Genomic DNA, 121,896 nt, shown 5'->3' on the forward strand with positions numbered 1-121,896 from the left:
GAACCAGACCACAACGATTTCAGCTTGCAAATGTTCATGTTTCAAGGGTAATTATGTCACTAGAAATTTTCCAGCTGATTAACTTAGAATTCTATCACTATAAAATGCTGAATTTTTATTCATCCAGGTTAAGTACTTATTGAGTAACTAACATGCTTCTGGTAATAATGTTGATATTTAGTATACAAATGAATTAAAGCAAAATCCCACTTTTTTTGCGGGGGGGGACATTGTTTTTTTTTGAGATGGAGTCTCACTCTGTCGCCCAGGCTGGAGTGCAGTGGCGCAATCTCAGCTCACTGCAACCTCCGCCTCCAGGTCCAAGGGATTCTCCTGCCTCAGCCTCCTGAGTAGCTGGGACTACAGGCGCATGCCACCATGCCCGGCTAAGTTTTTGTATTTTTAGTAGAGACGGGGTTTCACCATGTTGGGCAGGCTGGTCTCGAACTCTTGACCTCAAATGATCCGCCCACCTCGGCTTCCCAAAGTGCTGGGATTACAAGCGTGAGCCACCGCGCCCAGCCAAAATCCCAGTTCTTAAGGGGCACATAAGTAGTTGCAGAAACTACACCTCCATCCATTCATACAACCATAATTTACTGAGTACCTACTATGTGCTAGACATCTACGATCTAGAATTTCTACAGGCAGTACACCGGACGTGGCAATTGTATATTTTTCTTTTTGGATGTTTTGGAGGTATTGCAGAAAAGTGCACAGCCTTTGAGTCAGACAGCTCTGCTGCTTTTTTCATCCTGTGATATCAGTGCAAGTAACTGAACCTCTCCTATCTTCAGTTTCCTCACCTGTAAAATAAGAAAAGTAAAAACACTTCGTTTATGAGTTGTTTTGAGGGTGAAGTGCAATAATATATACAGATAGATATTACCATGTCTGGTCTTCAATAAGTGTGGTAACGATTAGCCATTATTATTACTACAATTAAAAGTTTGAGGAAGGCTGGGCGCAGTGGCTTATGCCTATAACACTTTGGGAGGCTGAGGTGGGCAGATCACTTGAAGTCAGGAGTTCAAGACCAGCCTGGCCAACATGGTGAAACCCCATCTCTACTAAAAATACAAAAATTAGCTGGGTGTGGTAGTGCACGCCTGTAATCCCAGCTACTCAGGAGGCTGAGGCAGGAGAATTGTTTGAATCCGGGAGACAGAGGTTGCAATGAGCTGAGATTGTGCCACTGCCCTGTAGCTTGGGCAACAGAGTGAGACTTCGTCTCAAAAAAAAAAAAAAAAAACTTTGGAGAATACAGAAATAGAAGTAAGTTATGACCAGGGGCATTATGAATGGCTTCTTAGAGAGATGCCTTAAAATTTGGGTCTTCATAGAGGAGGAGATGGCTATTCACTCAGTAAGTATTACTGGGCTGGGCGCAGTGGCTCACGCCTGTAATCCCAGCACTTTGGGAGGCCCAGGCAGGTGGATCTCCTGAGGTCAGGAGTTCGAGACCAGCCTGGCAAACCTGGTGAAACTCCGTCTCTACTAAAAATACAAAAATTAGCTGGGCGTGGTGGTGGGTGCCTGTAATCCCAGCTACTCTGGAGGCTGAGGCAGGAGAATCACTTGAACCCTGGAGGCGGAGGTTGCAGTGAGCTGAGATTGCGCCATTGCACTCTAGCCTGGGTGACAGGGCGAGACTCCATCTACAAAAAAAAAAAAAAAAAAAAAAAAAAAAGCGTTACTGAAGTGTGATATGTCTGAGATGAGGTACTGGCATGAGTATAATAACAGACAAAACCTCATACCCCATGCCTAGCCCTCAAATTGCTTAGAGGGGAGGAGTAGGGGGCAGAGAAATAACCTGCAATTGCAACACAGTGTGACCATTGCTGTGTTAGTGACATGCCAGGATGTTTGGGGAATTTGAAAGAGGGTCACCTAATTTAACTGGGGTGTTAGTGGCAGGAGAAAGGTATTAAGAAATGACTTTCTGGAGAGATAACATTTGAACTTTGTCTTGAAAGAAAAAAAAAGTCAGGTGGAGAAGGGGTAAGCGCTTTCCAAAAGAGAGAAGGGCTTTTGAAAAAACGCAAAGAAAAGTGAGAGCACACATGTTTTAGGGACTTCAAAATTAAGGTGTAAATGGGGCTTGTCAGGAGTGTGAAGATGGAGAATTAGGCAGGCGTTCCATCTTGAGGCATCTTGGATGACATGCTAAGAAACTCAACCATGATTCTGAGGGCTCTGGGTAGCCAATGATGTAATTTTAGGAAGATCATCCTAGTACCAATATGGAGTATGTATTACATTACCAGGGGCACTAGGAATGGCTTCTTAGAGAGATGCCTTGAAATTTGGGTCTTCATAAAGGAGTAGGAGATGGCTATTCACTCGATAAGCGTTACTTAAATGTGATATAGCTGGGAGTGGGGTAGGTGGTGATTGCTATTATCTTGGCAAGAAATGAGGAGGGTCTAAAACTAAGGTTTTAGTGGGGCACAGAGAGGAGGGATCACCGAGAGATTTAGAAAGTTGCGTGGAAACTTTGAGGAGTGATTGCATGTGAGAATCAAGTAGGAAGTGTATTGGTTCCCAGGTTTTTGACTTGGGCAACTTGGGAATGATGGCCATTTCCCTAAACAGGGAATTCCTGGGAAGAAGAACATCGGTGGGGAGTAATGATGCTGGGGGACGGGATGAAGGGAATGAGGTTAGATTTGTAAAAGTGGAGATTGAGAATGATGTCCTGAATAATATTCAAATGAAGACGTGTGGTAGGCAGTTGGAGAAATAGGTTTCGAGCTACCTCCTAAGGATAAGTCTCAGGAGAGAGACCTAGGCTGGAGATATAGATTTTTTTTATCATTAGCATGTAAATGGTAATCAGATCTATAGTGTTAATGAAGTTATTCAGAGAAAATTTACAGATTGAGGAGAAGAGAGACCTGAAGATAAAACCCTAGAAATATCACTATGGACAGGTCAGGAAGAAAAATAAGATGCTGAAAGAAAGGGAGAAGAAACAGCTGAGGAAGCAGAGAAAAGAAAGAACAGGACGAAGTCATCGATGAAAACCAGAGTGAGATAGTGTTTCAAGAAATAGGAAATACTCCAGCGTCCATTCAGGTAAGAACGAAAAAGGGCAGCTCTGGCAATTAGGAATCGCTGCCCACATTGGTGAATCAGAAAAGTGGTGTTGTGGGAAATATCCCGGGAGAGAAGACAGTGCAAACATGTTGTGGGTAAGGAGGAGAGTTCCACATGCCTGACATGGGGCAGAGAAGGGGGAATCAGGCTATGAGGCCAGCTGGCTTTTCCCCAATCCCAATAAGTCTCCAATGCCGTGCTCTGCAGTTGGGCTTTATTCTGAAGGCAACAGAGAATAAAACACATAGGCCAACTTGTTTTTTTTTTTTTTAGTATAAGTCATTTTTCAAGATTGAGGTAAACTTTTTTTTTTTTTTTGAGACCAAGTCTCACTCTGTCGCCAGGCTGGAGTGCAGTGGTGTGATCTTGGCTCACTGCAACCTCTGCCTCCTGGGTTCAAGCGATTCTCCTGCCTCAGCCTCCCGAGTAGCTGGGATTACAGGTGTGCACCACCACGCCTGGCTAATTTTTTTGTATTTCAGTAGAGATGGGGTTTCACCATGTTGGCCAGGATGGTCTCAATCTCCTGACCTCGTGATCCACCTGCCTCGGCCTCCCAAAGTGCTGGGATTACAGGCGTGAGCCACTGCGCCTGGCTGATTGAGGTAAATTTTCTGCAGAGTGAAATGCATAGATCTTAAGGGTTCAGTTCAAGGAGTCTTGACAAATGTGTAACAACACCCTGATCAACATAAAATATTTTCATCACCCCAGAAAGTTCCCTTGTGCCCAATTCTAGTCAAATCTCTACTCCCTATATGCAACTACTGTTCTCATTTCTATCCTTCAGATTACTTTTGTCTATTCTTGGATTTCATATAAATGAAATCACAAGGATGTAAACTTTGTGACTGGCTTCTTTTGTTTAACATATTGTTTCTGAGACTTATCCATGTTGAGCGGATTAGCAATTCATTGTCTTATTGCTGGGAGCATTATTATATAGATAGATCACAATTTTTTATTCATTCTTCTATTTGATGCACATGTAGGTTGTTACCTAACACCTACCAGGTGTTATAGCTTTTGGCTATAACGAATAATGTTGTCAAAAACATTCTTCTGCAAGCTTTTTTTTTTTTTGAAACATGTTTCCATTTATTTTAGGTAATTACCTGGGGGTGAAATCGCTGAATCATGAAGTAGCTATATTATAACTTTATGAGAAACAGTTTCTAAAGTGACTGTACCATTTTCATGCCCACCAGTAATGTATGAGAATTCCAGTTGCTCCATACCCTTGGTCTTTGCCATTTAGTGTTTTCGAGCTTTTAAATGTTAGCCATTCTCATCAGTATGAAGTGGTATCTCATTGTGGGTTTAATTTGCATTTCTCTGATGACTAATGATGTTGAACACTTTTCCAAGTGCTTATCATTTGTGTATCTTCATTTGTTAAGTGCTCAAGACATTTGCCCATTTATATTTGTTAGATATATGTGGAGAGAAATGATAGTTTTCTGCCCATTTTATGTTGAAGGTAATTGATATTTACTGACACATGTTAAAAGGGCTTAAAATAGAACCATTTATGCATTTTGTCAATGAAAAACGGAATGACTGAAATATGAAAAAAGTCTTGCCTGTGTAATGTCAGATAACCTTAAAGTCAGATAACTTTATATAAAAATAACTGTAAATTTAAATAACTAATTTTTGTCTTATACATTATGTTATTATATGTCAAGCTCTTTGAAGTTGGGACCCTGTTTTCTCTATTGACTAAGGGGCAGATCTTTATGTTTAGCAGCGAAGAAAACTCCATGTCACTGATCCAGTTTGTCTCAAATTGAGCCAGGAACCAAATCCGCACCATGCATGCTGAGGTGAGGTTTTCTGTTTCTCTGTTTAGCAATGGATGCTGTCAGAAATACAGAAAAGACAGACACAGGGACTATTTTTGAGTTTGCACATGGGAGCACATGCATTGTGTGGGAGGCTGTGCATCCTGGAGTCATCTTGGGCACTTGGTTGTGAGGGCTGGCGTGGGCATCTTGGTTTTAGCTGAATCCTAGCACATTGCTATAGGTACCTCTAAGGCAGGAGAATAGGGCCTGGAGGCAGGGAACCTAAAAACTCCCGAGAACCAAATCAGGTAGAAACACTTCAACTATGACAGGAAATATCCTCTTCATTTACATAGGGAGTACACCAAGTAAATAACTTTGTAACTTCATTTTATCCTCTTCATTTACGTAGTGTGTACACCAAGTAACCAATTGAAACCTCTATTGGTATTTAAACCCCAGACAATTCTGTAACCAGCCCCCCTTGAGGGGCTTGCTCGGGTCTGCCCCCACCCTGTGGAGTGTACTTTTTCAATAAATCTCTGCTTTTGTGGCTTCATTCTGTCTTTGCTTTGTTTGTGCGTTTTGTCCAATTCTTGGACCTGGACACCATCCACCAGTAACACTTCTCACTCCTGGCCTTACGTCTAAATCATTCTTGTGTTTTCATGACTTATTTTTAACGCAGATGTCCAGAACCAATTTCAGACCTACTGTGTCAGTCTCTTTGTGGATGGTGCCCAGCATGCAACGTTTGGAAAATAACCTAAAGTGATTCTGCTGTGCACCTTCTGTGAACTGGTTTATGCTCACAGGCACGCCTGATTTAGGATCCCGGGCAGACCAACCCCCAATCATGAATCGATGAAGCTGCTGTAGATACTACATTAACTTTAACGAGGGCCTCGTTTCTCCTAAAAATAGGAGACCAGGTGGGTTCTATCTAGGCAGGGTTGGTGGCAGGGACCCAAGGGACGCTGAGCTGGACCAAGCCGGGCTGGGATCCCCCTCTCTGCGGCCGCGCGCCCGGCTCCGTCGGCGCACGCGCACGCAGGGGCCGGCCGGTCCTGTGCGCACGCATCGCGCACGCCTGCGCCTTCCTTTGGGAGCCCGGGCCGGTGGCGCGGGCGCTCGGCAAATGGAGTGGGTGCTCGCGGAAGCGCTGCTCTCGCAGAGCCGGGACCCCCGGGCCCTGCTTGGGGCGCTGTGCCAAGGGGAGGCATCCGCGGAGCGCGTGGAGACGCTGCGCTTCCTTCTGCAGCGGCTCGAGGACGAGGAGGCGCGCGGGAGCGGGGGCGCAGGCGCGCTCCCGGAGGCGGCGCGCGAGGTGGCTGCAGGGTACCTCGTGCCACTGCTGCGGAGCCTGCGCCGACGCCCCGAGGGCGGCCCGGACCCCAGTCTACAGCCTCGCCACCGCCGGCGCGTGCTGAGGGCGGCGGGCGCGGCCCTGCATTCGTGCGTCCGCCTGGCCGGGCGTCCGCAGCTGGCGGCCGCGCTGGCTGAGGAGGCGCTGCGCGATCTGCTCGCCGGGTGGCGCGCTCCTGGCGCCGAGGCTGCCGTGGAAGTGCTCGCAGCCGTCGGGCCCTGTTTGCGGCCCCGCGACGACGGGCCGCTGCTGGAGCGCGTGGCGGGGGCCGCCGTCGCCTTGGCGCTGGGCGGGGGCGGGGACGGGGATGAGGCCGGGCCTGCCGAGGACGCGGCGGCGCTGGTGGCCGGGCGACTGCTGCCAGTGCTGGTCCAATGCGGCGGGGCGGCGCTGTGGGCCGTGTGGGGCGGGCTGGCCGCGCCCGGGGTGTCCCCGGGGTCCGGCCGCGTAGAGGAGAAGCTGTTGGTCCTGAGCGCCCTGGCCGAGAAGCTGCTGCCCGAGCCCGGCGGCGACCGCGCCCGCGGCGCGCGCGAGGCGGGCCCGGACGCCCGGCGCTGCTGGCGCTTCTGGAGGACGGTGCAGGCGGGGCTGGGCCAGGCGGACGCCCTGACGCGCAAGCGAGCGCGCTACCTGCTGCAGAGGGCGGTAGAGGTATCGGCGGAGCTGGGGGCCGACTGCACCTGCGGGCCCCAGGAAGGAAACGGTACCTGCCTCTTTGCCCCCCAGCCTAGTGCTGCCTACTTGGCTGCCCCGGAGGGGAGCCTTCCTGCTTCTGAAAACTAGCTTATCGGGGTCGTCACTCCAATCCATGCAGAATTTGGTTATTCCGGGTTGCTCCCCTAAAGCCTGAAAACCTTTGGAACCCCTTCTCGTGGGTGTTCTCTGAAGTCACAAATCACTGCAGTTGGGAACGTTCTGACCCAGAGCCGGCGGAATACAGCACCCGTGGAATAGTTTAGGAAGATGATGGAGCCCGTGCAAGATTTTACAGACCAAAATCTGCACTGTATCATGGTAGATTCATCCCAATAGAAACGGTTGATATCTATCAAGTTGAAAGAAAAATTATTTGTTATTTATCTGTACTGACCAGTGAATTGAGTCTTGAGTGTTAGAATTAAGCGTCAATAGAGGCTATCACACTCTTGAAATTTACCCTGGTAATTAGGAACAGGATTTACTAATATTTGTTAAACATGTTTCTTAAGTCGACCTTTTGAGTGTATTTTTGCCATTGATTTAATAGAATGAATCAGATTTTATTTTTTAACTTTTTGAGCTGTGCTCCCTACTATGTGCAAGAGTAATGAAACAGCAAGGCCTTCAAGTTGTTATGTTACTGTTGATTGGTTTGACTTCAGTCATGTTAAATTTGCGTTTAAACTATCAAAGTACAAAGTAGATTGACTCAAAATTGTCTCAAGAGAATATTTCTACTTTTTCAACGGTAGCTGACCATGTATTACAGGTAAAGGATTTTTGTTTGGCTGAAGTTTTGAGGTTATATTTTCAAGTAATTTTAAAACATTAGATAGTAAATATTTGAACAGTCCACAGATGGGTGTGATCATCCCTGAGAGTTTTCACTGGAAAACATTTTAAAAATCATCAAAAGTTAAAACATTCATTTATTTGCATGAGTCAGTTATTCTGCAGTTGGTTTTTTTCTTTGTTTGTTTGTTTTTTGTTTTTTTATGGCGTTTCGCTCTTGCTGCCCAGGCTGGAATGCAATGGCACAATTTCCGCTCACCGCAACCTCCACTTCCTGGGTTCAAGCGGTTCTCCTGCCTCAGCCTCCAGAGTAGCTGGGATTACAGGCATGCGCCACCACGCCCGACTAATTTTGTATTTTTAGTAGAGATGGGGTTTCACCATGTTGGTCAGGCTGGCCTCAAACTCCCCACCTCAGGTGATCTGCCCGCCTTGGCCTCCCAAAGCGCTGGGATTACAGGCGTGAGCCACCGCGCCCGGCCAGTTATTTTGCAGTTTTAAGGATAAGCAATGGTGTTTCCATGCTTCCTGCAACTCCCATTTCTCTGTTACAGAAAGCAAATCCTGTGGCCTCTTAACGGAATATTTTGGGATTTACCCCTGTGTCTTGACATAGTATATCTTGGTTATATCATAAAATATATTGTCACAGTTAAAATGTTGGTTAAATGTGTGTTCAGCATTTATAAAATTATGACTGTAAATGCTGCTCACAGGTGATCTGTGTAGGAAACTGATCATTTTTCTCTTCCTGCAAGTTTTTCATATGATTTTGACATTTTAAAATGTGTTCGGTTCTTTCTATACTTACCATGAATTCCTCCTTAAATTTTTAACCAGTTGACTAAATCTTTCCTCTACAAAATCAGATCATCAGAGGTTTTCCTGAAGAAGTTTCTCCCAGAGTCCCCTTACATGCCCAGATGTGGCAGGTTTCTCCCTGTGCCTGGTGCACAGACCTCACGCTTACCCCGGGATTCCCTTCACCTGGGTGTTCTGTTGAATCTCATTTCCTGTAGTTCATATCTTTCTCTTTTTTGCTTTACTCACTTGTGTCAGTGCAGTGCATTCTCTAGCAGTTTCCTGAAATAGGATTTTTTTAAGGTCTTGTTTGTCTGATAATTCCATCAAATGCTCCTTTATGTCTGCCATCATGTTTTTCTCTCATTTCCATTTGACACTTTTGGAGTTTCTCTCCTGAAAATCCCCATCTGCTCATCTGTTTATTCATATTGTTTACCTTTTCCACAAGATCCTTTAGCATATCAATTATAGTTATCTGCAAGTTCGATACCTGGACCATCTAAGTTTGGCTTTGTTTTCTGTTGTAGTGTTTGGCTATGGAGTCACTTTTTTTAATGTCTTACTATAATAACAGTAGAGATGGAAGTAAATATTTCTGCCTAGGGATAGGCACCCTTACTTTGTGGCGTTGAGTTAGTCTAGTTTGTAGTTGAGCTGGGTTTGGCGTTGGTTGCTGTATTTGTTTTCAGTGCCCTTTACAAACTTTTCCCAGATTTTGTGGCTACTTGCTTAGCTGAAGCCTGGAATCTCGAAAGGTTTTTCTCCAGCCTGGGAGGCCTGTGCCACCGATGGAGGTCTTCAGCCAAGGCTTCATCCCTCCCTCAGGAGTAGACTGCTAATGCTTGTTCCCTGGTGCAAGAGATGAGGCAGGGGCTTTTCATTTCTTCCACTGCAGGCTTGTATTAGGCCCCATGTGTCTGAGCATCAGCATTCCTGCTCTTTCGCTATCTCTGCTCCCTCTCCAGTGGCAATAATCATTGCCTCCAACTTAGGGGTGCATTTAGTTTCATGGCCCTAACCTGTGGCAGCTGCATTCTGCGTGTGTGTCTGTGGTAGGTCTTGGGTGTAGCGTCCTGTCCTCATCCAGCACCTGCAGACCAGCTTTGTATCAGTGCAGGATATCTGGCAGCAGGGGGTTTCCTTCCCCTTCCACAGCATAAGATGCATTCGCCAAGTATCAGTGCCGGTGAAGGGAGCAGGTTCTATCCCTGCCCTAGAGGCAGCCAACTTTTGCTTGTATCAAGGCAGGGACAAGGGTGAGAGTGTGGGAGGGTTTCCTGCCCCTCCACAAGGGGCAGACAGCTTTGGCCTCCTGTCGGAGAAGGGTCCAGGGGGCAGGCACGTTTTGGCCGTTGATCACCATCTTGTACTCCTGCAGGGCATGGCTAGGCCTCTCTAGTTAGTCCTGCTGCCCTGGGTGGCTGCGCCTCTGAAGATCTCCTGCCCTGGCCACAGTGTCTCTCGAGAGCACCGGGGCAGGCTTGAAGAAAAGAGCTGGTGAATGGATGTGGACTCCCTCAGCAAGCTGTCAGGCTAGCCCACCTTGGTCTTTAAAAACTTGTCAAAATGCCATTTTTAAAACTGCTTTTTGGGTGACCATGTGTTGCTCCTGTGCCAGAGGTAGAACAGATAAGTGGCCTTTCCATTCTTGGAACAGCTTCCTTCCTTTTAGAATTCAGACCACCTGGTTGCATTGTGACCTCAGCTCTGATGCTCCCCCCACCCGCCGCACAACAGTTTAGGATTTTGTAGACTTTTCAGACTTTCCTCTTTGTATGACAGTAACGATCTCCTATGGTTTTCTATATCCTAATCAGCAGCTGAAACCATACATATCTAAATGCTTTTATTTTGTCCTCATATTTCACTGATGGTTTAACTGAGGGTAGAATTCGAGCCTGGAAGATATTTCCATGCAAAATTTTAAAGGTATCTATCTATTGTCCCAGAAGCTAGAGCTTCCATTATTGCTGTTGAGAAATCTGAAACCATTCTGAATCCTGTTTATTCATACAGGAACTGTTTTTCTCTATGGAAGTGTGTAGGATCAGTGGCTCTAGCATTCTGAAATTTCACAGCTTTGATAGGGGTCTATTTTCATCCTTGTGCTGGGCACTTCCTGGACCTGTGCATCTGGAAATCATGTTCTTCAGTTCTGGGAAATTTTCTAGAATATTTTGTGGATTATTTCGTCCCTTTCTGTTTTCTGTTCTTTTTTTAGATATTGAACTTCCTGGACTTTCTTGAAAGCATCTTTTCTCTCCTAAGGATTTTCTATGATTTTGGATTGAGTTTTTTTGTTTTTTTTTTAATGTCCCCTTTTGTGTGTGTGTGTGTGTGTGTGTGTGTGTTTTAGAGACAAATCCTCTCTCTTGCCCAGGCTAGGGTGCAGTGGCATGATTATAGCTCACTGTAACTTCAAAATACTGGGCTCAAGTGATCCTCTCATCTCAGCCTCCGGAGAAGCTGGTACGATAGGTGTGCACCACCATGCCCTGATAATTTTTTAAATTTCTTTGTAGAGACAGGGTCTTGCTATGTTGTACCAGGCTGGTCTCAAGCTCCTGGCCTCAAGCAGTCCTCCTGCCTCAGCCTCCCAAAGTGTTGGGATTACAGGCATGAGCCACCATGCCTGGTCAGAATGTCCCCTTTTTAATAATATCCTGTTCTTATAATACTACTGTCTTCTTAAGATATTACTGAAAGCTCTTTTAAAAGTTTTCTTCTCCCTGTGTAATTTTGTTTTCTCCAATTTCCTCTTCCCACTCCATTTGTTTTGATCTTGATCTTTAGTGTAGAAGTTTCCCCAGCTGTCTGATGATTCTTACATCTCTATTTATGTTTAAGGATAAGAAATCAAAATTGGGTTTAAAGCTCTAAGCCCATGAGTGGTGCTGTTGACTGAACTTCACCATAAGGTGATTTGGCCAAGCCATTTCATTAGGGAATCTTTGATATATTTTCAGATCTTTCCTCCTGGGCTGGCCAGATTCTGTAGAGTACATCTTCCAGTTGTCTGATGCATAGTGAGGGCCTGGCCAGCATTCTGGGACCTGAGGGGGCAGGTAGAGAGGAGTCTCAGCACCCAGGGTGCACACATGTTCGCTGAATCCCCTTTGTCAGTAGGACTAATGTCTGCTGTGTCCTGGCATTCAGAGACCCACTATTTTACCTTCTCCAGAAAAGCAATTCTAGTCTTTTTCCTGTTCAGGACATAGGAAAGGGGCCTGGGGATGTGACTGTTTCTTAAACACTGAACACATCCTCTTTGGTTTAGCCTCACTTTTCACTCCACTTACCAGAGTAACTTTTGCAGCCACTTCCTTTGGTTCCGGGGGATTTTGCAGCATAAATCAAATTGTTTCCTGGCTTTCCCTTTGTCAACTTAAAATTCTCATGACTTGAGTCAACTTGGTTTTCATCTGATTTTCAGATTCTGTATTTTATTGCTGTTGTCTGCCCCCTATGTTCTCCATTCTTTTGGGGTTTTGCCCTTGAAAAATCCTTTACTGTTATAGTGAGATTCTTAGGGAGAGAAAGTAGAGTTTATATGTGCAAATCTGCCATTTTTACCCAGAACTCCAAAACAGTAATCTTAGTGTAAAAAAATTATCTCCCTCTGAGATTCCCAAGCCCCCTATCCAGGCTCTGATACGGGGCACCTCCATTATTAGAGAATCCATTTGGTAATAGTGGCATTATTTTAAGAACTGCTGTCGTTGAGAAACTTATGAAATTTGCAAAAGGAAGAACTAATTTTCTTTTTTAAACCATATCAGGCCCAAGTCTGTTTTGGTGGTCTGAGAAGAAAAAAGATGAGCTTCTAAAGTTTTGGGAAAATTATATTTTAATTATGGAGACTTTAGAAGGAAATCAGGTAAGTGTTTTTCTATTTTAGCAAATCCTACAGTAGATAACAATTTTTCTTTTTTAAAAACACTCATTAAAAGCAATACAAAAAGACTAACTCAGATATAGCTGGTGATGATAGAATCCAAGTATACTTTGTTTTCTGGCATAAATGCAACTTAAGAGTGTAAGTTGTTTCAGGAAGTTAAAGAATACTTTCAGTTGACTTAAATTATTCAAAAATTTGATCTTCCCTTGCCATTCTAAAACTTTAACGTTTATCAGTATCAGTATCACCCAAATGGCTTATTATAAAGTATAAATTGCCATGCCCTGTCCTCAGACTTTCTGGTTCAGTAGGTCGGGGTGGGGACTGGGACTTTTGAGGTTTTTTTTTTTTTTTTTTTGAGACAGAGTCTTGCTCTCTCGCCCAGGCTGGGGTTCAGCGGCATGATCTCAGCTCACTGCAACATCCGCCTCCTGGGTTCAAGTGATTCTCCTGCCTCAGCCTCCCAAGTAGCTGGGACTACAGCCACGACACTGGCTAATTTTTGTGTTTTTAGTAGAGATGGGGTTCCACCATGTTGGCCAGGCTGGTCTTGAACTCCTGACCTCAAGTAATCCACCCGCCTTGGCCTCCCAAAGCGCTGGGATTACAGGCGTGAGCCACCGCACCCGGCCAGGACTTTGAGTTTTTTACAAGTTCCCAGGTAATATGTATGCTGCTGTTCTGGGAACTACACTTTGAGAACCATGGTTTCCATTCTGCAGGTTGGGGACCACAGAGGTGCCAGCCATCTGTGGAGTCATTGTGAGGTGTCAATCCAAATGTGCACCAAACCTTGTTTGTGGACTTGAAATAAATAATTACTTACATGTGCTAAATGTGTATAGATGCAAGGATGAGGAGTAAAGAAAAAGCATTTCTAAATTCAAATTAACTTTTATGGTTTTCTTTAATCAGTAGATCCATAAAACCCCCATTAGTTATTTAGAAACGCAAATTTATCCATATTTTGAAGGATACGTAAATTAAACTCAAGCAAACGTGTCAGCAACTTTGGCTACATGGTATTAAGAACATAGAACTCCGAATTGGCCCTTCTAAGCGTGTGCAGCCATGAACAACTTGAGTGACTAGAGAAAACATTTCAGTGTTTTTTTTTCTGTTTGTAATATCTTAGTATTGGCAGTCCTACCTGCCTCCCAGGACAGTTGAGGATTCTATGACATGATTTATGATAATCACTATATAAATGGTAGACTTTAATGTAGCTATAATGTGGTTATGTTCATTAGCTTTGCCATACTCAGTCTTACATACCTGAATCATACTATTGTTTGAAAAACTGGATAAATCAGGCTCTTTCTACATATGTTTTATAGAAACGGAAGAGCTACTGTTAAATAAAGAGATGAAAATTGCCTGACAATTTTCAAGATGCATTTTCATTTCGTATGATTTTTTTGCTCTTATTTTTAGATACATGTTATAAAGCCAGTTTTACCAAAGGTAAACAATCTGTTTGAATATGCGGTGTCAGAGGAAAACGGTAATAATTACTTTTATTTGATTTTTTAATAACATTTATGGTTTTCCCCCGATTTTGTAACTAATTCCTGTTCATTGTAGAGAATTTTGAAAAACTATAAAAGCGTACAGAAGAAAATATAATCATCTTGTAATTCTGCCACCAAGAGATAACAGCTGTTACCATTCCAGATGCACACCTTCTGGATCATGTTGTTCATGTTTATCTCACTTAGCATAATAACTATATCCATCTACTCATATCCTTAAATCGTCTTTAAGAGCACAATTTTGGGCCAGGTGTGTGGCTCATGCCTGTAATCTCAGCAGTTTGGGAGGCAGAGGTGGGCGGATCACCTGAGGTCAGGAGTTCAAGACCAGCCTGGCCAACATAGTGAAACTCCGTCTCTACTAAAAATACAAAAATTAGCCGGGCATGGTGGTGCATGCCTGTAGTCCCAGCTACTCGAGAGGCTGAGGCAGGAGAATCGCTCGAATCCAGGAGGCGGAGGTTGCAGTGAGCCGAGGTCACGCCGCTGCACTCCAGCCTGGTGACAGAGCAAGACTTCGTCTCAAAAAAAAAAAAAAAAAAAAAAGAACACAATTTAAAATAGCCACAGAATTTTCTACAATTAAGAGATATGGTTAATTTTTTAAACCGTTGATGATGGAAAATTTCAGACATTTATAGAATGAGAAGAGCATGTGTGACGCACTTACCACCCTCTTTAATAATGATCCTCTCACTGCCAGCCTTGCTTAGTGTATCCTATGTAGCCTTCCCTGTTCCCTTCTCACTAAATGGTTTTGAAGCACATCCCTAGATAGCCTATCATTTTATCTGTGAATATTTCAGCACATTTCTTTAAAAGATAAGGACTCATCGATACGGTTTCAATGATGACATAGTCTGTGGTTTTAATAATTGCTCTTTTTATTTTGTTTTTGAGATGTGGAGTCTTGCAATCTGTTGCCCAGGCTGGAGTGCAGTGGGATGATCTCGGCTCACTGCAACCTCTGCCTCCCGGGTTCAAGCAATTTTTTTGCCTCAGCCTCCCAAGCAGCTGAGATTACAGGCATGTGCCACCACACCTGGCTAATTTTTGTATTTTTAGTAGAGACGGGGTTTTGCCGTGTTGGCCAGGCTGGTCTCAAACTCCTAACCTCAGGTGATCCACCTGCCTCAGCCTCCCAAAGTGCTGGGATTACAGGCGTGAGCCACCGTGCCTGGCCAATAATCACTCTTTGGTGTGAATATATCTTTTTAACTGGTTTCCATTCTTATTCACTTAGTATATCTTTTCCAGTGTTTCTTAAGTTTTCAGTTATTGTTCTGTATCTTGTACTTCTTAGGAAGAGAAAATTCCGGAATATAATTTTAAATATGTTTATAAGCCCTTGGTCACTATATTATGAGAGCTTTTTAGGAGATACACAATGAAGCTGGAGCTTCCTAAATGTATTTTATAAAATTAAGTTTAGATTAATGAAATAGCTAAATGCAGCCCAATAGTGTTTTGGCCTGTGTTCATAGGAATGATGAAATGCCACATTATTGTGTTTACACATGAGAATTAACCTAGGTAAATGGTTTTTAGTGCCTACTCTAGATAATTAGAATTTAATAGTTTGACCCCTTAGGAATTGAGCTTTATTCAGCTGATTGCTGTAGTTGTTTTCTGATACACTGGGATTTTTCACAGACCATAAGCATCTACAGTTGCACCTGGGGCTAGAATTTAATTGAATCTTGTTGTGACTTCACTTATGCATTTACCATTAAAATGATGCTCTTATTACCACATTTTGCCCACAGCTCTTGAGAAACCAAATCAAATAGCAGTGACTGATTTTGAAAAATTACCATTGCCAAAGAGTTGAACAAGCATCTTGGTATAAATTACAAATAATGGATTAATTTATTTATAGAATGTCATGAGTTAAAAATGCTGAGTATTTTTCTCTAATAGAATTAAAAGATATTTCAAAAGAGTTAGAAAAATATCTCTAAGATATTTATTTATTCCATGTTTTTGATTTGCTCACTCATTTATATATTTACTGAATAAATATTTACTTAGTGTCCAGTACATGCTATCAGGTTGGTGCGAAAGTCATTGCGGTTTTTGTCTTTTTTTTTTTTTTTTTTTTGTAATGGCAAAAACTGCAACGACTTTTGCACCAACCTAGTAATTATTGGGGGTAAAATGGTGAGAGAGATGTGGTATTTTTCAACTGACTTTTGTGTTTTCCATGAAAAAATAGTTTTGATCGTAAGATATATGAGGGGAACAGACAAGGGACTGATGAAATGGACTCAAGGGTGAATGGGGTAGTCAGGGAAGGCCTGTCTTACGATGACATCTAAGCTGAGTCCAGGCTGAGGAGGCACCACCTGGGACACAAGCCCTGAGATGGGAGCAGCTGTAGGAGGCAGAACAGAAGGACCAGCAGGGCTGCAGCAGAGTTGGTGTGTGGAGTGGGGGATGAGGTTGGAGTGGCAGTCAAGGTCAGTTCATGCCTTGTTTGGACTTTATTTTAAGAACAATGAGGAGATGTTGAAGGATTTTAAGCAGAGGCTTGACAATTTCATATTTCTGTGTGAAAAATGGATTGAAGTGGGATAAGAGAAGAATTGGTTGAAACTATTCCAAATCTGAAGTTCCAACCTGCATGCATGGGGTAACATTTAATTTTTGTACACTGTAGCAGTTACAGCATTCGTTTACAGTCTTTCTTATTTTTTCAAGACAGAATCTCACTCTGTTGCCCAGGCAGGAGTGCAGTGGCGGGGTCTGGGCTCACTCTAACCTCTGCCTCCCAAGTTCAAGGGTTCAAGTGATTCTCATGTCTCAGCCCCTCCCCCACCAGTAGCTGGGCTTACAGGCATGCACCACCACGCCTGGCTGATTTCTGTGTTTTTAGTAGAGATGGAGTTTTGCCATGTTGGCCAGGCTGGTCTCAAACTCCTGGCCTCATGTGATCCATCTGGCTCGGCCTCCCAAAGTGCTTGGATTACAGGCATGAGCCACCATGCCTGGCCCATTTACAGTCTTTCAAAATTAAGCTGCCTGAATACGGAATACTGAATACCAAAATTATTTTGGTAAACATACTCGGATGTGACTAAAAACAGTCTGGGTGCGGTGGCTCATACCTGTAATCCCAGTGCTTTGGCAGGCCGAGGATGGAGGATCACTTGAACTCAGGAGTTTGAGACCAACCTGGGCAACATTCTGAGACCATGTTTCTAAAAAATATTTTAAAAATTGTCTGGGCGTGGTTTGCATACCTGTAGTCCTACTAGGAAACTACTCAGGAAGCTGAGGCAGGAGGATCGCTTGAGTCCTGGAGTTTGAAGCTGCAGTGAGCTAGAATTTTGCAACTGCACTGCAGTCTGGGTGACATAGTGAGAACCTGTCTCTCAAAAAACAGTAACAAAAACTTTTTTGTAGTGTTATAATGAAGTTATTGTGTTTGTTTGTACATTATTTATGAGTATGTAGTCTTGATGGTGAAATGAAGACAGAATCAGATGTCAACATTAGATGTTTGTTTCCACAGGATGTTGGCTCTTTCACTCATCCTGGCATATGTGTATTTATAAAAGAATGTTTGAAAGTGAAAACAAAATCCTGACCAAAGAAGGTGTTATCCATTTTTTGGAGCTGTATGAAACAAAGATTCTTCCATTTTCACCAGAATTTTCTGAGGTAATGACACCCTATCCCCTTCCTTGCTTCCGTTGTTGAAAGGTGAGAGGTAAAAATACACTAGGATTCTGTATCAGCAAGTAACATTTTGTAGATTTGCATCCAACAAATCACATTTCTCTAAACCCAGCTTTCCTATTTGGAAAAAGCTTATGTTGTTTCTCAACAAGCCAAACGGTAGAACTGCCTGTATTATTACCATTGTGAAAAAGTAGTTGTATATTATCGATATTCAGAACAGCATTAAATCAAGAATCGTAAGCATAAGTCAAGTTTTCACTATATGAAAACTGGTATAGAAGCTATCAGATGATGCTGTTCTCACTGTTCTGAGCCACTGATGACTGTTATTTGTTTAGTGATGCTACTGCCCCAGTTCTGACTCAATGAATTGCTGTTGTCTACTATATTGAAATAGAGATTGCCTTCTAAGCAATATTTATTAGAATCTATACTTCCATTTGTCAGGAACTACGTGAGGCAGAGACAGTGGGAGTTATAGCTGTGATTTTAAGTTTTATGGTGCCATGTGAGTCCCATGATGACTTCCTTAGGTAGAGTAATCTACCTCTGATTTAGAGGTAACCTAAGTCAATTTTTTTCTTCTTTTTCTTGCAATAGCTGTTTTTTTTTTTGAGATGGCGTCTCATGCCTGTCACCCAGACTGGAGTGCAGTGGTGTGATCTTGGCTCACTGCAACCTCCGCTTCTCAGGTTCAAGGGATCCCCCTGCCTCAGCCTCCTGAGTAGCTGGGATTACAGGTGGGTGCCACCACACCTGGCTAATTTTTGTATTTTTAGTGGAGATGGAGTTCCACCATGTTGGCTAGGCTGGTCTCGAACTCCTGGCCTCAAGTGATCCACCTGCCTTGGCCTCCCAAAGTGCTGGGATTACAGGCGTGAACCACTGTGCCCGGCTTCTTCTTTTTTTTTTTAAAAAGAATGTTTGAATTTATTTCTCAGATAGTGATATATATTTTTTTTTTTTTTTGAGGCAGAGTCTCATTCTGTTGCCCAGGCTGGAGTGCAGTGTCGTGATCTCGGCTCACTGCAGCCTCTGCCTCCCAGATTTAAGGGATTCTTATGCCTCAGCCTCCCAAGTAGCTGGGACTACAGGTGCACGCCACCATGCCTGGCTCAGTTTTGTAATTTTAGTAGAGACAGGGTTTTGCCATGTTGGCCAGGCTGGTCTCAAAATCCTGGCCTCAAGGGATCTGCCCACCTCAGCCTCCCAAAGTGCTGGGATTACAGGTGTGAGCCACTGCACCAGCTTAAGTCAGTTTTTTCTAATTATTTTAATATATGCTATGGTATATTGATAGGCATCATGTTTGTACATTCTATTATTTCTGCACTTCATGTAAGCTTGCTTTTCTGACCAGTATCTAATAGTAATTTTTGAGTATAATTTTTTCCTCTTTATCCTCTAGGCATAGGGGCTTAAATTTTCTCTTGAGTATCTTTTTGGTTTTCCTGTCATTACCTTTATTTTCTAGCATATGTTTCTTCTTTGGCTTCCTTCCTTCTTTCTTGACCCAACACATGAACTCTCTTTTTAGCATGGCATAAATTTTATTCAGGTGGGAAAATTCTGTACTTACTTTGTTTTTCTGGTAGAATTAAGCTTCCCCTCCAGGACCAGCACTAAATTTAGCCTGCAGCATAAGAGATCAGCTTTCTTATAGCAGGTCTTCTGTAAGCCTGTGTAGGATGTTCAATCAGGGAAGCTGACTTCAAAATTGCATTTACAACTAAGTTTCAATTACATGTCTTTTTTTTTTTTTTTTAGTTTATTATTGGACCATTAATGGATGCACTTTCAGAGAGCTCTCTGTATAGCAGGTAAAGAGACATTATGTTATGATGTATTTGATACATACATTTCATGTTAGGAGACATGACCAGATTGCTTCATGCATTTGGCACATACAGTATGTTGCTGAATAGACAGTCGAGTTTTTCTTATCATGTGGTCCTTTTTCTATTTGTTATTCTTCTTGCATTCTGATTTGCATCAAGTGTTTCTCCTTTGTTTTTTCTTGTTTCCTTTTTCTGCCTTGAGCTCCTCTATTCTTGGGCTGTTGGAAACTATGTCTTCTACAGCACACTTTCTTCTCCCTACTGCTGCTTCCTGCTCTCTTGGAAGTTGTAATGACTTTGACTAACCAACACTTTAAACTTATTTTCCTTTTTCTTTTAACTTAGTTTTACACTTAGAGAAAAGTCTTGAGAAGTTGTAATGATTTTGACTAACCGACATTTTAAACTTATTTTCCTTTTTCTTTTAACTTAGTTTTACATTTACAGAAAAGTCTTGAGAATAATCCAAAGAATTCTCATTTCTCTTTCACCCATATTCCCTGAGTGTTAAAGTTTTACTGCATTTGCTTGATCGTTGCCTCTCCCTGTGTGTGCATCTTTCTTAGCTTTGTCTACTGACCAGACTTACTCATTTATATCTGAGTGCCTGTCTGTCCGCCATCCATCCATCCATCCAATCCATCCATCCATCCATCCATCCATCCATCCATCCATCCATCCATCCGTTCACCCATCCATCCATATTAAGAACCATGAATTCACACGAGGACGTCCAGTTTTAGTTCAGTACTGCAAGGTTCATTCTAACCTTTTCCTTTCCGTATCTGGCAGTGGCTGCTGTTATTCATCCTGTCTCTACTTATAGGCCATAGTTATGTTTTGAAAAGGTTGACAGTGAGAAGTTTGTCAGGATTGTACCTTAGCCTCATTTTTTTGAGCATCATTTATGACTCTTGAATTCTATCTTCAAAAATTTCCCCTGCTCTTGAAATTGTGTTATCTTTCTAATATTAACTAAATTTATAGTTCTGTCTTGCTGTTCAGTATGCCCTCTAAACAGAACTACCTCCCCCCACCAGCCAATTTCTTGAAACATTTTTAATTAGTCTGTGCCACGTTATATTAATATTTAGTCCTGTTTAATAATATTGACAGAGCATAGCAACACTTGATTTGCCAATTATTTTTGGTTTTCAAATAACTCATTACTATTGAATAGTTTTCTGAAGCAATTAGACAGCTGGAGAGCAGTAAAACCAATGAAAAGATCTTGGTGTTTTCTAAGAGTTGACAAACACATTTATTATGAAATGCCTTCAGTTTTCTAGCACTCTAATGTGTTCAATTAGCAGATAATGTTCCTGGAAGAAACATGTAGCAGAAAAAATGTGACTTTAGTAGATGTTAACAATTAAATGCTCTTGCAAAAGTAATTTATTACTAATATATGTCTTTGCTATGAATGTTACTTCTTTTGTTTTAGACCTAAAGATTTAAAGTTATTGGATTACGTGTTGGGAACAATAAAATATAATTTAAAATTATCATTTCAGGCTCTTATTTTTTATGATACTATTTAGCAAGATTCATATATGTGGAAGGGAAAGTCACAAAAAGGAAATCCTTAGTAAAGTAGGTTATTAACTCATGTCCATTTTCCTACAAGGTCCTGATGTTTCTGTAATCAGAAAGATTCTCAGAATTTTACTGAAAAATGAAATGCAGGTTCAGAAAAATAAGACTGTGTGATTGTTTTATTATTGAAAGACTTTTGGGCCATTGTCCATTTAGGCTAGTTTTAGTGTAATCACTTGTAAATAAATGTTAAATATTTGTTTTCCCCACTCTCTGTTTGTAGGTCCCCAGGCCAGCCGATAGGAAGCTGTTCTCCATTGGGACTGAAATTACAGAAGTTTTTAGTCACTTATATTTCTCTTCTTCCAGAAGAAATAAAGAGTATGTGTCAGTAAAGGGTTTTTTTTAAAAATGCTTTAGCTTACAGTTTCTTTTTTTTTTTAGCAAATTGGTTATAAACACCATCAACTATTATAATAAATATTTTCAAAATGGTTTCCTTTTCCAGGATATGCATATTTTCTCAGAATTATACAGTATCTTTTTTGAGTACATGCTTTAGTCATTGTGTATGACATATTACCAGTATTGGCATGAGTAGCATGGAGGTAATTTTAGAAGGTGTGCTGCAATTTAGCCATCGTTTCTAATTGTCTACTATTCAGTTTCAAGAATTGGTAAAATATATTCAAGAAATAGGGAACCTGGTTTTAGGAAAAAGTTGTAAACAGAATACTCATTGTGGCAAGTTGTCCCTTTATAGATATTAACTTAGAAAGATAAGAAAGAAAAAATAAGCCAGGTGCAATGGCTCCCACCTGGAATCCCAGCACTTTGGGAGGCCGAGGCAGGCAGATCACCTGAGGTCAGGAGTTCGAGACCAACCTGGCCAGCACAGTGAAACTCTGTCTTCACTAAAAATACAAAAATTATCCGGGCATGATGGTGTGTACCTGTAGTCCCAGCTACTTGGGAGGCTGAAGCAGGAGAATCACTTGAACCCAGGAGGCGGTGGTTGCAGTTAGCCGAGATTGTGCCAGTGTACTCTAGCCTGGGTGACAGAGCAAGACTGTCTCAAAAAAAAAAAAAACACTTGTTTCAGGTAAGACCTTGTCCTAGAACCATCCCCCATCTTCAGGTTGGAGATGTATTGTTCATTCTAATGAGGTAGGTGGAAAGCACAGCACAAAAGCACTGTGATTTTTGTTTGCTGAGCAGCAGCAGGACCTACTCTGCTTTGTGAGTCCTTGTGTTACTCCCACATTTGTGATTTATAAAGTGAGCCTAGGTATGAAATACGTATTTTTTTCTTTTGTATTTAATCTGGCAAATAGGATGACAAGATGGCCAATGGTAATGTCTATTCAAACGTCAGAAAAAAGGGAAAATATGGTCTATATATCATGACTTTAAATTTATAGAAAATTGATTGTTTTGATTACTTTTTCTTTGAAAAAATGAGTTAATGGGGAAGATGGGGAAGATAACTGTTAGAGTCATTCTTTTTTTTTTTTTTTTGAGATGGAGTCTTGCTCTGTCGTCAGGCTGGAGTGCAGTGGTGCGATCTCAGCTCACTGCAGCCTCCGCCTCCTGGGTTCAAGTGATTCTCCTGCCTCAGCCTCCCAAGTAGCTGGGACTACAGGCATGCACCACCACGCCCAGCTAATTTTTGTATTCTTAGTGGAGACAGGGTTTCACCGTGTTGGCCAGTATGGTCTCGATCTTTTGACCTCGTGATCTGCCCACCTCGGCCTCCCAAAATGCTGGGATTACAGGCGTGAGCCACCATACACAGCCTAGAGTCATTCTTTAGTTTGGTAGATTTCAGGAGTTTAATTAAGCATCTGGGCTGCAGCCATATGGGGATGAATTTGTCAGCCACATTGCTGCCTTACATGTCAGTAGCACACGTGAGTGAGGTGATGTCAGTCAGGGCTTCCTAGAATTTGAGAGCCAGGTGTTTGTGGTCCAAGACCAGGCATATCACGGATGCTTGGTAAATATGTTGAGTCAATGTGAAATAGAAACTTGGCCATTGCCATCTTCCTAGTGTCATGAGTGAAGTGTTAGGCAAAAGATGGGATTTACCGAATTTAGTTAGTGCAAATGGAAGAAAGAAAAATTGAGGCCAGGGAGTTCAAAAAGAGCAATTAAAACATTCATTCAGTTATTTAGTCATTTTTCAGTCACCAGTTTTCAGTGAATGTCTTCTGTGTATTCTGAATGTCTTTTGTGCTAGGTATTTCGAAAGATACAAAATCCGCATAATATCCTTTTAGGAGCTTCTGAGGATTTCTTGAAAGTCATTCTACAACTATGTGAGAAAACAGACATTTTCACTAACTGCATGAGCTGAGGGTCCTTGACAAATCACACATTAGCAGAGAGGACAGAATGAAGCACTATCCCTTTGTATCTCAAAATAGAAATATAAATGATCGTAATTAAATCCAAGGTAGTCAAGAAACAGCCTAGGAGAAAGATGTTACTGTTTGCAGATACTAGAGGCCACTAACCATCAATACTTCCCAATACTTCCTATCCTGTTTTTCCTTCACATCTCAAATAGAAGAATGGCTTCTAATCATAAACAATTTTATCTTTTACCGGCCAGGTGTGGTGGCTGACGCCTGTAATCTCAGCACTTTGGGAGGCTGAGGCGGGCAGATCACCTGAGGTCGGGAGTTTGAGACCAGCCCGCCAACGTGGCCAAACCCCGTCTCTACTAAAAATACAAAAATTAGCCGGGCGTGGTGGCACATACCTATAATCCCAGCTACTCAGGAGGCTGAGGCAGGAGAATCGCTTGAACCCAGGAGGCGGAGGTTGTAGTAGTAAGCCAAGATCAAGCCACTGCACTTCAGCCTGGGCAACAGAGTGAGACTCTGTCTCAAAAAGAAAAAAATAACCTTTTAAAAAAATATAGCTTCATGGGTATCAGAATCCCTATAGTATAGTAGAATACTTATCTTACTAAAATAGGAGTGAAATTAGATTAACTTTTACAACACCTTTATTGAGATAGAATTCACCCGTTTAAACCATTTGATTTAGTGGTGTTTAGTGTATTCACAAAGTTGTACAGCTATTACCACTGTCTAATTCCTGAATATTTTGATCACCCTCAAAAAGAAACCCCAGGCGTGTTAATAGTCGCTTCTCATTCTCTTCTACCCGTAGCTCCTGGCAGCCACTGATCCTCTTTGTCTCTATAGATTTGCATATTCTCAACATTTCATGTCAGTGGAATCATACGATACGTGGCTTTTTGTGTCTGGCTTCTTTCACTAGCATAGTGTTTTCAAGGTTTATCCGTGTTGTGGCATGTATCAGCATTTCATTCCTTTTTGTGGCTGAATAGTATTTCACTGTATAGATATTTCACATTTTGTTCATTCATTCATTGGTAGATATTTGGATTATTTTCACTTTTAACTATTTGAGTAATGCTGTTATGAATGTTCATGTACAAGTTTCTGTATGAACACATCTTCAGTTCTCTTGGATAGATACCTAGAAGTAGAATTGCCGGATCATGTGGTCCTTCTGTTTAAGTTTTGGAGGAACTGCCATACTGTTTTCCACAGCGGCTGCACCGTTTTACATTCCCACCAGCATTGTGTGAGGGTTCTGGGTTCTCCACATCCTCCCCAACTCTGAGTATTGTCTGTCCTTTAGATTATAGCCATCCAAGTGTGTGGGAAGTGGAGCCTCACTGTGGTTTTGACTTGTATTTCCCTAATATCTAATGGTGTTGAGCTTCTTTTCATGTGCTTATTGGCAACAGTGATAATTTAAAACTTTTTCTTTCAGGTAGCTTCCTATTGAAGTTTATTCGGAAGATGACAAGTAGGCATTGGTGTGCTGTTCCCATTTTGTTTCTATCTAAGGCTTTGGCAAATGTCCCAAGATATAAGGCCCTGGGTATAGATGGGCTTCTTGCTCTCAGGTAATTTACTCTGTATGTGTACTTGTATGGTTATTTGCCATGACTTTCCATCAATATATATATTTTCTCCTCTGCTTTAGTCTACAGTAAATGGATATAGTTAATATTGTCATTGGGATGTTTGGGCTCTTAATTTTACATAAGAAAAAAATTAAAAAATGTATTATTCATATAGTTGAACTTATTTTGTTTTACAAATTACTAGTTTAAATGTGTACTGAAGTATGTGCTGTTGAATTTTGACCTCTTTAAATAAGGCCAGTAAGTTTTTTTTTAAATTACATTCATAAGTAGAAAGCTAAAGATAAAATATCAAACAATAATATTTAATAGAAAGTATTTAAAAAATATTGGTAAAAAGGAATTTTGAGGAGATGAAAAAAAGAAAAAGTATTTCAGTAAATATAAGCTTTTTTAAAAGCATCTTCATTTATGGTTTTTTTTTTTTTTTGAGCTGGAGTCTCGCTCTGTCACCCAGGCTGGAGTGCAGTGGTGCGATCTCGGCTCACTGCAACCTCTGCCTTCTGGATTCAAGCGATTCTCGTGTCTTAGCCTCCTAAGTAGCTGGGATTACAGGTGTGCGCCATTACTCCCGACTACTTTTTGTATTTTCAGTAGAGACAAGATTTCACCATGTTGGCCAGGCTGGTCTCAAACTCCTGACCTCAGGTGACCTGTCCGCCTCAATCTCTCAAGATGCTGGGATTACAGGTGTGAGCCACTGTGCCCGGCCTATAGTCTTATTTTTAAAAGAGACTTGTTTTATAGTAAAATTGAGCTCTAATAGAGGCCATAATGGGAAATAACAGCTTTGAAATTCTGCAGACTTTCTGCATTAGAAAGTGTAATTGTTATAAATCAACTTAATTTGTGTTGATAATCACAAATTATCAGAATTGTCTTTGGGAATACGGAACTGCATTTTTTGTGTTTCGATGTCAGGGATGTTATTCATTGCACTATGATCACACATCAGATTCTCCTGAGAGGGGCAGCCCAATGCTACCTTCTTCAAACAGCTATGAATTTGCTAGATGTGGTAAGTTTCTCTTTTGTTACTTCCATTTACAAGTCTTTCTTAGTGAGTGGATGTACAGAAATGAGTTAACATAGCAGACCTATGATACTACCATTAGAAAGGCCTGCTTGTAAGGTTGGTCCTTGGCTGGCACTGGGACCTTGGATTTTGGGAGGATTTACACTATCCTAACTGCTAAGAGTGGCTTATTGTATCTAAAGTGTTTGTTCAGTGTGGTTTATGCTGAAAACCTGCTTTCTTTCTGGGAGTCTGGAATTTCAGTATGTATGAGGCAAAAGGTGCCTGCATGAGCAGGTCCCAGGAAAAGCCCGAGGCACTGAGTCTCTATTGAGCTTCCCTGGTAGACAGACTTTCACTGTCCTGTCACCACTTGTTGCTGGGGGAGCTAAGCGTGTCCTGGGTGGCCCACTGGGAGAGGACTCTTGGAGCTTATGCCTCGTTCCCTCTATACATTTCCCCTCATCTTCGCCTGTATCGACATTCAAGTAATATATATGGTGTGTATTCTGTGCTTTTTACAAAGCCTCAGTAAATATTGCTTACTACAGGGGTCAGCAAACTGTTTCTGTGCAGTGCCAGGTAGCAAACATTTTTTAAGCTTTGCAGCTGGCTTCATGATCTGTGTTGCAACTTCTGAACTAAATAAACAGGCATTGGCTATGTTCCAAAAAAGCTATTTACAAAACAGGCCGTGAGTAGTTTTTGCCAATGCCTGGCCTAGATAGAGCAAGGTATCTTAATTCAAGATGCACAACCTTAAGGGAATGAAAGACCTAGGTGGTTTTCTTAGGGGGTCATTTGTATGTCATTGAAAATAATCACTTTTTTTTTTTTTTTTTTTGAGACAGAGTTTTGCTCTTGTCTCCCAGACTAGAGTGCGATGGCGCAATCTTGGCTCAATGCAACCTCCGCCTCCCAGGTTCAAGTGGTTCTCCTGCCTCAGCCTCCCAAGTAGCTGGGATTACAGGCACCTGCCACTACACCTGGCTAATTTTTGTATTTTTAGTAGAGACGGGGGTTTTGCCATATTGGCCAGGCTGGCCTTGAACTCCTGACCTCAGGTGATCCACCTGCCTCGGGCTCCCAATGTGCTGGGATTACAGGCGTGAGCCACCGCGCCTGTCCTTACATTTTGATTTAAAGTAATTTCTTCTTATAGAATGGTGTTTTTTTTTTTTTTAAAGATTGTGACCGTCTTTAAGATAGTAACCTCAATTTTAAGTTAACGTGGTATCTTTATGTTAAAAGTTGAATAATATTTTCTTTTTATTTGCTTTCTTTTGATTTAGCTAATGATAACCTACTTTAAATAGTAGAATTGGTTGCCTTCACAGTGGTTTTAGTTTATTCAATTAAACATTTTAATGAGTAATTTTTAAAACCTTTCCTGCCCTGCCCAGGAGAAAGTGTCACTTTCTGATGTCTCAACTTTTCTCATGTCTCTGAGACAAGAGGAATCCTTAGGACGAGGAACTTCATTGTGGACAGAGGTGAGATCGAAGATAATTTAATAAAGTCTTTGAAAACTATAAAAAATGGTTTTCTGAATGAATTTCTTAGTAGCCATTTATATAAAATATAATGATTGCTTTGTTATCTGTCAATAGAGACTTTGAAATATTGTATATTTGCTTTGAGTGGACTTAACTAATTCTGCTAAGATGCTTATGGAGAGGCGGGAGAGAGGAAAATGGCGGCTGAGATGCTTATGGAGAGGCGGGAGAGAGGAAAATGGCGGCTGAGATGCTTATGGAGAGGCGGGAGAGAGGAAAATGGCGGCTGAGATGCTTATGGAGAGGTGGGAGAGAGGAAAATGGCGGCTGAGATGCTCACGGAGAGGCGGGAGAGAGGAAAATGTCTGCTGAGATGCTTATGGAGAGGTGGGAGAGAGGAAAATGTTTGCAGTAGAGATAGACCTGTTTAGAAGAAAAGATATTGCTAGTGGGCAGATCTCAACTCTGGATGAGATGCATTAGGAATAATGACGATGTTAGGCTCAAACACAGTAAGTGACACAAACTTCTCTGTCTCTTTTTTCTGTCATTGAATGGCCCGTTCCTCCACCCAGTTGTTCAGTCCTACGTTTTCATAATTCTGAGTTTGTCCTGACTTTTTACATCCAATTCATCATGAAACCCTCCTGTCTCATAAACATCTTTCTTCTTCTCCATGCCGCACTGTGGCTCTAGCTCAGACCCTCCTCATGTGAAGCTTCTTCCCTTGTGATGATGTCTTGTTGATGTCGCGTCCCTGGCCTCCAGACCTCTTACTGTGCCACCCTTTTCCTCAGGACTCTTCAGGGCCAGCCTTCTCCCTCTTTTTGTAAACCACGGGGTTTAGTTTATACAACTAACTTCAGTGCTTATTTGTTATTTATGTGGTTGAGTTCTGATCTTTGTCCCCTCTGGGTTATATAGTTTTTGAGAAATGAAGAAGGGGCAAATTGTGGCCTTTAAAAAATAGAATTTCGTTTTATTTTCTTGATCACAATGCATCTAATTATGTGGAATTTGAAAAATATAGAAACATATAAAGAAAATAAAAATCATCTGTAATGCCTAGCATCAAACTAAATTCATATTTTTTGGTTTAGTTTTTAATTCTTTTTCCCTATGAATATACGTATTCTCTTACTTGCTTTCTCATTATAGATAAGTATATGTGTATTTAAAATAATACATATGATCTTTCTAAATATAGATTAAACTGTTTTAAATTTTATTTTTTTGTATTCACATATATGAGCATTTTAGCATGTTAAGTAATTTTTCAATATGTAGTAAAAATGCAGTTGATTGTATCTTTTAAAATTTATTGAATTAGTTCCTTTTCTTGGACTTTGTTTGAAAGTTTTTGCTTTTATAAATAACACTGGGCTGGGCACAGTGGCACTTTGGGAGGCTGAGGTGGGCAGATCACTTGAGGCCAGGAGTTCGAGACCAGCCTGGCCAGCATGGCGAAACCCCATCTCTACTAAAAGTACAAAAATTATCCGGGCATGGTGGTGTGTGCCTGTAGTCTCAGCTACTTGGGAGGCTGAGACAGGAGAATTGCTTGAATCCGGGAGGCAGAGGTTGCAGTGAGCTGAGATCATGCCACTGCACTCCAGCGTGCACGACAGAGTGAGGCCCTGTCTCAAAAAGTAAATAACATTGGGAGGAACTTATTCCTATATGTTTTTATTTATACCTGTTTTTTAGGATAAATTCATAAAATTGAATTTGCTGTATTTCAGTAATTTTAAGGTTCTTGATACAGATTGAGAGAGGTTTCAAAGTATGACAGTGGACATCCACTTTATCTACAGTGATACAATACCAAATGTATCAGCATGTTAAATTCTTTGCCACTTTGGTAGATAAAACACAGCATTTGGTGACTTTGTTTGCATTACTCTGATCACTGTTTTTTAAAACATTTTTTCATGTCTTTGTAGTATTTCTTTTGTGAATTGTCTATTATTGTCCTTTCCCCATTTTGTTTTGGGATTTTAGTGTTTTTTTTTTTCTTTTTTACTTGATTTGTAAGTGCTCTTTTTATATTAAGGGTATTGACAAGTTGATATACCTACTGCAAATAATTTTTTTTTAGTTCCTTTTTAAAAAATTTAGCTTTGCTTGCTGAATGGGTAATGAATTTACGTGATTTGAAGATTAAAACTACTGGTCAGAAGTGTCTTTATTTCTGTTTTGCTCTTCTGTCTTGCCTTGATCCTTATCCTACCCCACCCCATCCCCAAACAAAGGTGTTTTTGATATAGACTCTGCTTACTACCTTGCAAGTTTTCATTAAAATGTATATTCATAGTGATTTCTTTATCTCAGTAGGCAAAGACCCTTCTTAGTCTTTTTTTGTAAAGTAAAGCTTGTATAGTATTTTGTAAAGTAAAGCTTGCATAGTATTCCATCTGGTGGTTGTACCATTGTTTATTCAACTTCCCCCATTGCCGAACTGTTGAGTTGTCTAGTCTTGTGGCTTTTACAGACAATGCCACAATAAATGAATAGTCTGCAGGTACATCTGCAGAATGGAGTCCTAGAATTGGGATTGCTGGTCAGAGGTTGGGTGTGTAATCTTTCTGGGGATTGCCCAGTTTCCCTCCGTAGTTTCCTATGGCTGCTGTAATAAATTACGACTAGCTTGGTGGCTTAAAATAACATACATTTATTCCCTTATACTTCTGGAGGCCAGAAGTCTGCAATCCGTTTCACTCGTCTGTAATTAAGATTCTGGCTGGCCTGTGCTTCCTTGTAGGGGCAAGTCCGCTTCCTCATCTTCTGGAGCTGTATTGCTTGGATTTCTCGGCTCATGGTCTTTTCTCCATCTTCAAAACCAGCAGCCTGGCATCTCGAGATCTCTGCTTCGTCTTCATATCACATTCTTCTCTTCTGTTTCTGTGGCCAAATCTGCCTCTGCCTTCCTTTTATGAGGACACTTAGGGTTACATTGGGCCCCCTCAAATAATCCAGCATAATGTCCCCATCTGAGAATACTTAATCTGCAAAGCTCCTTTTGCTGCATAAGGTAACATTCACAGGTTCCGGCATTAGGACCTCGGTATCTTTGGGGCCTACATAGGGTTGCAGGAGTTTCACAGGGTATGATAGTGCCTGTTGGGAAGCAGGATTTTTTACCAGTCTGAAGGATGGGAAAGGGCATTTCAGTGTAATTTTAATTTATTATTCTCTTATAATTTGTAAGTTCAGGCATCTTTTCAGTTTCATTTTGATTTTTGATTTTGTTTAGTTTTTTCCCGGTAGCTTTTTACTTATGAAAATTTAAAAAATTCTTAGAAGAGTATAATGAACTCTCATGTACCCATCATCCATCATCTACCATTGCTGCTCATGGCCGGTCTTCTTTGACCTGGACCTCCTACTCTCCCTTCCTCTCCCAATTATTTTGAATCAAATCCTATCAAATCTTATTTTTCATCTATAAATGTTTGAATATGTACTGCTAAAAGATAAGGAGTTTAAAGGGCTTAAAAAATAAGCCTTTATCACACCTAAAAAAACTAACAGTGTTTTTAAAATTTATTTTCTTTCTGTTTGGTCAGATGTCCAATTTTGTTTGTTCAGGTATTCAAATAAGGCCTATTCACTGCAGCTAGTAGGCATAGCTTTAAAATTGTGGACTCCAATCCAGCTGGAATTTATTTTGTTGTATGAGTTGTGAGGTTTAAAAGAGAAAATTCATGTAAAAAAGCTTTAGGCTACTGTTAGCCCATATTTAATATAAATATCTAGTATTACTAATGTCTTTTCGCCCTGGTTTAAGGAGTGAGGCATTTGCCTGTTGTATTGTTTATTTGTTTTTAAGGAGCCAGCTCTTAGATTTCTTTATCTGTTCCCCTTGATTTTTCAGTTCTGTAGTGCATCAGTGTCTGTTTTCATCTTTGACTCTCTTTTCGTTTGTTTTGCCTGTCTCCTAATGTCTTGGAGTCATTTATTGAGAACTATGTATTGCACATCTCCCACAGGCCAGCCACTGTGCTGAGTGTTAGGAATACAGTGGTCAGTGAGAGAAACATGTTGACCACCCTCAGGAAGCTTATAGTTGGTGGTTTATAGCTGAATGCAGATTTCAATTCTTTTTTTGTTTGAAAGCACTTACATATATATATGTGTGTGTGTGTGTAGATTTGACTGTATCCTATAACTTTTGTTACGTAGTGTTCTCATTATTATCTAATTATCTAGTTACTATGTTAAGTCATGTAAAATCGTTGATATTCAGTCATTTTAAACCTATAGAAATGGCGTTTTCATGTAGCTCACCCTAAATAGTTTTTTAATTAATAGATTTTATTTTTTGAAACAGTGTTTGGTTTCCAGAAAAATTAAGCAGAAAGTGCAGAGAGTTCCAGCCAGGCATAGTGGTTCATGCCTGTAATCCCAGCACTTTGGGAGGCCCAGGTGGGCAGATGGCTTGAGCTCAGGAGTTCGAGACCAGCCTTGGTAACATAGCGAGACCCTGTCTCAGTATATTTTAAAAATAAAGTAATAATTTAAAAAAAATCACACAAAAAAAGTACGGAGAGTTTCCACATACTCCCACACCACTCTTCCCATCCCTACACACAATTTCCCCTGTTGTTAACATTTTGTATTAGTGTGGTTCATTTGTTACAATTGATGACCCCCATATTGATTACTATTAATGACTAAAGGTCATAGTTTACATTAGGGTTCACTCTTCACATTGTACATTCCATGGGCTTTGACAGACTTGTCATACAGAATAGTCTCACTGCCCCCAGAAATTCTCTGTGTTCTGCCTGTTCATCCCTCCTTTCCCCCAAACCTTGGCAGCTTGATCTTTTTATTCTCTGTAGTTTTGTCTTTTCCATAATGCCACATAGTTGGAATCATACAGGACCCGGCCTTTTCAGATTGGCTCTTCCCCTTAGTAATATGCACTTAAGGTTCATTCCTGTGTTTTCATGGCTTGATAGCTCATTTTTTTTTTAGTGCTTACTAAGACTTCATTATCTGGATGTACCACAGTTTATTTATCCATTCACTTACTGAAGGACACCTTGGTTGCTTCCAGGTTTTGGCAGTTGTGAGTAAGACTACTATAAACATCTTTGTGCAGGTTTTTGTGTGGATATAACTTTTCAACTATTTGGCTAAATACCAAGGAGCACAGTTGCCAGATTGAGTGGTAAGATTATGTTTAGTTTTATGAGAAATTGCCAAGCTGCCTTTCGAACCATACTATTTTACATTCCCACCAGCAAAGAATGAGAGTTCTTACTGCCCCACATTCTCTTCAGCATTTGGTTTGTCAGCGTTCTGGATTTTAGCCACTCCAGTAGCTATATAGTGGTGTTTTATTGTTTTAATTCCAAATCCCTGAAAATAGATGATACTGAGCATTTTGTATATGCTGTTTACCATCTGTATGTCTTCTTTGGTGAGGTATCCAGTTCTTTTGCACATTTTTAAATTAGGTTGTGTGTTTTCTTACGGTGAGGTTTTAAAAGTTCTTTGAATACTTTGGATACCAGTCCTTTATCAGATATGTGTTTTGCAAATATTTTCTCCCAGTCTGTGGCTTGTCCTCTCATTCTCTTTATGTGTCCAAATAGATTTTTGAGACTTGTATTTTAATGGGGAATCAAGGGAGCCTGCCTACCCAGAGACTGCCATTTAGATGTCATTTTAAACCATAAGTCTGACATGAAAAGTCTTTGAAGGGAAAATATTCTGAATTTTGTGACAGATTTGATAGAGGGAAAGAAAAAAATCAAATATGAATTAGAGTTTGGTTGTCAAAAATAATTTTGGTACAGCAGAATCATGCCTGTGGAAATACAAGATTTGAAAAGCCTCACGTATTTTGTAGCAATAATTAGGCAATGTAGTCTGGCCAGTTTTAGAGGAATGCAAAGAAAAGTGTATACTGTTAAAAGATAAATACCGGCTGACCTCACTGTTAGACAATAATATCTTAAGATTATCCGACTTGATAAAGACCTACACAGAACAACCTCCTTTAGCGTCATTGACTTGCTCACTCATTGTACCTGTGTGGTGTCTTTTAGTCCTGACCACTTCGTTCATCCAGTCATTCATCAGTTTTGTCTTTGGTCAGGTGATGTATTCTTCCTTTGCCTCCTTATAGTAAACTTTGGGTAACCCTAATGGACACAAAAAATAATTTTTCAAAAATGCTTACTTTTTAGAAAGACTCATTTCATAATTATTTTCTTCATATTTAAACTCAGTTATTGAATTTGCTTATTAAGACAGATACTATAAAAAGGAAATTGAGAACATATTTAGATTTTAAAACAAAAGTTTCACCATTACACGTGACCAAAGATGAGTTGTGAAATTATGTGACTTTTATTTGCAAACCTTCTAAGAGATGTAATGGAGAAGGCCTTGGACAGTGTTTCTCTTTTAAATTAATACACAGTATTTTAATATGCACATATGATAGAAAATAAACTTGTGAGGAGGGTAGGAACTTGGATTATAACTTAAATTTCAAATTCTACATTCTCTCAAAGATAAAACTTCTTGTTTTAGCATGTGAAGCTGGAAGAAGTTTTAGTTGAAGGTTGTAATTTGTTTTATGTAATGCATTATTTTTTATAGCGATCTTTACCTCATTGAAGTGTACATTTTATATAAGGTACGTTAGAAATTCTTGCCTGTTAATGAAGTTTATACATTCTTTGAAGGAGATTAGAAAACACACACACACACACACACGTGTATATATATATATCACATATATATATCACACGCATACATATACATATACATGCATATATATATACACATAGTTTTTTTGTTTTTACTGTCTGTGGAACTCAAGTATGATAGTAAATGGTTTGTTACTTTATATTCAATTATTTAAATTTGGTTTATTGTGAAAGAAAGAAAATTGGCTTAAGGAGATTAGAAACCCTTTGTTTGGTTAGGTTTTTAAAATAAAGTAGTAACTGTTTTCTTTTCCAGCTGTGTGACTGGCTACGTGTTAATGAAAGCTATTTTAAGCCATCCCCAACGTGTAGCTCCATTGGACTTCACAAGACATCTTTAAATGCTTATGTGAAGAGCCTTGTTCAAGAGTATGTTAAGTCATCTGCTTGGGAAAGTAAGTCTGCAATCATTTTTATGGATTGATATAACCAAAATATTTTCAAAGAACTTTTAACTAGTTTTTCAGACTGAGAGTTAGGCTTTATGAAATATATGATGATTTATTGATGCCAAACTTGTATTTCAGTAAAATAATGTGGAAAAAAAAGTAAAGATACTGTCTCCTAACTTGCATTAATACTTTATCTGTTCTGAGACTTGAGATTTTAAATTATGTTTAAGGAAGCTAATAAGTTGCCAGAGTTAAGAAGTGGACACAAAGTTATTTATTTATTCTACAATTACTGTGTCCTTGTGAACTAGATACTGCAGATATGGTTTTGGAGCCTCTGTAGTGGAAATATGTGCATTGGAAATATGTGTTTATCTTTTTCGTTTTTAAAGCACATTTAGTATGAACTGATTATGGAAAACAATTTTAAACAAAAGCTGTGTTTAAAAGGATAGTTTTTTTAGTTTCTTTTTCAGCAGATAACTTTGCAACATCAATTTTACAAAGATCTTTTCTTTGAGGAAATATATAAGACAACATTAGAGAAGCACTCTTAACAGATTCATTAGTTAGGATTCTTTTTACATTCCTAATGCTTCCTTTTCATTAAAGTCATTGGTGATAATTTAGAAAAATTGCATCTTCGAATTTAACATGTCTTAAATTTCCTAGCTTTGTCTCACACAAAGTCATTTTCATCTCCTGATTTCTTTAATCTGACATGGAATAGGTCTTAAATGATCAGATAATTACCCTTCCAAAATGCATGAGTTTATTCTTCTTGGAACATTTCTCTTTTGTGTTTTAGTCTTTTTTGTCTGTCTGTGTCTAGTAAATGTCCTATGCTGTTACATTGGAAGATTATTTGAAGTAAATATGTTAGTCTCTATTAAAGTAGACATAAACTGGGGGATCAGATAGAGGCCTGAGAGACCATGCATGGCCTTTGTGTCTTCATTCATTTAATCTCATTTCTGGTCACATTTTAGGGAACACTCGTCTCAGCTGAAATACTAGAATTGCCTCTTACGGAGTTACCTTGCATCTACTCTTGCTTCGTCTACAATATCTTTTCTACATGGTACCTAGATAAATCTTTTCAAAATATAAATTTTGATCTTAGACATTTTTCCTCCACTTCTTTGTATATATTCCCTTTAACCTTCAGTGGCTTTCTATTGCGTTTAGGGCAGAGACAAAGGTCCTCTGCATCTTGCAAGGTTTCCCGGTCTCTCCCTGCCTGTTATGCCACTTCAGTTTTTGCTACTCCCTGTCACTTAGTGCACACATGAGCATCCTTCTGTTTTCTGGAATATGGTATGCCTTCTTCTGCCAGAAGACCTTTGATGTGCTCTTCCTTCTGTCTAGAAAGTTCTTGTGTCCCTTCATCTTTCCTCTTGAGTCGTCACACTCAGCCCAATTGTCATTTCTTCAGGGAAACTTCCTCTTACTCTCTGGATGAGGGCACGTCTTCCTAGTGTAGACTCCACTAGCACCGTGTACTTCTCCTTCGTAGCCCTCACTGTAATTGCAGTTTTCTATGTATTCTTTGATAATGCTTTTCTCCTGTACTCTAAATTCCATGAGCACAGGAAACACTGTGTCTGCAGCACCCAGGTAATTGCATGGCATGTAGCAGGCACACAAATTTCTTTTTTGTTCATGTTGAAATAGATATGTATAATAATGAGCCATGCTCTAGGGTGTTCTACTGTAGTTCATCTCAGTTGTATTTCTCTCATAATTTAATATTAATAAGGCATAATCGTTTAGTGGGTTTTTTTGAAGCATCATCCTTGAAGGATTTTGTTAATGCTTTGCAAACCTTAACTGTTGTTATTTAAGCAGGAGAAAACTGCTTTATGCCTGATTGGTTTGAAGCCAAGCTTGTTTCTCTGATGGTCTTGCTGGCTGTGGATGTGGAAGGAATGAAGACTCAATATGGGTAATTGTTTCTATAATTGAAAAGAAAGCCTATTTAAAAAAATCCTGATGAGAATTATGATGTGTATTCAGATTTTTGAATGATTGAAGTGAGTTGATCACAAGGTATCAAGGGAGATTACTAGAACATTAACAGTATACCGAAGAAATGTTTAAAGTTAATAACAAATAGGAATAAGGGCATATTAGTGCTTTTAAATTGGTAAATTAAATGTTAAACTTAACAATTTAATGTTAGTTAGATGGCCAGGCACAGTAGCTCATACCTATAATCCCAGCACTTTGGGAGGCCAAGACAGGCAGATCACCTGAGGTCAGGAGTTTGAGGCCAGACTGGCCAACATGGTGAAACCCTGTCTCTACTAAAAATACAACAATCAGCCGGGCGTGGTGGTGCATGTCTGTAGTCCCAACTACTAGAGAGGCTAAGGCGGGAAGATCACTGAACTGGGTGGTGGTGGTTGCAGTGAGCCAAGATTGCACCCTTGCACTCCAGCCTGGACCACAGAGTGAGACTCCGTCTGAAAAAAATTTAATGTTAAATTAGAGAAGATTAAAAAACCATATACAATAATCACTGGTTTTATATCAGAATATTAGAAATAGATTACAAGATTCTAGTATAAGTTTAGGTAAAGAGATTTACTGGATTTGACTCCTTTGTAAAATACATAATTAAAAAAAACGGTAATAAAGATAAAACACTCTTATTTATATTTTGTGAGAATGGAAGCAGGTCGGTTTTCACTAGATTATAGTTTTGCAATAAGCAGCATCTTTAGGTAGATCAGGTAGGATATTTGCATGACATACAGTTAATTTGATTTACATCAGATCTCTTTTCTAGACAAAGATTTTGTACCGAAGTTGGTTATCCAGTCTGGGAAAATAAGTGAGACCCCGTCTCTACAAAAATTAAAAAATTAGCCGGACATGGTGGCTCACACCTGTGGTCCCAGCTACTTAGGAGGCTGATGTGGGAAGATTACTTGAGCCTGGGAGGTTGAGGCCACAGTGAGCTGTGATCACACCACAGCACTCCAGCCTGGGTGACAGAGTGAGACTCCATCTCAAAAAAAAAAAAAAAAAAAAAGTTGGTTAACAGTTTTTAATAAATCCTTAGGTGTTTTTTTTTTTTTTTGGATTTTTAAAAACATGTTCTAGTTCCTTGACTAACTTATGTTTGTTTTGGTTTTATATTTTTGTATTATGGAAGCAGGGTCTCATCAATTTAATTTACACATAAATTGGGTATAGGATTTCCTTCCTGCTGGTGCCTGGCATTGAGGACAGTGGTTCTTCCCTGTGCTTTCTTTAGTGAGTCGCCACCCTCACGGGAAAGCACGGACCGGAAGATGAGTCCTCATAGCTGCTGGTTGTCTGGGTCTTTTGTGAGAGTAACTTTGTCTAATTGGATCCATTAGCTAACCAGTTTTCACCCAATTATAGGTGGGAAGCAATTCGCTTATGCTTTTGAAATGGTTGATGTTGGCATGTCTTTTAATGTCTAGCGGAAAGCAGAGAACAGAGAATGTATTGCGGATATTCTTAGACCCTCTTCTGGATGTGCTTATGAAGTTTGGTACCAATGCCTACATGCCCTTGCTGAAGACTGACAGATGCCTCCAGTTGCTGTTGAAGCTGTTGAACACATGCAGGTTGAAAGGTTCCAGTGCCCAAGATGGTGAGGATAAGTTGTGTCTCTTGGTATCTTGCTTGATATAGGATTGGTATTTAGAGTTCTAGAGAGGAAACTTCTGTCTTTTTAAAATAAAAAGAAAACTTTTTATGTAATTTAGAAATTATATATATTTAAGAAATTATATAATTATATATTAAGAAATTATATAATTTAAGAAAAATATTTATTGAGTATCTCCCAGTGGTGCTGGGGATACAGTGGTGAAGGAGCAACCATCTGTTCTCGTGAGTTGACATTCTAGTGGTTTACATGTGTTGGTTCCTATAATGTAATTTCATTTGCTTTTTTAAAAAATTTATGCATGCTTATTGATTTCTAGGACATTTAAAATGATCACTATTTTGTATATGTTTAAGCAGGATCCATTTCTGATTGCCACTCTGCTAAAGCATGAGAATGGCAGTAATTTTATAATTACTTGTTTTAAAATATGTTCATCTCTGAGTACCTTTTAAGCAGAAAATACTTCACAGAGAAAGTTAGTGATAATAGTAGAAGCATTGAGCTCTTTCTTCTCTCCTTAAACTAAGGTATGTAAAATAGCAGTTGAAAACCCGTAGACATCAGAGATGAGAGTAGTGACAGGTGAACCTCCCAGTCCTTCCTGACCAGTCTCGTTTGCAGTTTTAGAAATTTCCTATTTAAAAATTCTAGAGGAGCATTCGTATTAGGTTGAACCTGAGAATAGAATTGATACGATTATATTTTAATATATGCTTATGAAATATCCTGTTTTTTTATAATGATAGTAGCAGAACCAAATGCTATGAAAATACAGTAACTTTTTATAAGACTTTCAACTCCTTAAGGGCATACATTTGAATTCATTGGAGCTGTCCGACTATTTACTCCTATGCTCAGTGCTTTCAGTGTAGAACTGGGTCACATGTGCCCTTGAAAAAGTGCCATAATTTTGGATACAAACAAAAGAATGTGTGATATGTAAGTTATATATAAGTTAGGATGCAAAGTAATTAAACACCTGTGTACTCACATGCAACCTAAGAACGAATTTACCTGTTTAGTGCCCTCTTGTTACTCTTTGTCTTCCTATTTTGAATTTTATTACATCCATGAATTTTAGAAAAGGATTTTAGCGCATGTATAGATATTCCTCAAGAAGATATTATTTTTTAAACTACTTTATTGATATATAATTGATGTGTTAAAGGCTTTACATATTTAATGTATGCAACTCGATGAGTCTGGGGATAGGTGTACACCCCTGAAACCATCACCACCATCAAGGCCATAGATGTATCCTGCACCTCCCAAAGTTTTCCTCCCGCTCCTATTATTATTACTATTTGTAATAAGAAGACTTAACCTAAGATCTGGCCTCTTATCAAGTATGAGTTAGAGATAGAAACTTGGGAGCCATTAACATACAGGTGGTATTTAAAGTCATGAGACTGGATGAGAGTGTTAGGGGAGCAAGCGTAGACAGAGAAGGGGTCCAAGTACCTTGGGGACATCAATGTCCAGAGGTTAGGGAGGTGAAGATGAACAGCAGAGGATACCTAAGGGAATTTACAGCCAGAGAAGAGGAAAACCAGGAAGCCAGCGAAGAACGTGTTTCCAGGAGGAGGGCAGGATCCCACACCAGAGGCTGCTGATGCCCTGACAGAAGGACTGGGAATTGACCATCCAATTTAGCAACATGGAAATCAGTGGCGACCTCGACAGGAGCAATTTGGGGCAGTGGTGGGGGCCACTCAGGGAGAAAAATGAAAATAGTGAGTAAAATAGCAAGTTTTTTATGTAGAGCAGCAGAGAAATGGGGCCGTTGGTGGTGAGGAACAAGAAGTTGTTTTTGTTTCCTTAAGAGGTGAATATAACCATGTTTATGTGCTGATGGAAATAATTTCATTGAGGGAAGGTTTGAAGACATAAAGGGGTGGTATTTGCTGACTGGCATCCAAGCATAGGTGAGAGTCCAGGGCACAAGTGGTTCTAGAAGGTTCTAGAAGGAGCACTGATAGAGGTAGTTGCAGGTAGTGGGTGGATATAGGAGGTCGTAGAAGTTCTTTTCTAATTTATTCTGTTTTTTTTAAGGAAAGAGGAGATAGAGTGAGGGTGGGGGTGGAAGTGTTGGCAGTGTGAAGACAGGGTATAAGCATCTGTCTGGGAAAGAGGCTCTGTGAGTGCTCTAAGGCAGTTCTGTAGGATTGCTGGGTTTGCTGAGCACGCCCTTGAGGTTGCGATCGTGAATTCACAGTGACGGTAGTCCAGACGGCTGTTTTCCTCCAGCCTGTGATGTGCAATACCACTTTACTGTGCCTAATCAGATGAGATTCAGGGATTGTCATTCTGCAGATAACAGTTTTTATAAAATGATGTTTCCATGATTATATGTTTAATCTGAAATAACTGTATAAGGTTTACTTTTAAATTTGAGGAAACATACTTTTAGTTACAATATAGCTTCCCTTTCATTACACTGGATTATATGAGCCTTCAATAATTATGACTGCTTCTGTCCTTACTACTGGCTGAATTTGTCACTTTGGTGGGTCTGGTCTTCTTTGCTGAGTCTCGCTTTTTTCGTGGGAGTAATCTCTTGTCTATTGAACTTTTCTTCCTGACATAGCTTTTTATACATAGTTAGTTTTATGCATAGATAGTTTTATACATAAAGTAAAATTTACATTTTCACTATATTTAAGTGTACAGTTCTGTGACATAGAGTGCGTTCACACTGTTGTGCAGCCTTCACCATCATCCATCTCCAATTTTCCTCTTCCTGAACTGGAACTCTGTACCTGTGAAACCCTAATTCCCCATTTTCCTCTTTCCCTAGGCCCTGGCAATCACCATTCTATTTTCTGTCTCTATGAGTTTGACTCCTCTGGGTACCTCCTAGAAGTGGAATCACACAGCATTTGTCCTTTTGTGTCTGACTTATTTTTATTTCACTGAACATTGTGTCTTCTGGGTCCATCCATGTTGTAGCATGTATCATGCTTTGATTCCTTCTAAAGGCCAAATAATATTCTGTTGTTTGGCTAGATTATAATTGGTTATCCATTCATCTGTTGATGAACAATTGGATTTTTTTCACCTTCTCTTTTGTGAATAATGCTACTGTGAACATGGGTGTACAAATGTCTGAGTCTCTGCTTTCAATTCTCTTGGAAGTGGAATTTCTGCATCATATGGTAATTCTGTTTAATTTTTTGAGGAACTGCCATACACTTTTCCACAGTGGCTGCACCATTTTACATTTTCACCAGTAGTGCACAAGGGTTCCAGTTTTTCCATATCCTCTCCAACACTCGTTAATGGGCTTTTAAAAATAATAGCCATCCTAATGGGTATAAAGTGCTACTTCATCATGATTTTGACTGTGATTGCTTTTTGACTAATTCTGGTACCACTTCTTTTGGGACTCAGTTTACTACTATAAATTATATGAGGCATAGACTAGGAAACCAAACCATAATTTTTTTTTTTTTTGAGACGGAGTTTCGCTCTTGTTGCCCAGGCTGGAGTGCAATGGTGCGATCTCGGCTCACCGCAACCTTTGTCTCCCAGGTTCAAGTGATTGTCCTGCCTCAGCCTCCTGAGTAGCTGAGATTACAGGCATGCGCCACCATGCCTGGCTAATTTTGTATTTTTATTAGAGACGGGGTTTCTGCATGTTGGTCAGGCTGGTCTCGAACTCCCAACCTTAGGTAATCTGCCTGCCTCGGCCTCCCAAAGTGCTAGGATTACAGGCATGAGTCATTGTAACCGGCCCCAAACCATGATTTTTATTCTGGCTTGAACTTTTGCCCACAGTTTGTATATTGTGACAGGGTGTTAAATTCAGAGATGTGGCAGTGACCAGGGAATGTGCCTTGAGGGTGAGATACAGGCTCTTCTGTATTGCGGTGATTAAGAGGAGCCACTGGGGTTGGGATGATAATATTGGATGCCTTGAAGGCAGCTACTTTTCTTCAAGTCTTTTTGTTCTCTCTTCTCCAAGGCCTAAGCTTTCCCTTGAAATCTCAAATTTATTTTAATTGAATGGGTTTGATTATATATGAGGAAAGTAAATCTATTTTATGCCATTAATGTAAGTTTGATATTTAAGGAGTTGACTATATATATAGGAGAAAGAAAAGGCAGAAAGAGTAGTATGGAATATGGAAGACAAGAGTATTCTGTTTTTCCCATATTCATTGGTTATAGTTTTTAATTTTTTAATAAAGGCTTTTACTTTCCAATCATTTGCTGGTGGCTTCTTGACCTGGCAAGTGACTTATGAGATACTCCAGAGGCTATATAATATAGCCCCTGGGTAACATGAAAATTTAAAATGAATTTTTAATGTATGTAATCTCTTAATGAACACTTCTCAGAGTGATAGATACAGCATTTTATGAAGTGTCTATTAAATCTTCTGCCAAGTTAGTCCTTTGTCAGATATGTGGTTTGCACATATTTTCTTCTTGTCTGCAGCTTATCTTTTCATTTTCTCAACAGTGTCCTTTGCAGAGCCAAAGTTTTTATTCTGATGAAATCCAGTTTATTTTTGTTTTGTTTTATGGATAGTGCAGTAGGTATTACGACTGAGAACTCTGCCTTAGCCCCAGGTCATATAGGATTTTTCTCCTTCATTTATTATTTTACTTTTAGACTTAACGATTTTTTCAGGGTTAATTTCTAAGGCGTAAGGTTTAGGTCAAGGTTAGTTTTTTTGCCTTTGCTGGTGTAGTTGTACCAGCACCATTTGTTGGAGAGACTGAGTATCCTTTTTCTGTTGAATTGTTTTGTACTTTTGTCAAAAATTAATTGGCCGTGATGGAAACAATCCAAAGTAGATGGGTAGATGAATGGATAATATGTGGTTTATGCATACTCAGCCATAAAAAGCAATGAAGTAGTAATACATGTTACAACATGGATAAACCTTGAAAACATTATCTTAAGGGAAAGGTGATCACTAAAGACCACGTATTATATGATCTCATTTAAATGAAATGTCTGGAATAGGCAAATCTACAGAGACAGAAAGTAGATTGGGGTTGCTTAGGGCTGGGAGAAAATAGGGGTTAAGGGCCCAATGATTTAAAGGGTATGAGGTTTCTCTTTGAGGTGATGAAATGTTCTAATATTGACTGTGATGATGGTTGTCCATATCTGTGACTATACAAGAAACTATTGAATTAGATACCTTTAATGGGGGAATTGAATGCTCTGTGAATTCTATCTCAAAAAATTGTTTACAAATAATTAATTTGGCTGTATTTGTGTTGATGTAATTCTGGACTCTTCTGTTCTTTTGATCTAAGTGTTTATTCCTTTGCCAATACCACAAGGTTTTGGTTACTGTAGATTTATAATAAGTCTTAAAACAGGTAGTGTGGTTCTTTCGAATTCTTTTTTGTCCAAAAATATTTTTGGCTATTCTAGTTCCTTTACCTTTCCACATAAATTATATCATCAACTTATATGTACCTACAAAAAAAAAGTCCTGCTGGGATCTTGACTGGAATTGCATTAAATGCATAGATCAGTTTGTGGAGAATTGCTTTCTTGTGCTGAAACTTTTAATGCATGAATATGGTATTTCCGTACATTTATTTATTTATTTATTTATTTATTTAGAGACAGAGTCTTACTTTGTCACCCAGGCTGGAGTACAGTGGTGCAATCTCAGCTCACTGCAGCCTCCACCTCCCATGTTCAAGCAATCCTGCTGCCTCAGCCCCCCAAGTAGGTGGGACTGCAGGCGCTCACCACCATGCCTGGTTAATTTTTGTATTTTTAGTAGAGATGGGGTTTCGCCGTGTTGTCCAGTCTGGTCTCAAACTCCTGACCTCAGGTATCTGCCCACCTCAGCCTCCCAGAGTGCTGGGATTACAGGTATGAGCCACCGCGCCTGGCCTGTCTCTGCATTTACTTAGGTTGTCTGTGATTTTTTTCATCAGTTTTATAGTTTTCAGCATATAGATCTTACACAGGTTTTGTAAGATTTATAACTATTTCTTTTGAGGGGAAGCTGTTGTAAATGATAGTTTTAAAATTTTCAATTTTTAACTGTATGTTACTAGTATATAGAAATATGATTGATTTTGGTATGTTGACCTTGTGTCCTGTGACCTTGCTGAAGGACGTAATTCTAGGAGTTTGTTTGTTTGAAGGTTCCTTGGGATTTTCTTTGTAGACAATCATGTCATCTGTGAATAGGGGCAGTAGAATTGTCTGTAGTATTCCCTTACCCTTTTAATGCCTGTCGGGTCTGTAGTGTTAGCTCTGTCTTTTTATTCCTAATAGTGATAATTTGTGTGTGTGTGTGTGTGTGTGTGCTTACTCATGTGCACTCTCTCTCTGCCCCTGTCTCTGGCTTGCTAGTGGTTTATCATTTTACTGACCTTTTCAAAGAACCAGCTTTTGGTTTCATTGATTTTTTTTATAGATTTTTTTTGATCAATTTCATTGATTTCTGTTGTTTGGTTCTTTCTGCTTGCGTTTGGTTTATTTTGCCTTTTTTTCCTTTTAGTGTTAAGGCAGAAGCATAGATTGTTGATTTTAGACGTTACTTGTTTTCTGAAATGACAGTGCTATTAATTTTCCTCCAAGTGTTGCTTTAACTATATCCCACAAATTTTGGCATGTTGCATTTTCAGCTCAAAATATTTTCTAACTTTCCTTGAAGCTTTCTCTTTGACCCATGAATTATTTAGAACATCTTTGGAGACTTTCCTATTATCTTTCTGTTACTGCTTTCTAATTTAATTACATTGTGGTCACAGAGCATATGTCATATTATTTCAGTTTTTAAAATTGTTTTAAGTTTATGTGGAATATGGCCTATCTTGGTGAATGTTTCATGTACTCTGGAAAAGAATATTATTTTACTAGTGGCTGATGTGTTCAATAAATGTCAGTTATATCCAAGAGTTTTCATGGTGTTTTTTAGTTCCATATCCTTGCTGATTTTCTGTTTATTCCTTGTATCTATTACTGAGAGAGGAACCTTGAAATCTCTGTTGCCCAGGCTGGAGTGCAATGGTGTGATCTTGGCTCACTGCAACCTCCGCCTCCTGGGTTCAAGTGATTCTCCTGCCTCACTCTACCGAGTAGCTGGGATTACAGGTGCCTGCCATCATGCCTGGCTAATTTTTGTATTTTTAGTAGAAATGAGGTTTCACCATGTTGGCCAGGTTAGTCTCGAACTCTTGACCTCAGGTGATTCACCCACCTTGGCCTCCCAAAGTCCTAAGATTACAGGCGTGAGCCACCACACTGGGCCTTTGTTTTTCATTTCTCTCTTTCCTCTTTTGGGCAGTTTGAACATTATTTAGTATTCCATTTAAATTCAGCCTTTTTTTTTTTTTGTGGTTGCCTTAGGATTGCAGTACATATACTTTGTACAGTCTGTTTGAAATTAATATTTACCACTTGAAGTGAATATGGAAACTTCCCTTCTGATAGGGCCCTTCCCCATCTCCCCTATCTATGGTAGTTGTCTTATGTTTACATTTGTTGAAAACCCTACAAGACAACGTTATAATTTTTGCTTTTAACCAACAAATAAATTTTAAAGAACTCAAGAGAAAAGGGCCTGTTATATTTACTTAGATGTTTACAGGTCTCTTTTGCTCTTCCTTTGTTCCTGATATTGCAAATTTCCCTATGGCATCATGTCCTTTTTGTTCAAAAAAACTTCTTTTAGCATTTCTTTTGGAACACATTTGTTGCAATGAATTCTCTTAGTTTCCCTCATCTGAGAATATCTTTATTTCCCCTTCATTTCTGAAGGATATTTTTTCTGGATATAAAATCCTGGTTTGATAGATCTTATCTTTCATCAGTTTAAAAGTGCTGTTCCATTTGCCTCTGGTTTCTCGTGAGAACTCCATAGTAGTCAGGTTGTTCTTTGGCAATGTCATTTTTCTCTGTTTTCAAGATTGTTTTTTCATCAAGCTTGTTTTTAGCAGTTTGGTTGCCCTTTGTCTGGGCATGAATTTCTTTGGATGTATCCTTTTAGATTTCCCTGAAACTTCTTGAATCTGTAGGTTTATACCCTTTATCAGATTTGGAAGGTTTTCAGCCGTGTCTTTATTCAGATACTTCTTCAGCCCCACTGTCTTTCTCTTTTCCTTCTGGGGCTGTGATGGCATGAAAAAATAAGATCGTTGTTATTATCCCACAGATCTCTAGTTCTGCTTCTTTTTTCAACCAGTTTTCTCTCTGTTGTTCAGACGTCATATTTTTGTTGATCTGTTTTCAAGTTCACTGACTCCTCTCGCATCTCCTTTGTTATTCATCCCATTCAGTGAATTTATTTCAGTTATTGTACTTTGCAATTTTAAAGTTTCTATTTGGTTTTTCTATATATCTTCTGTTTCTTTGCTGAGGATTTCTAGTTTCCATTTCCTTCAAGATTGTCATTGATTGCTTGCTAAAGCATTTTTATTAGAGCTGCTTTAATGATTTTTGTCAAACGATTCTAACACCCAAGTCATCTTGTTGGTGTTATCTCTAGATTTTTTTTTTCCATATCAGCTGGGGTTTTCCTGGTTCTTCATATGTTTAGTAATTTTGGATTATATCCTAGCTGTTTTGAATATTGTAATATGAAACTCTGAATCTTGTAATTTAAATCCTGTGGAGAATGTTGATACTGTTGTCCAGTACACAGTCAACCTGTTTAGGTTGAGGCCTCGCATTCTGACTTAGCTTCTGTGGGTGCTGCTTCTGCTGTCAGTTTTGTCTTCACCTCCTTTGCCATGCTCTTTGGACCCATGCCACATGCATTCCATCTGTTGGCCGCTCTGGGAACTGGCCAGTGGGCAATTCTGTTCATTCAGTCCTGAAAGTCTGTGCTGTGCTGATTAGCATCAGATCCGTGCATGTGCAGCTTGGAGGTGAGCCCAGGAGTTCATAAACAGCTTTCTGACGCCGCTTTCCTGCATCCCTCCTTCCTGGAATCCAGTACTCACTGTCTGCTCTCCTGGAGTTCTCTTGTTTCATTCCCTGACCAGAAAGCTGGCCCCCATTCTGCTGCCCACCTTGTTGACTGCTTCTGCATCTGGTTATAATTGGGAGGAGGACCAGAGGGAGAAACATTAGTAAACTCACCACTGTTCAGTATTACTTCTCTCTGAATCCACCTGCTATTTTTTCCTTGTAGAGTTTTCAAATAGCCCCTTCATGCATTCTGTCTAGGTTTTCTAGCTGTGTTCAGTGGTGGAGGGAAGAGTGTCCCTGATCCAGCCTACCCACAACTGGAACTCCTAAGTGACTTAAGATTAAGTATAGCTTTCCCCATGGGGTGAATGATTATTATATTATTGCAATTTATTTTTGGCAAATGATTCACGTGCTTAGCCCAGTTGTACATTTACTGGAATATCTGGTGTGTTTTGTACCAAAGAACTGCTATCATTTTAGTTGCGTGCTTCTTTCCCCCATACAGATGAGGTGTCTACTGTTCTTCAGAACTTTGTCATGTCTACTACAGAGAGCATTTCTGAATTTATTCTCAGAAGACTTACTATGAATGAGCTAAATAGTGTAAGTATTCATTGGAATAACTTTGTTTTTCATTTCTTTCATTCTTTTCACCAATATTTGAGTGATCACTGACACTGTATTAAATTGAAAAGAAAAATTAATTTTCTCAAGAAGCAGTCTTAGGAAGCAGCAAAAAAAACCTTAGACTTTGGAGTCTCCTAGTTCCAATTCCGTCTGTATTGTTAGCTATGACCTTGGGCAAGTTACATAGGTCTTCTGAGCCTCACTCCATTTACATCCAAGGGTTCAAATGATGTAACATATTTGAAGTACTCACACATTCAATGCATTTTGGGGCCCATATCCCGAGATTCTGATGTGGCAGCTTTGAGACCAGACCCTGAGTGGGGGTGCGTGTGTGTTAAAGCTCCATCAGTGATTCTTAAATGCAATTAGGTTTTAGGTATAGAGGATGCTCTGTGACTGTAGCTGTCTTCTCCATCTCTAGACTGTACATAATTTGTTCTTTGGGACATCTAAACAAGCTTTTCCCCTGAAAGAATACCTTGAAAATACCAGTTCTTATATGAATGTCTGTTAATTTTTTGTTTGTTTGTTTAAAATCTCTAGGGACAAATGTTGAAATGATTTGAATGCTTACATTGCCAATAAAATGAGAAAACATTCTTACTTTAAAAACTTTTATTTAAATACCCAATTAAATATTAATACATTTGTTTGATAGCTTACGCAGGTATGAAAATATAAAAATACAAGTATTCAACTGAAAGACTTGAGATTTTATTATAGAAAGGCAAGGAAACTATTATGAAAATCTCTTTGGAGTGGGGAATATTTATCTATATCTTCCTTAATTTTTATCAAGCAGTCATTAATATGAATTCTAGTACACCTAAATTTTTAGGAAGGCATTTATTTATTTTTAATTTCTGTGGGTACAGAGTCAGTGTATGTATTTAACCAAGAAGTCATTTAAATATCTAAGTAACTTTAAAATTTAAGTTTTGCTCCAATACCACTTTTTATCCTCAGTATTATTTTTACCTTTTTGTATGAGAAATTTCCAAACATATATAAAAGAAGTTTAATGACCCTTCCTTGTGCTTATATGATGACCCATTATATAACATGTTTTTGTTTGTTTGGATTTTGAAGCTAAAAATAACTTAAAGGGAGAGCTTGATGTTATTTTATCTTTTAGATGCAAAGATTTTAAAAAGTAATTCCATATATGATAGTTTTAAGTTGTTTTGAAAGAGCCATTCTTTAATAAATTAATTAGAATTCCCACTTAAGTACGTTTGTTTAGTAGCTTAGAGTTTAATAAAATTCTTTTCCCACACTTTCCCCTGTCAGCAGTGTGCTGGTCAGTGTTTAATGACTGACTCTCTAGGGGAAAAAAGAGCCTGCCTCTGTAGTATTTACTAATTTCCACAGCCGATTTCAACCTACCAATGTGAGGCCACTGAGTTGGAAAAAGAGGTGATCTTTGGTCTTTGCGATGCTGGTTGGGTCTGCTGCTACGCCGCTGCCTCTCTTATTTCACAGAGGAAATAATGGCTGTCAGGCAGGAATGCTCTCAATTTCCAGTTGCCAGATGTATTTACGCTATACGCTTACCCACACGTGAATTCATCCTCCCTGTCTTCCCTTTGTTACAAGAGAGTAAGGAAATTGGGATTTCATCCGTCTCCATTTTCTTAAGCACTTTACACTATTGATTGTCTTCTTTCTTTCTTGTGTTTTCAACTACTACTTTTCTCCTGAATTCTTTTCATGAGCATTTTAACAGGTTTAAGCGTCCCTCATTTTATTTATTTATTTATTTTTTATTTTTCTGAGACGGAGTCTCGCTTTGTCACCCAGGCTGTGGTACAGTGGCACGATCTCGGCCCACTGCAGCCTCCACCTCCCGGGTTCAAGCAGTCTCCTGCCTCAGCCTCCCGAGTAGCTGGTATTACAGGCGTGCACCACCGCGCCCGGCTGATTTTTGTATTTTTAGTAGAGACGGAGTTTCACTATGTTGGTCAGGCTGGTTTTGAACCCCTGACCTCAGGTGATCTGCCTGCCTTGACCTCCCAAAGTGCTGGGTTTACAGGCGTGAGCCACTGCACCCAGCCAGGGATCCCTCATTTTTTAAAAAATTTTATTATTATTATACATTAAGTTTTAGGGTACATGTGCACAACGTGCAGGTTTGTTACATATGTATACATGTGCCATGTTGGTGTGCTGCACCCATTAACTCGTCATTTAGCATTAGGTATATCTCCTAATGCTATCCCTCCCCGCCCCCACCCCACAACAGTCCCTAGTGTGTGATGTTCCCCTTCCTGTGTCCATGTGTTCTCATTGTTCAGTTCCCACCTATGAGTGTGAACATGCGGTGTTTGGTTTTTTGTCCTTGCGATAGTTTGCTGAGAATGATGGTTTCCAGTTTCATCCATGTCCCTACAAAGGACATGAACTCATCATGTTTTATGGCTGCATAGTATTCCATGATGTATATGTGCCAGATTTTCTTAATCCAGTCTATCATTGTTGGACATTTGGGTTGGTTCCAAGTCTTTGCTATTGTGAATAGTGCCACTATAAACATACGTGTGCAAAACTAGAAAATCTAGAAGAAATGGATAAATTCCTCGACACATACATCCTCCCAAGACTAAACCAGGAAGAAGTTGAATCTCAGAATAGACCAATAACAGGCTCTGAAATTGAGGCAATAATCAATAGCTTACCAACCAAAAAAAGTCCAGGACCAGATGGATTCACAGCCAAATTCTACCAGAGGTACAAAGAGGAGCTGGTACCATTCCTTCTGAAACCATTCCAGTCAATAGAAAAAGAGGGAATCCTCCCTAACTCATTTTATGAGGCCAGCATCATCCTGATACCAAAGCCTGGCAGAGACACAACCAAAAAAGAGAATTTTAGACCAATATCCTTGATGAACATCGATGCAAAAATCCTCAATAAAATACTGGCAAACCGAATCCAGCAGCACATCAAAAAGCTTATCCACCATGATCAAGTGGGCTTCATCCCTGGGATGCAAGGCTGGTTCAACATACACAAATCAATAAATGCAATCCAGCATATAAACAGAACCAAAGACAAAAACCACATGATTATCTCAATAGATGCAGAAAAGGCCTTTGACAAAATTCAGCAACCCTTCATGCTAAAAACTCTCAGTAAATTAAGTATTGATGGGACGTATCTCAAAATAATAAGAGCTATCTATGACAAACCCACAGCCAATATCATACTGAATGGGCAAAAACTGGAAGCATTCCCTTTGAAAATGGGCACAAGATAGGAATGCCCTCTCTCACCAACATAGTGTTGGAAGTTCTGGCCAGGGCAATCAGGCAGGAGAAGGAAATAAAGGGTATTCAATTAGGAAAAGAGGAAGTCAAATTGTCCCTGTTTGCAGATGACATGGTTGTATATCTAGAAAACCCAATCATCTCAGCCCAAAATCTCCTCAAGCTGATAAGCAACTTCAGCAAAGTCTCAAGATACAAAATCAATGTACGAAAATCGCAAGCATTCTTATACACCAATAACAGACAAACAGAGCCAAATCATGAGTGAACTCCCATTCACAATTGCTCAAAGAGAATAAAATACCTAGGAATCCAACTTACAAGGGATGTGAAGGACCTCTTCAAGGAGAACTACAAACCACTGCTCAATGAAATAGGATACAAACAAATGGAAGAACATTCCATGCTCATGGGTAGGAAGAATCCATATCGTAAAAATGGCCATACTGCCCAAGGTAATTTATAGATTCAGTGCCATCGCCATCAAGCTACCAATGACTTTCTTCACAGAACTGGAAAAAACTACTTTAAAGTTCATATGGAACCAAAAAGCCCTCATCGCCAAGTCAATCCTAAGCCAAAAGAACAAAGCTGGAGGCATCATGCTACCTGACTTCAAACTATACTACAAGGCTACAGTAACCAAAACAGCATGGTACTGGTACCAAAACAGAGATATAGACCAATGGAACAGAACAGAGCCCTCAGAAATAATGCCGCATATCTACAACTATCTGATCTTTGACAAACCTGAGAAAAACAAGCAATGGGGAAAGGATTCCCTATTTAATAAATGGTGCTGGGAAAACTGGCTAGCCATATGTAGAAGGCTGAAACTGGATCCCTTCCTTATACCTTATACAAAAATTAATTCAAGATGGATTAAAGACTTACATGTTAGACCTAAAACCATAAAAACCCTAGAAGGAAACCTAGGCATTACCATTCAGGACATAGGCATGGGCAAGGTCTTCATGTCTAAAACACCAAAAGCAATGGCAACAAAAGCCAAAATTGATAAATGGGATCTAATTAAACTAAAGAGCTTCTGCACAGCAAAAGAAACTACCATCAGAGTGAACAGGCAACCTACAGAATGGGAGAAAATTTTTGCAACCTACTCATCTGACAAAGAGCTAATATCCAGAATCTACAATGAAGTCAAATTTACAAGAAAAAAACAAACAACCCCATCAAAAAGTGGGCGAAGAATATGAACAGACACTTCTCAAAAGAAGACATTTATGCAGCCAAAAAACACATGAAAAAATGCTCATCATCACTGGCCATCAGAGAAATGCAAATCAAAACCACAATGAGATACCATCTCACACCAGTTAGAGTGGCGATCATTAAAAAGTCAGGAAACAACAGGTGCTGGAGAGGATGTGGAGAAATAGGAACACTTTTACACTGTTGGTGGGACTGTAAACTAGTTCAACCATTGTGGAAGTCAGTGTGGCGATTCCTCAGGGATCTAGAACTAGAAATACCATTTGACCCAGCCATCCCATTACTGGGTATATACCCAAAGGGTCCATCATTTTAAAAGAACCCTCTCTCAATTTCATGTTCCCTTCTAGCACCCTATGTCCTTCTGTTTAAGCAGACTCAATTTAATTCTAATTTGACTTTTATCTTTGTTACAACACAGAAATGACTCTCACTAAAGTTGTCAGCGACTCTTCTCCATAAACTTAATGGATACTTTCTAAACTGTATTTTTCTTTATTCTTTAGTTCCAGTGAACACTGGTGACCACCTCCCCCTTGAAACACTGCTTAACTTCTATGATGTCATTCTCTCATGCTTCTCCTGCCCCAGCGCCTGCATCTTTCTGACCATTATTTCCATTTCTTCTTTGAATGTCCATTCTCTGCTCCCTAACCTTTGAAGCCAGAGCTCTTTAAAGCTTGTCCCTGACCCCTTCTTTTCTCATTCTCTCCCCTGTCACTTGATGATCTCATCTACATCCCCAGCTTCAGTTCTGCCAGGGACCCTCAAATCTCTGTCTCCACCTCAGACCACCCTTCTGAGCTTAACGCCCATAGTCGCTTGCTCTATGATGGTGTCAGTTGAATTTCTCACACTGTTCAAAACTGACTCCCTCATCATAAGTCCTAAAGGAGGTTCTCCAGGTTACAGTCTCAGTGAATATCCCACCATCCTGCCAGTTTCTTAAGCCAAAAACTTAGGAATCCTCCCTGGCACCTTCATCCCTCACTCTTGCCCTTTTGTTCAGTCTTGTAATCGTTACCTTCTATCTGCACTGTATCCCAGCACCGGCAAAGTGCTTGGCGTCCAGTGGTTGCTCAGTAAAAACTGATTAAATTACTTCCTGTGTGCTTTCTACGTGCCATAGGAGGCCTCTTCTGGTATAGTAATAATATATTAATATAGTAATAATTTCTCCCGTTGATTCCTTCAGAAACCCTGTGATGGATAAATATTACTATCTATATTATGGACGAGGACAAGGTTAGGCAGTGACTGTGCGTTCAGCACAATTATGGCACATTTCACAATTAAGTCATCCATCTCCCCACCTGGATTATGAGATCTTAACATAATAAGGCTTAGTAATGAAGAGTTAAATAACTTGTCCTATGTCACAGGGCTAGCGCATAGTAGAGCTGAACCCATTTTTTTCTGGGTTTATGAGTCAAAAAGTTTGCATTTAATGCTGTCCCTCTTACTGGCTCTGAGCTATTGGGCAAGTTGTTTAACCTCTCTGAAACTTAGTCGTCTTATGAAAGTGGGGCAGTGATCTTTTTTGTGAGAAGTGATTTTTGTAAACAGTGGCAGTAGTCATTGCAATAACCGTTATTGTTATTATTTATGATGTACTAGCCCTGGGACGTAAGAATTGGTAGATGGTAATTTCTGCCATCTAAGGTCTCCCTCATAGGTGGGGAGACAGATGACTCAATTGTGAAATGCACCATAATTGTGCTAAATGCACAGTCACTGTGCAAGCACAGAGAAGGAAGTCCTTAGCTCTGCGTGGGAGGTTATGGAAGGCTGCTTGGAGAAAAGAACTTATTTTCTCATCAGTGTCTTGTTGTGGTCCTTTAAGTAAACTTTTCCTGCCTGAAGGCTTGTAGTTTTGTGAAAATCATGGACCTTGCTTGTACCCTTAAGTGTTTTAATCCTTGTCTTAGGTTTCAGATCTGGACCGTTGCCATTTATACCTGATGGTGTTAACTGAGCTTATAAATCTGCATTTGAAGGTTGGGTGGAAAAGGGGTAACCCTATTTGGAGAGTTATTTCTCTTTTGAAAAATGCATCCATTCAGCATCTTCAAGAGATGGACAGTGGACAGGTAAGCCTCTTTGATTCAAGGTTTGTAGTTATCTTGAATAAGGCATCCAGGGAATACATACTCAGTTCTTATACACTATTTTGATACCATACAAAGCGTTAACTAAAATTCAGTTTTAAAATAGTACCCTCTGGTGATAAGATGTGGTTAAGATTGATACTCTTTTTTTTTTTTTTGGAGATGGAGTCTCGCTGTGTCACCCAGGCTGGAGTGCAGTGGCACCATCTTGGCTCACTGCAACCTCCACCTCCTGGGTTCAAGTGATTCTCCTGCCTCAGCCTCCTGAGTAGCTGGGATTATAGGTGTGTGCCACCATTGCTGGCTAATTTTTCTATTTTTTAGTGGAGACGGGTTTTACCATGTTAACCAGGCTAGTCTCGAACTCCTGACCTCGTGATCCACCTGCCTCGGCCTCCCAAAGTGCTGGGATTACAGGTGGTACTCTTAATATAATATTAAACATGTAAGAGGCATAGATCTTAAAATCATTTAGATACAGACATTTCATCTGTACTAGGTCTTTTGTCCAAACGTGTCCAGTAAAGGACATTTTATAGTCTGACATCATTGCCCTCCATGCTTGGCTTCCTACCTCATTTTTCAGCCTAGCTGTCCACTGTCCACTGCCTTTCCCCCTCCTTCCCACAGTGCCGTGACGTTGCAGCCACTCTAGGCTACTTAGAGTTTTACAAATCACAAGCGTGTGTCCTATCTTCCTCATGGAGGCTGTCATTCAGTCTGGTCCCTCCATGGAGAATGAGTGCCCTCTCCTCCAGCATACACTTGGCAGCATCTGGTCTCCCCTTTTATGGACCAACTGGAATCTCTTTTCTCTTAGAGGTCTTCTTCGATTAGTATCTCACTCTCTTTCATCTTCCTGTCGCTCTTTATGCCTCATTTATAGTGTGTATTTCCATCTTTCTTGTTTTTGGAGTAATGTATGCATATATATCTTTTCCTATATATATATATTTTTTTTTGAAACAGAGTCTCGCTCTGTCACTCAGACCGAGTGCAGTGGTGTGATCTTGGCTCACTGCAGTCTCAGCCTCCTGGGTTCAAGCAGTTCTCCTATCTCAACCTCCCGAGTAGCTGGGACTGCCACCATGCCCGGCTAATTTTTGTATTTTTAGTAAAGATGGGGTTTTGCCATGTTGGCCAGGGTGGTCTCGAACTCTTGACTTCAAGCAATTTGCCTGTCTCAGCCTCCTGAAGTTCTGGGATTGTAGGTGTGAGCCGTGAGCCACCACGCCTGGCCTCAAGGCATAGCTTTTTTTTTTTTTTTTTTGGAGATGGAGTTTCGCTCTTTTGCCAAGGCTGGAGTGCAGTGGTGCAATTGGTTCATTGCAACCTCGGCCCCCCGGGTTCAAGCGATTCTCCTGCCTCAGCCTCCCGAGTAGCTGGGATTGTAGGTGCCCGCCACCATGCCTGGCTAATTTTTGTATTTTTAGTAGAGATGGAGTTTCACCATGTTGGCCAGGCTGGTTTCAAACTCCTGACCTAGGTGATCCACCCGCCTTGGCCTCCCAAAATGCTGGGATTACAGGCGTGAGCCGCCACGCCTGGCCAAGGCATATCTTAAACATGGCACAATAAGGCTTAGTAATGAAGAGCACAGGCTTTGGAGTTAGGGTTGCTGGGTTTGAATTCTGGCTTTATTTTTGCTAACTGTGTGACCTACATTATTTAACCCCTCTGTGCCTCATTTACTGCACCTGCAAAATGGGGATTATAGAGCTGATGTGGGAATTAAAGAAAGCTCATGCATGTTAAGTCTTTAGAACTGTACCTGGCAGATAGAAAGTCCTCAGTAAAAGTTAGCCATTTTCACTTAACATGTGGTAAGAGTTTAATTAGTTGAACTCAATCAGTCTAACTAGTCTGGGCTACTAAGAAAAACAAGAAGGTACTCGATTGCTTTAATAATTTAATTTAATTCTAGGAGGAAATGATAAAGATGATGATTAATATTTCAGCATCCTGTCTAGTACCTATTAGTTTGTTAGTGTTATGAAAGAACATTGGGAGTTCTAAATATACAACCAAACCATGAACCATGCCACAGTAACTCTTATTCTTAAAAATCGGCTTCCTTTAGTAATTCACCGAATTACATTAAGGTTAGCAGGGACCATAGTTGGCTCAAAGGTAACACTAAATTCTATTTCATATGTTGGCAGTGTCGATACTTAAAATTTTTCTGTAGAGATGGTTGATTTATTTTTGGAGAGTGAGAGAGGGGTATGGAATAAGTAGAAATTTCCTTTCTGATACAGATATTACTGGTTAGCAGTATTTGAGGGAACTGCTGTAATCTCTCAGTGCTGTTGTTTTCTGTGTCTGACTTCTTGCCTGCACTCCTAGCTTGGTGAGAGATTGTTGATTTTCTCTTTAAGTATAGACCAGGTTGTCTTGGCTACCCTCCTTTCCTCCATGTAGAGTTCCAAGTGTTTTACATGCAGTAACCCATTTGCTTAATCTTCACAATAACCCCGTGAAGTAGATTCTGTTACTGTCCCCATTTTACAGATGAGAAAACTAAGGTATAGTATGTCTATTCATACTGGTAGTAGCACAGAGCTAGGATTCAGACCTGGGCTTTGTGGTTCCTGAGTCCAGCTCTTAACTGCTGGGCTATGTGACTTCTCCAAAAGTAGCGTGCAGCTGATTGAAGGAATTATTTGTAACCTGGAGCCTTTTATTTATTAATTTTTTTTACCATGTTTCAGCAGACAGTTAAAATAAGGCTCACCCATAGGAATGCTGCGTGCAAATGTGTATGCGAGTAGGAGAAAGGTCGAGAAGGACTTACTCACACACAGCTTTGGGTTCTGTACGTAGTGAATCTGTCATGTACTAGTTCCAGGTACCTGTTTACCAAATGAAAAGATCCCATTGTTGTCTTAATCTAAATTGCTGAGTTCTTATTGCTACTTTAAAACTGTTCATTGCCAATCTATAGAGAAGCAGTGGAAGTGAATGTTGTGTGTTGGATTTCCTTTTATTTCTCCTGATATTCAGGAGCAGGCAGGAAGAGGGAAAAGGAGAGCTTGAGCTATCCATAAACTGGCAACTGAGGTCCTTACTGATTAAGACTTGCGCCTATTAAATAAAACATTGTCACATTTCCTTTTCAGGAGCCAACACTTGGAAGTCAGATTCAGAGAGTGGTGAGCATGGCTGCCTTGGCCATGGTGTGTGAAGCCATAGACCAGAAGCCTGAGCTGCAGCTGGACTCTCTCCATGCTGGGCCCCTGGAAAGCTTCCTTTCCTCTCTTCAGCTCAATCAGACGCTGCAGAAGCCCCACGCAGAGGAGCAGAGCAGTTATGCTCACCCCTCAGAGTGCAGCAGGTACAGGGAAGGTTAAGGCTTAAAAATCCGTTTCTGTTGTTGTCATCGTGGGTTCATGATTGCCCAACGTTGCTTATAAAGTTATAGAATTTTGGAGCTGAAGCTCCATTCAGGATGAAAGTGTGGTATAACATTATTCATCTCTGTTACTGGAGACTTGCTGACTTTTCTGCATCTAGTTTTCACTGAATCATTTAAGATGAGCAAAAGTACCTACTTTCAGAGAAGTTAGAAAATTAAGGTTTATGTGGTTTCCCTAGTTTTTGGTAGATAGGCTGTTTGGTAATGACCATTTATATCTGTAAGCCACCCCCCCCCCCCCACCTTTAGAAAGGATAGTGTGCTACGTGCAAAAGACGTGAAGGCAAATTGGGGAAGTATGGCCTAGTAACTTTATTTTTTATTTCAGTGTTTTGGAAGAATCGTCATCTTCCCAAGGATGGGGAAAAATAGTTGCACAATATATTCATGATCAATGGGTGTGCCTCTCTTTCCTGTTGAAAAAATATCACACCCTTATACCAACCACAGGGAGTGAAATTCTGGAACCGTTTCTACCTTCCGTTCAAATGCCAATAAGGACTTTGCAGTCTGCACTAGAAGCCCTCACAGTTCTTTCTTCTGATCAAGTTTTACCAGTGTTCCATTGCTTGAAAGTGTTGGTTCCCAAGGTAAGATAGAGTGAAACATGAATTGAACAGTAACTATAGGAGTGGCGATCAAATTTCTGAAATAAGTATGTATTTTTTTTTTCCTACCAGCTTCTGACTTCCTCTGAATCACTCTGCATAGAGTCTTTTGACATGGCTTGGAAAATTATATCTTCTTTAAGCAACACTCAGCTGATATTCTGGCCTAATTTAAAAGCTTTTGTTCAGTTTGTTTTTGATAACAAAGTTCTTACCATTGCTGCCAAAATCAAGGGCCAGGCATATTTCAAAATAAAAGAGGTAACTAACTTTCTTTTCTTTTTGCTTTTCTTTTCATGTGTGTGAGCTTCAGCACATGAGGAACATGAGAGTTATATTCGTAGTTAGATTTTTGGTTCTTTATTCCTTCAGTCAAAAATATTTTTGAACCTTCTTAAATATCAAGAGTAAGAATGAGAAAATCTGACAGATGTAGAAGAGAAGGTACAAAATGGTAGCCTGGAGCCACATCTGCCTCAGAAATGGTTTGTTTGGTTCATACAGTGTTTAAAATTTTGATTACCTGGCAACTTTTAATTGTTGGGAAATCTGGCCAGGCGCGGTGGCTCATGCCTGTGATCCCACCACTTTGAGAGGCCAAGGCGGGCGGATCACCTGAGGTCAGGAGTTCGAGACAAGCCTGGCCAACGTGGCAAAACCCCGTCTCTACTAAAAATACAAAAATCAGCTGGGTGTGGTGGCGCACGCCTGTAATCCCAGCTACTCAGGAGGCTGAGGCAGGAGAATTGCTTGAACCCAGGAGGCAGAGGTTGCAGTGAGCTGAGATCACGCCACTGCACTCCAGCCTGGGCAACAGAGCAAGACTCCGTCTCAAAAAAAAAAAAAAAAAAAAAAAAAAAAAAAAGTTGGGAAATCTGTATGAAAAACTGGATTTCTTGGAAATGAGGTAATCTAGCAACACTGGTCATTCCTCCATGACAGTGTAATTGATTGCTGGGTTGAGTAGGAGTTGGCATGCTCTTTCCACAATTGGTCTCATTTCACCGGGATACTTGAAGGCAAATGTCAGGCGCCATTTGTCATTGCACTTTGGCTGAGGTTTGTGTGTGTGTGTGTGTAGAGGAATATTTTTCTGACTGTAACCCTTGTCAAAAGGTCTTGCTGGTTTCTGGAGGTATTTTCGTTTGCAGCCACTGAGATAGGAACATACCAAGGTGGAATTCCAGTGTACCTCCTCATCCCCAGGGGAACAGGGAGAGTCAGATTCCGTTATTTCTCTGCAGCCCTGTGCTGCCTTTCTTGGTCCTTTTCTGCCCCACAGTACATAGTTAGAGACGCTGGTCTTTGCTGCCTCAGCCAAAGGAAGGCCACTGGCAAAATGCAAACAAAGGAAGCTGAACATGTGTGTGGTGAGGTGTTTTCCTCTTTGATTCTGCTGCTTTGGCAGTTGTTTCTCTTGAAGAGTCCTGGATGAATATCACTATCAGTAAAATTTTATTTATTTTTATTATCAAGAGATGAAAGAGCATTCTCTGATTATTGATCATCTTGCAAAGTTATTCTAACAGTAATGAATTTAACAGTTTTTAGACTATTCATGATTATGTTGAAACTAAGTAACAGTTTTTAGCAGCACTGATTTTTTTAAAACTAAATCAAGGATAAAATGACCATTGTATTTTATTCCAGATTATGTACAAGATAATTGAAATGTCTGCCATAAAGACTGGAGTCTTCAATACACTGATAAGTTACTGCTGTCAGTCTTGGATAGTGTCTGCTTCAAATGTGTCCCAAGGATCTTTATCAAGTGCTAAAAATTATAGCGAACTTATCCTTGAGGCTTGTATATTTGGAACTGTGTTTAGGCGTGATCAAAGGTAAAAGATGCTATTATTTCAACTGGTCATAACTTGTATTAAGTGCCTACTTGGGTATAGAATTATGTCTTTGTTTTGAGGCTTTCAATTAAAAGAATATAAATTATTAGTTAACTTTAACCTTGGGGATTTAATTTTTTTTCTATTTAAAACCTGTTGTTCTTTATCAAATGTTTTTTATGGAAAGACTTGTTCAGGATGTACAGACCTTCATAGAAAACCTTGGACATGACTGTGCGGCAAATATTGTTATGGAAAAGTAAGTATGGTAGATTTTCTCTGTCTTCACATAAATGAGATATTAAAAATTTAACATCATATGACATTCTGTATTTGCTAAATTTAATAAGTGACATCTAATATATTAATAAGATGGGATGAACCTCCAAAAGTATGTTAGAAATTATAGTCCCTTGCTAATATATTGTATTTACATCTTTCAGTATTCACTAGAATTTGATAAAATTTTAAAAGTTTTTAGTGCAGACTCCAGCATAAACAAGGAAATGACTATGGAGAGCTTAAAGCCCCTGTCTGTCTTTTGCGGGGATGGGATGATCATCAGCACAGACACTTTATTCTCCAGTCCTTTTTTTGGCAGTAAAGTTTAATATGAAATTAAAATTCACCATTTAACAAGTTGGTATGTTACACACAAAAATAGAATTACTCTTGGAACAGACTCTAAAGTTTTTGGTTTTTTAAAAACTCTATTGAGGTATGATTGACATGTAAAAAGCTGTACATAGTTAATATGTACAACTTGATGAGTGTGGGGATAGGCCCTAAAGTTTTGATTTCTGGGATAAAACTATTTTTATCTAACCACTGAATTAATTTTTTTGGAGCTTGTCAAATAGCTTTTTTTCAAGTTTTATTTTTTCACATGGCTTTCAAAAATGTGTATGTGTGTTTATAGAGATGATTAAAATAGCATTGTATCATTCACTCTCATTTTAGAGTTTAGGACATCAAATGATTATAATATTTAGTTATAAAGTATTTATTATTCTGAAAGCCCTAACTATGTTTTAAATCATCTGTCACTCCTCATTAAATATGTACATTTTTTTCATTGTTTTTAGTTATTTTTTCTTGGCTGGCTTAGTGTGGCAATAAAAGTCAATTTTTCTAGTTGGTGGTTGCCAAATAATTTGATTTTGATTTCTACTAGACAGTTACTTTGTTGTTAAATTAAAATATTTATTCACATTATAACAATTATAATGGAATGTGAACATACTGGCGATTTCACTTAATTTATCTTTCCACATTTGGCTACTGAAAATGCCGGGTGTTGAGAGCACACAGTGCTTCCTGAGTTTGCCCCTCAGTTGGAGAATGTGCACCGATAGTGCATGGTAGAGAGAGGCCATTGACGTATTTGATGTGTATTCATGCCCCTGAGTGAATGGAGGTATCTGTGGTCCTCTTTCAGGGACAGGCTCATGAGCTGTGATCTGTTTTGTCCACAGATACGGTATTATTGAACTAGGTTCAGCAGCGTGTGCATTGATTCTCCAGAAATCTGAATGAATTTGTGCTCATTCATACTTTCTGTATAGACCCTCCTTGTAATATATTCATTTGTTATCTTCTGTTATCTATTCTAAATTAAAAAGTATTGTCATTAAGTATGGACCTACTTAATTTTAGAAAACTTTGAGAGGTTTTGATCATGTAATGATATTTGAAACTAATATTTGATGTTATTTTTCTCTTTTCAAAATGTATTAACATAATGTATCATTTAATTTTTTTAGTACTAAGAGAGAAGACCATTATGTGAGAATTTGTGCTATCAAATTCCTGTGTTTATTAGATGGCTCCAATATGTCCCACAAGTTGTTTATGGAGGATCTTGCAATCAAGCTATTAGATAAAGTAAGTGTATTTTACTTTAAATTATCTTTGTTTTTAACAGTCAGAGGTCAACATTTGCTCTTTATGTTGCTAGAATATGTACTTCTAAATATCTTTTGTCAGGAGAAAACACAAAGTTTATGTTCTGTATTTTTAATTCAGTCTTGATTAGGGCTGGTCACACTGTGGCTCACGCCTGTAATCCTAGCACTTTGGGAGGCTGAGGCAGCAGAATTGTTTGAGGCCAGGAGTTTGCGACCAGCTGGGGCAACATAGTGAGACCTTGTCTCTACAAAAAGAAAAAAAGAAAAAAAATCTTGGTTAGTAATTGTCCAACTCAAGTTTGGTTTTAGAGAACAATAATGGTAATGTTTTTCCTGTACCATCTGTACTTCACTCTGTATTTTCCAGTGCCAGTCAAACCTGGTTATGTTTTTTGTTTGTTCGTTTGTTTTTCTTTTTTTGAGACAGTCTTGCTCTGTCGCCCACGCTGGAGTGCAATGGCATGATCTCGGATCTCGGCTCACTGCAACCTCCGCCTCCCCGGTTCAAGTGATTCTCCTGCCTCAGCCACCCAAGTAGCTGGGATTATAGGCACCCACCACTATGCCCAGTGAATTTTTTTTTTTTTTTTTTTTTGAGATGGAGTTTTGCTCTTGTTGCCCAGGCTGGAGTGCAAAGGCGCGATCTTGGCTCATTGCAACCTCTGCCTCCTGGATTCAAGCGATTCTCCTGTCTCAGCCTCCCGAGTAGCTGGGATTACAGACATGCGCCACCATGCCCGGCTAATTTTGTATTTTTAGTAGAGACAGGGTTTCTCCATGTTGGTCAGGCTGGTCTCGAACTCCCGACCTCAGATGATCCACCCTCCTTGGCCTCCCAAAGTGCTGGGATTACAGGCATGAGCCACTGCGCCTGGCCTAATTTTTGTATTTTTAGTAGAGACAGGGTTTCGCCATGTTGGCCAGGATGGTCTCGAACTCCTGGCCTCAGGTGGTCCTCTTGCCTTGGCCTCCCAAAGTGCTGGGATTAGAGGTGTGAGCTACTGTGCTTGGCCCCAGTTATGTTTAGAGTGCTATATTCGTATATTACTTTCTGTAAGAAATGGAATGAAAAAGTAAAAACTGAGAAAATGGCATCAAATGTTAGGAATTGATTGCTGTGATTTGAGAGCCCATGAAAGATTACCCCAGGATTTGCTTCCATTGTAATATATTGTTATTTCTAGATCTGGGTGTGTGATGTTTGTCTAAGATTGATGAAAATTCCTTATTTATTCAGATAAAAACAATCCAGTTAGGTTGTTTTTGAGCCTGCTAAATCATTTCTAAATGAACACTCTAGTGTCTGAAGAACAGGTTTAATAAATCTGGGGACAAGTTAGATAGGAAGGGGTAGAGTTGAGCATGGTGCTCTGTTCCCCATGTAATGTTTAAATGACAGATACAGTTACCTGTCATTTAAAGCCGAGGTCAGCGGAGTGCCTGGTCTGCTTTCTGACCTTGGTGTGGATGTATGGATGACTACAGAACTCATGGAAGTCCATCTGCTAAAACAGCAGTATTCATCATACTCTTATTTTCTGAAGGTAGCAGGTCAGCTTTATTATATAAAACCTTGGAAATATTTTTTATGCAACAATTCCCTCTCTGTAGTGTTGGAGTCAAGGAAGATGGCCCAGAGGAAATAGTATGTTATTGATTTTCTAGAAGATGAGTAGAGTTTAAAGTGATGGGAGCTGGAGATGGGTATTCTATCAGAACAAAAATACATGTTATAATATATATTTCGCTATTTAGATAAGGGGTCAGGGCTAGACATGGTGGCTCACGCCTGTAATCCTTGCACTTTGGGAGGCCAAGGCAGGAGGATTGCTTGAGGTCAGTAGTTTGAAACCAGCCTGGGCAACACAGTGAGTGAGACCATGTCTCTAAAAAAAAAAAAAAAAAAATTTCAGAAAAAAGAGAGAGGGGTCAGGAGGGTCTAATCAGGTGACATTTGGGCTGAGCTCTGGATGAATTAAGGAGGACACCTGGAGAGGATGCTGTCCGGAGACCAAGCGAGGAAAGGAGGTGCTGTGGAGGACAAGGAGGTTGCAGGCCGGCCATTAGATTCAGCTGTCTCGGTCACCTCGACAAAGGCGTTTCGTGGTGGGATGAGAATCTAAGTAGAAACAGTTCAGAAGAAAATGGGAGTTTAGCGAGTGGAGACAGTGAGTATAGAGTCTCTTAGGAGTTTGCCCTAGAAAAGGGGGAATAAGAGGGGTCGTTCCTGGAGAGTCGAACCTGGAGTTAAAGAAGGGGCTTTTTAAAGATGGGAGATAATTAGAGCATGTTTGTATGTAGAGAGGGAAAAATGACAGGGAGAGGCCAGCAATAATCACATAGGCAAAATGCTAGCCACTTGTACCCACTGGGATGGCTATCAAGAAAACAAACTAAAAATAATGAGCATTGGTGAGGATGTAGCAAAATTGGAACCCTCATGCATCACTAATGGGAATACAGAATGGTGCAGCTGCTTTGGAAAACGGACTTGAGAAAGCAAAATGCTTGTCTAGAGCAGTAATTCTTAAAGTGTGGTCTCTGGATCAGCAACATCAGCATCCCTGGGAACTTGTTAGAAATGCATATTCCTAGGCCCTGTCCCCAGTCTACTGAATCAGAAGCTCTGGGGGTGGTGCCCAGCACTCTGTTTTAATGAGCCCTTGTGATTCTGGAGCTGATACAGTTTAAGAACTGTTGGTCTAGCAATAATGAAGGCCCAGATACAGCTGGAATACATATTTTTAAATGTTTAATTTTTGTGAGTCTATAGTAGGTGTATATATTTATGGGGTATATGAGATATTTTGATATAGGCATACAATGTGTAATAATTACATCAGGTAAATGAGATATCTGTCACCTCAAGCATTTATCCTTTATGTTACAAACAATCCAGTTATACTGTTAGTTATTTTAAAATGTACAATAACTTACTGTAGACTGTAGCCACCCTGTTGTACTATCAAATACTAGATCTTATTCATTCTAAATATATTTTTATACTCATTAGCCATCCCCACACCCTCCCCCTACCACCACTACCCCTCCCAGCCTCTGTGGCAACCATCATTCTGTTTTCTGTCTCCATGAGTTCAATCGTTTTATTTTTTAGCTCCCACAAGTAAGTGAAAACATGCAAAGTTTGTCTTTTTGTGCCTTGCTTATTTCACTGAACATAATGACCTCCAGTTCCATCCATGTTGTTGCAGATGACAGGATCTCATTCTTTTTTATGGCTGAATAGTACTCCATTGTGTGGAATACATATTTTTAATGAAGTCATTTGTGGCTGGTGATTTTTACTTTCTTCAGTAGTACCTGGCCATGAGTTAAACAGACTAGTAGAGAAAAGATATTCTGAGTAAAGGAGCACACTGAGTGGAACAAGTAGAAAGACAGAAGAAGATTCTGAGCTGAAAGGGAATTTTAGAATTCTCAACTTCCAGTTGAGGGTGGTGACTTGGTGAGGTCCTAAGGGCAGCTTTCTTGACATGAAGATGCTTCTCCTGAATGCATGAATGATCCACCCTACTGATTCCATTTTTAGCTGCATTGAGGTTGAGCAGTATGTGAAACCTAAACACACCTATATCAGAAGAAAATTTCTTAAGAGAAATTATATGGAGATTATGAGATTTTAAACATCATTGGGAGTCATTAAAATCTGTATTAATTTAGCTATCGTCATGAAACTTTATGTACACTAAAATGCAGAGAACTAGATTATGGAAGAAGAAAGGTCAGAGAAGTTGTGAAGTAGATGAGGATCATCTGCATTATGTGAAAATGGTTTTGGAGGTGGTGAATGACTTCACCTTTAAGACATTTGAGAATGTTGACATACTCTTCAGTGCCATCTTGCTTTATGGCCAAAGCACTAATAGTTACGGTGATAAAAGCAAACCTTGCAGCTGACTGAATTTAGGCGGCACAAGCCATGAAAAGCCAGGGAGAGCTCTCTGTTACTAGGAAAGGCTCAGTGCCGCCATTTTTTTGTGTCTAGAGACACGTCATGCATAGAGATGCCTTGCACTGTCCATGTACTGGGGTGGCTTCTGTCTTAGTGGTGTTTGCATCAGACTGTAGATACCAGTATTCCAAATGTGAATATGACACGGGGGCACAAGGTGAGAAGTGCCTGTGAGGTACATGGTAATATGTGGCCATGTATGTCCTGTATCTCAATCTCTTTTCGCCCCTGGAACCCATAGCTCCCAGTTTTTTGGCCCCCTTCTAATTTTAAAAACACTTAGCCAGGCGCCATGGCTCATGCCTATAATCCTAGCACTTTGGGAGGCTGAGGCGGGTGGAACACCTGAGGTCAGGAGCTCGAGGCCAGCCTGGCCAACATGGTGAAACCCCATCTCTACTAAAAATACAGAAGTTAGCTGGGTGTGTTGGCATGCGCCTGTAATCCCAGCTACTCGGGAGGCTGAGGCAGGAGAATTGCTGGAACTCGGGAGGTGGAGGTTGCAGTGAGCTGAGATCACGCCACTGCACTCCAGCCTGGGCAACAGAGTGAGACTCCATCTCAAACAAACAAACAAACAAACAAAAAACATATTAGTTAAAAGCAACTAAGTTCAGTGTTTGAAGTGTTTTGTTTAAAAAATTTTTTATTTTTCTTAATCACTCAGCCCAAAATGTCAATGTTTGAAATATTTTAAGGTGCCATTCTTTTTCTCGTCCTCCTAACTGCTTTTTGGGGGAACAAAAAGCCCTTGTGCCTAATTTAAGCCTCTTACATTTCAAGTTGTCATTGATTTTTTCATTAATCACAAATTCAATAGATAATTTAATATCGACTCCCTCCCTTCTCCTTTCCAGGATGAATTAGTGTCCAAGTCCAAAAAACGCTACTATGTGAATTCTCTACAACACAGAGTGAAAAACCGAGTGTGGCAGACTCTGCTGGTACTTTTCCCTAGACTTGATCAGGTATCATATTTTTATTATATTTGTACCTTTGAAGCATACGATTTCATGACTGAACTATTTTGCAGAAACTATCATATACTGTTTTAAAATTGAAAAAGATAATGTTTAAAATTTATTCTGCAGTTCTTAAAATTGAAGTCATTCAAAAGTTTTTATTAACAAAGAGAATACCAAGGCAAGTAGGTATTGTAGAAATAAGTTAGAAGTGGGTTTACATGACCCCATTTAATATTTTTTCCCTTCAGTATTTTAATGTGACATTTTAACTGTTTAAAGTCTGATTTGCCATTTGATTAGAAAATGCAAATACTTAACTCCCAATTTTCTGTAGCTACTTTATTTTGGAGTGTTACACTGTTTTGGATTATCTGTACTGTAGAAACCAGGCAAATTGTATCATTTAGGATGGGAATATTGTTTCACATGGTGGATTTCCTTGCCCTTGACTTCATGAATAGTGTGACCATATAAACCAGCTTAAGGAAAGACCAAGTATCTTACAACAAAGTATCTTCATCCAAAGTTACCTTTTCTCTTCCCTGAGGAGGCAAGAAACAGTTGAATGGACCATCTGATTTTTCTAACCATCTTTGCTTAATATTCCTGTTGAGAAAATAGATCATCATTATGAGAAAGTGATGGTATATAACTCATGCAATTTTTAAAAACATTTTTCAATGCAAAAAACATCCTTCAGACATTAAAATTTCCTACTGTCCTGCCTACCTTCTTTTAAATGTGAGAGAATTAAAAAATATATATACTAGCCTCTTTCTTTACAATCTTATGAAGTCTTATATCTGTGAGAGAGAAATATTTCAGTAACAGTGTAAGTTTATAAGTATATTAAAATAAAACTATTTGGAATAATTTAAGAGGAAATAGCTTAAAGAATTGCTTCTGGGGAGTAGTTTTGATGGATGTTGGGGTGGGGGAGGTTGCTATTTTTCATCATAGGTCTTTTAGTATTATTTGATTTAAAGTATGTCATTAAACATAAGGATGCATTTAAAAAGGAAACATTTTAGACATGCTCAACTAGATTACTGAAAGCATTTTTTTCTTAGAATGGAGAGGGTCTCCTAGAGAGAAGGGTAATGTTGGAGAGGGTGGGGAAATGTCTGAGCAGGCACACCTGCAAGGAAAAGGAAAGCTAGCAGTCTGTTATGGAGCTCAGAGTTGTAAACTGTTATATCTTATGGTTTTGTTTAACCCTCATAATAGTCTTCCAAGGTAGGCCATACATATTCTCATTTTGCACTAAGAGCACTGCAGTTGAGAGAGGTTAGGTGTCCTGCCTGAGAGGTTGCACAGCTAGTGGCAAATGATAGAGGCGGAATTCAAAATGAAGCCTAACTACAAAATGTATGCTCCACTTCATGACACTATCTCAGGGCTTAAAATGAGCCCTTCTGCTCTTTTTCTACTAAGTAGAAATTCTTGTAAGGTAGATTTTTCTTCTTTAAAATAAAGAAATGTACATAATACATATTACTTTTATATGCTTATATAAGTAGATATTGTTTTTCACCTGCTACTTAGATAGGTTCCGTCCCCCGATAGAAATACAGTTTTGAAGAGGGAAAGATGAATTTGGAGCTCAAGGTCTTAGCCAGAGAACAGTGTGGTAGTTGTGGGGCAACACAGACCATGAGGGCAGGAGGACGACGAGCCTGAACAGAGGGCTCAGTGGCCCGAGACCTGCCCCTCTGGGATGCTGTTTCCCGCCTGCTGACTTCAGTCTCTGTACCATCCCTTGTTACAAGGTTTAAGCCCTGGCATCTTGGCAGATCTTGATTTGAACCTGAATTCTTCCACTTACTAGGTATGTGACTTTGGGAAGGTTATTCAGCTTTTCTGAGTCTTTTCCTTTCCCTGTAAAAATACAGGTGATGAATAACCTTCCTTATAGATAGAACTGATGTCCAGGTAAATTATAAAGTACTGAATGAAGGTACTTCATCATTATATTTTAATCAGTAGTTTTTAGAGTCCTTGCTTGGAGAGCTGTAGATCCAGTAAATTACTTACGATAAAAACTTTAAGCTATTTTATTTTAAATGGAGACTATTTTTAAATTAAAATGAATAACTGTAACTGTTTAATTGTGAACTTTTTTTCTCAGAATTTCTTGAATGGAATTATTGACAGGATTTTCCAGGCTGGTTTCACCAACAATCAAGCATCCATAAAATATTTTATAGAATGGATTATTATATTGATTCTTCATAAATTCCCTCAGTTTCTTCCAAAGTTCTGGGATTGTTTTTCTTATGTAAGTAAAGAATATTTTTTATATATTTTTAAGCTAAGACATGATTTTGACAATGCTGGGAGATTTGTTTCACTTAAATAGTTGTTTTTGACTCTCAGTTGCCTTAATGTATTGACATCATAAGTTATGTTTTGCAAGATCTGAATTAATTCAGAAGACAGAAATCCCTGGCATTCATTTTGAATATTTCATAGTTTTTGAGAGCTGTTCTGTTCAACAAAATAAAGATGGAAAAGGCGTTTGTCATTAAGAAGTAAGGGAAATAGGTGCATTCTATATTCTTATTTACCAAGCAATGTCTTTGTGTGATCTTAGGAACATGAACGATGAGGGATTTATTGCATTCCTTAAAATTAAAAAAAGGTTTTGGGAGATTTGAAACATAATGTAGAAAGAATAGAAGTAATATCAATTCATTTCCTTTCTTGTTTCGTCTGTACCCTCACACACTCCCCTAATCGCTTTCCAGCTTTTCTCGTATATTGAAAATCATTTTTAAGGAATTGATACTAAAATTAGTGATAAGAGTTTATCATTGCTGGCTTCCTGACAAAGAGCAAATTGTTTCCAAGAATCAGTTCTAAATCTTGAATTCTTTCTTTTGGTTCCCAAATTCACCTTTCCCTTTCATAATAGATGATCTTGTCTTCTACTTGATGTGAAAATGGAGGTGACTTCCTCAAAATATCTCTTTCTCCATTTCTTCCTATTTCAGGAAAGATATCCTTATTCTTTTTTTTTCACATCTATCCCCTGTGACCTGTTTGTGTCTCCTTAGGGACCTCACCGAATTCTTCACGCTTGTTCTGTTGACTTTTCCTCCACCCAGCTATCATCCAGTGTCTTCCTTTCTTTACAGTTAAACTTCAATGTGTGATCTTTGCCTTCCTCAAATCACTACGGTCCACTCTATTTTCAACAGTGATACATCAAGGATTTCATCTGAGCTGCAGACAGACTTTCTCTTTTACTCCATGCTCCCCACTTTAATTTCACGCCTTCCCGTTGATGGTAGCTTTCTCCACAGCTGATCCTCACACTGCGGTCAACTTCATAATTCCCTTCCTGTTGTGCTGATAACTTCTCTATTTCCTTCACGTGCTTGCTTCTCTCTCCCAACCCTTATGCTTGGTTTTATCTGAAGAGTCGCTGGTTAGCCTGTCTGCTTCTGTTTCTGCACTTCCTTAGCATAGTAAAGCCCATCTCGGCCAGTCCCTGCTTCTCCAGCCACCCGCAGGGCCTTTCCATAATCACTTCAAACTTCACCCTGTGTTAAACTAAACTGGTAATAGCATCTGGCCCTGAAATTGGCTCCCCTTTCTGATGTCTTTCATTCTCCCAGTCTCCTAGCTTAAAACCTGGGTGTCACCATAAGCAGCAGAAACAGCAGCCTCACCATAATCCTCAAAGATAGGTTGGAGTTTTTACCCTTATGAAGAAAACAACGATTAAGTCAGTCGTCACACCACTAAGAAATGACAATGCTTTGGCCAGGCGTGGTGGCTCATGCCTGTAATCCCAACACTTAGAGACTGAGGTGGGAGAATTACTTGAGGTCAGGAGTTTGAGACCAGCCTGACCAACATGTGGTCCCAGGTACTTGGGAGGCTGAGGCAGGAGAATAGCTTGAACCCAGGGAGGCAGAGGTTGCAATGAGCCGAGATCGCGCCACTTGCACTACAGATGGCATCAAAGTGAGACTCCATCTCAAAATTTTCACCTCTTCCCAGGCTCCTCTGGCTCATCTTCATGTTCCTATAATGAAGAAACAGATTCTGTTATTTTCCTTGAATTGCTTTTTAGATCCATAGCTTTATTAACGTAGTTTGTTCATGTCAACTCTCAAATGGGTTAGTGCTGCCCCAGGAATTCTCACAAAGGGCAGGTTGGTTCTGGTGTACCCCCAAAACTTCCTGGTGCTCCCGTCCACAGTAGTGCCAGTTGTTACTTTTATTTGCTTAGCTCAGCCTCTCACTTGTCATTAGACCTTGTATATTCTCTTCAAATCTGATTTTACCTGTGGACATTAGTCAGAGTTTTTGATGTAGGCAAAGGAAGGTTTTGCTGATGGAATCAAAACGGGATTCAAAAAAGCTAGTGGGGAAGAAGGGAGTAGTAGGTAGCTTACAGAACGCCGGGAAGGCTACAGAATCAGACCTGGAAAATTGGCAGGAACAGGGGAGGCTCAGTGGCTTCCAGAAGTGCAGCCACAGGCAGGCCAGAGAGAGCTGGTTCACTGGGGACATTACCCCACTGGACACACAGTGCCTTCAGCAGGGCTTTGCTGTAGCCAGCTGTATACCTGCTGTCTCTGCTGCCTGCAGTGGAGGAGGGTTTTCTGTGAGCTCTGCTCCTCTTAAGTTTTAAGTTCTCAATTTAGAAATCATAACTGGGGTCTTTGGAACCAGGTCAGGTGCCTTCTTGTTAGTGGCAAGGAGGCTGGGAAGATGAATACCTGGCATTTTTCAGTGTCCCCCAACACTCATAAGATGGAAGAATTCCCTAAACTTGGAAGGGGATTCAGGATAGATATCAAAGAAAAGGGCAGTTGTCCACTACACCCTTTTCCTCCTTTATTCAAAGCAAATTACCTTAACCTTTATTTTTTAGGGAAAATAACAGTTGCCACTTAGGAATACGTATATCTTCTCTAGAGCAATCAGACAAATCTGCCTATGTCAGTATCCATCTGAGATTTCTTCCTTTTACCATAAAGGAGTAGAATCTTCTCCAGTGCCAGAGTAGTTCTTCCACTGGGTCTTTGGCCCTCTTCCCTCCTGTCTTCTCAGACATTTGTAGCTATCAGCCTGTCTTCTATCCTCAGTCTCTCCTTAGCCAAATGGTCCCATTGGCTTTTCAGCAGGCTCGAGTTGCATCCATTTTCTGTGGATATTTACACCGGATGTTTTCTCGTCCCTCTCCTATAATCACCCTTGCTCTCTACTATTTCATCGTCAGACTTCCTGAAAGAGGTGCCTGTGTTCCAGAGGTTTAGTTTTTTTTAAATTTACTAATTTTATTTATTTTTTTGAGATGGAGTCTCGCTCTGTCGCCCAGGCTGGAGTGCAGTGGTGCGATCTCAGCTCACTGCAACCTCTGCCTCCCGGCTTTAAGCAATTCTCTTGCCTCAGCCTCCTGAGTAGCTGGGACTACAGGTGTGCACCACCATGCCCAGCTAATTTTTGTATTTTTAGTAGAGATGGGGTTTTACCATGTTGGCCAGGCTGGTCTTGAACTCCTGACCTCAGGTGATCTGCCTGCTTCGGCCTCCCAAAGTGCTGGGATTACAGGCATGAGCCACCGCGCCCAGCCTTATTTTTTCACATCCTTCCCAACCCACTCTTGAATCCATGGTAGACCAGCTTCCAGTTCAGTCACTTCTCAGAAGACACTGTTGCAGGAGTCAAGAGTGACTGACTGACGAGTCGGTGGTCAGCCTTCGTCTTCTTCTGTCAGCCACATGCATGCTGCTGACCATTTTCTTATTCTTGGTTCTAGTGACACACACTTTTCTGGTTCCTCCTGCCCTCTTTTCTGTGTCCTTTCCAGGCTTTTCCTTCCCTGCCCACCTCTTAAACGGTGGTGCTTCTCTAGGGCTAGGTTTTTTTTTTATTATTATTTTCTTATTTTTGTAGTCAGTCTTATCTGTGTTGTGGATTCACATATTACCTGATGTGAATGACTTACTCATTAGTATTTGTATGCCACACATCTTCCCCTGACTCTAGATCAGGGGTTGGCAGGCTACAGCCAAATTTGGCCTGGCAGAGTTATATTGGAACACAGCCATGCCCATGCATTTTCATATTGTCTGTGGCTGTGTTTGTGCTAACATGGCAGAGTTGAACAGTTGCAACAGAGACTGTGTGGCCCGCAAAGCCATGTTTTTATGTATTGCTTGGCCCTTTACAGAACAAGTTTTCTGACCCTTGCTGTAGACGTTTTCCTTGTAGATGATTTTCCCTTAGACTAAATCACCTAAAACGTAGATGTGTAATACTGAGTGCCTTATTTTTTGCCTCAAACTTGATCTTCTTCCTACTGTAGTGAATACCACCACTATCTATACAGTTGCACAAACCAGAAACCTTGACACTTTCCATGCTCTGTATCTGATTTGTGACCAGGTCCTGATCTTTCTGCCTGAATATTTCTGAGTTCTCTCTCATCTGTCTCTGCCATTGTATCTCAGTTGATGCTACTGTCATCCTTGCAGTGGTTCCCTCACTGGGCTGCCTACATCCACTCTTGGCTCTGTTTCCATCTGCTCTCCACCCTGAAGCCCAGGCAGGGTTTCCATGGTGAGAATTTCAACAGGTGACCCCACCTGCTGAAGACAGTGTCTTACGTCGTCTCAGGATGAAGACTATGCTCCTTGGAGTGTCCCGTAAGGCTTGCGTGATCTTAGGCCTCTTTGCTCTCTAGTCTCTCTGTGTGGTCCATTCTCAATTCACTACACCAGGCACACTGATTGTCTGTTTTCCGTTGCTAGAACTCTCCAAAGCTTAATGGTGTAAACAATGTGTTTTGTTTTGTTTTGTTTTTGAAACGGAGTTTCGTTCTTGTCACCCAAGCTAGAGTGCAATGGCACAATCTTGGCTCACTGCAACCTCTGCCTCCCGGGTTCAAGCGATTCTCCTGCTTCAGCCTCCTGAGTAGCCGGGATTACAGGTGCATGCCACCACACCCGGCTAAATAATTTTTGTATTTTTAGTATAGATGGGGTTTCACCATGTTGCCTCGGCCTCCCAAAGTGCTGGGATTACAGGCGTGAGCCACTGCTTTTTTTTCATGATGTGTGTGTTGTCTGGGCCTGGCTGGGCAGTTTGCTCCTTGTGGTGTCTGCTGGGGCTGGGACTTCCAAATGGCTCCTTCGCTCACATATTTGTCACCTCAGCTGCAATGGCAGGAGCAGCTCTGGTGGCTGGGCATCGCTCCCACTCCGTGTCTCCAGCAGGGTAGCGGGACCTCTTTATATTCAGTTCTCCAAGAATGAGCATTCCAGCGGGTTGGGGGTCGAGGGGGCGCAGGCGGGTCATGTCCTGACGTGCAAGTGCTCATCCAACCTCTGGATGCATCAGGCTTGCTAATGTTCACCAGCCAAAGCAAATCACATGACCATCCCTGCTGGGGTGGAAGGGGCCTACATCGGGCATGTGTAGGGAGGGTTGGTTGACCGGAGGTCACCCGAGATAACTGAGTACCACACTGACCTTTTCAGTCTTTCCTGCTTATCACCAGTCCTTTTGGTTTCAGGCTATTGCACATGTTGTGCCCTTTACACAAAATGGTCTTCTTTCTTCTCTTTATCTAGATAACTCTCTCTCCCTTCACATCTCAGTTCACGTGTCTTCTTTATTTGTTTTTGAAACAGTCTTGCTCTGTCACCTGGCGATTATAGATCACTGCAGCCTTGAACAACTGGGCTCAAATGATCCTCCCGCCTCAGCCCCCTAGGTAGCTGGGACTACAAGCACCTGCCACCACGCCTGGCCAATTTTTTTTTTTTAATTTTTATAGAGATGAGGTCTTGTTATGTTGCCTGGGCTGGTCATGAGCCACTGCACCTGGCCCATATTGTCTTTTTTTTTTTTTTTTTTTTTGAGACGGAGTCTGTCTCTGTCACCCAGGCTGGAGTGCAGTGGTGTGATCTCGGCTCACTGCAACCTCCATCTCCTGGGTTCAAGTGATTCTCCTGCCTCAGCCTCCCAGGTAACTGGGATTACAGGCACCCACCGCCATGCCCAGCTAATTTTTGTATTTTTAGTAGAGACATGGTTTTACCATACTGGCCAGGCTGGTATCGAACTCCTGACATTGTGATCTACCTGCCTCGGCCTCCCAAAGTGCTGGGATTACACGCATGAGCCACAGCGCCCGGGCCCATATTGTCATTCTTAAAGGAAGTTACCTCCCCGAGTATTTAGATCCCCTTATTTTAGGTTTTCATAGCACATAAATAGTACTGCTTACAGTTAGAATTTTAATCTGATTTGATTTTTATCTTCTGCAGTAGATTTTTAAGTTACAGGAACTTGTTTCTATAGTAACTGTCATGTAAAAGACATTCAGTAACTGTTAATTAAATAAAGGAATTAAATAATCATCTGATTTGCCTCTTGGATTGGTTTCCAAACTGGTCTACCTGCTTATATGCTCTTTTCTTTCCAATCTGTCTGGCATTTATCAGTTTATTATCACTAAAATAATGTATTATTCCAAAACCACTATGATTATAGAATAATAATAGTTTCAGATTCCAGTTGAACAGTCTTTTTCAACTGGAATCAGAGGTTTCCAGATTCCAGTTGAACAGTCTTTTTAAAAAATTTTCCCTAAGATAGCTGATTAAGTCTTCTATAGGTTTTCCGCTATAGCTTTGTAAAGCCTCTACAATATGATTCCATTTAACTTTTGAGCCTTATCTCCATCACTCCCTGCCAAACTGGCTTTGTCTCCTCTTGCTGCCTTTCTCTTAAGTTTGCCTCTGTGTCTTTGTTCTTATTCACTTATCTCTTCTCTAACCTTCCTGCTCCTTCTCCAGGCCAGTCCTTCCCATCCTGAAGGCCTCGCCTCTCCTGAAGTGAGCATGCCCTTGGCTCTGCCACGTATAATCAACCCTTGGTATCCATGGGGGATTGGTTCCAGGCCCCCCACAGATGCCAAAACCTGAGGATGCTCAGGTCCTTTATTTAAAATGGCATAATAGTTGCACGTAACTGATGTGTATCCTCCCATATACTTTAATAATCTTAGATTACTTATAATGTCTAGTACAATGTACATGCTATGTAAATCTCTGTTATACAGTTTTAAATTTTATTTTCATTACTTTTTAATTGCGTTGTGTTTTTTAAATTTTTTATTTCTTTAAATATTTTTCATCCACGGTTGGTTGAACTCATAGATGCAGAACTCGTGCATACAGAGGGCACACTGTACTTTATTTTATTTTATTTTATTTCTGAGACAGGGTCTTACTCTGTTGCCCATGCTGAAGTGCAGTGGCACGATCTCAGCTAACTGCAACCTCTGCCTCCTGGGTTCAGGCAATTATTCCACCTCAGCCTCCGCAGTAGCTGGGACTACAGGTGCGTGCTACCACGCCCAGCGAATTTTTGTATTTTTTGGTAGAGACAGTTTCACCATGTTGGCCAAGCTGATCTCAAACCACTGGCCTCAAATGATCCACCCACCTCAGCCTCCCAAAGTGTTGGGATTATAGGCGTGAGCCACTGTGCCCCGCTGTACTTAGAGTTGAGTTATTCGGTACTTCATGTGACCTCCTGATTTTTGTGTGCACTAGCATTTGGCTCTAGGAAATTATTTCCTTTGCTTTCAGTCCTGTGCCTGCTGCCGGAGCCCCCTTCCCACCCAGACCCTGGGCTGTTCCAGGGAAGAGGCCGCCTCCCATCCTGGGCCCTCATAGAGTCCAGCCTGGCACTTACACATGCATGGCTCACAGTAAGCTTTGAATGAATATTTGTTTGTCTGATTATTTTTTCAGGGTGAAGAAAATCTTAAAACAAGCATTTGTACATTTTTAGCAGTTTTATCACATTTGGACATTATTACTCAAAATATTCCAGAAAAGGTGAGTTTAAGTTGTTTGTAAGAATTTAAACTTGACTATAGAAAAGAATTGTGTGTATTTGTACCAATTTTTTATATGTAGAGCATTCCTGTGATTTTTGCAATTTTTCCCTTTCCTTTCCACTGCCCTGCTAATGTGCACATGTATTAGACACAAATACCCAGTAAATGGGAATTACCCATTTACATGCAAACGCACTGAGGTGTGCTTGAGTACATACCAAATTTATAGACAAATTACTGAGTAAGTTTTTGTTGATACTTGTATAAAATTAATAATTATTTATAATTCTTAGGATTAGGATTACTTAGGATTCTTTAAACAGGACTTCCCTTACCTTCTTTGACTGAATGGTAGTTATTTAACAAATGCTCGTGCAAAGAAACTTAGGGCCAGACTATTAAAAGCTGTTGGGTAATTGAAGGTGATATAAAATGACTATCATCATTTGGAGTGTGCAGTACAGTTACTTCATGTTTCTCAGGTTTAGAACAATTTCCTCAGTAAGTTCTCACACAGATAAGCAGAAATCATAACTAATTTTGGTTAATCACTGTGGCAACTGTTGAAGAATTTAGGAGAACCTGCCAGTAAGATTTGGAATAAGATTCTATATTATTGCATCCACAGAAAAGAATGTACTGATATACTATAAACTCTAGGAGAAAACTTAATTGAAATAGTGTTATTAAGTGTTGAAAGTGCCATAAAAATATAAGGGAAAATAAGCTTTCCTAGAATTTTTCAGTGTTCTAGTTTTTAAACAGTGATATGATTTTTACTAACCTATTTCATCCATTCTAAGACAGGCCTTTCTCCACACTGCATTTTAACCTCTAAAATCATGGTAACACTTTTAAATTGATGGTGTCTTCCAGTGTGTATCAGCCAGATGGCAGTGTGTTACAGTTCCAGGAAAACTCATTCACATCTTCCCTAAGATCAAGAAGGCTCTGACATCAGATAAGATCAAATGTTGTCTTTCTGTTTTAAATATGTGCAGGAAAGAGATTTGCTTACAATCTATTGAGAAAGCTAAAACAGAGCAGACGTTGTCCTGTTGCAGGGTAGATGAATAGCCTAAGAATAGTTTAGACAAATTCTGAAAATGAATTTACCTTAGAAGATGTTCATGTTAGATCTGGTAAAAATAACATGTTATTTTTCCGTCAAGCCCTTTTTGTACTTGCTGTTTATTACATATTTTAGATTTATTTTTTATTTTCGAAACATCCAAAAAGGAACGCTAATTAGTAGAATGGAATAATTTCCATTTCAACACCTTAGGAAAAAAAAAAACTGACTTGACATACCTAAGAAAAGGCCAAACTGATTTACTTCGTCAGTCTCTTCATTTCTGATACGTAAAGTCCATTGTTACCTAGATAAATATAGGGTTGATTTCTTGGAAGCAGTCACTTAAGACTTTCCATTTTCTTCAGAGCGTCTTACTTAACCTGCATATGGGATCTGTACTGAGCAATTAGAGATTCAAAACAATTGTCACACACAACAGAGGTTGTAACCGCCCAATAGGTTCACCTTTGCTGCCGCCTGCACAGAGCTGATTTATTAAGACAGGAATTGCAATAGAGAAAGAGTACACAGAGCTGCTTGTGCAGGAGACTGGAGTCATTATTACTCAAATAGATCTCCCTGAGCATTCGGGGATCAGAGTTTTTAAGGATAATTTGGTGGGAGGGGGAAGGCCAGTGAGTCAAGGGTGTTGATTGGTTGGGTCGGAGATGAAATCATAGGGAATTGAGGTGTCCTTTTGTGCTCAGTCAGTTCCAGGGTGGGGGCCACGAGATCAGATGAGCCAGTTAATCGATGTGGGTGGTGCTAGCTGATCCATCGAGTGCAGGTCTGCAAAATATCTCAAGCACTGACATAGGAGCAGTTTAGGGAGGGTCAGAATCTTGTAGCTTCCAGCTACATGACTTCTAAACCATAATTTCTAATCTTGAGGCTAATTTGTTAGTCCTACAAAGGAAATCTAGTCCCCAGACAAGAAGGGGGTTTGTCTTGGGAAAGGGCTGTTATCATCTTTGTTTTAAACTATAAGCTAAACTAAGTTCCTCCCAAAGTTCGTTGAGCCTACACCCAGGAATGAACAAGGACAGCTTGCAGGTTAGAAGCAAGATGGAGTTGGTTAGGTCAGATTTCTTTCCCCACCTCAGTTACAATTTTGCAAAGGCGATATCAGAATCAGAGCACCGAGTGTTCCTATAAAAGGAAAAAAAAAACCTTTCTTAATTATGCTCATAGTTGTGTATTGTACTGTCAGCTTGCTCATTGTATAAAATGAGCAGACATGAGAATTCATGAGCAGAGCTTTTTACACTGATATGTATGAAAGCATCATTTACGTCCTGAAAGCCCCAGCCGAGCGATCGCTGGCAGCACCAACATTTTTGAGTGTGGGCTCCATAGGAAGCACTGTTTTCTCTATTGAGAATTATAGTGGGTTTTTTTCATTTACGAGTAATGTATACCTAGCTCCAAGATCTTGGTTGCTAACACCATTCTCCAATAAAACGAACCAGGGATCGCTGGAGAAATAGCTGATTCTAAAACTAGGGCAGAAAGTATACAAGATGAGCCTGGAGCATCTTGTAGAGTCAGAAAGCAAGGCAGAGCTTTATACATACACACAGTGATGTGAGATGGGCATGCAGAGGGAAGGTGTTCCCAGTGGCTAAAGCCGAAACAGTGTGAGCAACAAAATAAAGTAGTATTGGATCACAACCCAAAGAATAAAATAAGTATCCTTGAGCCCACACCAATATAAATAAATGATTGAATCAATAAATGAGTCCAGGCACGGTGGCTCATGCCTGCAATCCCGCACTTTGGGAGGCCAAGGCAGGCGGATCACGTGAGGTCAGGAGTTCGAGACCAGCCTGGCCAACATGGTGAAACCCTGTCTCTACTAAAAATACAAAAATTAGCCAGGCATGGTGGCTCATGCCTATAATCCCAGCTACTTGGGAGGCGAGGCAGGAGAATCGCTTGAACCCGGGAGGCAGAAATTGCAATGAGCCGAGATCGCGCTACTGCACTCCGGCCTGGGCGACAGAGCAAGACTCCGTTTAAAAAAAAAAAAAAAGGGATGGACAAGACAAATCTCTTGTAAAAAAAATGTAATTTTTATAGAAGCTCTGCCCTGAGGGAGGGGGAGCGTGACTTCTCACTCCTTCAGTGTGGGCTGCACAAGTGACTTCCTTCCAAATGGGATCGTTACAACAAAAGACTATAACAAGGGCTATGGGAGTTATAAGACAGGAATTGTGGACAAAAACCAGTGTATATCATAACATCACACCTTGTAATGTTGACAGTACAGTCACTGACCTTTGATAAATGTTGATGACATGTTGAGTAAAGGAATGAGAGAAAGAGGATTGTTTATATCTGTTTTTATCCTTCTCAGAGAAACTTTGGGTAACTGAAGTGTTTGATCAGCCATGCTGATGCCTTTGGTAAACTGTTGTGTGAATATGGTTGTTTTGAATTGGTCAGTAGAAACTGGGCTGCCAGGTGCAGCCGGTAAGCATTTCCACGCGAGCCTTAGGGGAGAAGTGCATTTGGTGGGAGCATCAAAATAGCTTCTGATATTTCGTTAAAAGTTTGGGTCCATCTGGTTCCTTCAGTAGTATATGTCACTTCCTTTGACCTTCAGTGTCCATTGAACCATGTGATTTTAGAAAGCAAGGGATTGCTTGAAATCTCCGGGCTGTGAAGACTAAAGTTCACAGGAAAAGACTACAAGGAAATTTAAACAGTTTTATTATTTTCCCCCTCACTTCTTAATTTTCCTGCCACTACTCAGTACTGTGTGGGTCCAGGATCACCATTAGGGAAGACGGAGTAGCTCAGAAATCAGTAGCAAGGAGGACAGCACTTTGTGTGGTATCTTGCTCTAGGAGCATTTTCAAGCCATCGGAAGTGGGACTCTTGAAGACTATTTCTGACTTTTTCAGCACAAATTAAGATAATAAGTGATGGAGGCTCCATTTGAAAAACACTGTGGTTGCATAATGGCTAGCATAAAACGTACTTTTTTCAAGTTAACTCAAGTACTAGAGTATGGGGGGGTGGGGGGAAATGTACCGCAGCATTAATGAAAACTAGAGCTGAGAGAATGTGTTTTTCCTTGAGTAAATTGCAAATGCCAGTGCACCGCATTTGTCCAGGAGGGAAGAATGAGAGGCCCTGGTAGCAAAGCCAGTGGAAAAAGTTTTACTAGGAGCAGTTGTATCATTCGTGTACTTTTTTTGTGTCATACAAGTGAGAGTAAAATGGTCCGTGTCTGTGTTTTGAGGAATTTTTTGCCTTTCTTTTCAGAAACTAATTCTGAAGCAAGCCCTTATTGTTGTGCTGCAGTGGTGTTTCAATCACAATTTTAGTGTTCGACTGTATGCTTTAGTTGCTCTTAAGAAACTCTGGACTGTGTGTAAAGTGTTAAGTGTTGAAGAATTTGATGCCCTGACTCCTGTGATTGAATCCAGCCTCCATCAAGTGGAAAGCATGCACGGAGCAGGGTAAGGAACCCTCGTCGCCCTCGTCACCCTTATCGCCCTCACTCTCCTCCAGCAGGGCCTACAGGGAGGGGGCGGTGCCCATGCCGCATCAGCTTCTCCTTCCATATCCTTCTGCTGCCGTCCTGGAGCATCGAGGGCTCGGACTGGGCCAGGCGTAAGCAGCTCACTTTGGGGTGTAGTTAATTACAGTTCATTGTCAGCTCCACCTTGACCTCTTATTGCCCTTTTATCCTCAATCCTTTATTGTACAAATAATCTTTTACATACTTGTACATGTTTTTCTTCAGTATAGCTAAATGTCATCCTCTGTTGTTTGAGAACTGCTTAGAAGTGGCACGACCTGACTTTAAAGACATACTCTTAATCTCTCAGCTCTACTAGTTATAGCTAAAGGCTTTTTTCTTTTCTAAGAGAACTCTCCTATTCCACAGACAAAATCATACATGGAAGCTCAGTATCAAGCAAGTGACGTGGATGGGGTGAGGGAGCGGTGCAGGACCCAGTATCTGTGAAGCCCCCACGGTGGTTCCCATGTCTGCCTCTCTTTCCCCGCACCTCTCACGGTGCAGAAGCAGGCTGCAGTGTCATAAGCATCTCCAGGTCTCTGCGCTTGTTTCCTCATCTCTGAGGTGGTGCTGTTTTGCCTTTTTATTATTATCATAGATTATTGCCATCCAAGAATTCTGGATTTTTTTTTTTTAATTTTAGAGACAGGCAATATCACCAACGTAAAAGATTTTTCATCTTAAAAGCTGAAAAAGCACCCACTAATTTATATACACAAATGTTTAAGTGTTGGAAGCAGCATAATAGGCAAATGAAATAGCATTTGGAAAACCAGTAACATGTAGAAGTCTTGGCCGTGACCATTAAGTTATTTGTACATGGTACAAATAAGACTGAGTCATTGTGTAGCTTCGTATGGGGCTGGGGCGAGGGTACCTCCCTGGCCACAATGTAGCTTTCTACCTCCCTTCACTTTTGATGCATTTGTTGAAAAGAGGCATTTGGGCATTAAGTGGGTAAGGGAGGTTTTAGGGGCTTGGGAGAAAGATATTTGATAAATACAAATAAATACTAAAATGGAGAAAAGAGAAAAGTGAATAGCATGAGATAAAACAGGGGAATAGCAGGAGAGAAAGAGAGTTAGCTGTCGGGAGATGGGTTCCAGAGGAGGGACAGAGAGCAGAGGTGAGAATGGATTCCTGGTACATCGTGCACAGTTCTGTGTACTGGAGAATGACCTCCCTGTGCCTGGCCCAGCAAAGGCTGGTCATCAAAATTAGTCATTCAGTGTAGCATTGCCAGGGACCCCTAAAATTCCAACTGTCCTCTGAAAACTAAAAATCTTGATCTTTTCAAGGGACCTTAAATGTCTTATTTCTCCTTGGTGTATGGTGTATTTCCTATTATTTGGTGAACACATGGCTGAGTTTACATGTGTAGATTTGAACATTAATATTTCTCAGGATCGCATTTGCATTATCATGCAATAATCCAAACTCAAGCTACCAAAGTTGCTCCTAATCATATTTTATTATGTAATTTAATGAACTTACGTGCTACTTGGTTTGATGGTTAGAGATAGGTAACCAGGGGACAGCGGGTATAGTTACTGCATAGACTTTCAGCCCTTCCTTAATGGAAGGGAGTTTGAGGGAATTGCCATAATTTAACATGCAGATAGGCATTTGTCAGCTTGTAGTTTTCTCTGTGATTAGATGGTGAGTGATTATTTGGTATTGAGACATTTTGATCCTGGTTGTTGATCTTATTCTAAGTTTCTTGGTAGCTGTGTTTTGATTTCTAAAAGCAATTGGCTTCACTCATATTTTTTATTAAGCAATAAAACGCGCTTTAAAAAAATAACTTAAAAAATCTCAGTACCAGGTAGGAGATATAGCCAATCAAAATAAGGCATCTGGCTGGGTGCAGTGGCTCACGCCTGTAATCCCAGCACTTTGGGAGGCCAAGGCAGGCGGATCGCCTGCGGTCAGGAGTTCGAGACCAGCCTGGCCAACATGGTGAAACCCTGTCTGTCTCTACTAAAAATACAAAAATTAGCTGGGCGTGGTGGCAGGCGCCTGTAATCTCAGCTACTCAGGAGGCTGAGGCGGGAGAATCTCTTGAACCTGGGAAGTGGAGGTTGCAGTGAGCTGAGATAGCGCCACTGCACTCCAGCCTCGGCAACAGAGCAAGACTCTGTCTCAAAAATAAATAAATAAATAAGGCACCCTGGGCATTAAGCCACCTCTATTTTGTGATTGCATACCTCCTTGGGATCGGCTTGTGACAGGCACAAGGCCAGGTGCTGGGGGTTAGCCAGGTAGATGAGCCTCTTTCTTCATGTGACTCACAGTCAAATGGGAATAGACATCAAGTAATCAGAGCAATTTTTAGAAGTTTTAAAATAAATCACAGAAAAGTAAATGTGGTGATGAGGAAATACAGACTATTCAGTCTGGGTGGTTTAGGGAAAGCCTTTCTAAGTAACATGATGTTTACATTAAAATCTAAAGCATGACTAGGAGCTAGGTCAATGAAGACTGAAGGAAAGAGATTTCTGTGCAGAAGACACTGTGTTTGGTAACGGCCAGCCCCACTTGATTTGCCCAGAGCTTTAACTAAAGCAAGCTTGGTCTGGCTGAGGGAGGCAACAGAGCAGTCACAAGATGGAGGGAGCCAGGGCCGGGCTTGGGTTGATGTTGAGTGAATTGGGAAGCCAGCAAAAAGTTAACCTTGAGAATGACATCATCCAGTTTTCTTTTGCATTAAAGTGTGAAGAGCAGATCGGAGGTGAGCAAGACAGAGTGGGAGGAAAATTGTGATTTAGATTAGTATGAGATTAGGGACAGAGAAATGGACAGGCTTTGAGGTAAGGTAAATAAGAGCCTAAAGTACTTACTGGATTTATCAAGAGCCATTCGATAGCATAATTAGGGGATTGAAACCAAATTAAAATAGGTACAAGAGGGGGCCAGGTGCAGTGGCTCTCGCCTGTAATCCCAGCACTTTGGGAGGCCGAGGTGAGTGGATTGCTTGAGCCCAGGAGTTCAAGATCAGCCTGGGCAACATGGCAAAACCCTGTTCTCTATAAAAATAATAATAAAAAAAAAGTTAGCAGGGTATGGTGGCATGCACCTGTAGTCCCAGCACCTCGGGAGGCTGAGGTGAGAGAATCACCTGAGCCCAAGAAGTTGAGGCTGCAGTGAGCGGAGATTGCACCACTGCACTCCAGCCTGGCAACCGAGTGAGACCCTGTCTCAAAAAAAAAAAAAAAAAAAAAAGTCCAAATGCGGATAGGATGATACATTAACATATATTACATCAGAGTGGTAGGTTTATTGGTGTCTATAATTTTCTTTACCTGAATATTCGAAATATTTAAAATATTTCATGTCTTTAACTTTTCAAAAAATGGGTGATAAGGAGGGTGAGACACAGTCAACTGATTTAGAAAATTCTCTCAAAAAATAGTATATTAGAAAGTTCAAAAGCTGATGGTGGAGGTGCTGTCAAAAGAGGGCTTCTGTTTCATTTTTGGTAACAGTAGTTGTTTTTAAGTGATATTCATAGGAAGTTGAACAGTGCAGAAAGGCATCAAATAAAAACAAGACAGTCTCCTTCCTCCTCCTACCAAAGGTGAAACTCCAGTAAACTTGCTTTTCTTTTTATTATTATTATTATTATTATACTTTAAGTTTTAGGGTACATGTGCACAATGTGCAGGTTAGTTACATATGTATACATGTGCCATGCTGGTGTGCTGCACCCGTTAACTCGCCATTTAGCATTAGGTATATCTCCTAATGCTATCCCTCCACCCTCCCCCCACCCCAACAGTCCCCAGAGTGTGATGTTCCCCTTCCTGTGTCCATGTGTTCTCATTGTTCAATTCCCACCTATGAGTGAGAACATGCGGTGTTTGGTTTTTTGTCCTTGCGATAGTTTACTGAGAATGATGATTTCCAATTTCATCCATGTCCCTACAAAGGACATGAACTCATCATTTTTTATGGCTGCATAGTATTCCATGGTGTATATATGCCACATTTTCTTAATCCAGTCTATCATTGTTGGACATTTGGGATGGTTCCAAGTCTTTGCTATTGTGAATAGTGCCGCAATAAACATACATGTGCATGTGTCTTTATAGCAGCATGATTTATAGTCCTTTGGGTATATACCCAGTAATGGGATGGCTGGGTCAAATGGTATTTCTAGTTCTAGATCCCTGAGGAATCGCCACACTGACTTCCACAAGGGTTGAACTAGTTTACAGTCCCACCAACAGTGTAAAAGTGTTCCTATTTCTCCACATCCTCTCCAGCACCTGTTGTTTCCTGACTTTTTAATGATCGCCATTCTAACTGGTGTGAGATGGTATCTCATTGTGGTTTTGATTTGCATTTCTCTGATGGCCAGTGATGATGAGCATTTTTTCATGTGTCTTTTGGCTGCATAAATGTCTTCTTTTGAGAAGTGTCTGTTCATATCCTTTGCCCACTTTTTGATGGGGTTGTTTTTTTCTTGTACAAAATCAATGTACAAAAATCACAAGCATTCTTATACACCAGTAACAGACAAACAGCCAAATTGTGAGTGAACTCCCATTCACAATTGCTTCAAAGAGAATAAAATACTTAGGAATCCAACTTACAAGGGACGTGAAGGACCTCTTCAAGGAGAACTACAAACCACTGCTCAATGAAATAAAAGAGGATACAAACAAATGGAAGAACATTCCATGCTCATGGGCAGGAAGAATCAATATCCTGCAAATGGCCATACTGCCCAAGGTAATTTATAGATTCAATGCCGTCCCCATCAAGCTACCAATGACTTTCTTCACAGAATTGGAAAAAACTACTTTAAAGTTCATATGGAACCAAAAAAGAGCCCACATCGCCAAGTCAATCCTAAGCCAAAAGAACAAAGCTGGAGGCATCACGCTACCTGACTTCAAACTATACTACAAGGCTACAGTAACCAAAACAGCATGGTACTGGTACCAAAACAGAGATATAGATCAATGGAACAGAATAGAGCCCTCAGAAATAATGCCACATATCTACAACTATCTGATCTTTGACAAACCTGAGAAAAATAAGCAATGGGGAAAGGATTCCCTATTTAATAAATGGTGCTGGGAAAACTGGCTAGCCATATGTAGAAAGCTGAAACTGGATCCCTTCCTTACACCTTATACAAAAATTAATTCAAGATGGATTAAAGACTTAAATGTTAGACCTAAAACCATAAAAACCCTAGAAGAAAACCTAGGCAATACCATTCAGGACATAGGCATGGGCAAGGACTTCATGTCTAAAACACCAAAAGCAATGGCAACAAAAGCCAAAATTGACAAATGGGATCTAATTAAACTAAAGAGCTTCTGCACAGCAAAAGAAACTACCATCAGAGTGAACAGGCAACCTACAGAATAGGAGAAAATTTTTGCAACCTACTCATCTGACAAAGGGCTAATATCCAGAATCTACAATGAACTCCAACAAATTTACAAGAAAAAAACTTGCTTTTCTTTTAACAGATACCTAATATTCCATTTGCCTTAGGTTATCGCTTGAGTCCACTACTGATGGACACTTTAATAAGGTTTTGTTTTGTTTTTTAAGTCTAGATATAAAAGCCCTTTTGAAAAGGCTGAAGGAAAGGCTAGGATAGAGAAGAGGGGAAATGCAGAAGTTGGGAGAGATAGGGCAAAACCCAGGGGAATGGGATCTGCTGGGGGCAGGGTGTTGCCGTTTGAAGAAAGACTCTTGACAGTGAAGGAGAAAAGAGGACAGGTGAGTAAGGAGGTGGCAGGATGAAGAAAGATCTCTCACTCCTGTCTCCTGTGATGTGTGACGCATGGCCGTCTGCTGATAGTGAGAGGGTCGGGGAGGGCATAGGCATTCCAGGGAGTGAAGAAGATACATTGGCCAAGGCAGGAGCGTGATCTTGCCAGAAAAATGTCTTGAAATTGCTGCTTAGTTTATGGGTTGATGATCATGAATTTTATCTGAAACCTGCCTGCCATATTGTATAACTTTTATCCCTACCTTTTTTGCCTTTTAAGACATAAACTTGACAACAGATGTTTTAAAAATTTAAACCCTGCTCATAGTAAATTTGTTTGGTTTGTGAAAGTAGGTACAGCTTGACTGCATGGTATGAGTCTTTGGAGTAGAAAAAGTGTCTTTTATGTAATGGTTTTCTCTCCTGGAAAAAAGAGTTTTCTGCCAGACATAGGTTTAAGGTTCCATTTCAAAATGTGAAATTTAGTAAGTGTCAGTTTTTAAAGTATGTATTGATCTTGGAGAGGTGTGTATAAATCTTAGGATAAAGTTCATAAAATTTTCTGTTCCTTCTCAACTCTGCCGCCCCCCTTTAAGATACTGAATTGATTCTCCCCTCACCAGAGTTGTTTCATTTGTCTGTGGCTCATACCATATTTTTAATCCTTAGGAATGCCAAGAAGAATTGGCAACGCATTCAAGAGCATTTCTTTTTTGCAACATTTCACCCACTCGAGGATTATTGTCTAGAGGTGAGTAGAGAATATCATTTGTAAATTCTCTACTGTATCTTTAATCCTGATGCTTCCTTTCTGCTTTTGTTGAAGGGTTGTGATTAGGGTAAAGTTATTGTCTTACTTACAAACATCACCTTAACATTTTAAAGTTCTAAGTTTAACTTTGTCACTTTATGCAGATGACTTGCTTTCATTTCACTCTTAAGCAGTGAAAATTGGCTAGTCATTTTCACTTTCTATTTCTCAGGCAGTGTCTGGCTTGTAAACAATGGAAGGGAATATTTAACTCTAAACAGAAATCTGTTCTGACATTAAAAGGAAATGAGTGAGAACATTTGTGCAGGTGAGATTTCATTGTACTGAAGCCCATTGTTAATGAAAGAACAAAAAGATATACTCTTTTGTTAATGGCAATTTTTAGGTTCTGGGTAATGAAAATTGTATAGGAGATGATACATCACCTCAGTGACTGTAACAAAATGTGCTTATATAATTTTAAGAACCATAAACATGCTTATTATAACATGTAAATTAATTCAATATGTAAATCAGTAGACATTGCATAAATTATGTTACCTTTTCCCTTTTTCAACTGTAATTATAATGTGCCACTCTTGAATTTAAATCATTGACATAGGGCTTTTCCTCTGAAGAACTTATAAGTTATTGGTAACTTAAGCTACTGTACATAAGCAATTTTTTTGGTGGATTACTAAGATTATTGATAAACTGATCTTTAAAAAAGTATAGATCTATATATTGCAAGATATGCATCTTAGAACACTAATGTGTATTTTCTGCTGCTTCACTGCAAATATCATTTAGGATTTTTCAAAGATTTTAATATGCTCTGCTCTGTGTCCTTTAGCGCCCAGAATGCTTTGTCCGGCATCTTTCTGCAGGACTCCTCTAGTCACTCTGTAGTGTTAAGTCAACCTTTTTCTATTCAGTCCTCCAACAGGAGTAAGTCCTTTGCCTCCCTCCTGCCCTCCCTCATCCTTACGTTTGACCACCTCACTCTCATATGTTTTATGATTTATTCTCCAGTCATGAAATGAAGTAAAAGTGTATGTGTAAATAAAATAATGGGGCTTAATTGTTCACAGGAACTGTATCTCTTCATGTATTTGGAGCTGTACTTAGTGCCCCCTTAATCAACATGTAGTCGTGATCATTGTGCCAGTTTAAGTTTGCACAGATATAGCTAGCATGAAGAAAACCATATTCATTCTAAAACCTTTCATGAAGACATGTGCATTGCTGCTAAGGGTATTGTTTCATTTTTAAGTTGCCCGTTACTTGGACCTCTGCTTCCTATGTACTTTTTTCACTATTGGTTGTTTTTATGGTTCAGTTCTTTTAATAGGTAAGAAAAGCAAAGGAGGATTGCTTATGCGATGACTGTTTACAGTGGTGTCAGACTATGCCGTTTTCACGAACACTTTAATATGCTGTTGTAATCTGATTTTATCCTCTTCTTACAAATGAGGAAGTTGAAGCCAAGAAAGGCTGAATCACTTGCCTAACGTCACACAACTAATTATATTAGTCAAACCAGAATTCAGATTCTAAATTTATCTAATGGGTACGAGAGTGAAAGGCTTATCATGAAAAGAGCTTGAACTTGATTGCCTTTGGAGGTATTTAGTTGTCAGTAAATTGCACTTTCCAAATACTGTCCATCGTTAGAACTGATGACTTCTGAAACACTGTTTTTATGAGGCACATACTGGTTTATTACACACAGTTAGAAGTACCGGAGTACAAGTTCTGCCTCCTCTCAGGGATTCCCTAAATTAATCCCCTAATTTCTGAGAAGATGAGAAATATATATAGACAGTTGCTATAAGATATAAATGAAAGTATATAGTTTGAGCAGATGTAATAGTTTGGAGAATATATCATTAATAATTCAGTTGTATTTTCCATGTTATATATTTCTTTGTTATTTTTAAGGGAAGAAATTTAGATTTTATAATTCTCTTTTCAGACCATATTTTACATCCTTCCACGCCTTTCAGGCCTTATTGAAGATGAGTGGATCACCATTGATAAATTTACCAGATTCACTGATGTTCCTTTAGATGCGGGATTTCAGTGGTACCTTTCTCAAACTCAACTTAGTAAACTAAAACCAGGTGACTGGTCTCAGCAAGACATAGGTAAAAAATAATTTTCATTTTATTTTTTCCCCTTGTTGATCTGGTTAGATTTTTTTGATTTAAGTTACTAAGGACAGGTAGTTAATAATAATATCACTTTCATTGACATGGTGAACTCTGCCTTTCCACTTAGGGAAAAGACAGTGAAAAAGTGTGGTATAACTTTGACTAACACTTTTAGTGAAAGTTAGCTTTAAAGCTATTTAAAAAAAAAAGCCAAAGAAAGCCCGATCTGCTTTATATAAAGCTGATGGCCAGTGGCCTCCCTTTTAAGTAGTATTGTTCATTAACACTCATTGCTTTTCTACTGTATATTTCTGTAAAAATAAACATTTCCAAAAGGACCAAATGATGAAATCTCTTTTTTTGTCCTTCGTAGGAATAAAGCAGAGCTCTTGATTCTGGTCCCCTCTTGGTTGGTTGGACGTCGCTTCGTGTTATCCCTTCTCCTCTGTCTCACCCTTCCCTGTACACAGACTCCTTTCCACCAGCTTCCTCTGGGACCCACATTCCTCTCCTCCCCCTCCCACTCCCTCTCCTCCCCCTCCCACTCCCTCTCCTCCCCCTCCCCACTCCCTCTCCTCCCTCTCCTCCCCCTCTCCGTTTCCCCCTCCTCCCCCTTCCCTACTCCCTTCTCCCCCTCCCTTCCCTCTCCCCATTCCCCTCCCGTCCCCCTCCCCTCCCCCTCCTCCCCCTCCTCCTCCCCCTCCTCCCTCCTCCTCCTCCTCCTCCTCCCTCCTCCTCCTCCTCCTCCTCCTCTTCCCCTTCACAGTCAAGCTGTCCTAAAAACCCAAGGATCAGGTTCCCTAACTCAATTTAAAAATGACAGCTAACCGTCTTAATGACCGTAGGCTATCTTCTTTCTGTCAGCCAATTACCACCTTTGAAACATCTTTCAGGAAATTAGAAATTTTCTTTCAGTTTCCTTTACACAGTCCGAGTGGACAGATGGATGCTGCCCTCAGATTGCACCTGCCCTTTCTGTGCCACGTGTTTGCTGGTCTCCCACCATCCTGCCTTTCCTCCTCACTCTGACGCTTCTCGCTCTGAGTCCCTCACATGCCCCTGACATCAATGCTTCTCCAAACTTTTCATGTCTTCAGGACTCACATGTGACTTGTTGAAAATTCAGATTCCATGTCCCACCCTTAGATTTTTTTTTCTTTTTTTTAAAGGCCAATTATGGGTCTGGAACCACCCTTAGTTTAATTCAGTATCTCTGGAGGAGAGTTCTGGGAAAATGCAATTTTTTCAGGCCTCTGGATGGTTCACTAATGTGTTTTAAGACATACTGTCCTAAATGTATTCATTCAACAAAGATTGATTGATTGTCTCCTGCATGTTAGACATGAGACCCAGTCCCTGCCTCATAGAGCCCACGTTCTTAACAGAGGAGACAACAGGGAACACGTACCTAACACAGTGTCTGGTAGTAGAAGTACCGTGAAAAAACAAAGCAGGGTGAAGAGAGGGACGGAGGGTGAGAAAGACCTTTCTAAGGAGTTGACATTGAGCAGAGACCCCAAGGAAGTACGGGAAAGGCAAGGCAAAGTCTGTCGCGGCGAGAGCTTTACTGGAAAAGGAAAAGCAACTGTGAAGATTCTAGAGCAAAGGACAGTGACAGGAGGCACTTCCCAGTGCGGTTGGGTAGAGCCTGGGAGGAGAGGGAAGAGAGATGGCGTTGTAGACAGCTGTCCAGTTCTGCGTAAAGCGGAGCAGGGAAATACAGCATTACTGGAATGGCAGAATGGCTAACGAGGTCTGTCTGTTCTGCCTGTTTTTAGTAAAGAGGGGCATGTTGTAATAGGGTTTCCATGCTGAGGCTTAAATGTTAGTATCCCCCTAATTTTTTTTCTTTTTTATAAAAGTTTTACTTCATTTTTAATTGACAAATAATAAGTGTACATATTTATGGGGTATAGTGTGATGTTTTCATGCATATATACATTGTGTAATGGTCAAATCAGGATAATTAGCATATCTGTCACCTCTCACGTTTGTGATGAGAACATGGAAAATCCTCTCTTCTAGCTATTCGGAAGTATACATACATTATTGTTACCTATAGTCATCTTACTGTGTACTAGAACACAAGAGCTTATTCCTGACTGACTAACTTTGTACCCTCTGACCAACCTCTCCTCCTGCCACTGAAGGTTTTCACTGGCCCAGTCTTCTTCTCACTCTTCATGTTCTCCCAGAACACATTTATTAATGTCCCCAACTTGAAACTACCGCCTGTGTAACTGTAACTTTCAAATCCTTATCTGCTGCCCAGCCTCTGTCCTGAACAGACTGGACATTAGCACCGGGATATTCCTTAAGCTCTTGAAATATCACCATATCCAAATTCAGTTTGCCTTTCTGCCCAAAAGTGCCTGCTCTGTATGCCCTATTAATGGTATCGCTCAATCATCATGGAAATCATTCTTGTCCTGTTTTTGCTCTTGCCACATCCGTTACCCAGTCTTGGTGATTTCACTTCCCAAAGCTGCCTCCTCTTCCTCTTCTTTAGCCCCTCTTGCCTTGTCTTCATTTAGACTGGCATTGTCTTTACCTGGACTAGTACAAAAGCCCCTTAATGGTTTCTAGCCTTCACATAGCTATTAAAAGAGATTTTTCTAAAACACACAGCAGTACTGTTACTCTCCTTAAAATTTTTTAATGGCTTTCATCTGTGGAATAATTTTTTTTTCTTTGAGACGGAGTCTCGCTCTGTCTCTCAGGCTGCAGGCTGGAGTGCAGTGGCACGATCTCAGCTCACTGCAATGTCTGCCTCATGGGTTCAAGCGATTCTCGTGTCTCAGCCTCCCTAGTAGCTGGGATTACAGGCGTCCACCACCACGCCTGGGTAATGTTTGTATTTTTAGTGGAAATGGGGTTTCGCTGTGTTGGCCAGGCTGGCCTCAAACTCCTGACCTCAGGTGATCCTCCCGCCTTGGCCTCCCAAAGTGTTGGGATTATAGGCATCCACCACCACGCCTGGCTAATGTTTGTATTTTTAGTAGAGTTGGGGTTTTGCCATGTTGGCCAGGCTGGTCTCAAACTCCTGACCTCAGGTAATCCTCCCACCTTGGCCTCCCAAAGTGCTGGGATTACAGGCATGAGCCACCATGCCTGGCCAATAGAATAAATTCTGTATCATTGTATGCAAAGCCCTTTGGTTTGAGCCATCTCCCTTCACTCCATTGCAGGCCGTGCACTAAACCAAGGTACTTGCTGCTGCCTGAAGCATGTTGCGCCTACATCCCATGCATGTGCACATGCTGTATCTACTGTCTGCTTTGCAAACTTTACCTTCCTTCCCGTGAGCCTTCCGGGGTCTTACCCTTTGCTTCTCCCTCCCCTAGACATTAGTAACCCCTTTCTGTGTGAGCATTACTTTCACTGTTGTACTGTGTTACAGTTATTTGCATGTCTGTCCTATCCTAAGTGAACTAAGTGCTCCTTGATTGCTCAGAAAGCAGTTTGGAGTAGGACAGAGTTGAGGAAGAGCCTGAGAGGTAGAGTCTCAGTCCTGTACTACAGAGATGAAAACACTGCAGTCAGATAAGCTAGTAACGTTCTGTGTCCTCATCACTTTTGTCAAGAGATAACTGCTTTATACAACATCCTCCATTTTAGAAAAGTTACTCCAAGCACTTGTAAAATTATTTTAGATATTTTATTATATTGTTTTCAGAAATACAGTCTTTCCATAGAAAATCCCAATCTAATATACTGTTGTTTGTAAGATACATCAGTATTTTATGTACTTCCAAGGAAAAAAATGTTACCAAACTATGATACTCTGGATTCTAAGATGTGTCTCAATTTCAGATATGCTAAAATGTGAAAAAATGTGTATCTCATGTTTCCATGTTTCTCATGTTTCCATAATTATCATAATATATTGGTTAGTAAAGCTGATTTTGAAAACTTAAAATTACTACTACAAATGGGAATTGTGTCTGAATCCAACTGAAGTTTTTTAGTTAATGCTTTGTTAAATCTCATTCTAAATTATCTCATTCTAAATTATTTCACATTCTTAAAAATACATATACATGTATACATAAATGTATAGAGATTCAGATTTATTTATATGTGGGATTGTTTTCTTTTTCCTTCCCAGGTAGTAATTTGGTCGAAGCAGATAACCAAGCGGAGTGGACCGATGTTCAGAAGAAGATTATCCCGTGGAACAGTCATGTTCCTGACTTAGACCTGGAGCTCCTGTTTCAGGATCGTGCTGCCAGACTTGGAAAGTCAATTAGTAGACTCATCGTCGTGGCCTCGCTCATTGACAAACCGACCAATTTAGGAGGTAAAGTTGGAGTTTTCCGGGAGCTTTGCCTGAAAGCTTTTGGTCTTCAACATTTTTTAATTAATCCACTGCCACGGGAGCTTCAAAGGAATGTATGCGACATGTTGAGCTTAGCATTGTGTTGGGAACAATCTTAATGATTCCAGGTGTTCTGTGCAGGACTGTGCAGGACCTGTGAGGTATTTGGGGCTTCAGTGCTCGTTATTGGCAGCCTTCAGTGTATCAGCGACAAACAGTTTCAGCACCTCAGTGTCTCTGCAGAACAGTGGCTTCCTCTAGTGGAGGTGGGTGGAAAGTAATTTATTATTAAAGTTCTTAAAACAAGCCCGCACATGTACCCGTGAACCTAAAATAAAAGTTTTAAAAAAAGTTTGTATTTGTAAAAATATTTTGTAGTGCTCTATCTTTGTGTATTAGTCCTTTTGCATAATTTATAATAGTACAGTCTTTAATAATTTAAGAACAGTGTTTAAAAATAACATACAGCTCACTTCTGTTTTTCTACTTATTTTTTTATAGGTCACATTTTTAGAAATCATCAATAATGTAGAATTCTGTTCAGTAAAACATATCCTGTTACAGCCCACTCTTGATTTAGGAATAATTCTTAGAAATTTGTATCATGTTAGCCAGGTGTGGTGGCTCACGCCTGTAATCCCAGCACTTTGGGGGGCCAAGGCGGGCGGATCACGAACTCAGGAGATCGAGACCGTCCTGGCTAACACAGTGAAACCCCATCTCTACTAAAAAATTTAAAAAAAAAAAAATTAGCTGGGCATGGTGGTGGGCACCTGTAGTCCCAGCTGCTTGGGAGGCTGAGGCAGGAGAATGGCGTGAGCCTGGGAGGCGGAGCTTGCAGTGAGCCAAGATCACGCCACTGCACTCCAGCCTGGGCGACACAGCAAGACTCCACCTCAAAAAAAAAAAAAAAGAAATTTATGTCATGTTGGGAGAGTTCTTTTTTATAACGTATAATTCTGTCCTTTTTCTTTTAAAAAGGGTTAAGTTTAGGTTAATATGTTGTTTAACTCTAATTTACTCCAAGCAGGGCTATAACTGAATGAATATTCTGTTCTTTTTAAACTAATATTCAGGTAAAACCACCTCAGCTAATTGATTATCTGCAGCAGAAGAAAACAGAAGGTTATACCATCATTGGAGTGGAACAAACTGCCAAAAGTTTAGACTTAACCCAATATTGCTTTCCTGAGAAATCTCTACTCTTGTTGGGGTAAGAAGCTTCTCGTGTCCATAGTATATTCTCTGAGCCCCAGACTACTGGAAGATGTTACCTTGTTTTTTTTTTTTGAGATGGAGTCTCACTGTAGCCCAGGCTGGAGTGTAGTGGCACAATCTCGGCTCACTACAACCTCTGCCTCATGGGCTCAAGCAATTCTCAGGCCTCAGCCTCCCAAGTAGCTGGGATTACAGGCATGCTCCACCAGACCCAGGGTTTCACCATGTTGGCCAGGCTGGTCTCGAACTCCTGACCTCAAGTGATCCTCCTGCCTTGGCCTCCATGGTAAGATTACAGGCATGAGCCACCGTGCCTGCCTAGAAGATGTTACCTTTCTGTTTTACAGTTTACCCTGACTCCTGCTCATACCTGCACTTTTCTTTGATTTGTAACATTTATAAGAAGCCCCCTGGGCTTTCCTTTTATTTCATCTCTCTGGCATGGCCAGCTGAACATGGAATTGACCCATCAGTCTTTTTTTTACACTCTTATTTATTTCCCAGCACTACAGACTTCATTTGTTAATGTTTCTTTTAGTAACATTCAGAATATCAAAGAGAAAAATTGTTTGTTACAGGAAAACTAACCTTTCTTCCATTTTCTTCCTCAGAAATGAACGTGAGGGAATTCCAGCAAATCTGATCCAGCAGTTGGACGTTTGTGTGGAAATTCCTCAACAGGGCATTATCCGTTCCCTGAACGTCCACGTGAGTGGAGCCCTGCTGATCTGGGAGTACACCAGGCAGCAGCTGCTCTCACACGGAGATAACAAGCCATGATGTGCCTTCCTCAGTGAACCGCTGGTGCTGTTCAAACTTTTTTTAAAAAAACTATTTGAACTAAAGAAACAGATTCTGAAATTTATTGTGATAATTTGTATTTCTTTTTTCTTGCAATTTAATGCCAAAAGTTTGCCATGTGCCTTAAACATATTACTATATATTTTCCCCTTTAATAGACACTTTTTGTTAAATTGTATTCTTCCTTTAATAAAATATTTTAAGCAATTGTGGAAATAAAACAATGGATTTTTTTAAGAGATAATTTATTTCCTAGAAATGCCTGTTGTCAGAAATGTGGACTATGATAAAGCAGAGTTAAAGCAGCGATCATCTGTGAACACTCATACCCTTGAGTCATACGGAGACCGGGGAGGTTGAGGCAAAGATTCCGAATGAAGAGGGGTCGTCAGCCTCTGTGCCGCTTTCCATCTCTGTACTCCCCTCGGGAAGCACGTTTGGCAGGATGCAGAGCCAGCGTCCGTGTGAGGCTCAGAATGCTCAGGTAATAGGTTTTAAATTATTTTTAAAGCCATGAATTAGGCCATAATCATTCACAGTAAGTTTATGGCCAGGTGCAGTGGCTCACGCCCCCCACACTTGGGAGGCCAAGGCGGGTGGATCACCTGAGCTCAGGAATTTGAGACCAGCCTGGCCAACATGGTGAAACCCTGTCTCTACTAAAAATACAGAAATTAGCTGGGTGTGGTGACATGCACCTGTAATCCCAGCTACTTGGGAGGCTGAGGCAGGAGAATTGCTTGAACCTGGGAGGCAGAGGCTGCAGTGAGCTGAGATTGTGCCAGTGCACTCCAGCCTGAATGAGAGAATGAGACTCCATCTCAAAAAAAAAAAAAAAAAAGTTTATATGAAGTTTTTCATATCACCTTTGCACACAGAGATCAAATAGTGGTTAGAAATAGTCTATATTCTGACAACTATGAACAGGGACCTAAAGGAGTTGAATTACTCCTGTATATCTTTATCGCAACAGAATGGAACCTATAAGTGTTGATTGACTGTTTCTGTTCTTTCAATTATTTTTCCTCTGGCATTTATTACTTAATTATTTATGAGTAACTATTTATCACTACCCAGCAATGAACTTCAATTATATCTGGGTCCTTTTTAATAATATTTAAATTTGAGCCCATTACCTGTAAATATTTTCTTCTGTAGTTTTCTTTAGAAATAACTGTTTTGCAGAAGGGTTGCAAAGAGAGTACACAAAGTTTTCATACACCCTTCACCCACATGCCTCTAATGTGATCTTAATAACCATGGTAACCATCAAAGCTAAGAAATTAACCATTGATAGTGGTTCTCTTCACTAGACTATAGGCTTTATTCAGATCTCCCATTTTCCACTCTGTTTTCCACTCTGTTTTCTGCCCCAGGAGCCAACCCAGGATACCACATTGTATGTCCCCTTAGTCTCCTCATATCTCTGACAGATCTTCAGTCTTTCCTTGTTTTTCCATGACCTGGACACTTTTGAAGAGTACTGGCCAAGTATTCTGTGAATGTCCCATAATTTGTGTTTGTCTGGTGTTTTCTCATTAGACTGAGGTTGTGGGTTTTAAGGAAGAACATGCCAGTGGTCAGGTGCCTTCCCATCACATCGTGTTAGGTGGCTCATGGCACCAGCAGGATGGACTACCCCCATCAGTGGGTGAAGGCTGCGCTTGCCACATTCTTCTCTGTGAAGTTGCTGCCTGTCTCCTTAGTCTGTTAAAAGTGAGTGACTAGGCTGGGCGCGGTGGCTCACGCCTGTAATCCCAGCAGTTTGGGATGCTGATGCGGGCAGATCACGAGGTCAGGAGATCGAGACTATCCTGGCTAACATGGTGAAACCCTGTCTCTACTAAAAATACAAAAAATTAGCCGGGCATGGTGGCGGGTGCCTGTAGTCCCAGCTACTCAGGGAGCTGAGGCAGGAGAATGGTGTGAACCCGGGAGGCGGAGCTTGCAGTGAGCCGAGATCGTGCCACTGCACTCCAGCCTGGGCGACAGAGTAAGACTCTGTCTCAAAAAAAAAAAAAAAAAAAAAAAGTGAATGACTAAGCCCAGTCTATACTAAAGGGTAGGGAATGTAAACTGTCGGAGGGAGGAGTATCAAATAATTCAGGGGCACCTGTTAAAATTACTACAGTAATTAATATTTGGGGGAATACTTGGATGCTATGCAAATTACAAGCCTGGTCAGTGGATGGAGCTAGGGGATCTGTGTATGTCTACCAACCCATGTATGTACATAGCTATAGATGTTTCTGCCTTTATCAGTCTAGATAGGTGAACATAAACGTGACTTCGTACTGACATCTCTGACACAATCCAGCACCACAGGATTCATTCTAACATTCACCTCTTGCTTTTAACTGCTTTTTCTGACCTAGACCTGGTTCTCATTATCTATATTTACTTATTTGTTCAATCCTAATATAAACGTAGTTTCAGAATTGCAAATTTAGCAACTGTGTACAGTTCTTTTTGTCCGTAGCCTTACAGTATCTGGTCAAAACACCATTTTCCAGTTACCTAGGTCAGTCCCTTTCTTACCCACCTCTTTGAAAAGGGTTATGTCATATATTTTATAATACAACTAGACTCATCACAACCTGCATTCCATATTGTAATCCCACCAATATCCTGGTTGATTTTATTTGTGCATTCAGGTCACTCTTTATAGTGCACAGTCTGGGTTTTGACAAGTGTGAACTCATGAATCTGTCACCACAGTGCCATAGTTTTGTCACCCAAAGTTTACTTGGGTAACCCCTTCATAGTCAACCCCTTTCCTCATCCCAACCATTGGTAACTACTGATCTGTTCTCTATTCTTTAGTTTCACCTTTTCCAGAATATTATAAATCACAGCATATAATATGTAGCCTTTTGGATCTGGCTTCTTCACATAGGAAAGTGCATTTAAAGCTCATCTATGTTGTGTGAATCAGAAGTTCATTTTTCCTTATTGCTGAGTGGTATCCCATTGCATAGATGTATCACAGTTTATCCATTCCTCTGTTGTAGGCATCTGGGTTGTTTCAAGGTTTTGGTGATTATGAATAAAGCTGCTTTGAATAAATACTCATATACAGGTTTTGTTTTCAGTTCATTTGGTGAAATACCTAGGAGTGTGATTACTGGGTCATAAGGTAAGTGTATGTTTAACTCTGTAAAAAAGCTGTTTTCCAGAGGGGCTTTATTTTTTGCCTAGCCAGCAGCAGTGAATGACTGTTGCTCTGCATCCTCGGCAGCACTTGGTGTTGTCAACTTTTTAATTTAAGCCACTCTTAAGAGGTGTGTAGTGATTATGTAATTGTGGTATTAATTTGCATTACTCTAATGTTTAGTAACGTGGAGCATCTTTTCATATACTTTTCAGAGTATACCTTCTAAGAAGTATGTACAAAATCTTACTTTTTAAACTGGATTGTTTTTCTTATTTTGAGAATTACAAGATTTATTCTGGATGCAAGTTCCTTATAAAATATATGATTTGCAAACATTGTCTCTCAGTCTGTAATTTATCTTAATTATTTTAAGAGTATCTTTTGCAGAGCAAAAGTTTTTAATTTTGATAAAGTCCAATTTAGCTTTTACTTGTATGGATTGTGCTTTTGATGCTTTATCTGAAAATTCATTTCCAAACACAAGATCATGCAGAACTTCTTCATATTTTCTTCAAGTTTTATAGTTTTACATTTTACATTTAGCTCTATGATCCATTTTGAGTTAATTTTTGTACCAAGTGTGAGGATGTTAGTTTATTTTTTGGTGTATTTGGATATCCAATTTTTTAGCACTATTTGGAGAAAAGATTATCCTTTCTCTTTTGAAATGCCTTTGTACTTCTCTGTTGAAATGCCTTTGTACTTCTGTCCAAACACAGTTGACTATTATATGGGTCTCTATTGTTCCATTAAACTATATCTTTCGTTTTGCCCATACCATACTGTGTTGATTACTGTACCTTTCAAATATGTCTTGAAATCAAGTAATGTGAATCCTCCAACTTTGTTCTTCCTTTTAGAATTGACTATTTTAGTTCCTTCACTTTTCCATATAAATTTTAGAATCAGCTTGTCAGTATCTACAAAAAAGCTTATTGAGATTTTGATTGGGGTTGTATTGGACCTATAAATCAAATTCGAGAGAATTTAACCATATCTTAACAAAAGTGAGTCTTCTAATCCATGAACACAGTACTGTCGTCCCTCAGTATCCACGATGGATTGGCTCCAAGACCCTCTGCAGATACCAAATTCTGCAGATGCTCAAGTTTCTTATATAAAATGGTATAGTATTTGCATATAATCTATACATATCCTCCTTCATACAGGCATACCTCATTTTATTGCACTTGATTTATTGTGCTTCACAGATAATGCATTTTTTACAAATTGAAGATTTGTGGCAACCTTGTGTCAAGCAAATCTATCTGTGCCATTTTCCCAACAGCATGTGTCTCTCTGTTTTGCTAATTCTCACAGTATTTCATATGTTTTCATTGCTTCATCTATTATGGTGATCTGTGATCAGTGATCTTTGATGTTACTTTTATAATTGCTTTGGGGTGCCACAAACTGCAACCATATAAGATGGTGAACTTAACTGATAAATGTGTGTGTTCTGGCCAGGTGCGGTGGCTCACTCCTGTAATCCCAGCACTTTGGGAGGCTGAGGCGGGCGGATCCCTTGAGGTCAGGAGTTTGAGACCAGCCTGGCCAACATGGTGAAACCCCGTCTCTACTAAAAATACAAAAATTAACTGGGCATGGTGGCATGTGCCTGTAGTCCCAGCTACTCAGGAAGCTGAGGCAGGAGAATCGCTTGAACCCAGGAGGCAGAGGTTGCAGTGAGCCGAGATCATACCACTGCACTGCAGCCTGGTGACAGAGCAAGACTCGTCTCAAAAAAAAAAAAGTGTGTGTGTTCTGACTGCTTCTCTCACTGGCTGCCATCTGTCTCTTTCTCCTCAGGCCTCCCTATTCCCTGAGACAACAATATTGAAATTAGGCCAATTAATAACACTACTGATGGCCTCTAAAGTGTTCAAGTGAAAGGAAAAGTGGCACGTCTCTCGCTTTAAATCAAAAGCTAGAAATGAAAGAGCTTAGTGAGGAAGCCATGTCAAAAGCTGACACAGGCCAAAAGCTAGGCCTCTTGCACCAAATGCTTAGCCAAGTTGTGAATGCAAAGGAAAAGTTCTTGAAATTAAAAGTGCGACTCCAGTGAACACATAAATAAAGTGAAAGTCTTATTGCTGATATGGAGAAAGTTAGATTTTTTGGATAGACGATCAAACCAGCCACAATATTCCCTTAAACCAAAGCCTTATCCAGTGCAAAGCCCTAGTTGTCTTCAATTTTATAAAGGCTGAGAGGTGAGGAAGCTACAGCAGAAAACTGTGAAGCTAGCAGACGTTGGTTAATGAAGCGAGAGGAAAGAAGCTATCGCCAAAAAAGAGCAAGGTGAAGAAGCAAGTGCTCGTGCAGAAGCTGCAGCAAATCATCCACATCTAGCCAAGATCACTGATGAAGGTGGCCACACTACAGATTTTCAATGTCGATGAAACAGCCTTCTTTTGGAAGAGGATGCCATCTAGGACTTTCAGAGCTAGAGAGGAGAAGTCAATGCGTGGCTTCAAAGTTTTAAAGGACAGGCAACTTGTTAGAGGCTAATAATGCAGCAGGTGACTTCAGGTTGGAGGAAGGAACTGCAGATGTGGTAGAAATAACAAGAGAACTAGAATTAGAAGTGAAGCCTGGTTGGGCGCAGTGGCTCACGCCTGTAATTCTAGCATTGGGAGGCCGAGGTGGGCAGATCCTCACTTGAGGTGAGGAGTTTGAGACCAGCCTGGCTAACATGGTGAAACCGCATCTCTACCAAAAAATACAAAAATTAGCCAGGTGTGGTACGCCTCTCTAGTCCCAGCTACTCGGGAGGCTGTGGTGGGAGAATCGTTTGAACCCAGGAAGCAGAGGTTGCAGTGCGCCAAGATCGCACCATTGCACTCCAGCCTGAGTGACAGAGTGAGATCCTGTCTCAAAAAAAAAAAAAAAAAGCCTGATGTGACAATTGCGGCAATCTCATGATCTTGAATGCATGAGAAGTTGCTTCTTATGGATGAACAAAGAAAATGATTTCTTGAGATGGAACCTATTCCTGGTGAAGATGCCGTGAATACTGTTGAAATAACAAAGCATTTAGAATATGACATAAACTCAGGTGATAAAGCAGCAGCAGGGTTTAAGAGGACTGACTCCAATTGAAGTAGTTCTACTACAGGTAAAATACTATCAAACAGCATTGCACGCTACAGAGAAATCTTGTGAAATGAAGAGTCAATCAATACAGCAAACTTAATTGTCTTAAGAAATTGCCATAGCCACCCCAAACTTCAGCATCCACCCCCCACCTTGATCAGTCCGCAGCCATCAACATCGAGGCAAGACCGTCTACCAGCAAAAGGATGACAACTCGCTGAAGACTCAGAGAATCTTTAGCATTTTTTAGTAATAAAGTATTTTAAAATTAAGGTATATACATTGAGTAGACATAATGCTATTGCACACTTACTAGACAACAGTATAAACGTAACTTTTATGTGTACTGGAAAACCAAAACATTTGTGTAACCCACTCTATTGTGATATTCACTTTAATGCAGTGGTCTGTAACCAAACCTGCAATATCTTTGAGGTATGCCTGCACTTTAAATCATCTCGATTACTTATAATACCTAATACAATGTAAATAGGTGTTATACTGGATTTTTAAAATTTTATTATTTTTACTTTTTTGTTTTTCCTTTTCCCAAATATTTTCTGTTCGGGGTTGAATCCATGGATGCAGAACCCAGAGGGCCAACTGTATACCTCTCCATTTAATTTGATGTAGTCTGCTTCCAAGTGTTTTCTAGTTCTCAGCATAGAGGCTTCCATATAGTAGATTTATACCTAAGTATTCCTTTAATTTTTTTTGGTGCTGTTCACAGATGGTATTTTTAAGTTTTAAATTCCAATTGTTTATTGCTGATATATAGGAATATAATTTTCCTTGTGTATACTGACCTTGTTTCCTGCAACTTTTCTATGATTGACTTATAGTTCTAGGAGCTCTTTTTGTGCATCCATTGGTACATTACATAAGATAGTATTATATGTGAGTAGAGCTAGTTTTCTTCCTTTCTTCCAAGTGTGTATGCTTTTTCTTTTTTGTCTCACTGGACTAGCTAGACATCCAGTTACTGTCCCAACATTAAGTGTTGATATTAGCTATGGGCTTTTTTATAGATGGCTTTTATTATTTTACTTGTGTATTTTAAATTCACCCTTCTTCCTTATAAACCTTCCACAAACCCTCATCATTTCTCACTTGGGTTGTTGTAATAGCTCTTGCCTGTATTAAAATGCTAACTCCCATTTATTTCACTTCTATGTATATTATAAATTTTATCTGCCTACTACCCATCCTCTAATTAAAAACAAAACAAAAAAAAGTACATGTGTTTATAACAGGTTTTACTTTTTTTCTTAGAGATTACTAAATACCATTTTATTTCATTTCTTCACAGATCTTCTGGTTCTTGATCATCTTAATTATCAAGTGTCATATATAGGGAACAAGCATTGATGTTCACTATGATTCAAACTATTACTGTCCCATAGTCAGTGGAGCTTTTTTAATGTCCAGAAAGAATACTTTCAATCTTTATGAACAGCCTAGGATTTTGCAGTTGTTTCTGAAGGCTCAAATTGTCCTGCTTCAAATTTTTCTTTGAATTTTAAGTAGTCTCTTCTTTTATCGAAATATTTTATCTGTTGGAAAAAAAAGGATTTGAAATAAGGGCAAGTTATGCAGCTTAGAAAAGCAAACGCACAGATTTAAATGTAACATATTATTCAACATAAATTTAAGTGATTTATATTCTGGAACCATTTTCTGTGTGTGTGTGTGTCAGTTGTAACTATGAATGATGTTTTTCTTTTTTCTTTTTTTTTATTATACTTTAAGTTTTAGGGTACATGAGCACAACGTGCAGGTTAGTTACATATGTATACATGTGCCATGTTGGTGTGCTGCACCCAGTAACTTGTCATTTAACATTAGGTATATCGCCTAATGCTGTCCCTCCCCCCTCCCCCCACCCCACAACAGGCCCCGGTGTGTGATGTTCCCTTTCCTGTGTCCATGTGTTCTCATTGTCTAGAACCATTTTGAATTGAGGCATTTGATGAATAAGTCTCTGAGGAGAGTACAGACCAGTGAATCCTAATCCTTTTTGGATTATAGACCATGTTGAGAATTTGAATAACTCAGGAACCTTCTCAAGAAATGGACCCATGTGCACACAGGTCAGGCTTGCTGGCGAGTTGAGTCCACAGAGCTCTCAGGTAGGTCAGAAGCCTTCAAATAAGAACACATTGGACCATTTTTCTTACTTCCCTTCCCTTCCTTCCATTCCCTTCCCTCCCTCCCTCCCTTCCTTCTCTCTCCCTCCCTTCCTTCTCTCTCTCTCTCTTTCTTTCTTGACAGAGAGTCTCGCTCTGTTACCCAGGCTGGAGTGCAGTGGAGCAATCTTGGCTCACTGCAACCACCGCCTCCCAGGTTCAAGCTATTCTCTGGCCTCAGCCTCCCAAGTAGCTGCAATTACAGGCACCTGCTACATGCCCGGCTACTTTTTTTGTATTTTTAGTAGTGATGGGGTTTTGCCATCTTGGCCAGGCTGGTCTCAAACTCCTGACCTCAAGTGATCCGCCTGCCTTGGCCTCCCAAAGTGCTGGGATTACAGACGTGAGCCACCATACCGAGCCTGGACCATTTTTCTTATCAACTCTAAATTCATCTTCATTGTCAGACCAGAAAACACTAGTTCTTTTGTTAAAAGCCTTTCTTAGGATTTAATTCTTAAATATTTCAGTGGTGCTTGTAAGTAAAAATTATCTTGGACTGCAAATGTAAAAATCTGCCCTGCGCTGTATCAATCAAGCTGGGATAACACACACACACAAAGTCAGCTGGAAGGAAACATGTCTCCCAAGGGTGTACTACAGCCACGGAGTGTGCTAATAGATCCGTTATTTGAGTGACTACTGGTTTCTTATTCATTGGGAAATCTTGTTCTCTAAAATCATCAACTACCAGAAATTTGCTGTTTGAAGTCTTATCTGTAAGAAGGAAACATCCCACTTTTGTCTAGAAGATCTAAGGCGCCCTGACACAGAAGCAGCCTTGATCTCCAACCCAGCTTCAGGATGTCAAATAACATTACTCAACGTGAACATGACACTCAATCTTTTAACTTCAAAGAAAGAAAACCCTGGTCCACTTTTCAATCCAGAGCTGACGATGACACCTATGCTTTGTACTGAGGTTGTCAAAACACCATTTCATTTAAATTTTACCTAAACTCCATTCTTCCCCTAAACTTCTAACAACTCTCTTTTTCTTTGTTGGTGAGAGGCCCACAGTTCTCTGGTGTGTGGTCTTCCTGGTTACAAGCATTCACAAATCAGACTATAGATTCATCCCTGGTGGTCTCAGGCTGATTGGGCTAGGATGGATGTTGTTATATAAGGATACCAAAGGAAGAAGTGGACATTGCCCTTAACATTTTTGTGACAAATTAATAGATGTTTGCATCTCCTGTCACATCTCCAACTGCCTAAGACAACTCCATTTAGAGGTCCTACTGACATTGCAGTCCCAACTTGTCCAGAACTTTGCTCCTCTCCAAACATGTTTCTCCTCTAATACCTATTTCAATGAATGCATCACATCCACCTAGACACTTAGATCTCTTTTCCCCTCTTCACTGCCACAGCACAAACCCTCATCATTTCTCACTTGGGTTGCTGTAACAGCTCTTTCACTGGCTTCTCTATTTCCAGGCTCAACCATCCTTAATCCACCTGTCCCAGGCTGCCAGAGTATCATCTTTCTGAAACCCAAAGTTGATCAGGTCACTTGCTTGTTTGAAGATCTTTCAAGGTATCCATATTGCCTTTAAGGTTTGTAAGACAAACAAGGCCACTGATGGCTTCATCCCTGCCCACCTGTCCATCCTCTCTGAATTTACCAGCAGTCCCTGAACTGTTTGTCCTACAGAGCTACCCCATGCTCATTTCCTGTGCATCTTGACTCCATGCCTTTGCATATTACCACATTCTGCCCGGAAAGCTCTCCTCCCTAGCCCTCACCTTCTCTTTCAACCAACAGCCTAAACCCTCAACACATGGTCCTTTCTCTAAAAGGCTAATGAATCAACAAGGATTCGTTGAGAAATACTGTATACACAAACGCGAGTGGTCTCTAAACCACTGAATAAGACCCAGGACAGTAGTGTGAATGCCAAAATACTGGGATTTCTGAGGCATTTCAAAGTTTTATAGAAAAAAGACAATATATGAATTTGATATTAAGATCACAGATCTTGGATATCTGGTTGCTCTGTTTGTGGAACTTTGTTAGATGATGCTAGAATGATAGCCCTGATCCCTGCTCCTAAGTTAGGAACAATAGGAACCTTTTTGTTTTGTTTTTTTTGAGACAGAGTCTCACACTGTCACCCAAGCTGGAGTGCAGTGGCGTGATCTCGGCTCACTGCAACCTCTGCCTACCGGGTTCCAGTGATTCTCCTGCCTCAGCCTCCCGAGTAGCTGGGACCACAGGCGCGTGCCACCATGCCTGGCTAATTTTCGTATTTTTAGTGGAGATGGGGTTTCACCATGTTGGCCAGGCTGGTCTCGAACTCCTGACCTCAGGTGATCCACCCGCCTTGGGAGTGGTGTCTCACGCCTGTAATCCCAGAAGACTTTCAATAGGACCATTATACACATCATACTGATGAGTGCTATAAAACAGATATGTGAGTACTAGAGAGAACTAATTTGTTTTGGTAATAGCTAGCATATTAGTTGTATGGCATATTTATTTTGTAATAAGCATGTATTTTTGGTGTTTTGGGATAGAATTACTAATTCTAAATCCCAATTTGGTGGTACTATTTTTATCTTTATTTTGTGGCTGTGACATCAGCTAAGTAAAAGATCCAAATTTTGAAATCATAGACATTCAAATCCTCTCTCTACTACTTTACTGGTTGGCTGGTCTAAGACAAATTATTTTACCTTTCTGAGCCTTAGTTCCTATTGTATAAAGCAGATACAACAGTACCTCACAAGACTGAATGAAAATTAAAGGCAACAAAAACAAAGCGTCTCATTCAGAATGCACTCAAAAGATATTTCCATTTACTTGCCCTCGCGTGTGCCTCCCCACCCTTATGCATACGTATCTCTGGAAAAACTTTTCAGCTTTTATTCTATGGCAATTGAGTGGGACTTTGACAAGGTAATACTTGAAAAGAGAGCACAGGTGAACAGGGAGCAAAGAACCGACAGTGAAGGGCAGGCTGAGAAATAACTCAGTTATGGACTAAGAAAGAACAGTGGTGCAGAAGAAAATGGGTGCAAATGGGAAACGGGCTATCACTGTCAAATGCTGCAGAAGTCAATGGGAATAATTTACTATACTACCTGCTTCCCTTCTTCGTTGCAGTCATCTACAACTTTGCAGGTCACCATCTGATATGGTTAGGCTTTGTGTCCCCACCCAAATCTCATCTTGAATTGTAATCCCCATAATCGCCACTTGTCAAGGACGAGACCAGGTGAAGGTAACTGAATCACCGGGGTAGTTTCTCCCATGCTGTTCTTGTGACAGTGAGTGAGTTCTCATAAGATCAGATGGTTTTATAAGGGGCTCTTCCCCCTTTGTTTGGCACTTCTCCTTCCTGCCACCTTGTGAAGAAGGTGCCTTGCCTCCTCTTCGCCTTCCACCATGATTCTAAGTTTCCTGAGGCCTCCCCAGCCATGCTGAACTGTGAGTCAATTAAACCTCTTTCCTTTATAAATTAACCAGTCTCAGGCAGTTCTTTATAGCAGTATGAAAACGGACTAATACACCATCATTTTCTCCAACAATAATCAGGTCACAACTCGTGGGTACTCAGGTCAAAACTCGCGAGTAATTTCAGTGTCCACATACTGGTCTTTTCAATACCGTGACCTCTCAGTTCCTTGACCTCTTCAATGATCTCATCCTCCAACCTACCTTACTCCCAGGATCAAAGCTTCTATCTTGTCTTCATAACAAACAGAACCTTCCATAATTCCAACTGTGAGAATCCCATTCTCCAACCCCTACCTCTGAACATTCCCTCATGGACTTCATGCCAACAGCCTACCAGTCCCACCACCTTTCCACTGATTGTCTTCCCTCTCATGGCCTCACTTCCCTCCTTACTCCTAAACCCAAAGCTCTCCAATAGCTTCCTGTATTACTAAGAGTAAAAGCACCAACCATGGCCGGGCACAGTGGCTCACACCTATAATCCCAGCACTTTGGGAGGCTGAGATGGACAGATCGCTTGAATCCAGGAGTTCAAGACCAGCCTGGGCAATATGGCAAAGATCACACCACTGCACTCCAGCCTGGGCAACAGAGTGAGACTGTCTCAAAAAAATAAAAATAAATAAAAATAAAAAAGTACCTCCCTGGCCTCCCGTCTCTTGGCTCTAACTTATGCTGTTTTCTTCTTACTGTCCCTTAAACACATCAGTGCAGGTTTTTGTTGCTGTTTTTTTTGTTTGTTTTGTTTTTTTTTTTTTAAAAAACCAAACAAAAAAAAACTGAGTCTTGTATGGTCGCCCAGGCTGGAGTGCAGTGGCATAATCTCAGCTTACTGGAACCTCCACCTCCCGGGTTCAAGCAATTCTCCTGCCTCAGCCTCCCAAATAGTTGGGATTACAGGCGCCCACCATCACACCCAGCTAATTTTTGTATTTTTAGTAGAGACTGGGTTTTGCCATGTTGGTCAGGCTGGTCTCAAATCCTGACCTCAGGTGATCCGCCCGCCTCGGCCTCCCAAAGTGCTGGGATTACAGGCATGAGCCACTGCTCCTAGCCCATCAGTGCAGGTTTCTGGCTGTTTCATTCTCTCTGCCTGGAATCCTCTTCACCAGGTATCTGCCTATCTGTTCCCTAACTTTTTTCATAACTTTGTAAAAACAGTTTCTGTATAAATAAAACCTTTCTTGACCATCCTACTTAAACCTGTACCCTTGTTTGATTTTTCATCCTATCACTTATTACCATTTAACATCCTTTTAATTCTACTACTTGTCTCTCTCCCCATACTAGAATGTATGCTACATGAGGGCTGAGCACTTTGTCTATTTTTCCTTGCTGTATTTTCCTATGGCACATAGGAGGTGCTCAATAGATATTTGTGGAATGACTAAACGAACAGGATATGCACCAAAAAAATGACTGTGGAGCTGAAGTAGGGCCATCATCTATATTTGGGAGATTTTTTTTCTATATCATTTCATTAAAATGGGCAGGTTATATGTTCTTGAACTTTTCTTTAATAAATACTCTTTTTACAAAACACGTGAATGTGTTACTTTTCTTGTCAGAAGGGGAACACTGAGTCTTCACTCTAGATCCATTAACTGTAATACTCCTTCCCCTGGACAACACAAGTGCTTTAACTGATGATGAACACAGTCATTCCTCTCCTTCACCCCCTGGCAGCAAGACTGGCTACAGAGAGCTTGCACTCAGCTCTGCGGTTCTACGGGTGAGTTTTATAGGTACACACCCCATGTGGGGGTGCTGTGGTAGCTTCATGCTGCCTGCATCTGGACAGGTGAGGTAATGGCCACTATTGGGCCTCTGTCCAGATTCCCTCTGCAAACCCATGCACCCACTCCCCGCTGCGCTGGGCAGTGGCTAACACCAGATGGCTGCCCCCTTCTCCAGAGAGCTGCCCTTCAGCCAATGCCAATGACTGGCAGGCACAAAAGCCATGAATTATGGTACAATTTACACTCCAGAGCTTCCAGAAGGATCAGACTGAAGCTGGACAGCAGCTGAGCTCACAGCCCTAACTTATCTAGTCTCCCTCCTGAGAACACTCCAATAATTCAGTCAAGGCTGACACGCAGGTCCCGGGTCCTAAGTTGATGCTAGTGTCTTTCTCTGAAGCTGGGAAGCATGGGAGGAGAGGCCTACTGAGTGCAGGTCATGAGTGTGGGCCCTGCTAACCTGATGGGATTGATGTCCTTATAAGAAGAGGAAGAGCCGGGTGCAGTGGCTCACACCTGTAATCCCAGCACTTTAGGAGGCCGAGGCGGGTGGAACAAGAGGTCAGGAGTTCAAGACCAGCCTGGCCAAGATGGTGAAACCCCATCTCTACTAAAACTACAAAAAGTAACTGGGTGTGGTGGCGGGCGCTTGTAATCCCAGCTACTCAGGAGGCTGAGGCAGGAGAACTGCTTGAACCTGGGCAGCAGAGGTTGCAGTGAGCTGAGATCACACCACTGCACTCCAGCCTGGGTGACAGAGTGAGATTCTGTCTCAAAAACAAAAAAAAAAAAAGAGGAGAAAGAGACTGGACCGACCTCTCTGTCTCTCTCTGCTGGGTGGGAACACAGCAAGAAGGTAGCTGTCTTAACAAGTCAGGATGAGGGCCCTCATCACAAACTGACCATGTTGGCATGCTGATCTCGGACCTCCAGCCTCCAAAACTGTGAGAAATAAATTTCTGTAAGGTATTTTGTTATGACAGCCTGGGCTAAGATAGGCATCAACACATAAGCTGGGACTTCAAGCCATGGCTGTAAACAGGATTGCCTTGGACCAGTGAGTAGCAGAGAAGGGAGCTCTAATGAACACGGGCATTTAACAGACTCACAGCAAGGCATTCCAAAGAGCGGTGGCTGCTAGACATGAATGAAGAAACTGGGTGAGAGAACTGTAAAGGGACCCAAGGAGACAGGGCTTTTGTATTCAACTAGACTTGAATTATAACTCAGTTTCTAGAACAACATGAGACTTGTGCAAGCTATTTTCATGGATCCTTTTCTTGCACGGTAGGCACAGGAAGAAGTATGTGGGGTCTGGAATCAGACTACTGAGCTCAAATCCAGGCTCTGTGACTACAAGTGACTTCATGTCAATGTACCCTTACCTATAAAACCGCTAAGAGAGTTCCACGAGAGATAAATAAGATAGATGACACATTTCAAGTGTGTAGAGTGTAGAGGATGTACTCAATTCATGTTAGCAGTGACTAGGACGCAGTCACCTGGAGAGAGGTTGGGGCCTCAGAGGACGGCACCCAGTCTGCTTGAGTGGGAGAGATGTACAATCAAGAACCAAATGGCTGGCTGTAAAAACCCTTTCTGACAGACTGGAATGTGCCCCGGAAGTGTGGGAGTGGGAGCCATCAGGCTGGAGAAAAAGCAGTGGGTTGCAGGAGGAGACAGAGGATAAAAGTGGGATCGAAGGGGAACTCCTTAAACCTGGAGTTCCTCTCAATGCATCTGTCTAATGGGAAAACTACAGATGTATAATATTTTCTGCTAGAATCATTATCTAATTCAATCATAGAGTCCCACATTGATCAGTTTTCAGTTTACATGTCAAGTTATGCATTTTGTTGTCATAACAATCCCATGAGATAGGTTGTATCAGGCTGGTTTTACAGATGAAGAGTTCATCTAAAGCAATGTCTGGCCAGACATGGTGACTCAATGCCTGTTAATCCCAGTGCTTTGGGAGGTCGAGGTGGGAAGATCACTTGAGCCCAGGAGTTGGAGACCAGCCTGGGCAACATAGTAAGATCCTGTCTTTACAAAATATTTTAAAAAATTAGCCAGGCATGGTGGCAGATGCCTATAGTGCCAGCTTCTCAGGAGGTTTAGACAGGAGATCGCTTGAGGCCAGGAGGTCAAGGCTGCAGTGAGCTATGATCATGCCACTGCACTCAAGCCAGGGTGACAGACTGAGAACCTGTCTCTAAAAATTAAAGAAAGAAAAATAAAGTAATTTCTGTTCACTGCGTTCATCCCCAGCTCAGCCACCAATATGATCCCCCCCCTGCATCGCAGCCTTCTTGTGGCCTCCTTCAAAGCCTCTTAAAGGTTCGAGGTATGAGAAGGTAAAACCCCTAAAACCACTTCAACTCTAAAATTATCTGTTTTCCGACTACATGGTATATTTTGGAGCAGCATAAGACAGTGAAAAAGCACAGACAAATCCAAGTTCAAATCCCACACCAGCCAGTTAGGCCTGCCTTAAAATTACAGTTTTGTCACTTGCTGAGTAGTAACAAGAGTTACTTCAATGCTCTGAGCTTCAGTTGCCTCCTCTGGAGATAGAGAATAACAACGTCTTGCTCTGTGGCCCAGGCTGGAATGCAGTGGCATGATCTTGGCTCACTGCAACCTCCACCTCGTGGGTCCTGGTTCAAGCAATTCTCCTGCCTCAGCCTCCTGAGTAGCTGGGATTAGAGGCACGTGCCACCATGCCCAACTATTTTTTTTTTTTTGTATTTTTAGTAGAGATGGGGTTTCACTGTGTTGACCAGGCTGGTCTTGAACTCCTGACCTTGTGATCTGCACGCCTCGGCCTCCCCAAAGTGCTGGGATTACAGGCGTGAGCCACTGCACCCAGCCAACAACACCTATCTTAACAGGTATTGGTGAAGATGAAAATATCAAGCACTTAGCACACATGGCCCCTTACTAACCTCAGTAGTAGTCCCCTTTCCAATCCCCCCTTATACTAAGGACAGGGAATACAGCGCTTCAATGCCTGTCAGGGAGACAGAATCCACCATATGAACCTTTTCTTTCTTCTGCTTACCAAACTCCTTTCTTTATATTTTGGGTATATGATGACTTACAGGATTTTGGGTGAGCAACTGGGAATGCTTTATTTCTGACAGTAGCTCTAGGTCAATAATTTTGCCAACTCCTGCCCAAGATTAAATACTACCCCTTCAGAAGATCCTGGAAAAGTCTACCAGTGAAATGAACTGGAATCTTTTGGTTATTGTTCATATGTTTGTTGTGTTTTTCGACGCTCTTTAATGTGTCAGTTGACATTCTCCAAAGATCTACCTGAGGTAAGGGCATCAAATAAGGCTGAATTACCAGGCAAGGTTTTCTCTGCGCCTCAAAGAAACTGTTAATTGACATGCCTCAGAGAGTGCTTCATGTCAGCCTACCACTCACAGCATAAGCTCGATGTATCTTAACAGGGAAGAGAAACACATCAAAGTGTGACTTACCCACTGTTGGGGACAACTTGATTCGAAAGAGCTTCTTAACTTCTTGCATTGAGAAGCATCCTCTAAGTTCTCATCTAAACACTTCCAGTACTCATCCCGGGCCCCCCAGCAGACCTGTCTTTGCTTCATAGATGGGGCTGCCATTCCTACTGCGATGAAGCCTGTTGGCCAAAATAACATTTGAGATTAACAATGAACTTTGTAATCTGAAGAGAAGGTAAGGAAAGAGGAAAACTGTCAATCTCCTCTTCCTTTAAAACTAAAAAAAAAAAAGCATGCTTCGGGATTTTGATGATGCAACTGAACCCAATCATTTCTCAGTGGCAGCATAAGACCACCCGCTCTTGAGGCTTATCTCACACTGTGTGATTTGATCCCTGCTGGGGCGGCCGCGTGGGCTCAGAAAGCCCGGCTGAGAACTGTGGCTCTGTCCCAGTCGCTTAGGGCAGCTCATTTCTCTCCGAGCCCGTTTCCCACCAGTAAAGCAGGGACAGCAGTGCCTAGTTTACAGGGTTACTGTTCGAACCTAAGCGCCGTAGAAACAGGTGTGTGGGGGCCACAATCACCAAGCAGGCGATTGGAGTGCCACCCCGTTTTGCACAGGAGGAACCCGCGGCTCGGGGACAGTAAGGGACCTCCCGGGCCCATAGTCCACGCGCGCCCCACCCGGACCCATCAGCAAGCCGACCTCTCTGCCCGCCCACGTCCGGCTTCCTTTCGATGTCGACGGGAGGAAAGGGTCACGCAGGCCACCAACCGGCGGTGGAGGGCGCGGTGCCGAGTCCTGCCACTGCAGGGTCGCCCCGCTGGCTCGAGCTCTAGAAGCGTAGACCTCCCCAACCGCAAAAAGCAATTCACGCGGCGAAATCGCGGACTCTTTTGACCCTTCCGAGGTACCATTTACTTTCCAAAGAAGGGCGGGACTTCCTGTTTCGCTTTTATCTGTAAGACCAACTTCCGGCTTTCAAGGGCAAGAAGGGTATATACGTATATATCATCGCATAGTGTGTCGCGGAAGGCTTGATATGCTAGTCCCGCGGGACAAGGTGAGCCGAGGAGTTTGTGTGGAAGTTTGCACCTGAGAGTGCGAGAGCTGGACGGAGTGTTACAAAGCCGTGATGCCTTCTCGTTTTGTTTTGTTTTTGATACAGGGTCTCGCTCTTCCGCCCAGTCTTGAGTGCAGTGGTGAGAACAGGGCTTACTGCAGCCTCAAAATCCTGGACCCAAAAGATCCTCCCACCTCAGCCTGCCTCCCAGGTAGCTGGGACTACAGGCGCACACCACCATCGCTTCTTGGATTAAAAGAAAAGGATGAAACGGGCCCCAGAAAGAGGCGGTGACGTCCCAGAACCCATGGCAGGGGAGTTGGGAAAATAAATATTTGTATTGTTTTAATCTCCCTTGTGGCTTTTTTTAACCCCCGAAACAGCAAGGTATTTTTAAAAGGGATGAAGAGAATTGCTTCAAATTTTTTGAGACGTTATTTTTAATATGTGAGTTAATATCTTAGAAACAAAATGAACAAGAAAAAAATTTTTTAAAAATATATATGAGTTAATATCTCAGCAGAATCTTTATTAAAAAGCATGTTTATGGTCAGTCATCTGGCACGCCGTTCTCTTTTCCATCTGCTCCATCATCTAGTTCTAAAACATTTATATAAGATACGCAATTTACAATTTTGCACTCAGTGCAGTTTGATCCATTCCAAATTCAATATGCAGACTTTTCAGGGTGGCGATGTGAGACTAAGTACCACCAAATATGTGTTCTGCAATATAGAAAGTATTTCTCCCATAGTTAATGCACTGTAATAGTGGAGTTACTTTAGCTTTACCAGAGCCACCCCCTTCTTTTACATCATGTCTATCGACGTCAGTTTACATATAGATATCTTTTAAATATGACTGATGGGATATAAAAGGAATGAAAGGAAAGAGTCTTAGATGACTTCTGAGTCTAAAAAGGAAATGTGTTTTAAATTTAAAATTTATAAGTACTTAATGAAAAACACATATGAAACAAAGTGAAGCGACAGAATTACAAAGAAAAAAATGCCTGGTCATATTGGGTAATTTTAACAGGCCTTTCTCACTAATTGTTAAGACTAGCAAGAGAAAAATTAAGGATATAGGAAACGTGAATAACATGATGTAAAAACGACGCAATTAATATGTACAGAACAACATGACCAAAATCAGAATGTAGTTTTTTGAAAGCAGACACATCACCACAGTCAGCCACATACTTAGTTATAAAGCAACTCAACAAATTTTGAAAATTGAAATAATTGCCATTTTTTACTACAGTGCATTTAAGAGAGAAATCAATAAAGAACTGTAAAAACAAGTCTGAATGACACAGAGACAGAGTCAATGGTATTGAGAAAATATTTTGAACTGAACCATAAAATACAATAGCAACACCTGTGGGATGAAACTAAAGCAGCACTTAGAGGGACATTTATAGCCATAAGTAAGTGTATTAGAAGAGTCTGAAAAGTCTTGAGCTGAAAATCCCTTTTCAAGAAGTTAGAAAAAGGACAGCAAAATAAGACAGAAAACAGAAGGACAGAAATAATGTTAAGAGCAGAAATTAACGAAATGGAAAATAAAAGCAGTGGTGTACCAGAGCCAGCCTGTACTGGCATGGGAGAGCCAATTGTGCACACCTCTTGGCAAGTCCATGATCAATAACATCAAATAAGTAGCTTGAAGTCACCCATGATGGGACTGTTTACACTATGGAACTCAACAAACAAGCCAGGATTTTGTTTTATGTTTGGAGCCAATTCAAATAAGTAGCTTGAAGTCAACCATGATGGGACTGTTTACACTATGGAAATCAACAAACAAGCCAGGATTTTATGTTTGGAGCTAATTCACTAGCACACCACAGCACAGAATAGGTTGAAAGAAACCAAAAGTTGATTTTTTTGGGAAAAAAAAAATTAAAATTGGCAAACCTCTAATAGCTATAAAAGGAGGGATGTCAACAATCTTTATCAAGAATGGAAACTAGAAATACTACAGACATCAAAAAAGTTAGATAATCTTGTAAACAATTTAGTGCAAATAAGATTTAGATGACTGTACAAATTTCAAGAAAAACAAGTAATTCAAAAATAGAGAAACTATTACATAATTTGAATGAGTAGTGAAGAATCTTCATACACACAAATACCAGGTACATGGCTCCACCAGTAAGTTCCTACAAACTTTGAAATAATTCCATTCTTACTGAATAAGGCTACCATAACTTTTGTACTAATTATAAAATCCCCAAACCTCTGAAACACCGAACACTTTGGAACTCATTTGGTGAAAAATATGACTTAAAGTAACATAAGGCTCTTTATACTTGTTATTAACATTATCACTTAGGTGACTGCATATGCTTTTCTATAGAGATATTAATGTATTTCATTATGGGTACCGTCCCAGTTCTTGTTGAGAATATTATACAATATATGTTGTATGTTTCATCCTACCCTTCTAATATTTAAAATAGTCTATATTTCAAACATCTGGCTCCAGGGATTTCAGATAAGTTATGTGGACCTATATAAGGAAAAATCTTTATGACTTAGGTTAAGAGGAATTTTTAGCCATAAAGGAAAGGCTCAGTAATTATCAAATGATGTGGCTGGGCGCGGTGGCTCACGCCTGTAGTCCCAGCACTTTGGGAGGCTGAGGCAGACGGATCATGAGGTCAGCAGTTCGAGACCAGCCTGGCCAACATGGTGAAACCCCGTCTCTAACAAAGATACAAAAAATTAGCCAGACGTGGTGGTGTGTGCCTGTAATCCCAGCTACTCAGGAGGCTGATGCAGGAGAATTGCTTGAACCCGGGAGGCGGAGGTTGCAGTGAGCTGAGATCGTGCCATTGCACTCCAGCCTGGGCGACAGGGAGAGACTCTGTCAAAAAAAAAAAAAAAAAAAAGATATATTACATACATAAAAATATTGGGCTACATAAAAGTAATGGACTTTTGTTTACCAAACAATACCATGAAGCAAGTGAAAAAATTAGTACCCAGAATATACAAATAACACAAATCAATAAGAAACAGACTTGCCCATTTTGAAAATGGGCAAAAAGCTTAAATAGGCACAGCACCAAATGCAAATGACTAATATATGAAAGGACCAACATTCTCATTAGTAACTATAGAAAGGAACATGAAAATAACAATGCAGTACTATTAGACACCTACCAGATCAAAAAATAATTTAAAAGTCTGACAGAAACAAGTTTTAAGGAAGAAGCAAGGAATATCCTCATACACTGTGGTAGCATAAATTGATACAATCAGGGAAAACAGTGTGGCATTATCTAGTAAGATTGAATTATCTAGTAAGATTGAAGATACACATTCACTGTGACTCAGCAACTCTACAGAATTTCCTGTACATGTGCATTTTTGTAATAGCTGAAACCATTATGCAACCCAAACTTGTATCAACAATAGAATGGATAAATTATGGTGTAGTCATACTGTGAAATATAATACAGCAACAAAGAGAAACAAACGATTATTTACAATAACATGGTGAATTGCCATACTGAGACAACCAATGAATACAGAATGTTTCCACTTACATAAAGTTCAAAAACGGGCAGAACTCTACTATATTGTTTAAAATACAGTCATAAGTAGTAAAACTATAAAGAAAAGCTAAGAAATGATTATCACAAATGTTCCTCTCTAGGATGAGAAAGGAGATATGATCAGGGAGGGGCACATGACAGGGCTCCTGGGATGTGGAGAATGTTTTATTTATGGACCTGAGTGTTCGCTTTATAATTATTCTTTAAATAAACTGTACATATATGTTTTATTCACTTTTCCATAGGAATGTATATCTCACAATTTCTAAACAAACAAAAATGAGTAATTGACCTGAGGAAGGTCATCTTTAATAAATTTGATTTACAGAAAGGGAAAAATAGTGGTCATACAGAATATTTGCAGTGTTATTACTAAATTTTTAATGAATTTAGTATCTTAAGTGCTCTTCGAGGTCAAAAGTTAGTGGTCTCTAGTGCTAAATGCCACCGTGCACCTAAGCAATTCCTAGTGGTCTGTGGTAAGCTTAAGGGATAGACAAGGAACATATTACCAGAGAGATGCAGTGAGTTGCAATAACATTCCCCACCTTACCCCTGAAGAAGTCTAGTTCGCCAACTGGGAAATGCTGGTTTCACTAACAGAGCAAAAACAAACTAGAAGAGAGGAATTTTCAGGTGTTGATAAGAAAAAGAAAATTAACACAGGATAACAATTGCAAAGACCATTTCACCTTACAAAATCTTAAAGATTAAAATGGAAGAATGTGGGTGCTATAAAATGATTTCAAGTGTGCTGTTTTGACACAAAGAGGGTGTAATCACCCAGCCTATGTTTGGAGGAGAGAGGAGGCGAGGAGGAGTCAGTGTGAAGAGGTGGAAGACGTGTTGTGCTGGGTTGCCATCCAGAGGAAATTTCGAGTGGGTGCTCTCTAGTCGGAACGAAGTAGATCCCCAAACCACTGGTGGGCAGGGCCAGACAGACCCAGTCGCACTGAAAATGTATGTGTTGTTTTTCTGTTGCTGCCCACAGACTTTTATTTATAATCTGTACTGTTACAAAGCAGTTATCACAGACACCTACTCACGGACACAAACCGGAGAACGATTCCCTTGACTTCAGTGTTGCTACAGCGATCTTCTGAATTTCTTCTAGATCTCTGTGCTGTCTCCTTGCCTTCCTCAACCCCCTTAACTATAGGTATACACCAAGATGCTGTCCCTTCATTTCTGTCTCTCTCTCTCTTGCTCTCCTCTCTCTCTCTGCATTGCTTTAGTTGGTGAGTCGATTCACTCTGATAGTTTCAGTTAGCCCTTCTGTCACAAAGACTTGCAAGACTATGTTTTGGTCCTTAAAAGAACCTTTGTGACAGTTTTCTTGTTCCACATCCCTACTAGATATCTTTACTAGTTTATCTTTCCATCATTCCAAGACGTTCAGAACTGGACTCGATGTTTTCTCTCTAGAAGTGCTGCTCTTCTTAAGCTGTTCCTTTTCATCAGTTCCACAAGTCCTTTGTCTTCCCATTAGAAGACTTCCAATTCTCTTTTATGCTCCCTGCTCTGTATTTACATAGCCAATTCATTTCACAGACATTATGCATCTGTGCAGTGCCAGCCTCCATGGTAGGCCTTGGGGATAAAGACAAATAAGAGGCCAGTGGCTCACGCCTGTAATTCCAGCACTTTGGGAGGCCGAGGTGGGTGGATCACGAGGTCAGGAGATCGAGACCATCCCGGCTAACAGGGTGAAACCCTGTCTCTACTAAAAATACAAAGAATTAGCCAGGCATGGTGGCAGGTGCCTGTAGTCCCAGCTACTCGGGAGGTTAAGGCAGGAGAATGGCATGAACCTGGGAGGCGGAGGTTGCAGTGAGGTGAGATCGTGCCACTGCACTCCAGCCTGGGCAACAGAGCGAGACTCCGTCTCAAAAAGAAAAAAAAAAGACAAATAAGGTAGGTCTCAGCCTTTGAGAAGCTCAGTCTAGCGGAGGACATGGACCATATTATCCTCTAATAAAGGGCAATGAGAGCTATGATAGAGGCAGGCACCCAATGCAATGGGTGTCCAGAACAGGAGTTTGCCAAGAGAACTCAAAATGGGGAACACAGGTGGTATTAGAAACAGTACAGTGGAATGGAGAAGAGTATTGTGTTCAGAGGCAGTCTACGCTTGAATTCTATTTCCTCCAGTGTCAAGCTGTGCAACCTTGGTCAGGTTACTGAATTTTTATATACATTGGTTCCCTCAACTGAAAATGTGAGTGGTAATATAGACCTTAGGTTTCTTGTGAAAGTTAAATGAAACAAGCCATGCAAAGCACTTAGAACAGTGTCTAGCACATTAAAAAATTTCATTCATTCAACATACATACATACATACGTACATATATATATATATAGAGAGAGAGAGAGAGAGCACTTACTATGTGCTGTTTTAGGGGCTTGGAAGACATCAGAGAACATATTGATAAAAATTCCTACCTTCATGGAATGTGCATTTTAGCAGGGAGACAATAAGCAATAAACATAAAAAACAAAGTATATGTAGTATGTTAGGTAAGTGTTACAGCAAAAAGAAAAAAGAAAATGTTAATTATTAATATTACTCTATTATAGAAGTCACTTCATCTTAGACTTAAAGGAAGAGAAGTCTTATGAACAGAATAATGTTTCATCTCATCTAAGATGCATTCATCATAAGTTGCACCATTATTATTATATTATTATTAATTATTATTATTATTATTCTTGAGACAGAGTCTCACTCTGTCCACCAGGCTGCAGTGCAGTGGCCTGATCTCGGCTCACTGCAACCTCTGCCTCCCGGGTTCAAGTGATTCTCCTGCCCAGCCTCCCAAGTAGCTGGGACAACAGGCGCGTACTACCACGCCTGGCTAATTTTTTGAATTTTTAGCAGAGACGGGGTTTCACTGTATTAGCCAGGATGGTCTCGATCTCCTGACCTTGTGACCTGCCCGCCTCGGCCTCCCAAAGTGCTGGGATTACAAGTGTGAGTCACCACACCCAGCCTGCACCATTATTTTATATACCACTAGGAAAAGAAAAAACATTGCCAAATTGAGTATAACACAATGCTCTTTATTATCGAGGATTTTTCTTTTTGTTTTTGAGACAGAGTCTTGCTCTGTTGCCCAGGTTGGAGTGCAGTGGCATGATCTCGGCTCACTGCAACCTCCGCCTCCCGGATTCAAGCTATTCTCATGCCTCAGCCTCCCAGGTAGCTGGGATTACAGGCGCCCAGTACCACACCCAGCTAATTTTTGTATTTTTAGTAGAGATGGGGTTTCTCCATGTTGGCCAAACTGGTCTCAAACTCCTGACCTCAAGTGATCCACCTGCCTCAGCCTCCCAAAATGCTGGGATTACAGACATGAGCCACCGCGTCCAGCCCCACCTAGGATTTTTATCTTAAACATTAAAACCTATTTAGACATATTTAGGCATGGATTATTTTCATTGTATTATACTTTTAAATACATTAAAATGAAAATAAAAGCAGAAATTGATTAAGGTATTCCTAAAACTTCTTTATATTTAGTCCTCTAAATCACTTTTTGATTCAGTCAGAAATGTCTTCCCTTCC

General features: G+C 40.5%; 2 protein-coding genes and 2 long non-coding RNA genes across 13 annotated transcripts; 2 read left to right on the forward strand and 2 right to left on the reverse strand.

Moving 5' to 3' along the window:
* The first annotated feature begins 5,776 nt into the window (after positions 1-5,776).
* TARBP1 (TAR (HIV-1) RNA binding protein 1) lies at positions 5,777-99,733 on the forward strand. 8 transcript variants are annotated; one of them, XR_010140180.1, is made up of 32 exons: positions 5,777-6,958; positions 12,330-12,427; positions 13,883-13,952; positions 17,495-17,643; positions 19,432-19,484; positions 21,322-21,419; positions 24,852-24,987; positions 25,930-26,026; positions 27,427-27,516; positions 34,504-34,642; positions 36,485-36,584; positions 38,095-38,267; positions 47,695-47,792; positions 54,247-54,408; positions 57,546-57,760; positions 58,170-58,431; positions 58,522-58,710; positions 60,100-60,290; positions 60,478-60,549; positions 62,054-62,174; positions 67,028-67,138; positions 69,264-69,413; positions 76,921-77,007; positions 81,355-81,551; positions 88,020-88,101; positions 90,077-90,248; positions 94,363-94,554; positions 94,714-94,838; positions 95,649-95,785; positions 96,402-96,594; positions 96,848-97,075; positions 98,134-99,733. XR_010140180.1 is itself a non-coding variant. In XM_054561258.2 (31 exons), the coding sequence occupies exons 1-30, from the start codon at positions 6,028-6,030 to the stop codon at positions 96,568-96,570; spliced, it is 4,866 nt and encodes a 1,621-aa protein (XP_054417233.1). In that variant the 5' UTR covers positions 5,777-6,027; the 3' UTR covers positions 96,571-96,594; positions 96,848-99,733. The 8 variants fall into 8 exon arrangements, 5 of the variants coding, with proteins under 5 accessions (XP_054417233.1, XP_024088129.2, XP_054417242.1 ...); XM_054561258.2 differs by having other exon boundaries at positions 96,848-99,733; XM_024232361.3 differs by lacking the exons at positions 96,848-97,075; positions 98,134-99,733 and having other exon boundaries at positions 96,402-96,815.
* LOC129060910 (uncharacterized) lies at positions 62,169-67,744 on the reverse strand. The gene is made up of 3 exons (XR_008527796.1): positions 67,666-67,744; positions 64,186-64,316; positions 62,169-62,442 (listed from the first exon to the last, which is right to left on the reverse strand). It is a non-coding gene; the product is annotated as an uncharacterized LOC129060910 (long non-coding RNA).
* A 3,338-nt stretch (positions 99,734-103,071) lies between the features above and the next one.
* LOC100447246 (cytochrome c oxidase assembly factor 6 homolog) lies at positions 103,072-114,640 on the reverse strand. Of its 3 annotated transcripts, none has more exons than XM_002809287.5 (3): positions 114,410-114,640; positions 113,721-113,881; positions 103,072-104,394 (listed from the first exon to the last, which is right to left on the reverse strand). In XM_002809287.5, exons 1-3 carry the CDS (start codon positions 114,618-114,620, stop codon positions 104,299-104,301), a joined length of 468 nt encoding a protein of 155 aa, XP_002809333.1. In that variant the 5' UTR covers positions 114,621-114,640; the 3' UTR covers positions 103,072-104,298. The 3 variants fall into 3 exon arrangements, with proteins under 3 accessions (XP_002809333.1, XP_054417269.1, XP_054417262.1); XM_054561294.2 differs by lacking the exon at positions 114,410-114,640 and adding an exon at positions 114,248-114,368; XM_054561287.2 differs by lacking the exon at positions 114,410-114,640 and adding an exon at positions 114,081-114,323.
* Positions 114,640-115,115, forward strand: LOC103893019 (uncharacterized). Its single transcript, XR_008527793.2, has 2 exons — positions 114,640-114,766; positions 114,872-115,115. It is a non-coding gene; the product is annotated as an uncharacterized LOC103893019 (long non-coding RNA).
* Positions 115,116-121,896: the final 6,781 nt, after the last annotated feature.

The sequence above is a fragment of the Pongo abelii genome, chromosome 1 (assembly GCF_028885655.2).
Source record: "Pongo abelii isolate AG06213 chromosome 1, NHGRI_mPonAbe1-v2.0_pri, whole genome shotgun sequence".
NCBI lineage: Eukaryota > Metazoa > Chordata > Mammalia > Primates > Hominidae > Pongo > Pongo abelii.

Coding starts and splice junctions, on each gene's coding strand:
- TARBP1 (XM_054561258.2), top strand. CDS start 6,028: ATGGAGTGGGTGCTCGCGGAAGCGCTGCTCTCGCAGAGCCGGGACCCC. Junction 12,428..13,882: donor AGACTTTAGAAGGAAATCAG/GTAAGTGTTTTT, acceptor TCTTATTTTTAG/ATACATGTTATAAAGCCAGT. Junction 17,644..19,431: donor TTTCACCAGAATTTTCTGAG/GTAATGACACCC, acceptor TTTTTTTTTTAG/TTTATTATTGGACCATTAAT.
- LOC100447246 (XM_002809287.5), bottom strand. CDS start 114,620: ATGGTACCTCGGAAGGGTCAAAAGAGTCCGCGATTTCGCCGCGTGAAT. Junction 113,882..114,409: donor CGGACGTGGGCGGGCAGAGA/GGTCGGCTTGCT, acceptor TTTGGCCAACAG/GCTTCATCGCAGTAGGAATG. Junction 104,395..113,720: donor CAAGTTGTCCCCAACAGTGG/GTAAGTCACACT, acceptor TTTTTCCAACAG/ATAAAATATTTCGATAAAAG.